Here is a 121896-nt window from a genome sequence, read left to right on the forward strand (position 1 = left end):
TTCAGGCAGAAAGAAAATGGAAGAAATTGGTGTTTAGACCATTTACAATTAATGTTATTATTGGTATGGTTAGGTTTGAGTCTATCATCTTGCTATTTGTTTTGTATTTGTCCCATGTCTACTTTCTTCTTTTTTTTTTGTTTTTGAGACAGAGTCTCACTCTGTTGCCCAGGCTAGAGTGAGTGCCGTGGCGTCAGCCTAGCTCACAGCAACCTCAAACTCCTGAGCTCAAGCGATCCTCCTGCCTCAGCCTCCCGAGTGGCTGGGACTACAGGCACGCGCCACCATGCCCGGCTAATTTTTTCTATATATATTTTAGTTGTCCATATAATTTCTTTCTATTTTTAGTAGAGACGGGGTCTCGCTCTTGCTCAGGCTGGTCTCGAACTCCTGACCTTGAGCGATCCACCCGCCTTGGCCTCCCAGAGTGCTAGGATTACAGGTGTGAGCCACCGCGCCCGGCCTACTTTCTTCTCTTTTCTTTTTCTTCCTTCCTTTGGATTATTAGTATATTTTATGATTCCATTCTTTCTCCTTCCTTGATTTATTAGCTATACCTCATTGTTTTGTTATTTTAGTAGTTGCTTAGAGTTTATAGTATAAATGTTTAACTCTCTCCTCCTGTCTTTTGTGCTCGTGTCATAAATTTTACTTACAGATTTTATAAACCCTATAATACATTGTTGTTATTTTTGTTTATACTTTAAACTCTTTTTTAAAAGAGATTTAAATAATAACAAAGAATTATATATTTACTCATGTAGTTACCATTTCTGGTGCTCTTTATTCCTTTATGTGGCTCCAGATTTCCATAAGGTATCATTTTCTTTCTACCTGAAGAACCTCCTTTAACATTTTTTTGCATTGTCAGTTAGATGATGAATTCATTCAGTTTTTGTATATTTGAATAGTTTTTATATTGCCTTCATCTTTGAAAGGTATTTTTGCCAAGTATAGAATTAAAGTTGATAAGTTTTGTCTTTTAGAACTTTAAAAGTGTTGTTTCACTGTCTTCTCACTTGAGACATCTGATGTCATCCTAATCTTTTTCTCCTATATATAATGCATTTTTATCATTATCATTTTTGAGTAATGTGATTATAATGTGCCTTGGCAGGGTTTTTCTCTGTGTTTTTGTGCTTGGAGTTTATTGAGCTTCTTGGATATTTAGGGTTATAGTGTTCACCAAATCTGAAAGGGTTTTGGCCATTACTTCTCAAATACTTTTTCTCTTCACCTGTTTCCCCCCTCCTTCAGGGACTCCAGTTATCCATGTTAGGCAGAGACTATCAAATTGTATAAAAAAGCAAGAACCAACTATATGTTGCCAGTGAGAAATGCACTTTAAATATAAACACACATACCTTCACAATTGACTTGTAGGAATAAAACAAACAAAAAAAGAAGTATAAATATAAACACACAAATAGGTAAAAAGTAAAAGGATGAAAAAGATACACCATGCTTAAATTCATCAATAGAAAGCTGCAGTAGCTATGTTTAGAAAAAATACATTTCAGAACAAAGAATATAAGGAAGTTTATTTCATAATGATAATGGGGCCAATTAATCTAGATGACATAAGAATCCTACACACCTATGTACCTAGCATAAGAGATTCCAAATAAAGCAAAAACTGACAGAACTGCAAGGAGCAACAGACAAATCCACAATTCTGATTGGGGACTTCAATAGTCCTCTCTCAATAATTAATAGAACAAGTAGGCATATAAAATCAGCATGGATATAGTAGATGTGAACAATACTATCTACCAACTTGACCTAACTGACATTTACAGGACATTCCACCCAACAATGACAAAATACATGTTCTTCTCAAGTACATATGAAACATTTTACCAGTATAGACCACATTCTGGGCCATAAAGCAAGTCTTGATAAATGTTAAATTGTTAAGTCATATAAAATACATTCCCTTATCCTAATGGAATTAAATTAGAAGTCAAAAACAGAAAGAACTCTGGAAAATGTCAAAATATGTGGAAGCTAAATAACACAGTTCTAAATAACCCCAAAATCATAAATCAAAAGAGAAATTAAAAAGTATTTTGAACTTAATGAAAATGAAAACAGAATATATGACAACTTGTGGGATGTTGGTAAGAAAGTACTCAGGAAAAAATTTATAGCACTAAGTGCCTGTATTAGAAAAAAGAAAGGTCTTATTTAGTAACCTCAACTTCTTCCTTAAGAAACTAGAAAGAGAGCAAATTAAACTCAAAATAAGCAAAAGAAATGAAACGATAAAGATCAAAACAGGCTGGGGCATGTAGGTGTAAGCCTACAATCCCAGCACTCTGGGAGGCCAAGAAGGGGTGGGGATTGCTTTAGCTCAGGAGTTTGAGGTTGCAGTCAGCAAGAGTGAGACCCTGTCTCTACTAAAAATGGAAAAATTAGCTGGGCGAGGTGGAGAAAATAATGGAACAAAGTAGTGTCACATCCCTTCTGATATATTAAGGATAAGACATCACATATATCTATTCTTACAAAATATGCATGACCTGAATGTAATCATGAGAATATATCAGACAAACTAAATTTGAGAGACATTCTAAAGGACCACTGACAATATTCTTCAAAATTGTCAATAAAGGCAAAGAAAGGTGAAAGGACTTGTCCAGATGAAAGGAGAATTGAAGGCCGGGCGCGGTGGCTCACGCCTGTAATCCTAGCACTCTGGGAGGCCGAGGTGGGCGGATCGTTTGAGCTCAGGAGTTCGAGACCAGCCTGAGCAAGAGCGAGACCCCATCTCTACTAAAAATAGAAAGAAATTATATGGACAGCTAAAAATATATATGGAAAAAATTAGCCGGGCATGGTGGCGCATGCCTGTAGTCCCAGCTACTCGGGAGGCTGAGACAGGAGGATCGCTTGAGCTCAGGAGTTTGAGGTTGCTGTGAGCTAGGCTGACGCCACGGCACTCACTCTAGCCTGGGCAACAGAGTGAGACTCTGTCTCAAAAAAAAAAAAAAAAAAAAAAGAAAGGAGAATTGAAATCTTGAAGCAGGTGGGGGAGATGTGTTGGGGCACATTTTGGGAACTGTTGTCAAAATTTCAACATAGACTCTGTATTAGAAAATAGTATTATATTAATGTGAAATCTCCTACATTTGATTGTTGTACATGGATGTTCTTTTTAGAAAATACATACTGAAATACTGAATTATTTAGGGGTAAATGGGTATGATGTCAGCAACTTAAATGGTTCATAAAAATGTCCTTCAAATATATATACACACACATATGTATATATGTGCATAGACACATATATCTATATACACATACACACGTTTACAAGAGATTGCCAGAGTGAGAAAGTATCAAAATGTTATTAATTGGTGAATTGGGTTGAAGAGTAACCTGGAGGGAGATTTTCTGTAGTATCCTTAAAACACTTCTGTAAGTTTGAAATTGTTTCAAATTAAAAATAAAAAAGGAAAAAAAAAAAAAAATAACATGGGGCCGGGCGCGGTGGCTCACGCCTGTAATCCTAGCACTCTGGGAGGCCGAGGCGGGTGGATTGCTCAAGGTCAGGAGTTCGAGACCAGCCTGAGCGAGACCCCGTCTCTACTAAAAATGGAAAGATATTATATGGACAACTAAAAATCTATATAGAAAAAATTAGCCGGGCATAGTGGCGCATGCCTGTAGTCCCAGCTACTTGGGAGGCTGAGGCAGTAGGATCGCTTAAGCCGAGGAGTCTGAGGTTGCTGTGAGCTAAGCTGATGCCACGGCACTCACTCTAGCCTGGGCAACAAAGTGAGACTCTGTCTCAACAAAAAAAAAAAAAAAAAAAAATAACATGGATCTATACCTTATGCCATATACAAAAATTAACTTAAAATGGATCATAGACCTAAATGTAAAACCTAAAACTATAAAACTTCTGAAACAAAACATAGGAGAAAACCTTTGTGATGTTGTGTTAGGCAAAGATTGCTCAAATGTGACACCAAAAGCATGATCTACAAAAGAACAAACTAATGAATTGCATTTTATCAAAATTAAAGACTTCTTCTCCTCAAAGGACACTGTTTAAATCAACAAATGGTACTGGGAAAATTGGATATCCACATGCAAAAGAATGAAGTTGGATCTTTACCTTACCACCATATCTAAAACTTAACTGCAAATAGATCAAAAATCTAAACATAAGAGCAGGCCCAGCCCAGTGGCTCACACCTGTAATCGTAGCACTTTGGGAGGTCAAGGTGGGAGGATTGCTTGAGGCCAGGAGTTTGAGACCAGCCTGGGCAACATAGCCAGACCCCATCTCTACAAATTTTTTTTTTTTTATTAGTAGGTGTGGTAGTACATGCCTGTAGAACTGGCTACTCAGGAGGCTGAGGTTGGTAGACCAGTTGAGCCCAGGAGTTTGAGGTTACAGTGAGCTATGATGATGCCACTGCACTCCAGTGTAATGTAAAAAATTTAAAAACCTAAAGACATAAACTAAGCCTACTTACTATATGATTTTCTTTATGTGACATTCATGCTAAAGCAACCTAAAGGGACAGAAAATAGATCAGTTGTTGCCAAGACATGAAGGTTGGGGGATAGGAATTGACTACAAAGGGGCCCAGGGAGTTTGGGGGGATGATGCGACTACACCATGATTGTGTTGGTAGTCCACTCCTATACACGCTTGTTCAAACTCACAGAACTTAAACTGTAAAGGGTGAACTTTATGTAAATTATACTTTAATTTTTTGAAAAAACAAGGGGAAAAAAGATTCAAGAAACAGCTTTAAGAAAAAAAAAAACTTGAGATGGGCTGTAGGTAGAGAATCTGGAGTCCCAAATTCTTAACTTGGCATGACTACTTTAGTTCTTATTTGATTTGGGCCAAATTATGTCCTCATGTTGTTTTATGTAGATACTTCTATTTCTACTACTTACTTACCAGCACTTCTTAGGAGTTGTAGAAAATACAGATGCTCCTTGACTTACAATGGCGTTGAAAATTATAATGGGTTGTATCAGGAGGTAGCCCCATCATGTCTAGGAATGTACTGAATACATATCCCTTTCCCACCAAAAATTCTACATCAAACCATCAGAAGTTGGCAACCATCTCTATTTTAAATGCTAAAATTATGAAACACCATATGATTGTAAAATGGCCTTAGCTGTCCTGTATCCGATGTTTCATTGTAACACTATTATCTACCAGGAAAGTTAAATGAGATAGTGTGAAGTAAGTTGGACCCCATCCAAGGGGATGCTGAGAGTATAACTTTAGCAAGACACTACTAGTTTTTTAAACCCAAAAAGAAAAAATCCATTTAAAGGACTTGATAACAGAAACGGGCACACAGCAGGTGCTTAATCAATGTTCTTTTTTTTAAGGAGGCAGTACAATGCAGAGGAAAAGGCCTGCATAGGGTTTTAATCATACTTGGGTTCCAATCCTGGCACTACCACTTAGTATGTCCTCTTGGGTCTATCCTGTCAACTTTCTGAGCCTGTTTATTTTCCTGATGGGGAGACTAATCCCTTACTGGCAGAGCTGCATGGAGGATTAAAGGAAGTAATGGTTTCCAGGGCTTAGTGCAGTTTGTGCTCAACCAATACACAATTCTTTCCTTTGGCAGCCTCTGAATGCAAGAGTGGTCTGCACTTCCCTGCCCAGCCTGCAGCCAGCGGCTCTCCAGTCTCGGTCATGTGATTCCTCTCTTAGCATGTGGATAGCTAAATTACGAGATGCCAGCTTGAGAGGCAGAGGCAAGGACAAGGCTAAGATGCAGCTGTGGGCCCAAGAGTGGTGTGGAAGTTTAGAGTAGGTGGCAAAGACTGAAGTAATGCAACGCCCATCCACTTCAAATGTGTCAACTCAGGTAGATTGCTGGGAACTGAAATCATGTGTATAACGCGCCCCCCCCCCCCCCCCCGCCCAAAAAAACCCTGATAAGGTGAGAAGACTGTTTCAGTTGCAATCACCTACCCAGTCCCTTTCTGAGGGCCTCTGGCACTGCTTGGGCCCACTGTCCTTGTTTGATGGGGTAGGATCACCCAGAGAAGTTAGCTAATTATACTTTAACAGGGTGGCTTCCAGACACTGGAAAAGCAGTTGGTTGATGCACCCTCAAATATGGCAGCTCTCTTGAGGACAGTCTGTGAATAAATGGTGGCAGAACCTTCTTGAATCATGGAATTCAAATGCTAGTGCTGGATGAGACATGGGCACACAAGGGCAGGGCCCAGCCAGAGTACTTCACTTAAAGGGATTCCTCTAATTCACAATCTGCCTAGAAACGCCCCAAGACAGGACTTGCCCCTGAAGCACCCAGCCTCCCCACTAACAGGTTGTTTTCTCTTTGTGCTAACAAGGTAGTGCTTCCTACATACACTTCCAACACCAGCCAGGCTTGTTTGTTGCCTTCTTCCCTCTACCCTGTCCCCAGACTCTTCCAGAGTCATGGAAGGCTCATCATTATTCCCTCTGCTCCCACTGCCACCCAGATGAGGACCGGTGGACTGAGAAGGAAGATGTGTCGCCCGAAGCCCATTGCAGGAATGCCTTGTGTAAAATCTCTTGTGTGGTGGTAAAGAAGTCATAGCCCTCCCAGGGACCCCGAGGTCGCACATTCAGCTATTCAAGTTTTGTGGAAGGTCAACCCTCAGACCAGCCCAATCTACAGGGTGGACCCTGGAATTGAGGGTGGGAGATAAATTCTCAGCACCTGGGCTCTGCTGATAATTTCTTTTATTTCTTCTGTTAAACACAATAGGAGTTAAATAAAGGGTATCGGGTATGGCAGCTCTAGCCCCCTGGGATTATTTCTACTGAAGAGAGTGGAGGGAACAGTGGGGGGAAGCGGACACACGTTGGGGGAGGGATTATTTAATATGCAGGTGCTTTGGGGAGGACCAAACTATTTTATCAGTATTCCCCCATGCCACTGGAACTGGTGCTTGGAGGAGGGAGTGAGAGGAGTCCATCAGTCACCATCACTGTCATCACCATTGCCAGAGAGGTCAAGGACAGACATCATGGAATCAGACAGCTTGCTGGCGATTTTATCTGCAGATGAAGAAATACAGGTAATCTCTTGGTGGCTGGTTTGTCAACAATCAGCCCGCTGAAGTTGGCCTACATCTACTTTGCTCTGCACCAAGCTCCCAAACTGGCTCACTTACCCCCCTAAACACTAAACAAAACAACTGGGGAGCTGTTGGAAACCACTGCTCAACCTCACAGGTAGATCCATTTGTCTACCTGTGAAATGATCACCCCAACATAGCTTCTATCTTGAAGTTTCAGACTTACTGGGCTCCAAGTATCTTTGTTCCCTCCTAATACCCAAACAGTAATTTTCTTTTAGTATGTTGAACTTAGCACTTTGCCACTACCCTCAAAACAAAGCTCTCACGGCAAAGGAGCAGCATGGCAGTAAGGGCTTTGAGCCCGAATGCTCACCACGCACACCTCCCATCCTCCAGACACACCCTGGTGCTCCTCAGGATGCCCCAGTCTTCACCTCCTCCAGGAAGCCTTCTCTGCTCACCCCTACCCAACCACCATCCCCAGGCTGGGTTAGGTTCCCTCACCGTGCTGGCTGGGTCTTCAGCGTGATCACTCTGTGCTGCTGAGGTCTGTTTTCTTATCTCCTCCCCACTTCCTAATAAGACTAGGAGTTCAAGGGCAATTCATCTGGATTCCCAGGACTCAGTGTGAATCCTGGTTATGGAACACAATCTACCTCAAAGAATAGGGCTGATGGTGCCAATCAATCCTAGGTTTGCGTTTTGGCTCCATCAATTACTAGTTGTCTTACATTGAATGTGTCACTTAATGTCTCTAGGCTTCAGTTTCCTCACTTATCAAATGAGGACAAGACTTTTGCAATGAGTTAGTGAAGGTAAGTATAGCACGGAGATCTGAATGGGCCAGCTACACAATGGACCATCAATAAAATGAAGGGAAGTTCTTTTGTGTATTGACATGGAAATGTCCCTAAGATATACTGAATGAGAAAATGATGGGGCAAAACTGTGTATCCAGTAGACTAGCATTTGTGTAGAAAAAGAGAGCAAAGAACATAGATATTTGCTCGTGTATCTATCTCAGGAAAGGGACACAAGAAATTAATTAACTGGTTGCCTGTGGGGGAAGGCCTGGATGACTAAGGGATGGGAGAGAGATTTTACTATATGCCCTTTTTACACCTTTTAGATTTTCAATTTATTGCCTATTGATAAAGTAAAAAATAGATATAGCCTAAAAGCTACCTACACATAGAAAGTATCTGATAAATAATTAAATGGTGTCTATTTGATATATAGACTAGGCCAGTGGTTCTCCAAGTGAGGAACCTGTTAGAAATACAAATTCTCGGGCCCCACAGCTGACCTACTCAATTAGAAACTCTAGGGGAGGGGCCCAGAAATCTGTGTTTTAACAGACCCTGCAGGCGATTCTGATACAAACTAAAGTTTAAGAACCACTGAGCTAGCAGCTAAGCCTCCTAACCCATCCCCGCCCCCTAATCCTAGCCTGGAGCCGGACGCACAGAGACATTCATTCAGGAGCCCCAATCAATGCCCCAGGAAAGGACCCTTTTAGAGGTAGGGGTGGTCAGGTGCCCCCACCTGAACGCTTCTGCATCTTCTTCTTATTCTTCAGGGCAGCCGCCAGAGCCTGGCCTTGCTGCAAGGGGTCCGTCTCCGTGATCTTCTGCAGCACTGGGCGGCGGTCCGCTGAGCAGACATCCATCGCGCTGCTATTCCTGGGGCGGTGGTCCACATTGCGTTTAGCCCACCCCACCTGATTACGGTTCGGTCTGGTGCAATACCCAGTGAGATCTCCAATCTAGGGGGAGAGAGACAGGATAATGGTAAGCTCTTGACCCCCGGAGTACCTCCAAAGACTTCTACAGAGGTGTAGGGACAGGCTTGGATAAGCACAGGGAGCCTGGAGCCATGTGGAACTAAGCTCCAATTCTGGCTCCACCACACACTAGCAGGTGCTAAGTTAACCTCTCAGCCTCAGTTTGCTCATCTGTCAAATGGGGGGGCACGGAAAATGGGTAGCTTACATGGCTTAACAAGAACAAAATGAAAAGGCAGAGTTACTTGATAAATGACAATTGGTATTACATGATTCTTTACTTATGTGACCCTTCGAAGTCTATTCAATTTAACAAATATTTTCTGACATCTATTTTGTGCCTAGCTCTGTATGGGGCAATGCCGGGGACAGAGAAATGAGTCAGACTCCGTTATACCTTCAGGGAGCAACCAGGGTAAAGAAAATACAACCACCTATACAAGTCAGAGCAGAGTATGGTAACTGCCCACAGGGGAGAGGAAGGATGAGTTACTGAGAGGTCACAACTACTGATGCGGGGGGGCATTCCCAGCTGAACACTGGAAAAGCACAGAGCACTGTGGCACCAAAAAGGGTGTCTGCTGGGCAGGAGTTTTGAAAGGTCAATGTGGGTAGTAAAAGCCAATATTGATTTTTTTTTTTTTAGGTCTCATATATGAGTGTGAAAATGAAATATTTGTCTTTCTGTGCCTGGTTAAAAATAATAAAAAAATAAAAAATAAATTAAAAAAATAGAAAGAAAAAATAAATAAAGATAATTATCATCAAAAAAAAGGAGCAAATAAAAAAAAACCCAATATTGACAGAAGGCTTATTATGTGCCAGGTACCAGTCTAAGCACACACACACACACACACACACACACGCATACATATATGTATGTACGTAAGTATTAACTCATTTAATCCTTGTAAAAACACTGTGACAAACAAGGCACCTGAGGTCACACAGCTAATAAGCAGTAGAGTAAATTAGAACCCAAGCAGTCTGGCTCCAGAGCCCATGACCACCCACTATCCTATAGTGGGGAAAAGGCAAGATGGGGCAGGTCTGAGCAAAGCTACCATGCTGTACCACTCTGGGGTTGGAGCGGGGGCCATTCACAATATAGTATAGCTAAATGGTGTCTCTCAGAGCTGTGCAATGGGTGGCCTGAGTCTGGAACCTGTAGTACAGAGCAGGCAACTACTGCAAGTTCCTGGGGAAAAATGCTATGTTCTGGGGCTTGTGGGCTCAGTGAGAAATATTATTGGAAGGTGGCCTTTAACATACAACTTTATGCTGATTTTCCTTTAAGCAACAGGGGAACCTCTGAAACTATGTGAGGATGGGAATAGTGTGACTCCTGCCACTACCAGAGTTCAGACCTCATCTTCTCTTACAGACTCACTACAGGCTACAGTTTCCTCTCTGGACTCCTTACCTCCACAACGGCCCCTCTCTTTCTAATCTGAGTGTTACTCCAGCTGCCAGAGTGATGTTCTAATGTACAAACCTGACCATGTACCTTCCCTGCTTAAGAAACCCTTCTAGATTATTATGTAGTCATGAAAAATAAATGATAGCTCTTTAATTATGTGAATCTCCAAGATGAACGTATAAATGAAATAAGCCAAGTACAGATCAATATGAACAGTATGCTATTATTTGACTTAAAATAGCTATCTGTATCTGCTTGCATGTATGTATTTGTGTATATAAATATGGCATGTCTCTAAAAGGACATTCAAAAGTCTGCTAAATAGTGACTACCTCCAAGGGGACAGGATGGATGGGAGATAGAAGTAGGAGAGAGACTTATTTTCACTGTATACCCTTTAATATCTTTTGAATTTTATTCCATGTGTACATGTTACCCAGTTAAAAATGCAAACAAAAAGAAAAAAAGTAAATAAATAAAATGGGGGAAAAAAAAAACCTTGACTCAGAAAACATAACCAACTTTCAGTGTTTTCCTGTTACCTATGATTTAAAGTGCAATTCAATGCCTTCTGTGATCTGACTCCAGACTCATCTTTCCCTGCCTCCCACCCCCCACTACGGCCCCCACACACCACTAGCAATTTCCCCAACACGCCACACTCTCACCCTTTTGTGCCTGGGCATTAACATGGGCTGAGCCCCTGCCCACACGCTGCTGGCCCCCTTGCCGAGAACTCATCAGCCTTCAATGTGTGGCTCAAACAAAAATTCCCTGACCCGCAAGTAATAAAGGTTAGGGCCTTCAGAGCCATGCTGTCTCAACCTCAACCTCCACCTCCACCCCTACCCCCACCCCTACCCCATGAGTCTCCCATCACAGTGCAGATGCGTGCGTCTGAAACCCACTAAAATGTGAACTCCTGAAGGGCAGAGATGGGGGCACTAGCGTAAGAGGCTGAAAAAACCTTCCAGAGTCACATCGCACCCTGCAGGTTTTGAGTAGCAAGCCTCGGGCATATGGACTTGAGCATGTAGGTGCTGGGGAGCCATGAAAGGAATTTAGGGAGGGGAGGTGACATGGTCAGATTGGGCCATTAGAAACCACACAATATATGTCCAGGTGACTGAGGACTTAAAGCTTTACGGGAATGGTAGGGATGAAAAGAAGTTGACAGCTTCTCAAGAGATTTAGGAGAGAGAAGCCACAGGACTTGGTGACTGACAGTGGGATCCTGGATACTAGTTAGGGGGAAGGAAGAGTCATTTGCGATTTGGACAACTGAGTGGCTAGATAGTGAAACCTGTTCTGTGGGCTGGAACCAGGGCTGGGGAAGCTGCTTGAGAAAGGGCGCCTCCTCCTTGGACCTGTCATTGCTTGGCAAAGGATACACCAGGCCAGACATCCAGGAGCCCACAGGGAGGGAGTGAACCACCCACATCTCACCACATGGGAGCCAGGCAGAAGGGAATGACCACTTCCCAGAGCCCTGGGTAGAAAGGGTTGCCATGAAGAAAAGGGATAGGTACCTTATACACGATGGTTTTATTTTCAATGGCATCTGCTATTCTCATCAGCGGAGAATGGAGCAACTTGATCTCCATTTCGAGTGGGTCCATGTCACCCAACAGCTCATCAGATTCTCCATTGGCCAAGCCTTTAACACAACCAAAACCACTGTCAGGGCTCTAGCTCCACCCTGCTGCCAACCCCCTGGTCAGGCCTCAGCGGAAACAACATGTGGTTGCTGCCCAGAGGAGTCAAGTGGGGGAAGTTTTTCGATCCTGCTGAGAGGCCACACGACAAAGGATTAAATGCAGGGGTTTTGAGTAGGACCCTCAGATGCCTGCTGTGAGCTGGCCTCAGAGACTCAGTTTCCTCATCTGGAAAATGGGAATGCCACAAGCCCTATTCATACAGGGCTACTGTGAGACACGGCAGAGAACATTTGTAGTGCTCTCGTACGAGATGTTGCTCTGTAAATGGCAGCCACTGGGATTCTCTCCCTAGGATTAGGACTCTCTTCTCCTCTCTCTGGCCCCTTGCATGGAATTGGCCTCCACTACAACTCTCTTATGTGCCCATTTCCCTGGGCCTCACTGCCCTACAACTTTGCTCCCATCCCCCTCCCTGAGCCTTCTAATCCCTAATTCACCCTTCTCAATCCAGCACTAGGGCCAACTCCTCCAGGAAACCCTCCATCACTAACCTCTCCCCAACCCTATTCAATTTCCTGGACCTCAATCTTTTGCCAAGATGCATTTTCGGTGATGGAGCACCTCTTGCCCTCACCTCCGGCCAGGATCAGGCATCATCATAAGAATGCAAGCTCAAATCCCTCTCAACTGCCCACTTGACAGAAGAGGAAACTAAAGTTCAGAAACGGGGCTAACTCGCCAAAAGCCACATGGGGAATAAACTAGGAAGCAGGCAAGTCTTCTTGTTCTCCTGTGTAAGCCAAGGACACTAAAAGACCCAGAGCAGAAAAACTATGGCCCTCAAGAAAAACAGGGAACCTAGAAGGCAGGTAGTCATGGCTTTCTCAACCACCCAAGGGTGTCTACAGACAGGCCTAGAGAGTACTGAGCACCTTTGTTAGGCAGGGGAGAGAAGGAGGCAGAAGCCACAAGCCAGGGCCGCAGAGGGTAGTATCTGAAGAGAACAAACATTCTCAGGAGTTTCTGAAAGTCACACCTCTATAGCCCAGCAAATACTCGTCTTAATAACAACTAACATTTACTGAATATTTATTTACTATATGCTAGGTACTGTTGTTCTAAGTGTCTTTTACATTATTAAACAAACCCTCACAACTACCTTATAGGATGGGTGTTACTATCCCTGTTTTACAGATGATGTAACCGAGACAGGGAGAAGTGAAGTAACTTGTTCAGCATCACACAACTAAAAGGAAACAAAGCTTGGACTTAAATCCAGGCAGTCCCTAGCTTTGGCCCCCTAGTTACTTTGAGCTGGAAGAATCTTAGACAACAGGGCAGGAGAGCTGGTTCAAAGGCCACCTTGGCCTAACATCCTTTTGGCAAATGAACACCTTTCTGTGACTTGGATACCTCACTCAGCAATGAGAGGAAAGAAAGAAAATCTAGGAATGGACCCGAAATGACTGTGAAAAAGCTTACGGCAACATTAGAGAAACAGTTTCTGAGAATAACGTCTCAGTCCCTTCCAGGTCTCCTCAGACGAGAATGAAGCCTCACATTTCCAGAGCACCTTAGTAGGGGTACTAGGTACTTGGCCAATTTCTTTTGTATCTACCAAAAGCTCACAACCACCACCACCCCATAGCCCAGATTAGAATTCTCCACCTTGCAGGAAAAGAAATTAAGCTTAGAGCTGGTTAAACAACTTGCCCAGGCCAGGTGCAGTGGCTCACGCCTATAATCCTAGCACTCTGGGAGGCCGAGGCAGGAGGATCACTTGAGGTCAGGAGTTTTGAGGTTGCAACGAGCTATGATGATGCCACGGCACTCTAACCAGGGCAACAGAGCAAGACTCTTGTCTCAAAAAAAAATAAAAAAACACCTTGCCCAAAGCCCAAGCAGGGCCAGGGGGGGAGGAGGAGGGGGAGGAGGATATGCTGTCAGATCTATGTGGCTCCACTTGTGCAAGACCAAGCGCACCCACCCTCTCACACTTACATTCCATGGTGTCTTCATTGGCCTGCTCGGTATCCTCGATGTCAAAGACCTCAGTCATTTCCTTAACAATCTCAGCACTGAGATGGGCAGGCAGAGTGTGGGTAGGTGGTGGTAGGGTGTAGAAGCTGATCTTCCCACTGCATTAGGAGGTAGGGGAGATGGGTGGTGATGTCATTTAGAGAACAGATGACCAATCAAAGAGAAGATGAGTTCCCAAGCCAGAAACAGTGAGGGACAAGAAAACCCAGACAGTGGCTTCTGAACAATAAGGAGTTGCTGGATAATCACTGGGCATAAAGTCCCAAGTAGGAAATGACCTGGAGTCTTGGCCGTCCCCTGCCCTGGGACCCAAGAATACAGGTTGTCCCACCGACTGCAATGAACATAGATGAGCCCCATTATGGAGCTAGGCTTCCAGTGGGGCTTACCCCTTACCCCTAGCTACCACCTCACCTCACCCAGTCAGCCAGGACAGCTTTGGCTGCCTGCTCCTGACTGTATATGCCTCCCTTCTTCTTTTTCCCCAAGCGTTGGGCCACTGCAGTCAGAAAGTGCTCGGTGGTCTGGAACCCAGAGACACCATAATAGTTGGAAATCTGGTGAAGGGAGGAAGGAGAGAAGTCATGAGGAAGAATGAAGAGCCCTTGGAGTGGAGCAGGGCATCAGCCAGGGCCCTACTGCATACCTCCTCCAGGTTGCAGCGCTGCAGAATGGTCTCCACTGGGGTTACAGGGTCTGCCAGCTTCTGCACGTGGACGCAGTTGCGCAGGATGGTGCCCACCTCCGAGTTGGGGCCTGGGACAATGCCCGGAGCATCCAGCAGCCTGATGAACTTGTCCAGGAAGACCTCCTGCATGAATCTGGGGTGGGAAAGAAGGCCTGGATGAGTCTGGCATCCCAAACACAAAGTTGGGCTGGAAGAGCGGTGTAAAGGAGTGAGGGGAGGGTGTATCAGAGATGAAGGTGGAGAGATGGAGGGCTGCTGGGGGGGGCGCTCTGGGGCCCTATAGATCTGGGGCTGATTATAATCTTGCTGCTGCCACTGGGGACTGAGATGCAGGACCTTGGGCAAGCTTCTGACTCTCCAAGCCCCAGCTGCTTCATCTAGGCAAGGAGCTATTCATTAGTAGCCCAATCTTGCATGGCTGTTAGAAGGCTTCAAGGAGTTAATGGGAAGCACCTAGCTGAGCACTTGGCCCACATGTAGGGTGTGCCAGGTACAAGAGGGCTGCGAGATTCTTGTGCCTGGGGGAGCAATCAGAGGATGGTCCAAGATAAGGAAAGGGATCGGGGTCTTCGGGCACGGGAGTTAGGGGGAGTTAGGGTCAAGGAGTTGTAGAGTGGGGGAACAGGCAGGTGCTTACTTGGTGACCCCAGGAACGGCTCCCACACTGCACGCACGGCTGCGCTTCAGGCTATTGATCAGGCTGCTCTTCCCAACATTGGGAAGGCCTACAAAGTAGTAGCAGATGGCTCAGGGCAGAAAAGGCCCTCGGGAACATGCAGGCCAGCCTATGTGAGCGAGGCCCAGGCAGGGGCAGTGACCAGGCCACGAGGAAGCCAAAAATAGAGCCTGGCCCCCTGCCTTCCCATCCCACACGCTCACCAAGGCCCTAAAGGGTCCTTCTACCTCTCTCCTCCATTTGTGAGCATGCTAGGTAGACGATGTCCCTCTCTCTAGATGTGACACCCTCCCACCCACAACCAGCCTGGGAGAAGTGCTCAACACAAGGCCTCGGTGACATGATCCAACAGAAGGTAGACATCAAGAAGTGTCTATGAAACAGAGAACCATCTGTCCTTGTGCATAATTCCCCTGGAGGGGAATGGGGCTCTCCTCCAGATGCTGGTCTCTCGGTGCAGCTGTCTGCCTGCCGTGTGTGTTTTTCTGTTTGGGCATCTGTGAGCCATTCTCAGCCTGTGGATGTCTTTGTGTATTTCACCGTCACTGGGTCTCATTCTCACCATTCTCTCTCTGCACATGCTCGAATTTACATGTGTGTACGACTCTCTCATGTGTATGCCTGGGTGTACCCTTTGTGCGCGAAGGTTCTGTTCACGTCTCTTGGTCATTCTCATTCCAAATATAACTGCTTTTTCCTTTGTCTCTCTCCCAGTCTATTTCTCTATCACATCTTTGTTTCCCTGTGTATCTCTGTGCACGCCTGTATCTAAGCACCTCTTTCTCTGTCGCGCTCTCTCTCATTTTCTGGCCATCATCCTTTCTCGGATTCTCCCCACCCGGCCAATCCTGCCTCTCTTTGTAATTCTCTCTATGCCACCTCCTGCCAATCTCGACTGTCCACATTCCCTCTCTCTGTGAGCTAGTCCCTGTGTATGCCCCTCTGTATATGTTTCACTGTGTCTCCCTAACCTGTCTCTATTCTCTCTATGCACACACATGTATCTGTCTCCTCACAGACAAGTCTGTGTATTTGTGTCTGTGACTCTAGGTACATGATTATGTCGGAGAGTTGTAGTGTACCTGGGCACGTGTGTGTCTCCTATGGCTCTGTGTGCACCGGGGGAGCAGCGTTGGGGTGAGTATGTGGGGCAAAGGCTTGGTCTGTGTGCATTTTGCCTTGGGTTTGTGTCTCTAGATGTGCCTCCTCCTCCAGGTCTGTAGTGTGGATCTGTCTATGTACTAATGTGTACACGTTCCTCTGGATCTACAGCCTTGTTCCAGGCTGTTTCTATGTATCTCTCTTTGAATCAGTCTCTATTCTTATGTGTCTCTCTCGTTCTTTCTTTGGGTATGCACGTCTGCCTCTCCACATACGTGAGGTATCTCTATTCTTCTTCTATCTCCTGCAGATCTCTGTACATGAGCCTGTCTCTATGTCCCTTTTGGCATTTCTTTCTGATTATATTTCCTTCTTTCTGCATGCCTCTATCATTTAAATTTGTCTCCTCTTTCCATTCCCCACCAGCCCTGCCATCTGGCTTCCTACTTCTTTTTCTGTCTTCTTCTGTGTCTGTTCAGGTATGCATACCTACACCTTCTCAGTGTCCAGCTCTCTCTCCAGTGTCTTTCTCTCTTGGCTTCACTTTCTATCCCTGATGATCTGTCTCTGCCTCTCTCAATTTCCCTATTCCTGTCCCACTCTCCCTCCCCCTCAGTAACCTGGGTACCAGAACGGCCCAGGTTTGAGCCTTAGCTCTCCCTTGTCTTCCATAGGAATGAGCTCCACAAGCCCCTTTTCTCTTCTCTAGGCCTCACTGTTCTCATCGGTAAAGCAGGGATGGTAACCCTCCCTCCCACAGCTGATAGGATAAGATGGTGCCAGCTCCACGCTTGGTGGTCCATGATTCTAATACTTAATACCACAGTGGGGATTCTGAGTATGCCTTCCCACACTCAGCAATCCAAACTGCAAATCACAAACTGCTTTCTTAACCACCCTCTGCTTCTCCAAAAAGGCAACACGAAGTTCCCAGCATCCTTTCACCCAATGAAGTCTCAACCCAAGGACGGAGCCTGGGACCCATGACTGCTTGCCAGGCCTTACCCACAACACCCACACGGATGTGGGTGCGCACTTCACCAAGGCGGCAATAGTTCCCCAGAACCCTCATGAGATTTTCAGCTCCAAAGCAGGCTCTGCTTCTCAGCTGCGACTCAGAAGCCTGATCCACTGGCACACTGCAACGATTCTGGAAAATAAGGGATATTACAGAAGAGGCATCAGGTGGGAGATGTGGTCTGAGCCCAGATTTCCAATTTTCAGGGCCTCCATGTGAACCCTGAGCTCCTCGGCCTGAAACGGAAGGCTTCTCACGTAGGCCCTGAATGCCTGTCACTTCCCTGCTGCCCCTCTCCACTATCTCTGCGTCTCCAGCCTTCTCTGTCCCTGGCTACCTCTGCCTCAACATGTATCTCTTGCCTCCCTTGGCAAGGGCAGGATAGCGTCCTAGCTCTAGACAGGCCAAGCTTGAGTTCCAGCTCTACCACTCACAGGCCTATGCTTGGCAAAGCCTGTTTCCCTTCTCTAGGCCCTCCCCGCCTATGCAGGGATGAGATGGTGGCTGGCCCACAGCCTACCTTCCCTTGATTCCTCACACAGGACAAGGTCACCCCAGCCTCCATCTCTTTACTTCTGATGCCACTTCCTCTGCCCAGAATGCCCTCTCTCCTCTTTCTCTTCCGTTACTTACACACCACAGCATTGTTTCTAATCTCACAAAACTGGAATTAGCCCAGACGAGGTGGCTCATGCCTATAATCCTAGCACTTTGGGAGGCTGACGTGGGAGGATTGCCTGAGGCCAGCAGTTCAAGACCAGCCTGAGCAAGAGCTATACCCTGTCTCTACAAAAAATAGAAAAATAAGCCAGGTGTGGTGGCAGGCACCTGTAGTCCCAGCTACTCAAGAGGCTGAGGCGGGAGGATCGCTTGAGCCCAAGAATGTGAGGTTGCAGTGTAAGCTATGATGACGCTGCTGCACTCTAGCCCAGGCAACCAAGCCAATACCCGTCTCCAAAAAAAAAAAAAGGTGTATCCTTAAAGTGGAATACAAATGAAATACAGCTGTTAGAAAAGAATGCTTACCACATTTTTGCCATCAAAAAGCCAAAATATTTGTAAATGAGATATCATGTTTCTCAAAGATTCAAAAGTTTAATGCTAACAAGTAGTTGGCAAGGGTGTAGGGAAAGAGGCCCTCTCACAAATTCATCTAACTCCATTGGTGGGAGAATAAATTGGTACAGCTTTAAGGAGCACAATTTGTCAGTGTCTAGAAAAACGTAAAATGCATACAAAACCTAGGACCCAGCCACTCCGCCTCTCAGTACCTCACCTACACAAACACTTGCCCACATGACAAGGAGACATGTGTGAGGGCATTTGTGAGAGCCCGGGGTATAACAACAAAAAAACTGGAAACTAATTTTATTCATCGTCAAAAAGGTGCATCTCTATAGAAAGATCCCCCAGAGGGGAAAACAAAAGCGAGCTGCAGAATGGCCTACATACCTCCAAACAGTATTTCCTCTGTATATATATACATCTATGTATATACAAAGCACAGAATAAAGTCTGAAAGGATACACACCAAACTGACAATGGTGGTTACCTCTGGGTAAGGATAAGAGAAAGTGGAATTAGGGAAACTGGTGAAAGGGTATTTAAGCTTTATGTGTATTTGATTTGATTTCTACTTTATTTTTTAATAAGGTTAACACCTGGTACAAAACTGAAAAAAGTCCTCCAGCACCCAATTTCTCTCCCCAACAGCCACCGATGTTTCTATGATACCTTAATGTCCTACAATGGAAATGTATTTCTGCATTAGTAATATAATTAGAGAGGAGTGTGATTTGTTTAAAAGAGAAAAAAATGAATGGAGATATATATTTTTTTAAGTTAACAAGTAGTTAAATGTATTTTCAAAATTTCCTGTAGACAATATGGATTATCCTGACAGCTGAAAAAAAAAATACTTCCTGAAAAGTGATAATATAAGAAGGAGTTAATAAGGAAAGTAATATTAAGGAGTTAATATGGAAAGTAATATTAAGAAGTCACACAACAATGCAAAAAGCTCATAGTTCAAGGCCTAGTTCAATTACTAAAGCGTTGGAGGTCCTGGTCCATGTTATGACCCCCAACCTTGGTCCCAGGCTACCTGGAAAGAGGCTAGATGCCCCTGGGCCCACACTTACCAGGTTTTTGATCTGATGCTGGGTGCTGGCCTTGAAAGCCACAGTTGGCAGCTCATTCTGAAGGTAATCCAGCCACTTCTCCACAACCTCCTTGGGGACCAGGTCTGAGGAAAATAGGACCAGACGGGGCTAGTAAGGAGAACACATCTCCAAAGACATATCCACCCACACCCAAGCCTAGGCCCACCTCCCACCAACAGGTCTCTTTCCTGGCCCTGTCAGTCCCTGTCCAGTCCCCAAGTTGGAATTAGAAAGGACAGGCTGATCTATGGGGCCAGTTGGCCCTCCCTGAGGGGGCCTCTGTTCCCTCGGGGGAAATGAGCAAACTGGCGGTTTGGTCCCCCACCTTCTAAGACAGAGTTGCCAGGGCACCTAGATCATTCAAGGTTGGGCCAAATGTCAAGAATAACCCTGATAAGAATGGCTACCATGTGTAAAGTACTGACCATGTAAGAAGCACTTTATCACTAATTCTCACCACAAATCTATAAGGCTGGGACACTCGTGGGCCATTTTACAGCTAGAGAAATGGGAGTTCTCAGAGGTGACATGACCTGTGCAGTATCTCAGATAAAACAGCACAGGTGGGATGAGACCCAGACCCGAGTGACTCTTGAGATCCATGTTTGCTTCTGCACCAGTCTCTGGGTTCCAGCTTGGGGGAGAGGGGAGCTTTCCAGGATCGTCCAGTCACAGAGAAGGCTCAAAATGGCACACAGGCTCGGACTCCACTCCCAACTTGTGCTGCACTGTGTATGTGTGTGTGCGCATGTGTGTGCATTCAGACAACATTCCTGGCTTTGAAATTTGAAACAAGAATTTCTACCTGGCATGACTATTATAAATACCAGTGAGTTGCTAGGTCTCAGTGTCTGGTCCAAGTTAGACTTTCAAGAAGGCCTGGTTCCTTCCCTGTCTTACCCAATCCCGCCCAACACCTACCAATCTTGTTCAAGACCAGGACCAGCTTCTTGTTGCCCTCTGCCCGCAGGACAGACTCCTCCATTTGGAAGCAGCGGCAGCCCAACGGGTCTCTGGCATCCAGGACTTCCAGAAGCACATCAGAGTATTCCACCACCTGCAGGGCAGACGACAGGGGGATGAAGGCAGGCAAAGGATTGGGTAGTTACACAGGCCTGTGAAAGAAAAGGTCTCCATCTCATTCAGGAAAAACAGAAATGGAGAAGAAATGGGACTGGATTGGGACCCTCCCCAAAAGGCCTTAAAAAATGGATCCCTGTACCTTATGGAACTCCTTGTAGTAAGCCTTCCTTGTGGCCTCATCATCCAGCTGAGGAAACATATTTAATTCCTGCAAAACTTCCTCCTAAAGGACAAAAAAACAGAATGGTCCAGAGGACGACAGGGAGAAAGAGAGGGAAAGAGCCAGGGCTTTGGAAACCATAGGGGACTTGGGAAGCCAAGTGAATCTCAGCCCCCTGAAACGTAGCTTTGACCAACCAACAAATCCAGGAGCTAGAACGGCCAGAGCCACGTGGCGCATGGCGTGCCTATATACACGTATGTGTCCGAGCACCAGCTGGAGGCCTCAGTGTGCACATGGGTGTGGAACAGCGGAATGGGAGAGGGAGGTGTGAGAAAAACAATCTATGGGGGCCATGGAATGAGGCAGGCAAAATATGCACTGTATATCAGAAAAGGAAGTGTGACTCGGCAAGTGCGTATTCTGTGTGTGAGACAAGAACATCTGCCAGAAAGGCAGCAAGAAGCCCTAGAAGGAAGATGACACCCCCTCACACATTCTCCTCTCTGTCTCTCAATCATCCCCTCACATTCTCACTCCCTGTCCTCCTACCCATGTCCCCTAGTCACACCTCTCCCAGCCCCTGACCCCACTGCCAGCCCCAGTCTCTGAGTTCAAGCTTGGGAGAGAGGAGCTCTCCAGGGATGTCCAGTCCCAGGTAAGGCTCAAAATGGCATTTTATCTCCCACTCTTCCTCCCTCCCTCTGTTTCCCCGTTTTCCATCCTTTCTGTACTGGTTCCCTCCTTCCCCTCCAACAACCTTACATTCTCCCTCTTTCCCCGCCACAGAATAGTACAAGTCGCCTTGGTGCAAACCCACAGCAGTCCCACCCAGGGGCAAGGGGTGCTCTCTTACCTTGCGCTCAAACTCCTCCTGGCGTCTCAGGACATCCTGACAGTAAGTCTCCACGGTCCTGCGTCTTTGTCTCTCCTGCTCCCGGGCAGCTTGCTGCTTCTCCCTCATCTCCTCGACCTAACAAGTGAACACACACTGACACGGTAGCTGACTGGGTCTGCAGTCTAAGGGAAGGATGCGTGACAGACAGAGGGAACAGTGTGACATGGCAGAGGTGGGAGGAGCAGGGGCACAGGAAGGAGACGGATATTAATTACAGCAGGAGATGAGGATTTGAGAGAAAGAAAGAGAGAGAGAGATGAAGAGAGGGAAAGAGTGGCAGAGAAAAATAAAAACAGGGTGTGCGAAGCAGAGAGAGAATGCATTCTAGACAGAACTACTTAAGACCAGAGGGGGAAAGACGCCAAGGTCCTGGGATGTTTCATCACTTAAAAGAGCAGGAAGAGGAAAGAACAGCAAGAGACTGCAAAAGACAGGTCAAAGAGGAAGGAGAGCGAGGTCAAAGACCTCCACGAGAGTGAAATGATGAGAAAGTCAAAGTTAGAGTGCCTCAAGGAAAGCATGGTCCCAAATGCTGAGCATTCCACTAAGATGAGGGAAGAAAACCATCCGTGAATGTGATGGCAGTGAAGGCACTGGTGAGGCCAGCAGGGGTAGTTTCAGTGGAGCAGTGTGAGCATAAGGCAGACAGCAACGGGCTGGGAGGTAAGGGGGAGGTGAACAAATGGAGACACTAAATCCACTATCAATGTAACCTCACTCTTTTCCCCCTTCCACAAATAGCCCCGACAACCCTAACAACTCTGGCCTTTGCCCTTCCATCCAACACTTCTACAGACCTGGCATTCAATTCAAGCAGGGCCCCGTCTCTCCCCCAAGGTAAAGTGCTTACCCTCTTCTTCTTTAATTCAGCCTCTCGATTAGGGTGATCATTGGAGTGAACAATCTGGGGAATCAAGGGCACTTTGGAGGCTGCTTTCTTCCCATTTTGCTTTGCAGGCTGGTCACCACACAAGAGAAAAAAAATAAAACAGAGGTAATCAACCCATGGAAATCATCCCCCCACCCCAAGGAAGAGGGGACAGAGGTTAAAGCTGCTCAGAAGTGTAGTTGTGTAGTTGCTGGGAGGAGAGGAGTGGGCAAAAAGGGCTCTGTCCCCAGAGATCTTCCATCTGGCTGGGAAGAGCCCCCCTCCCCTAGCCAGGCAGAAACTGACTAAAGAACTCGGTGTGGAGGGGGGTGCAGCTGGGAATGTTTCCTAAGGCCCAGGGAAAAGCTTTCCAGATAAGTAGCTCTCAAAATGTGGTCCTCAGACCAGCAGCACTGGGGAACTTGCTAGATACACAAATTATAGGATGCTGTGCCAGACCTACCGAATCGGAAACACTGGGGTGGGGCCCAGCATCTTGTGTTCTCACTAGCCCTCAGAGCTGGTTAAAGTTTCAGAGCTTTACTCACACTAAAATGTGAGCACTCAAGCCTTCTCTAGACCATACCTTCTTCTCACTGCTCTATTCCAAGCCTCACTTACCCACACCTTTCCCAGTAGGACCAAGAGACCCAAGAGCTAGGGCCAAAGGTGATGTTTTGGCCTCCCTCCTCCCTACAAGAAACAGAGACTTGGGAATCAGAAAGACTCAAGTCCCAGCTGTGTTACCTTGAACCTAGGAACTTTCTCACTGAGGAAGTTTCCTCATCTAAAAAATGGAGATGATAATCCCTACCAAGGTAAATCAAGCACAAAGCAACATATGGCTTGTGGTGGGAACTTCATAAATGCTGCTGATTCTCTGCTGCAGTCACTCAGAAAAGGGCAGGAAAGAGAGATCCACTGATTCCAATGGGGTATTCTGTCCAGAGTCACCCAGCATCTACTGGGTTTTGTGGGCCTCTCCCAGGGCAGGCAACGTGTTCCTGACCTTACCCCCAGCAAGGAGTATATTGTACCTGGGGGTAGCGCCAACTTACCTTCTTGCAGCCTTTGGAAGCTTTACCTGGCTTTTTATTTTCTACAAAAGAAAAAAATATATAAATAAAAGAGCCATCGTCCACCAATCCAACATTTGTCGACAACTTTAATCAAGGCCAGGCCACATTGGGAACCTAGGAAGCCTTAGACACCATGTCTGTCTTTATCCAGCACAAGACAGAGATAGAGATGGCAACAATAGTGTCAGAGGAAGTACTGGATAGAATATATCAAACATTATTTCAATGCAAACTGACACATTCTGAAGGGAATACTGTAAAGAGAGTGACCTGAATGTGTGCTTGTAACTCCTCTCCCCCACCCAGCCCCAACTTCCTGCTGGGGGCAACTCAATAATTTCAGGGCCAGGCTGAGGTGAGAGCGCTGGCAGCATGGGAAGGTAATCTGAGGGGTCCTAGCCAGCTAAGCCTGGGCAAATGCCCTCAGATGTGGGGAAATAACTATCCCTTCCTGCTGATCCTGCTCAGACCACTGCCTCCAAAGGGTCTTGACCTACTCTAAACTGCGGCCTCCCTTAGACACAAGAATGAGAGAGCTGCCACTTCTTCAATCATGCCTTCACAAGGCCCAGGAACATAAGAGGCCTCATCCTCTCCCTTCAATGAGAAGTCCCATCTGTCATCCCCTGAATGGCTTCCCTTAATTCTCACCACCTTCAAGGGGGAAAGGAGTTCCTCGAGAGGGAGGAGGTTCTACACGGCCAGAATATATACAAACAAATATTTGAGCAACTCAAGATTACCACGCAGACAACAGGCTCCACAATCACATCAGGTGGCTCCCACTGAAGCAGAGTTAACATGGGAAAAAGAAGTTAAATACTAGTAAAAATTCTTAAGGAGATTCAAGAAGATACTTCAAAAAAAAAAAAAATACCCAAAACTTGACAGTGAATTTTTAAAAATTCAAAAGCCAGACACGGTGGCACACACTTATAGCCCCAGCTATGCAAGAGGCTGAAACAGGAGGATATCTTGAGCCCAGGAGTTGAACCAGCCTGGGCAATATAATACCACATCTCTTCAACAGATGTGGTGAAAAACAGAACAGAAGCTAGAAGACCAAGGGAGAGGGCTTACTTAAGACAGAACAAAAATCCAAAGAAATGGAAATGATGAGTGAAAATATAAAATAAAATATGGGGAATGCACCCAGGAGAGCTAATACCTAAATAACAGGAATTCCTGAAAGAAAAAAGACACAAAGAGAAGCAATAATTTTCTTAAATAACAGATGCAAGTTCCTTAAGTTGAAGATAGGCCTGAGGTTTCTCATACTGGAAAGGCACAGGGAGCATCAAGGTTAACAACCAAAAAGACATACTCTGGGCATGTCCTAGTGAAATTTCTGAACTCCAAGGATAAAGAGACAAAAATTCCAAACAGGAGTTTTCAGCAAATGAGAAAGAAGCAGACAGCCTTCTCAAATCTACAACCCTAAAAACTTAAGATGGAAGAAAAACTATTACAAATTTCTGAGAAAAGGGACTGTGTTCCAAGCCAAACTCTTCTACCTGACCAATAGATCACTCTTATGTGAAAATAAGAGAAAACCATTTTCAGATGTACAAAGATTACCACCTGTGTTTCCTATCTCGTAAAACTACTGGCAAAAATAAAAATTAATTCAGAATAAAGATCTCAAGCTAAAGGAAACAAACAGTGGTGGGCAGGGAATCTATTAAAACTTATCCAGCCAGGTGCAGTGGCTCACGCCTATAATCCCAGCACTCTGAGAGGCCAAGGTGGGAGGATCGCTTGAATGAGCCTGAGCGAGGGCAAGACCACGTCTCTATATAAAAATAAATAAATAGGCCGGGCGCGGTGGCTCACGCCTGTAATCCTAGCACTCTGGGAGACCGAGGTGGGCGGATCGTTTGAGCTCAGGAGTTCGAGACCAGCCTGAGCAAGAGCGAGACCCCATCTCTACTAAAAATAGAAAGAAATTATATGGACAGCTAAAAATATATATAGAAAAAATTAGCCGGGCATGGTGGTGCATGCCTGTAGTCCCAGCTACTTGGGAGGCAGAGGCAGGAGGATCCCTTGAGCCCAGGAGTTTGAGGTTGCTGTGAGCTAGGCTGATGCCACGGCACTCACTCTAGCCTGGGCAACAGAGTGAGACTCTGTCTCAAAAAATAAATAAATAAATAAATAAAAATAAAACTTGCCATTAATTCTAAAAAAGAAAGCTGTTTCCTAGCACTCTGGGAGGCCGAAGTGGGAGAATCTCTCAAGGTCAGGAGTTCCAGACCAGCCTGGGCAAGAGCGAGACCCCATCTCTACTAAAAAATAGAAAGAAATTATCTGAACAACTAAAATATAAATATAAATATATAAATTAGACGGGCATGGTAGCACATGCCTGTAGTCCCAGCTACTCGGGAGGCTGAGGCAGAAGGATCACTTGAGCCCAGGAGTTTGAGGTTGCTGTGAGCTAGGCTGATGCCACGGCACTCTAGCCCGGGCAACAGAGTGAGACTCTGTCTAAAAAAAAAAGCTGTTATGTGGCTAAGAACTATAAGACATGTTAAAAAAGGATTCTTAAAATCCAAGAAGCATATGTATCATAAGGAAACAGCTCAGAACTAAAACACCGAATTACTTCAACAAAATCCAGGAATCAATCAATACAGGTTGGAAAAGCAAAAGCATGAAAGCACGCTAAAAGGTTTTGCTTTGGAAGGGTAGGATACAAATAGTCATTATTTAACTTTGGTACAGTGATAGAGAAAAATAAGGCAATAAGAGGAAACAAACAATAAATTAAGATGGTAGAAATCTGACCAGACATATAGATCCCACAACAAACAAATGCAAATGTGTCGAATTTCCCTGCAAAAAAAAAAAAAAACACAAAACAGACCCCAAGTCTCCTTTTCTTCCAAAGTACTCGCGTTGCAACAAAAAAGAATGTGAGGTTTGGAATGAACCAGGTCTGGCCATTTTACTCAACCATTTCCATCTGCTTAAGTTTCCTGGAAACTGAGCGCCTGCGCTGGATACAGGCACACAATGAAAGAAAATGCATCACTTAGAGAGGAAAAGCATCTGCTTCAGAGGGGAGAAGAGAAGGGGGAAGGAGAACACAGGAAGAGGGGAAGGGTGCAGTCAGTCCACCCCGTCACAGCACCACAGCACTCAGGAGTCTCTGCTCATGGGTTTTTCAACAGCTTCAGAAAGGAAACAGCTACCATTTTATAGCCAGCAGCCGGAGGTTCTTATTCTGGCTCAACAACCTAGCTATGACCTTGAAGGATTTTTTTAAATCTCTCTGAGCCACAATGTCTGCATCCACCAGCAACATCTATGCCTAAAACCACCAGTTCTCTTAGGTGTTGATCAGTGACTCGGGTGGGACAAGGGAAATATACATAACCTAAACATTTGTACCCCTATATTATGCTGAAATAAAGAAGAAAAAAATTAAAAAATAAAGAGTACGAGCAAGGAAAAAAAAAACCCACCAATTCTCAATCTATACTCAAAGACAGATCTCTCCATTCATTCATCCCTCATCTCCCATACTCCCACCCCCAGATGTCCCTGTATACCCACTGTTGCAATGACTGCATCCCCCTACCCTCCGTCTGCTCTTGCATCAAACTTCCCACGATGCCCTCTGAAACTGCCAGTCGGGTGATCAAGCACTCATATAATTCTTCAGCCTCTCCCTGGAATCAATTCCCCAACCTCCTGCCTTGAGACTTGGCTTTCCCAAAGCCAGTGCTTCATTTGCAGGCCTCTCAAAAGACACATGGTTATCCTGGGGTCAGTAGGTAGGGAAGGTGTTTTCTGGATTCACCATTGCCAAACTCAGACTATTTCTTCCTCTCGTTAAAAAGGGAAAAAAAATAGGATTAAAAAAGCCCTGCTCTTTTTGAGGCCCCCACCACGCTGCCATGCCTGTCGTCTATGAGTCACTTTTTCTCATTTACTGAAGCATCTGACTCATAGCTTTACTTTCGATCCAACTCCTGCCACCACCAACCTGGGTGACTTTGGAGATCACTGGGCAACTCTTCCAACACCCCAGGTTTCCCACTTCCTTGACATCCTCACCTCCAGGGATCTTCACGCCCCCCCTTTAAATAACCACTCAAAAATGTACAACAGTTAAAACTGGCCAGGCAGGGTGGCGCATGCCTGTAGTCCCAGTTACTTGGGAGGCTGAGGCAGAAGGATCACTTGAGCCCAAGAGGTTAAGTCCAGCCTGGGTAACATAGTGAGACCCTATATCTTAAAAAAAAAAAAAAATTGTGTTTGAACACTCTTTGAAAGACTCCTTGACAACCTTTCCAGACATCATCATTAACATTTGGGTCCAAGGTATCCCTAGCCCAGAGGACAGAGAGCTGCACCACACAGTACCTCCCCCATCTTCCCCAGCAATCAATCCCAGTTAGTCTGATCATTATTTAGTTGCAATTTACCAGTGAATGTCTTTGTTTTGTGTGCACATGGAATGTTTTTCTATTTAATTTTCACCATTTCCCCCCCTAATGTAGATGTATAGGATTATTCTTTATTTTTAACAGGTAACAGACATATGGTTCCAAAATAAAAAGATATATTCTGAGAGGTCTCCCTCCCACACTCATCCTTATCCATTGCAGTCCCATCACTGCCACAAGAAACCACTTTATAAGTTTACCATGCATCATTTAGTCTCTTTTGCAAATACCAATATATATTCTTATTTTCTCCCATAAAAGGCAACATACTATAGTCCTGTCAGCCAACTTGCTTCTTTCACTTAACAAATCATGAAGATCTTTCATCTAATAGTCTTTCCATACAACAGCCAAGATTCTTATGTATGCATTTATATCCTACTTTAAACAGATAATTATTCTTTTTCATCATTATCAATATTTTTATTATCTGGTATTATATGTTCCTAAATAATTAATCTTGTTCATTTTCCTTGTGTTACTTGTAAATATAATTATTTTCTTTTAGTATTAACAGTATGATTCTTGACGAAATTTCTTATGATTATATGAAGAAAATGTATTGAATTTTTTTTCACCACGCCCTCCATAGATGGGACCACCATTCACATAGAAAACAGGACCATTCCTAGCACTCTGGGAGGCTGAGGCGAGTGGATCGTTTGAGCTCAGGAGTTCAAGACCAACCTGAGCAAGAGCGAGACCCTGTCTCTACTAAAAATAGAAAGAAATTATATGCACAACTAAAAATATATATAGAAAAAATTAGCCGCGCATGGTGGCGCATGCCTGTAGTCCCAGCTACTTGGGAGGCTGAGGCAGGAGGATTGCTTGAGCCCAGGAGTTTGAGGTTGCTGTGAGCTAGGCTGATGTCACGGCACTCTAGCCTGGGCAACAGAGTAAGACTCTGTCTCAAAAAAAAATTTTTTTAATAAAAAAATATTAAAGAAAAAAAAAAGAAAAGAAAACAGGACCATTGGGTTGTGCAATCCTCATCCAGTCTACCCAATGTGCTATCCAAATATTATCATTTTCTATGTGGACCATGGCAAGATAAAGGCAGGGAACCACAGAAGCTGACCTGCCCTGACACCCTTGGCTCCCCTTTTATAAGGGACAATCTGTGTGTCACATTTGTCTTCTCTGTCTATGGTGTAGGCATCATGGTGGGAAGAGGGGGAACTGAGTCAGCACTACTGAGACACTCCAGAGCCCAACACATAGTAAGTACCAAAAGACCAGGCCTGGTTATGCTGAGCCCTCAGGACACAACGATGGATCAGATGTGGAGGAGACAGACCCAATCATACAACATCCATGGCCTATGAGTGCACAGAGTGGAAACCAAGGGAGGTGGTTAACAGGGAAGGATTTCCAGAGAAAGTGAGGTATAGTTGAAATCTGAAAAACAAGCAAGAGCTATACAGTTCAAGAATGAGGTGGAGGGGAGGGAAAGAGTCCTGAAGGTAGAAAGAATAGCAACTCGTCCACGTGGTCTGTTTTGCATTTAAGAAAAAGCCAAAGCTCAAGAGAAGTCAGACAACAATTTGGTAGCAGGACAGTGCATGCATCCTGGGGGGCTAAATTCCAAAGTGAAATGAAGAAGCTAAATTTTTTAAGCCAATACTTAGAATACTTACAGAGTGCTTGTTATGTGTGGGGCACTGTTCTAAGTATTTTACCCCTGCTAACTCATTAAATCCTCACAAAAAGCTATTAGGTAGATACTATTAATATAACTACCTCTGTTTTATAGATAAGGAGACTGGAGTTAAGTAACTTGCCCAAAGCCACACAGCTAGTAAGTAGGAGAGCTGAGATTCAAAACCAGTCTGGCCCCAGTGTCCACACTCTTAACCACTGGTACAATTTATGGTATTAACTTAAAGGTACAACTTATAAAGAAAAATGTTAGGACATGTTAGGATCACAAGCACTGTGATATGGTATTTACTGCTATTCATCTCAGATCCAGTCATTGTAACCTTGCTGAGCCTCAGTTTCCTCATCTGTAAAATGGGAATAGGGGATAAGGAAGCATTACCTTACAAGGAAGTCAGGAGTTCAGCAATGATACCATATGTAAAAGACCACACGAAGTGATCTGGAACATACTGAGCAAATTTTAAACGTTGCTGTGAAATACTATGAATATTCATTAAAAGCACAGGATTGGGAGGGGTGGTAAAGGAAACTCACTGTGTCTAAGTTTCATCATGACGACGACGAGCTTGAAAGCAGTTAAGTTCAAATCTGCCTGCTTTCTTCCTGTCAGAATGAGAGGAGAAGCAATTTGAAGACAGAGCTGGGAACCACAATGCCACAAGCCCCCAAAGGTAAAATAGAATAAAGAGCATGATGAGAAAGTCCTAACAATTAGGGAAACTGGGAGAAGGGGCTTTATTGGAGCTAGGACCTGGTATGGCTTAGGCCACACAGGGAAGGCAGTGTCCCACTACCTAAAGGGAAGGATAGGCCTAAACCTCTCCTCCTGGGTGGAGTCAGTGCCTCAATACATGGGGGGGAGGGGGCGCGCCGGTGTCCTTCGTCCTTAATCCTCCACCCTGTAGTGTTAGGTAAGGTTCTAGTGCTAAATCCGTCCACACTCAGGGGAGAGGGGCATATAAGGTTGGTCTGTTTCTACGTTAGGTGATAATAGTGTCTCTTTTCTAGATGAGATACAGGGGATTCTGTAGCTCATCTACCCTGGGAGAGGTGGGAGGGAGATATAGATCCCAGGAGTCTACCCTGGGGAAAAGGGGCCCGAGAAGAGAGCTTCTTACCTGGGTGTCTACGTGGACTGAGGTAAGTGAAAAATCTTGGAGAGGGGAAAAATCTGTGTTTATTATGTGCCCAAGTCTGTACCTCAGCAATTCGGGGGTGGGAGGGGTTTACTATCTGTCCTACTCTGGGGTACAGTGACACTAAGGAAACACACACAGCAGCTATGTGCCATCTCTGCCGCACAGAGGAGAAGCACAGGTCTGTATATCTCTAAATCGTGGGGAGGGAAGAGGAAAGGTCCTGGGTCTCTTTACCCTGGAGAGGGCTGACTCTGCTATGAGATGACATTAGTGCCACAGTAACAAAGACAGAAACTGTGCAACTTTGAATGAGTGGGGTCTGCACCTCACCGGCAGTGGGCTATTCTAGACCGTTCCATGGTAGGTAGACTGGGATGGTTTGTGTATCTTTTATGTGGGTTGAAGTCGGCAGCAGGCTAAAATTGAAGGGAGGGAATAGAGACTCTGGTCCTCTGCATGGGTGGGGGGTGGAGGGGGTAGCCAATGCAGCTATAAATTCAATAGAGCAGCCCTTACACTTGGTGGGGGGTGTCTGTGATTTTACCCTGGGTGGAAAGAGATCTGAGCTCTTCTACCTTGGGTAAGGGGGGGAGCCCACATACACTGCGCTGCACTGCAGTGTGATGAGTGATGTCACTGCCTCTCAACATTACAGGGAGGGGAAGCCGCATTTCTGCTCCTATGGAGTCTCTCCCTTACTACATTTGTTTATTCTAAATTCTTGTGGGGGAAATGATCTGTGTTTACCTCAAACGGGTGGGGACAAATCTGAGCTCCTCTACCCCAGGGGCCCTGTCTCTTTGTAGATTAGGGTCTGTTCCTGTTTGCTGCGAGGCACTTTGGGGGTTGGGCCTTTACAAATTCGGTAAAACACTGTCTCTTTACAGAGGTAGGGATTAGGTCCCATTCTCCACAATGGGGACTCACTCTGGCGTAGGAGGAGGGGGAAATTGGTTTGGTTCTGCATAGGCTGAAGCCTGTGCCTCCAACCACTTAGGGGAGGGGTGATCTATGGTCTCTGCAGGAGTCGGGGCGGGGCTTCCGTCAATTACTCTGCAGGAGTTGGGGAGGTCTCTAGGTCTCTACACGAAGGGGAGGGGGTTCCCTCCCTCTGCATATTAAATGTTTCTAAGCTCCTCTATACTGGTGTTGGGGGGAATATAGCAAAGCCTCTGTCCTGAGGGAGTTGCTGCCTCGAGGATGTCGTAAGCCAAGCCTACGAGGTGATTTAAGCCGGGAGAAGTCTGCGCCACTCAGCTGAGGAGGGGGATATGTCTCTCTATACGGTTGGGGTCGATGACGCCACACCTTTGGTGGGTCGATGTCTGTCTACACGGGGCGGGGCGGGGGGAATGCGGAATGGAGCCTCACTATCCTGAAGGGCGGAGGTCGATCGACACTTGTCCACACAAGTGAGGCCTGTGCCTCTCAACATAGTGTCCAGGGTCTACACCTTTCTAGGTGGGGCGAAGCTGGGCCCTTCTACCCCGAGAGAATGCAGTTCGATGCGTCTCCACGTGCGGAGCGATCTCTGCCCCTCTTCAGGGCCCTCCTACCCTGGAAGGGAGCCGGCATCTAGCTCTCTATTCCAGGCTGGCAGGCATGTCTGGTTTCACCTGCAATAAACGATCCTAACCGCCCGGCGGGTGAAGTGAGCGCTCACCGTGAGAAAAGAGGAGAGCAGTCTCTTACCTACACTTCTGGCGAGGATCTGAGCGGAGAGGGTACCACAACTCCGCAGGCCCAGGAGATGCGTTCGCGCCGCTGGGCTCCGACTTCCGGAACGCAGCCGACTTGCGGCCCACAGTTCCGTCCGCCGCGCCGCCCCCGCAGAGGCGGGGCTTGGGATTGACGGCTGGCGCCCGCCCGTCCCTTCCTCGCGACCACGCTGGCCCCGCCTCCTAGCCGCGGGTAAGTAAGGAAACAGCGGAGGGGGGAGCGGGGAGGGAGGGGAAGAAGTATGGGGAAGCGGCGGTTCTACTGATGTGGCAGTGTAACCTACTTGCAGGCGAAGCTCTTGTGTGCGGACCTGTGTCTGGGATTAAGTATGCGTGTTCCCAAGTTTACTGACCAGGCAATCACTATGACTGCATTAGACAAGAGTGGGGCTGGCGTCTTTGTCTGCCTGGAAGATGGCGACCGCAGAGTCTGAGAAAATGGCCGCCTGTGTCACATGTCTGCCTATTTCCCATCTGAAGTGAGGAGTTGGTTAGCTGTTCCCAAGAACCTTCTCGGCTACTAGGGCCCTAGACAAGCCTTGAGCACTCCCAGCACATTTTGCAGAAGCTCAGATCCATGGCCAGGCCCAATCTGAGCTGGAGCAGGAGCCAGAAAAACTGAAAACCTCTCCCACCCGTTTTCCCTCTTCTCCTTCTCCTCTCTACTTTCCTCAGTTCCAGAACAGCATTTGCAGAAGGGAATGGATTTATATCTGTCACTGGAAAAACTCTGTGAAATAATTTGAAAAACTCAAACTCTGTGAAATAATTTAAAGAGGTTTATTCTGAGCAGAGTATGTGCCACTGTGGCCCAGAGGGCCATGCCCAAGAAGCCATGATTAGGTTACAATTTGGTTTTATACATTTCAGGGAGACAGAAATTACACATAAAGTCATAAATCAATACATGGAAGGCGTATATTGGTTTGGCCCAAAAAGGGAGGATATCTTTTTTTTTTTTTTTTTTTTTTTTTTTGAGACAGAGTCTCACTCTGTTGCCCAGGCTAGAGTGAGTGCCATGGCGTCAGCCTAGCTCACAGCAACCTCAAACTCCTGGGCTCAAGCGATCCTCCCGTCTCAGCCTCCCGAGTAGCTGGGACTACAGGCATGCACCACCATGCCCGGCTAGTTTTTTCTATATGTATTTTTAGCTGTCCATATAATTTCTTTCTATTTTTTTAGTAGAGAGGGGGTCTCACTCTTGCTCAGGCTGGTCTTGAACTCCTGACCTCAAGCGATCCGCCCACCTCGGCCTCCCAGAGTGCTAGGATTACAGGCGTGAGCCACCGTGCCTGGCCGGGAAGATATCTTGAAGCAGCAGAATAAAGATTCTTTGATTTGTGATTGTTTAAAGAAATGAAGCTTTGTCTAAAGGCTTGGAAAGTTTTAAGATGAGGAAGTCTGTTAATCAGAGACAAGCCACCACCTATAACCCAGACTCAAGTGATCTGTTAAGTAAATTGATGACCTGTAGGTGTGATTTAAGGTTTGCCTTGCATAGCCTTAGACCTTTTTATGAGTTATAAAAGTATCTCCAAGAAGGGAAGGGGTATGATGAGGCATGTCTGACCTCCCTTCTGATAGCCAGCAACACAGCTTTAGAGTATTTCTGAAGTCCCCTTGGCCAAGAGGGGGGTCCATTCAGTCAGGTAGGGGGCTTAAGATTTTATTTTAATTCACATGTCTCTGGAGTGGGGACAGGTAAGGGTTTCCTCAGACACCATATCTAGGAGCTCTTGACCTGGGTGGAGAATGATGTCTCCCTCTAAAAACAGTAAATATTAGCCAGAAGGTATCATCTTTCTGATCTTTTAACTCCAGCTCCTCGTTTTCCTAAAGCCTAAATATTGGGGTGGGGCACAGAGTACGTGGGGCTCTACCTGGAGGGTATATTTCCCCACCTCAAGCACGTCCAGGCTGATAAGTGATTCCTTCTGCCTGCTTACCCCTTGCATACACAGGACTCGCCACCCCTACATCCATGGAGAGCTACTAACCTCTCATCATAGAGACCCACAAAATTCCTCTGGACCCCAAACCAGCCCTGGCCACCTTCACCTTTCCCCCTATATTTGCAAATTTCTCCTGTTTCTCTAAGACCTAACTCTTGTGACTTCTATGAAAACTTCCCTGACTTTCCTAGATCACTTAGAAACCCAGAGCACCTTTATACAGGTACCCTAGCACTTACTGCTTAATACTGTAATTGTTTATGTGGCTGTATCTCCACAGGAGGGTGAACTCTATGAGAGCAGGGGCCATTTAACTCCAAGTCCTTAACAAGACCTAGCAAAAGACTGGTACAAGGCAGACTTCAGCAAATGTTAAATGGGTGAGTTTACAGGCCTGCACCACAAATCAATGGGAAATGGACGGTTTAGTAGATAGCATTGGAAAATTTGGCTCACCATAAGGAGAAATATAAAACTGGATCACTACTTATTCCACATAAGGGAGTGGACTGTGAATGTAAAAAGTAAAATTATGAAGTTCATATAAAATATGAACAAGAGAATATCTTTGTGACCTATAATGGGAGGGACTTTTTTTTTATTTCTAAGTATTATGAGAGTACAAATGTTTTTGGTTACATGGATTGCTTTTGTAATGCTTGAGTCAGAGTTAAAAGTGTTCCCATTACCCAGATAGTGTTCATTGTACACGTTAGGTAGGTTTTTTTCCCATCCCCTCCTCCCCCCTTCCCCTCCTTGATTTCCATTATGTTTTATTTCCCTCCATGCACATGTGTGCTCTTCAGTTAGTTCCAATTTAATAGTGAGCACATGTGGTGTTTGTTTTACCATTCCTTAGATACTTCACTTAGGAGAATGGTCTGCAGTTCTATCCAAATTGTTGCAAAAGGCATTGTCATCCTTCTTCATGGCTGAGTAGTATTCCACATATACATTTTTGTTAATCTACTCATGAATTGATGGGCATTTGCATTGATTCCACATCTTTACAATTATGAATTGTGCTGCCATAAACATTCACGTACGGGTGTCATTTTGATAAAATGACTTCTTTTCCTTTGGGTAAACACCCAGCAGTGGGATTGCTGGATCAAATGGTATATTGACTTAATTCTTTGAGGACTCTCCATTCTGTTGTACTCTCCATAGAGGTTGTACTAATTTGCAGCCCCACCAAGAGAGGATAAGCATTCCTTTCCCTCTGCATCCATGCCAGCATCTTTTGGTTTTGGACTTTTTTTTTTTTTTTTTTTTGAGACAGAGTCTCGCTTTGTTGCCCGGGCTAGAGTGAGTGCCGTGGCGTCAGCCTAGCTCACAGCAACCTCAAACTCCTGGGCTTAAGCGATCCTCCTGCCTCAGCCTCCCAAGTAGCTGGGACTACAGGCATGTGCCACCATGCCCAGCTAATTTTTTCTATATATATTTTTAGTTGGCCAGATAATTTCTTTCTATTTTTTTGGTAGAGACAGGGTCTCACTCTTGCTCAGGCTGGTCTTGAACTTCTGAGCTCAAATGATCCACCCACCTCGGCCTCCCAGAGTGCTAGAATTACAGGCATGAGCCACCGCGCCTGGCCGTTTTTGGACTTTTTAATAAAAGACATTCTGACTGGGTAAGGTGATATCTCATTGTAGTTTTTTGTTTGTTTGTTTTGTTTTTTTTTGAGACAGAGTGTCGCTTTGTTGCCCTGGCTAGAGTGAGTGCCGTGGCATCAGCCTAGCTCACAGCAACCTCAAACTCCTGGGCTCAAGCAATCCTACTGCCTCAGCCTCCCGAGTAGCTGGGACTACAGGCATGTGCCACCATGCCCGGCTAATTTTTTCTATATATATTTTAGTTGGCCAGATAATTTCTTTCTATTTTTAGTAGAGACGGGGTCTCGCTCTTGCTCAGGCTGGTCTTGAACTTCTGAGCTCAAATGATCCACCCACCTCAACCTCCCAGAGTGCTAGGATTACAGGCGTGAGCCACCGCGCCCGGCCTCATTGTAGTTTTAATTTGCATTTCCCTGATGATTAGTGACATTGAGCATTTTTTAATATGTTTATTGGCCGTTTGTCTATCTTCTTTTGAGAAGCTTCTTTTCATGTGTTTGGTCCACTTTTTAATGGGGTTGATTTTTTTTCCTTACTGATTTGCTTGAATTCTTTGTAGATTCTGGTTATTAGCCCTTTATTGGATATATAGTTTGTGAATATTTTCTCCTAGTATGTAGGTTATCTATTTTCTCTGTTGATTACTTCCTTGGCTGTGCAAAAGCATTCTATTAATAATTTAATGAAGTCCCATTTATTTATTTTTGTTGTTGCTGTGATTTGCCATGGGGGTCTTCTTCATAAATTCTTTGCCTAGGCCAATACCTAGAAGAATTTTTTGAACATTTTCTTCTAGAATTCTTATGGTTTCATGCCTTACATTTTTTTTTTTTGTGAGTGGTGAGAGATATGGATTCTGTTTCATTCTTCTGCATGTGGCTATCCAATTTTTCCAGCACCAATTATTGAATAGGGATTCTTTTCCCCAGTGTATATATTGTTGTCTGCTTTGTCAAAGATCTAGGTTTTCTGTTCTAGTCCGTTGGTCTGTGTCTCTGTTTTTATGCTAATACCATGCTGTTTTGGTTACCATAGCCTTGTAGTATAGTTTGAAGTCTGATAATGTGATGCCTCCCGATTTGTTCCTTTTGCTTTAGATTGCTTTGGCTATTCAGGCTCTTTTCTGGTTCCAAATGAAGTGTACAATTATTTTTTCTAGATCTGTGAAATATGACATTGGTATTTTGATGGTGATTGCACTGAATCTGTAAATCACTTTGGGTAGTGTAGACATTTTACAATGTTGATTCTACCAATCCATGAGCGTGATATGTCTTTCCATTTGTTCATATCATCTGTGATTTCTTTTCTCAGTGTTTCGTAGTTCTCTTTGTAGAGATCTTTCACCTCCTTGGTTAAGTATATTCCTAGGTATTTTATTTTCTTTGCAGCAATTGTGAATGGTATTCAGTCTTTGATTTGACTCTCGGCTTGACTGTTATTGGTGTTTAGGAATGCTACTGATTTGTGTACATTGATTTTGTAACCTGAGAGTTTGCTGTATTTATTTATCAATTCCTGGAGTCTCTTGGTGGAATTTTTGGCATTTTCTAGATATAAGATCATATTGTCTATAAAAAGTGATAGTTTGACCTCCTCTTTCCCAATTTGGATACACTTAATTTCTTTCTCTTGCCTGATTGCTCTGACTAGGACTTCCAGCACTATATTGAATAGAAGTGGTGACAGAGGGCACCCTTGTCTTGTTCCAGTTTTTAGCGGGAATGCTGTCAACTTTTCCCATTCAGTATAATGCTGGCTGTGGGTTTGACACATATGGCTTTATAATGTTAAGATATGTTCCTTCTATGCCTAGTTTATTGACGGTTTTTATCGTAAAAGGGTGCTGAATTTTGTTGAATGCTTTTTCTGCATTATTGAGATGATCAGATGATCTTTGTTTTTGCTTCTGTTTATGTGGTTTATGTATCACATTTATTGATTTATGTATCTTCAACCATCTTTGCATCCCTGGCATGAAGCCCACTTGGTCATGGTGGATTATTTTTTTGATGTGTTATTGAATTCTGTTTGCTGGTATTTTATTGAGGATTTTTACATCTATATTGATAAGGGATATTGGTCTGTAGCTTTCTTTATTTGTTGTGTCCTTTCCTGTCTTTGGTATCAACGTGATATTGGCTTTATAGAATGAGTTGGGGAGGATTTCCTCCTTCTCAATGTTATGGAATAATTTCTGCAGAATGAGTACCAACTCTTCTTTGTAGGTCTGATAAAATTTGGCTATGAATCCATCTGGCCTGGGGCTTTTTTTTTTTGAAAGATTTTTTATTGCTGGTTCAATTTTGTTGCTCCTTATTGGTCTGTTCAGGAATTCTATTTCTAGGGAGGGACTTTTTAAACAAAATCCCAAATACACAAACTATAAGGGAAAAAATTTATAATGAAATCTTCGATAGGAGTGAAAATTAGTATTACTACTTTGGAAAACAACCAGGAAGTATACAGAATAATTGAAAATGTCACTGGGACCAGGCAATTCTACTGTTGGAAGCAGATAGATAGATAGCTATCACCCCTAGGCTTTTAAGTACTAGAGAAATTCTTACACATTCGCTCAAGGAAGCATGTGGGGCCTGGTGTGGTGGCTCACACCTGTAATCCTAGCACTTTGGGAGGCAGAGGCAGGAGGATTGCTTGAGGCCAGTAGTTTGAGACCAGTCTGAGCAACATAGCAAGACCCCTTCTCTACAAAAATTAAAAAATTAGCCCAGCATGGTAGAACGTGCCTGTAGTCCCAGCCAATGGGAAGGCTGAGGCAGGAGGATTGTTTGAGCCCAAATGTTTGAGGTTGCTGTGAGCTATGATGATGCCACTGCACTCTAGCCTGGGCAACAGAGCAAGACTCTGTCTCAAAAAAAAAAAAAAACAAAAAAAAAAAAAAGGAGGCATGTGGACAAGTATTCATTGTAGAACTGTTCATAATAGAGAAAAAAATTGAGCAACCTAAAATTGCACCAGCAGAGGAATGAATAAATAAATTACGGTGTAGCCATAAAACAGAATACTATACAACAGTGATAAAGAAAGTTGTGGCTACACCCAGTGGCTCATGCCCGGAATCCTAGTACTTTGGGAGGCCAAGGCATGAGGATTGCTTGAGGCCAGGAATTCAAGACCAGCTTGAGCAACATAGCAAGACTTTGTCTCTGCAAACATTTTTTAAAGTTAGCCAGATATGGTGGCACATACCTGTCTGTAGTCCCAGCTACTACTCAGGAGGCTGAGGCAGAAGGATCATTTGAGCCTAGGAGTTTGAGGTTGCAATGAACTATGATGACACCACTGCACTCTAGCCTGAGGAATAGAGTGAGACCCTGTCTCAAAAAAAGAAACAAAGTTGCATGCATCAACCGAGATAAATTTAAAAAATACAATGCTGAGATAAAATATAAGTTGCAGAAGGATACATGAAGTATAAGACCATTTATATAGTTTTAAAATCTAGAAAACAATATACTTTGTTGTTTACAGATTATATAGACATATAAACAATGAGAAATACCAAACAGAATGGTGATCACCTCTGGAGAAGAAAACAAAAGAACGGAATGAGAGAGAGATACACAAGGGACTTCAGCTGTTTGTTTAATATTTTACTTTCTAAGCTGGGTAGTTGATACATGGATGTGTGTTATATTTTTCTCTATACTGATTTGTACGCCTGAAATATTTCATAATTTTTTAAAAAGGCTACAAGGATCTACAACAAAATGTTAATAATAGTTAAATCTAGATCTGTGGTTCTCTGACTTTTGCCAACATCAGAATCATTGGGAGAGCTTGTTAAAACACCAGTTACTGGGCCCCATGCCTAGTTTTGATTCAGTAAGTCTGGTATAGAGCCCAGGAATTTGCATTTCTAACAAGTCAAAGTGAGATTATCAGTGAATTTAATTTTCTTCCTTGTGCTTTTCTGTGTTTTCCATGTATTCAATGTATTACTTTAGTGAGAGGTTTTTGTTATTTTTAAAATTGCCTTTATCCCTGCTTCCCACTTTCATTTCCCTCCTAGGCAGCCGTTCTAAGGTATTTTATGCATAACTTTTTGTTTATATGCATTCTTATAAAATACATATTGTTGTTTTATGTGTATTTCCCCAAAACTTTTATTTTTTAATTTTTCAAAATTTAGAACAGTTGAAAGAATAATATAATGAAAGCCCATATACCCTTAATATTTTTCCAAATATTCTCCTACCTAACCACAGTACCATTATCGCAACTAAGAAAATTTAACAATAATTCAATAATACCATCAGATACAGCCCATATTCAAATTTCCCAGTTATCCCCAAAATGTTTCTAGAGCTGCTTTCATTTTTTGCTCCCAGAATCTAATCAAGGTTTATGTGTTACATTTGGTTGTTATATCCCTTTAACCTCTTTTAATCTAAAATAGTACCCCTATATTTTTTGTATGTTTCAGATGACATTGATGGTTTTGGAGAGTCCAGGCCAGTTGTCTTATAGTATGTCACATTCTGGATTCATTTGCTCTTTGCACATGATTAGATTGAGATTAAATATTTTCAGCAAGAATAGCACATAGGGGATATGCTTTATTTTATACTTTTATTACCTCAGGAGGGCACATAATATCAGGTTGTCCCACTATCAAGGATGCTTTGTGTTTGTGTAATTTTATAGAAATATCTCATTCCGTCTCTTACTCTTTTCATTCAGCCTTATATTTTTAAGGTCTATCCATATTTCTGTGTATGTATCTAATCCATTGCTTCTAATTGCTCGTGGTAACCACAGTGTGCCTTTGCTGCATTTTCCCTGAAGAGTTCCCCAGTGACAGACAGCAAGATTGCCTCCAGCTCCCCAATAGCACTTCAATGAATATCCTTGTACTTGTCCCCTTATTGACCTATGTGAGGATTTGTTTTGGAACATACACCCAAAAGCTGAATGATTACATCCTAAAGTGTGCATATACGTAGTGTGACTAAGAACACCAATACTTCTAGATAGTTCTCTGGAAAATGTGCACCAGTCCACATTTTAACCATGTATGAGGATCTTTGTATCCCCACATCCTCACTAACACTTGACATTTTCCAGCTTTCTAATTTTTGCCAGTGTAACAGGTATAAAGTAATATTTCACTTTGTTTTAGTTTGAATTTCTCTGATTACTAATGAATTTCTGAGCACCTCTTCTTATGTGTGTAAAAAGCCGCTTCTCGCTTGCTTGTGTAATTGGCTTGTTTTATTCTATTGGAGTTCCTATCTTTCCTGTTGATTTGCTGCAGTTCCTTGCAGAGTCTAGTTATCAGTCAGTTTCAGATGTTGCAGATATTCTCTCATTCTTTTAACTTTGCCCGTGTTCGTCATCGTTGAACAGAAATTGTTGATTTTGATGAAATCAAATTCATCAACTTTTTTGCTATGTGGTTTTTGGTTTGGGGGTTTTATTTAAAAAGTATTTTCCAGGCCGGGCGCGGTGGCTCACGCCTGTAATCCTAGCACTCTGGGAGGCCGAGGTGGGCGGATCGTTTGAGCTCAGGAGTTCGAGACCAGCCTGAGCAAGAGCGAGACCCCATCTCTACTAAAAATAGAAAGAAATTATATGGACAGCTAAAAATATATATAGAAAAAATTAGCCGGGCATGGTGGTGCATGCCTGTAGTCCCAGCTACTCGGGAGGCTGAGACAGGAGGATCCCTTGAGCTCAGGAGTTTGAGGTTGCTGTGAGCTAGGCTGACGCCACGGCACTCACTCTAGCCTGGGCAACAGAGTGAGACTCTGTCTCAAAAAAAATAAAAATAAAAATAAAAAAATAAAAAATAAAAAAAATAAATAAAAAGTATTTTCCTCCTCCTGGTCGGGCGCGGTGGCTCATGCCTGTAATCCTAGCACTCTGGGAGGCCGAGGCGGGTGGATAGCTCGAGGTCAGGAGTTCGAGACCAGCCTGAGCAAGAGCGAGACCCCCTTCTCTACTAAAAAAATAGAAAGAAATTATCTGGACAACTAAAAATATATATATAGAAAAAATTAGCCGGGCATGGTGGCACATGCCTGTAGTCCCAGCTACTCGGGAGGCTGAGGCAGGAGGATCGCTTAAGCCCAGGAGTTTGAGGTTGCTGTGAGCGAGGCTGACGCCATGGCACTTGAGCCCAGGCAACAGAGTGAGACTCTGTCTCAAAAAAAAAAAAGTATTTCCTTCCTCCTAAGCCAAAAAGATATTCTCTCTCTTTTTTTTTATTACTTTCATAGTTTTACCTTTTACATTTAAGTTTTCATCCATCTAGAATCTACTCTCATATATGGTAACAGGGATGCAGTTTCATTTTTTTTTCCACTTAGTGAACCAGATTTCCCACCATCAAATACTAAACAATTCCTCCTTTTCCTAGTGATTTGCTATGCCACCTTTATCATATATTTCGGTGTACACACACATAAACACCCATAGGTCTAGTTCTGTTCTTGTATTAATACCACCTGAGTTTTAATATTTTGTAATGTATCATAATATCTGATGGGGCTTTTCTTCCTCTTTAGTTTTAAGATTGTCTTAAAAGGCCAGGCGTGATGGCTCAAGCCTGTAATCCTAGCACTCTGGGAGGCCGAGGCGGGAGGATCATTTGAGCTCAGGAGTTCGAGACCAGCCTGAGCAAGAGTGAGACCCCCGTCTCTACTAAAAATAGAAAGAAATTAGTTAGACAACTAAAAACATGTAGAAAAAAATTAGCTGGGCATGGTGGCGCATGCCTGTAGTCCCAGCTACTCGGGAGGCTGAGGCAGGAGGATGGCTTGACCCCAGAAGTTTGAGGTTGCTGTGAGCGAGGCTGATGCCACGGCACTCTAGCCCGGGCAACAGAGCCAGACTCTGTCTCAAAAAAAAAAAGTCGCCACCTAAATTTTATTAATAAAATGAATCTAGCAAGATCTTCAGAATTTCAACTGGGATTTTGATTGGGATTGCACTGAATTTATAGATTAATTTGACATCATTGTAATAATGACTCATGCCATCCAAGAACCTCAGTCAGGGGTGGAGAACCTGAGGTCTCAAGGCCACATGTGGCCCTCCAGATCCCCAAGTGTGGCTCCTCAATAGAACCTAAACTTCACAGAACAAATCCCTTCATTAAGGATTTGTTCTGTAAAATTTGGATTCAGTCAAAAGGCCACACTCCAGGATCCAGAAGGCCACAGGTTCCCCACCCCTACATGGTTTGTTACTATTGTGAATATTTTATTTTTAGTTAGTTTCTAATAGATAATACACGTACATTTTGCATATCAAAACTATTTTAAAAATTACGCTTTAGGATATCTTACCTACCCTTGTCCACTCCAGGCGGTCCCCCCACACACCGCCACCACAAGTATCAGTTTTGTCAGTTTATTTTTGTCTTCTTCCAGTATTTCTTATGCAGATACAAACAAATATAAATGTATAGCCTATTCCACCTCCCCCTCTTATACAAAGGTGCCATACTATTTTTCTGTTATACGTATTGCTTTTTCACTTAATATACATCCTGGAGGTCTTTCCATGTCAGAACATTAGAGAGTTTCTAGTACATAGAAAGCCACTGTATGAAAGCACATAGAGTACTGCCTCAAAGTGTTACTTTATGTGGATGTACATTATGTGGATGTTTATTTTATGACTGAAGTCTCCTATTGAAGGAGGCTTTGGGTGTTTTTAGTCTTTAGTATTACAAACAATGCCACAGTGAATAGATATTTCATATATATGCAGACATTTCTATGGGATAGATTTCAAGATTTACATTTGTAATTTTGGTAGATACTGTCCAAATTGCCCTTCATACATGTTGTACCATTTTGCATTTCTACCAGCCACACATGAGTGTATCTGTTTCACTACAGCCTCACAAGCAACAAAGTATATTATTAGACTTGGATTTTTGACAATGCTATACCTAAGAAATGGTATCTGATGTGATTTTAATTTATATTCTCCCTATGTCTTTTTCTGTGAATTATCTTTTTATATCCTCTGTCCCTTTTTCTGTTGGGTTGTTGGCCTTGCCTTAATTTCTGGAATCTTCGTATGTAATTAGAAAGATTAGACCTTTGTCAGTGATATCAGTTGCCACTGTTTTTTCCCAGTTTGTCATTCTTTAGACTTTGCTAATGGATTTTTTCCAAGTAAATTTTATATTTATGTAAACACATTTTTCTATGTTATCTTTTATGGATTCTAGATTTTGAGTCATAGGTTTTGTGATAGATTGCATTAATGATCTCAGTTTTTCATGTATCTCTCTATCCACATACCCTTTGGTAGTACCCTCCCACACTGAGTGAGTTTGGCCAGGTGACTTGCTTTAACCAACAGGATAGTAGCAAACTTGATATAACCAGAGACTTGAAAAAGCCCTCACATATTCTGCTGCATCTCTTGGACCCCTGCCACAGCTATGAGAACATACCCAGGCTTGCCTGCTGGAGGGATGTGACAGACATGTAGAAATGAGCTTAGTGGTCCCAGCCAACACATCCTATAGTAGCCAACCTCCAGCCAAGCCACCAAGTGCAGACACATGAGCTAGCCTAGTTGAGATCCACAGAGCCTGGTCCAGATCATAGAACCTCCCAGCTGACCCCCAGACTCTGTCTAAGTTTTGATACATAAATATTCATTTTGGCTGCTTACAGAACATTATTGTGGCAGAAGTCCATCATCATTGTACTTCCTTTTCAGACACATCCTGGCTATGCTGGCTTGTTATTTTTCCATATGAACTTTAGAATCAGCTTGTCTAGTTTCAGAAAAAGAAAAAAGTGGTATCTTTAATGGGCTTGTACTATTAATATATTTATAAATTTGACATCTTTATGATTTTGAGTCTTCCTATCTAAGAACATGGCATGCTTTGTTCCGTTTGTTCCTTTAGGGTGTTATAAATGTTTCTCATAACGTTTTGGATATTTCCTGTTAAGGTTGTTTGTAGGTATTTTATCTTTTCTGTTGCTATAATAAATGGAGCCTTCTCTTCCATATATCTTCTAACTGAATGATTTCCTTTTTTTAATCTAACCTTACTGAATCATGAATGATTTCTGTATATTTATTTTACATCCTGCTACCTAACTAAATTCTCATGTTTGTGGTAGTTTTTCTATTGGTTTCTTTGGGTTTTCTGGCTATACAATCTTATCTATAAATAGTGATAGCTTTACCTCCTCCATCCCAATTGTATGCTGCTAATTTATTTCTCTCTCCTATTATAATTATAATGATTGCTACCTCCAATACAATATTAACTTGTAGTGGAGAGAATAGATAACCCTTACCTGGTTTCTGATTTTAGCATATAAATATTGCTAGTGTTTCCTAGTTAAGTAAAATGCTAGATTTGGGGATCTCTCTCGGGGGGCGGGGGAGACAGAGAGAGAGAGAAAATATATCAAGGAAGAAACCATATGTTCCTCCTCTTTTATTGAATGTTTTCGTAAAGAATGGGTGTTGAATTTTGTCAAACAACTCTTTGGCATCTCTGGAAATGATGATATGATGTTTCTACTGAAATTTAATAATATGTTAGATGTACTTAATGGATTTGGTAATATTGAACAATTCTTTCATTCCTGGAATAAATCCCACACAGTCATGAATTCTGTTTGTTCATATTTTATTTAGAATGTTGCATCGATATTCATAAGTTTATATGGCTTTCTTCTTCTTGTGAAATTTTTGTCAGATCTTGATATCAGTGTTATACTCACTTCATAAAAATATTTTGCAAATGTTCCTTCTTTAGGCTCAGGAAAATAAAATTAGCATTGGAATTATCTGGTTTTTAGTGTTAATAGACTTCCCCTTGTAAAAGGATCTTGGTCTGGTGCTTTAACTCTCTCTATTTCTTCCATGGAAATTGATCTATATGGACTTTTCTCTTTTAGGGTCAGTTTTGGTAAATTATATTTTCTTGAGACATTATCATTTTCTTCTAGGTCTTTAAGATTATTTGCATAGAGTTGTATAAAGAAGTCTTTTATGATGTTTAAAATGTCCTCTTGTTATGGTTTATGTCCAAGTTTTCATTTCGTATTTTGCTTTCTCCTTTTCTTCTTGATTATCTTATCTAATAGCTTATATATTTCTTTTTTACAGAATCAACTCATTTATTTATTTATTAGTCCTATTGTTATCTTGATGTTTTCTAGCTCCTTTATTGCAACTTTTACCTTTGTTAATTCTTTCCCTCTACTCTCTTTGAATTTATTTTTTCTTTCTCTAACTTTTGAAATCTGATGCTTATTTCTTTAATTTTTTTCCTTGTTTTTAATATAATTATTTTAAGGCTATGAACTTTCCTCTGACCACTCACTGCTTTAGCTATATTCATAGATTTTGATATGTAGTATTTTCATTACCATTATTGTCTAGAAATTCAACAAGTTTGGTTTGCGTGTCCCCTTTGACCCAAGAGTTGTTTGAGAGTTTGTACATATTTGAATGGAAGATCCATTTTACATTGATTTCTATTTTATCCAGTTGTGATCAGAGAATATGATCTGTATTAGTTTTACGTTTTGGAATTTATTGAGATTTTCTTCTTGGCCTAATACTAATTTTGTTGTTTAGGTTTTCTGTATTCTTACTGGGTTTTTTGTTCCTTTGCTGTGCCCTAGGATGAGAAAGGTAAGGTAAAATGTTTCCTGTTTTTAGTTTGTTTCAATCTTTTATCTCTTTCTCCTTGTATCTCTTATCATTTCAGCTTTGTGAAGATTGCTGTGTTGGCTGGGTCCCTTGGCTCACATCCATAATCCCAGCACTTTGGGAGGCTGAGGCAGGAGAATCACTTGAGGCCAGGAGTTTAAGACCAGCCTGGACAAAATAGTGAGACCCTATCTCTACAAAGAAATTTAAAAATTAGGTAGGCATAATGGTGTACACCTGTAGTCCTAGCTATTCAGGAGGCTAAGGTGGGAGGATCACTTGAACCTAGGAGTTGAAGGTTGCAGTGAGCTATGATTGCACAACTGTACTCTAGCCTGAGTGACAGAGCAAGACCCTGTCTCAAAAAAAAAAAAGAAGTTTCTATGTTATTTGATACAAAAATATTCATAACTTTGTATTTCATTATTAATTATATCTTCATTTGCCTTCTTTGTCTCAATTAATGCTTTTTGTAATAAACGTTTTATTTTGGAATAATTTTAGGTTTTCAGAGAAACTGCAAAGATAGTATAGGGTTTCCATATACCCTTCCCCTAGTTGCCCCTCATGTTAACATCTTATATAACTACATTTGTCAAAACTAAGAGATTAACATTAGTATATTGCTAGTAACTAAACTCCAGACTTTATTCAGATTTCACCAGTTTTTCCACTAATATCCTAGGCTTCAATTCAGGATACCACATTGTATTTAATCATCATGACTCTTCTAATCTGTGATACTTCCTCAGTCTTTCCTTTTTTTATGACTTTGACAGTCAATTAATGCTTATTGTTCTGAGTTCCTAATTTGTCTGATATTAAGATTGCAATTCTTGCTTTCTTTATTTGTGTTTGGTATACTTTTGCCTTTTCTTGTATTTTTAACCTTTCTGAATCAATTTGTTTTAGTTGATTCTCTTGAATTCAGTAGTTGGGTTTTGTTCGGTGATCCAATGGGAAAACATTTTTCTTTAAACACGTGAGCTGAGACCATTTCTATTTATGGGTATGAAAGATATTTGATGTTATTATTGTCATATTATTTTTTTATTTTCTTTTTATGTATATGTTTATATATTAAAAGCATTTCACTATGTAGTCTATTTGTTTTTGTAGCTATCCTGACATTTAGAAAAATTTATATTATATTTTGGTCTGGTGAATAATTTTAGGTATCTTATTTTTATTACTTTTTTCCAGTTGTTTATTGCTAAGGTAAAGAAATGCTATTGATTTTTATAAGTTGATTTTGTATCTGGCAACCTTGCTGAACTCTTTTAAATTCTAATGGTATATCTGTTGAATCTTTTTTTTTTTTTTTTTGAGACAGGGTGCAGTGTTACTCTTTCACCCAAGCTAGAGTGCAGTGGTATCATTGTAGCTCACTGCAACCTCTAACTCCTAGGCACAAGTGATCCTCCTGCCTCAGCCTCCCGAGTAGTTGGGACTATAAGTGTGAGCCACTGCATCTGGCTTGTTGAATCTTTTTAATCTCTTCTCTTCCTGTCTTTACATCTCTCATTTCTTTTTTTCCCTTTATAGTATTGATCAAGACTTCCGATTCTGTGTTAAATATTAGTTGGGAGAGTATCTAGTCTTAATCTCAGTTTTAAAGGAAATGCATCTTAAGTTTCCACATTTAATAGAAAGTATGCTGTAAGTTTTAGGTATGTAACCTTCACCAAGTTAAGAAATTTGCCTTCTATTACTAGTTTGCTAAGATTTTTAATTGTAAGTAGGTGTGTAACATGCATTTTCTATACTACTTGAGATAATATGATTACTCTCCTTTAGTTAATTAATGTGGTAAATTATATTAATAGATTTTTCTGAGATTGAACTAATTCTCTTTGCATTCTTGGAATAAACTGCATTTGATCATGATGTTTTTTTATTTTTTTCAAAAACTGTATGATCTAAATAATATATTTTAATACATTGTTGGATTGTATTAGCTAATATTTTATTTAAGATTTTTGCACCTATATTTGTAAGTGAATTGAGCCTAAAATTTTCTGTTCTTGTATTATCCTTATCAGGTTTTAGAATCAAGATTTCAAGATCATACTAGACTAACAAAATGAGCCAGGCAGCTTTCTCTCCTTTTGTGATTTTTGGAATAACTTGTATAAGAAGAGAATCAACTGTTCCTTGAGAGTCTGGCATAATACACCTGTAAAACCATCTGGGTCTGAATTTGGGGGGAAGGGAGGTCCTTGACTACCATTTCAACTTCATTAATACTTAGTGATCTATTCAAGTTCTCTACTTCTTCCTATACCTTTTTTGTCATTTTATGCTTCTCTAGGAAAAAATCCTACCCAGATTTTCAGATTATTCCTGTCCAGTTCCTAATGGTGAGGTTTCTGACTTGAGTGCCTGGCAGTGCCTTTACAGAGAGGGGGCTGCCAGAGGAGCAGCATACCTGTCATTTGGGAGCCAGAGGGAGTTTGGCTACTTTTGCACTTCCAGCAAAGCAATGGCTGTGTGTAATTCTCTGTGGCTTTGGATATTTGTGACCATATATGATTGTGCACACTTCTATGAATGTGTGTGTTTATATGTGATGTTCTGCTGTGCTTCTATTTATAAGAAAATGTAAGACTGAAAGAGAACAGTTTTTCAAAGGGCAGTTGGCTAAATGATTCTTTGTGTAGCTATTCTTCTGTATCTGTTCACATAGGTCCCTGAGCAGAGAAGGGGTAATTCTGTGTGTCTCTCAACGTCCCTGTGTATGTCTGCATCTCTGCCAGAGGGTGATTCACTCTGTGTGCTTTTCATGTCTCTGAGTATCTGCATCTGTGAGAGTCCGTGATTCTATGTGTATCTGTCTGCACGTGTCTGGGTCTCTAAGGGAGGGGGATTCTGTATGCATCTCTGTGTTTCGCTGTAGAAGCATATGCATAGAATACACATGCTACGTGGCAAGTTCAGACTCTCCAAGTCTGGAAGAAACATTACAACAGGAAATGCTCTGGATTCCAGCTTCCGGATGGAATTTCACTCAGAAAAATACCCCTTCCTGGTTCTCCCAATAAATGCAGCATTCTTTGTCTTTCTTCAAGAGACTGAGTTGAGGGGGTTTATGCTAACCTTGACCTCAGAGGCCACATCTTTCAGGAAGATTTGGCAGAGCCATGAAATTCCACACCCTGCCACTCGCCTCTTGCCAGGCCTACTTCTTCCTCTTGAACCCTTTTATAGCTCCACATTATCTACCAGACCAACTCCAATCTAAATTGCCCAGAGAGGCCAGAGGAAGACACTGGGAAATGGGGACAAAGAAACAGCATAAGATTTGTTTTAAGTAAATAGATAAATAAAGGTAGATATGGGGACACAGAGATAAAGACAAAGAGACAGAGACCAAGAAATATGGTTTGAAAGGTGGGAGCAGACAGTCAAAAATGGAATTAAAGGAACAGAAGGATGGAGACAGATGTACAGAAAGATGAAGCGAGTGGGGTGAAGAAAGAGGGACTGGCTCAAGTAAGACAGGAATGTAGGGAGAGATATAGAAAGATAAGAGACAGAGGCAGAGATTGGCATCAGAGAAACAGCTATATTTAAAATGAGAGCAGAGAGAGACACACATACACATAGATAACAGCCAGGTAGATGGGGAGGGAGTGACTGGGATTAGATAGACAAAGGTGGAAACAGATGGTGATGACAAGGAGGAGGAAAATGTTGATGATGTTGAAGCTAATATTTTTGAGCATTTGTTCTGTCTGAGGCGTTGTTCTAAGAGCTGTACGTGTATTAACTCATTTAATCCTCACAGTAACACTATGCAGTGCTAGTGCTGTTATCAGCCCTATTTTATAGATGAGGACACTGAGGCACAGCAAGTCAATGGCATCGCTGGGATTAGAATCCAAACAGTCTAGCACCAGAGACCATACTTTTGACTAATCTGTCAGTGACACAGAGGTAGAGACAGAGGGACAAGGATCTGGGGACAAGATAGCAAACAGATGAAACACCTAGAGACAGAGAGATGGGGACATGAGAAGAATGACCCAACAAGAGAGACGGTGACAGAGAAACAGAGATGGGTGATAAAGTGATGAGAAAGAATCGGGAAGAAGGGGACAAGAATACCAACATACAGGAGTGTGTGTGTGAAAGAGAGAAAGACAGAAACAGAGACAAAGAATGTAAATATCAAGGGAAAAAAGACAAGAGATGAGAGATTGGATCAGAAAGGTGAGAACAGAGAAAGATGGGGGTGGGGGAGGAACAGAGATAGATGAATGTAGCAACACAAATAGAAAGATGAGGCCTGGGAGACAGCCAGAGATAAGACAGATAGGGACAGAGTGATGGGAACACAAGAACAGAAAAGAGGCCAAAGAGCCAAGGGAAATTGAAAGGTAAACAGAAAAGATAGAAATTCTGGAACATATAGAAATTTAGAAACAGATGAGGGAAAGCAATGTGGTCATATGCATAAGGACAGAGACACAGACCAAGATGAGGACCATGAGTTAGATGGGGACAGGATGGAGACAAGGCAGCCCCGAACATAACTAATATAGAGACAGTGAGAGACCAAAAGCAAGAAGGGGAGAGAGTTTGAGAAAGAGGATAAGAGAGACAGGAAAAAGAAACAGCCAGACAGATATAAACAGAAAGAGAAGAGAAAGCAAAATAGAGACAGAGATAGGGGATGTCAGAGGTGGTGACAGTGATGGCAAACTGGGAAGAGAGACAAAAACAAGAAAGAAATAGAGACAAAAGGATGAAGTCATTTTGATCCAACAATCATTCACAGTTCTCTTGCATATATCAGCACCGGCACTGGGCTGTATGAGGCCCACTAGACTATGAGCGCAGGAAGGCAGGGGCCGACCTTTGTTATTCATGACTGTCTCCTACACCCATCATACAGTCACATGGAGGGCTCCCATTTATTAAATGTTAGGTACCAGAGATTGCGTGCATTTCTGTGGATTATGTCATCAAATCCTCATAACTCTGATGTAGTAGGTATTATTATCATCTGCAGTTCACGGATGGGGAAACTGAGACTCTGAGCAATGAGTAACTTGCCTGTCACACAGAGGAGCTAGGAGTGAAATTCCAGCCTGCACCAATGGTGAGAGTATGTCACGAACCAAGGATTAGGATGAATATTATTCCATGCAGCCGAGGTACAAAAGCCAGATTCTAGTCTGCCTGCCTCCAAGGCCTACGTGTTTGACTAACATGGCCATGGGGCTTCAATGAAGGCTTGCTGACAGACCAATGGAGGACTACAGAGCCTCTAGGGTAAGTGTGTCCTGACTCCTTATCCTTTGGCGCTCCTCCGTAGTAGAGGAGGTAGACCTAGCTAGCTCATAGACACTGCGGAATATCCTGTGAGTGGCAGAAATAAAGCCCTGTGGGAGAAACCCAGCCTGGGAAAATCAGAGAAAGCTTCCTGGTGGAGGAGGTAGTTCAAAGAGGCCAGAGGCAGATTTATACAGAAGTCAGTGAAGCTTAAGCTTCAAGGGCCCTCCTTTGCACAGGTCCCTTCCAAGGCCCTGGTTAATGAACAGTGAAAATTCAAAGAGTACTAAAGATTTGTCATTCAAGAAAATTGAAATGCCCTGAAATCTTATAGCTCATATACAAAAGAAACTAGACAGAGGTTTCTCCTTGACTGTAGTTCTAAAAATGTGTAAGATATTATTATGAAGCTGAAACTTTACTAAACTGTCAATAGTAAAGAAACAAATTTCTATCAACCATGCTATTAAGAAAGACTGACTAATATTTCTATTCTCTCTATAGAAAATGACCTTACCCCATGCTTCAGTGACAAAATAGAAGCCATCAGACATGGAGAATTGTTACCAGGACTTTCACTTTCCCACCACTGAATCTCTACGGCTACCTGTATCTTCATTCGTCCTTTTCTCATTTTTTCCTTTTGCAACTAGGGAACCAGGGTGGGTGGGCTCCCCTCCTCTCTGAGGCCCAGTGCCCCAGATCCTAACACCTACCCCTCCTTTCCCTTGTGTTATTCCCTTTCTCTCCCTCTCTACTGGATCAGCAGCAAACATAGTCCAGTATCTCCCATCTTAAAAATAAGAATCATCCTTTGACTTTCCTCCTTCCATCACCCTCTCTCTCTGGGCTGTTGCCCTTCACAGCCAGGTTTCTCAAGGAAATTTTCTACACACCTAGCCCTGCTTCAGTGGGGTGGAGGGAAGTGTTCTGTTCCCTCTGACCTCATCAAGGGTCCTGTAACAATCTACACTCCCTCCATGTGGTGGCTCACGCCTGTAATCCTAGCGCTCTGGAAGGCCGAGGCAGGAGGATTGCTCAAGGTCAGGAGTTCAAGACCAGCCTGAGTAAGATTGAGACCCCGTCTCTACTAAAAACAGAAAGAAATTAGCCGAACAACTAAAAATATATAGAAAAAATTAGCCAGGCATGGTGGCTCATGCCTGTAGTCCCAGCTACTCGGGAGGCTGAGGCAGGAGGATCACTTAAGCCCAGGAGTTTGAGGTTGCTGTGAGCTAGGCTGACTCCACGGCACTCTAGCCCGGGCAACAGAGCGAGACTCTGTCTCAAAAAAAATATATACACTCCCTCCACTCTAGCCAATTAGTCCTGCTTTTAAAAATTAATTAATGTATTTGTTTTACATGATATATGTTATAAATTTTAGAATATACATATCTGTACAGTTTGAATAAATAATAAAACAAATACCTGTGTATTCTATCACCCAGCTTCAATAAAAGATGGTTTACTAATGACAAAACTCCCTATGTAACTCTCCCCATGACACCTCCTTCCCCTTCCTGAGAAGTAACCGCTGTCATGAATTTTTCATTTTTCATTCCTTTTCTGTATGGTTTTACAACATATGAATGCATCCACATACTGTTTAATTTTGCATGTTTTTCAGATTTGTATAAACATACTCTTCCATGACTTTTTTAAATCCAGTATTAGGTTTCCTGAGTCTCATCCATGTTGATACAGGTAGCTACAGCTCATTCATTTTTTTATTTCCTTATAGTATTCCATTGTGTAAATCGGTCTCTATGTATTTATCTCATGCTCTTGTTACCAGTTTCTTGCTGTTACAAACAGGCTTTTGTGAACATTCTTGTAATGTCTCCCACTACATACGTGCAAGGGTTGCTCTAGGGAGCTATTCACAAACTTTTTGGTCTCAGGACCCCTTTACTTTCTTGAAAAGCATCGCAGACCCTAAGGAGCTTTGGTTTATGGGGATTATATCAACTGATATTTGCCGTATTCAAAGTTAAAACTGAAAAAGTTTATATTAATTTTAAAATATTAATAATAAACGCATTACATTTAACATAAATAACATATTTTTAAGAAAAATAACTATTTTCCAAGACAAAAAGAATTTAGTGAGAAGAGTGGCATTGTTTCACATTTTTGTAAGTCTCTTTACTGTATGGCTTAATAGAAGACAGCTGGATTCTCATATCTGCTTCTGCATTCAATCTGTTGTGATATCACATGTCATGTAGTCTCTGGAAAACTCCACTCTACATTCTTGAGAGAATAAGAGTAAAAAAAGCAAATAAAATCATACCAGTAGTATGGTTTTGCTCTGCCCCACTACACCCCACCCCAGACACACAGACTGCCCAGACCACACTGTGAGAACCACTGCTCTGGGACATATACCTAGAACTGCTGGATCATAGAGTGTGTGCATGGTTCAGCTTTACTAGAAAATGCCCAACTTTTCGTAGAGTGGTTGTATTAATTTACCTTCCATCAGTGGTGTATCCATTCACTGTTCATCCATTCTGATGTTCACCTCCACTACTCCTCCAAAACTACTCCTATCAAGGTCACCAACAATATCTATGTTACAATATCCAATGGACCCTTTTCAATCTCATCTTACTGGACTTCTCAGCACTCTTGAAACATCCCTGGCACACTCCTAGTTATGTCCCTACCTCTTTACCTCTTTCTCAGTCTCTTTGCCAACTCCCACCCCTTTACCCACCTGTGAAGTTGGAGTTCCTCAGAGCTCAATCATGGATCCTCTTCCTTTCTTAATCTTTGCTCTGTTTCAGGGTGATTTTTTCTATTGTGGCTTTTAATGCCATCTCTATGCTGACAACTCTCATTTATTTTTAAATCACAGACCTCTCCCCTGGGATGTATATACCACTATCTACTTGACTTCTTCACTTGGATATGTGAAGGGCATGTCCAGGTCAATGTATCCAAAACTGAACTCTTGATCTTCCCCTGGAAACCTGTTTTTCTTTCTGTCTTCCTCATCTCAATGAGTGACTGGCCCCACCATCACCAGATACCTTGGAGTTACCCTTGATTCCTCCTTCTCCTTCCCTCTTCCAAGCCTCCACACCAAGGCCTCTCAATTCTAAATATCTCTCAAGGCCAGGTGCGGTGACTCACACCTGTAATCCTAGCACTCTGGGAGGCTGAGGCAGGAGGATTGCTCGAGGTCAGGAGTTCGAGACCAGCCTGAGCAAGTACAAGAACCTGTCTGTACTAAAAATAGAAAGAAATTAGCTGGACAACTAAAAATATAGGGGAAAAAAGTTAGCCAGGCATGGTGGCTCATGCCTGTAGTGCCAGCTACTTGGGAGGCTGAGCCAGGAGGATCGCTTGAGCCCAGGAGTCTGAGGTTGCTGTGAGCTAGGCTGACACCACGGCACTGTAGCCTGGGCGAGAGTGAGACTCTGTCACAAAAAAAAAATAAATAAATAAATAAAATAAAAATAAATATCTCTCAAATGTCTGCCTTTCTCCATCCCCATTGCCACCACCTTAGTCAACTCACCATCATTTCTGACTGCAGTAGATTCCTAATCTTGTCCACCTCCAATCCAATCCACAGCAAAGTCATCTTTTTAAAATGTTAAATATACCCTGTCAATCCCAAGCTTAAAATCTTTCAATGTATATCTCAGCATTTTTTGGATGTGAAGACTCTCCAAAGAAGATACTGTTTCCTCATGATCCAGTTTACATATGGTACAAACTGAAAAGTTTTATGAAACATACCCTTCCTACATGATCCTATGATACACTCTGATATCTTCTACTCTTTTCTCAAATTGATTTCACTACCTTCTCCTATTTGACCCACATTTAAAAGCACTGCTTTAATCTTTTCATTGCTTGTAGAATAAAGTCCATTCTCCTTACCATGGCCTAGAAAGCCCTACATAATCTGGCCCCTGCCTAGCTCTTCAACCTCATATCCCACCCCTCTTGCCCTCAGTGCACTATTCAGCCCAACTGGCCTTCCTATAGCTTGTAAATATACCATTTCCCTTTCTCCTCAGGGCTTTCCCACTTGCTGTGTCCTCTGCCTGGAACACTATTGCCTCCACTCATCTGCTGACTTCCCACTCCTTCACAGTTCAGCTTAAATGTTAGACCTTGCCTGACCCCTCAGGCTAAATCACCCCCACCTCGTTATTCTCTTTTCCTATCACCCCGTTCTGTCCCTTTACAGCCATATCACAATTTGTAATTATGTGTGTTTATGTGTTGTAATTATGTGTTTGTTTATTTCACATCCTCTCCAGTACCAGACCGCAAACTCTGAGGGCAGAGTTTGTCCACAACTGTCTTGTTCATGTCTGTTTTATTCACTATAGCATAGCTAGTGCCTCATAGTGTGTGCTCAAAAGACATTCATTGAATGAGCTGAGATCTGAAGAATAAATGAATTGGAATTGGGGAGATGTGGAAAGAGTTTCACACAGAGGCAACAGCATATGCAAAAACTCAGAAGCTAGAGAGACTAAGGAACAGTCTAAGAATTTCAACATGGAGTCTGGAAAGGCTGGCACAGGGCCAGATCCTGAAAAGCCCAGCTTAGCCTTCCCTGTTAAGGAAGGTAGGTTTCCTTTTGAGCCAGTGGAGACTCATCGAAGGGTTCTAAACATGGGAGTGGTATGATTTGATTTACTTTTTCAAAAGATACACACTGCACTGCCTATAGCGTAAAGAATAGATTCTAGAGAACAAGACTGTAACAGGGAGACTGAGAGTTTTGCAGTTTAGAAATGGTGCTGGCCTAAACTAGGGTAGCGGTGGCAGCAGAAATGCAGAGACTACATAAATAGACTTGGAAGCTAGTCAGGAGGTAAAAATGATGGGACTTGGTGATTGCGTGTGGGGGGCGGGGAGAGGAGAGAAGCATCAGGGGTGTAGCTCAGGCTTCTGCTTTGACTAGGGTCATTCACTAAGGTATGGTACAAAGAAGGACAAACAGGTTGGGAGGAGGGTTCCTTGAGTTGGGGAGAAGTTGAGGTTTGGGGTGTTTCTGGGATATTCGGGTAGAGCTGGCTAGTAACCAGTTGAACACATGGGTCTAGAGAAATACTGGGTCTTGAGGTATCAATTTGAGAGTCATCAGCAAAGAGATGATGACTGAAGTCACGGGAGCAAATGAGGTAATGGAAGGAAAGAGAATAGAGAAGACAAGAATTCAGGCCAAAGCCCTAAAGAGAACCAACATTGAGGGTTGGACAAAGAGGGGCCTGGAAAGTAAAAGGGAATTACCAAGGATGTAGGAGAAAAACAAGGAGAGTGCATTGTCATGGAAGTGGTTTAAGGAGGAGGGAGTGGTCACCAGTGCCAGATGCTACTAACAAGCCAAGTAGGATAACCTCTGAAAAGATTCTATTGGATTTAGTGACAAAGGCCGTGGCGGACCTTGATGACAGAGCAGTTTCAAGCAAGTAGTGGAGGCAGATTGTACTGGGTGGAAAAATAAGTGGGAGGTGGGAAAATGAAGACAGTTGAGTGTAGGCAACTCTTTTGAGAAGTTTGTAGAAAAGAGAAGAGATGGGGGTGGTTGGAAAGGGAGAATTCTTGGTTAATTGTTTACTTGTTTTTAGATGGAAGAGACCTGCGTATGTTTAGATGCTGATGGGAAGGAGCAAAGATGAATCCCTAGGCTTGGTGGCAAGAAGTCAAGAGCTTCCTTTTTGATGGCTTCTGTTTATTCTGTGAAGTAAGAGGTAGGGTTATCTTCAGAGGGTTAGGGGGCAGACGGAGAAGTTGAGGGTTTGAGGGGAAGGGAGAAGGTTTGAAATGGCCGCAGTGGGGGATGGGAAAAAGAGCTGACTAGTAGGGTTGTGGGTCAGCACTGAGGGCCTGGTAGAAGCTGGAAACCGTGGGTTTATAGTGGCACAAATCTGTGAGGTTGAACAGTTTCCTTCAGCAGTGTTTAGCTGTCTTGGCACAGGCATGGAAAAGGAGGACAGTTGGACTGATGTAAGGTTGGGATGTTGCCAGGCAGATGCGACAGATCAGGGAACTGAGGCTATTGGTAAGAGTGACAATGGACCATGATGTCTGGTCTGAGCAGAGTGAAGAGTACCAGAGACAGGTCCTCTATAAGCCAAGCCCTAAGGAATCTCTGGAACATGTGGAAAGGCTTCTGGAAAAGAGAAGAAACAGTGAGGGGAGGGCCGGGCGCGGTAGCTCACCCCTGCAATCCTAGCACTCTGGGAAGCCGAGGCGGGAGGATCGCTTGAGCTCAGAGTTCAAGACCAGCCTGAGCAAGAGAGAGACCCCCGTCTCTACTAAAAATAGAAAAATTAGCCGGGAGTGGTGGCTGGCGCCTCTAGTCCCAGCTAATCAGGAGGCTGAGGCAGGAGGATCGCTTGAGCCCAGGAGTTTGAGGTTGCTGTGAGCTACGATGAGGCCACTGCACTCTATCCCAGTCGACAGAGCAAGATTCTGTCTCAAAAAAAAACAGGAGGGGTGAAGGGAGAAAGACCTGAGATGGGATAGAAGGGCAGATTTGGGGGATTGAGCCCAGAGACTTGTTGGTGTGGGCCCAGAGAGAAAGAAGGAATGCAGGCTGAGGGGGAATTTTTAAGGGGCAGAAGGAAGGCCTTGAGGGCGGTCTCAGGGAGAAGTGAGGCGGGACCGTGCGAGGGGGCGTGGTCAAGCGCTAATCCCGGGCGAAGGGGCGGGGCCCCGGTAACTGGGTCCCAGCGCCGCTGTGGCTGCGGCTGTCTCAGCTACGGCTCCCGGCTGCCCATCCCCCTTCTTAGGGCTCCTTCCCGCCCGCCGCCGCCGAGACCCAAGCTGAGGCTGGCGAGGACGGTAGAGCCTGGCCCGGGCCGATCCCCTGCCCCCGCGGCTGGAGCATCTTCTGGGAGGACTGGCTGAAGGCGAGCTCCGCAGCCCAGGCGCGCGGCACACACGCGCGCCCCCAGCCACCGCCGTCCTCTCTTCCCTCCCCTCCCCTCCCTCCCCTCTCCTCTCCTCGCCTCCGCCCCCAGTCTCCGCTGCGGCGGGAGGAAGAACCCTTTCCGACCAGCCAGGAGAGCCCAGATCGATTCCCATTCGGGGAGAAAGAAGAGACCCCCGCACTCGGATCCGACCAACCACTCGCCCCGGGGCCACGGAAGTGGCTCACTGGTCACAGGAGAGCCCGCGCCGAGCGTAGCCCCCCGACCCTCGCCCAACCGCAGCCGCACAGACAGCGCTCCCCAGCGGGCCCCCGGCCCCGCCGAGCCCACTCCCGGAGCGGGGCCGGGCCGGAGATGCCTGGCACGGCAGCGGCGGTGGCCGCGGCTGCTGCTGCTACTGCCACCGTTGCCACGGCTGCTGGCCCGGGCCCGGGCCGGGGGCTCGAATCTCCGCAGTGGGGCTGATCCCGCAGCCCCGCCCCCCGAGCCTGAGGCCGCTGCTCCGCCGGGCGCCCGGCCTCCTCCGCCCGCGCCTCCGCCCCAGGAGCTGGAGCCAAGCGGGGAGCCCGGGCCCCGCGCCCAGGCCCGGACCATGCATGGCCACCGAGCCCTGGGGGGCGCCGGGCCTTTGGAGCCCGAACACCCGGCCGCGAACCCCCCCGGCTCCGCTCCACCGGCCTGTGCCGACTCGGACCCTGGAGCCTCGGAGCCTGGACTGCCGGTGCGCAGGGGCTCAGGCTCAGCTCTCGGCGGCTCCCTGGATCCCCAGTTTTCCGGACCCTCGGACGCCAGCCTGGGCGCTGCTCTAGGCCCCCGGGTCTTGCCCTGCGGCCCCAGTCCACAGCACCATCGGGCCCTGCGCTTCTCCTACCACCTGGAGGGATCACAGCCTCGGCCTGGTGAGTGATCGAGGGAGCATGGGAACCCGGGCCAAGGGCCTGGTACTGGGAGCGGGTTCTTGTTCTTGGGCCCTCTAAGCCCCACCTCGGGGCTGGCCCTCTCACCAGGGCCCTCCAGGTCCCCTCATTCCCCACCCCAGCCCCTTGGCCCTCCGTCCAGTCCTTTCAACCACTATCCCTGTTTCCTCTCTCTGTCCCGTATGCCCCTCAACCTCTCTGACACCCTTCTCTTCTGTCTGCTGAAGCTAATGGGAGAGGGAACACTCCAAGAAAAAGGGGCAGGGTTGCAAGGCAGCAACGGGGATTTGGTTGGGGGACCCAGGGATTCGTTGGGGGAATAGGAGAAAAGAAAGGATCTCTTCCATTTGCCAAGCACCTACATTGTGTCAGGCACTGGACTAGGTGCTTTACATGCGTTTTCTTTTCAACTTCAGGAGCCCTCTGTGAAGTAGATATTATTAGTCCCATTTTGTAGGCGAGGAAACTGAGGCTCAGAGAAGTTAAGTAACTTGCCCAAGGTCACACAGCCAGTATGGAGCCAGGATTCAAAACCAGATGTATTTGTGTCCAAAGTCTGTGGTCTTTCCGCTTCCCCAAACTGAGGCTGGAGACCATGAAAGTAATGCCAAGCCTTCTGCTTATGTGATTTTCTCCTGTACTATTCAGCAGCCTTGGAGTGTGAGTGGAAAAAAAGGATGGTGGATTGATCCAAGGTTGGGGTTTTGCCAGGTGTGTGTGGTGGGAGGACAAGGGAAGGAGGGAGTAGAAGGTGCTGATGAGAGAGAAAGGTGGAAGAGGCGGGCCTTGGGAGTCAGGCTGGAGGAGAGTGCTGAGGGGGCTGGTAGGTAGGGAGACAGCAGAAGTGTCAACAGGGCAGGAGCCAGGGCCACAGGGTTGTTTTGTGAGGAGAAATCAGGATGGTTTCTTGGGTTTGAAGAGGTGGGGAGCAGCGCTAGGTCAGGCTGGGGCCACACCGCTACCTGGGAAGGCCTTTGCACTATACAGACCAGAGCAGCCCAGCAGGACCTCCCCCATCTGGGGACATTCTCATGTGGGCCTGCACCCAGGAGCCATGGAAGAAGAGCAGTGCATGTCTCCCCTGCCTTCCCCTGGGAATGAAGGAGTTGTTGAGCCTCTGGGGGCTCCCAGGGCTCACATCCCGGCTCCACAGGTCTTTGAGACTGTGGCCCAGTACCAGGTAGCAGTGGTGAAGTATAAAGCCTGGGCGGGATATGCCCCTTGCTGCTGTCATGACCTTGGGCTAGTCATGGAACCTCTTGAGAGATTCAGAGGGCTTCCTTGGTATGGGCTGGAGATAGCCAGCTGAAAACAGGCCCTTAACGCCCTACCCTACGTGTTGCTTCTGCTGGCTTTCCAAACTCACCTTGGCAGACACTGTGTGAAGCAGGCTACTCACTCCTTTACTTCAGGGCCTTCTTTCAGATGCCAAAACACACCACAAGCACTCCCACCCCAGGGCCTTTGCATTTACTTTCACTCTGCCTGGTGGCTCTTCCCCCAGCCTTCCATCTGGCTTGCTTCTCATCTTTCAGGTCTCAGCTCAAATGTCACCTCCTCCAAGAGACCTTCCCTGACCACTTTAGATAGGGCCATTTGTGAGTCTACATTGCAGCTGCCAGTGTGCTTCCGTCCTGGCACTTAGTACATTCTCAACTATCTTATTGTGTGTGTTTGCTTGTTTAGTGCCTGTCATCCTCCCCTAGAATGTGAGCTCCATGAGGGCAAGGGGATTACATCTGTTTTGCTCACTATTGTATTCCCAGCGACTAGCGCAGTGCCTAGCACACAGTAGGTGCTCAATAAATCCTTGTTGAATAAATGCCTGAACAGATACTAAAGGAGTACATAGTAGGCCCTCAGTAACTATTGCCTAAGAGAAGGACACTGAATTCCTGCCCTCCAGATACTTTTGGTCTGGGAGTCAGTAGCTGGGTAGTGTCTCGACCCCTCTGGCCCTCTGATCAATATGTGGTAGTGATTCTGAGCATGCCTTTCCAATCCACCAATCCTTTCAAATTGAAAATCATAATACTCTTCCTAAACCACTCCCCTCCTCCCCAAAAAAGAAACACAAAGTTCCCAGGATCCTTTTCCCCAATGAAGTCCCTGCCTCTATAATTGTATGGTGAGTGTCTCTCTCTTTTTTTTTTTTTTTAAATCAAGATGAGGATTGGGAATAAGAAGGATGTCAGGGAAGGACCTGGCCTCCCATCCAACCATTTGTAACTCACTCACTATGTGACCCTGGGTGAGTGACTTCCCTTCTCTGGACCTCAGTTTCCTGAGAAGGGAAAATGAGTGCCATGAGGAGTCCGTGAGATACTGGTTGTAAAGCCTGCAGCATAATGTAAATCCTCAGAAAGCAGGAGTTTTTAAAATTAAAATGAAATTAAAAAATAAGAAGAGAGAAAAACCTTCTGAAGAGGAGGCGGAGGAATTACTCAGGCCCTGACAAGGCGGGCACTGGGCCATGTGATTCACAGCAGCATGGGTTGTGAGAGGCCCGCCTCCCCCACTGCCCAGCCGGCCCAGGGGTAGGCACAAGTGACTTGCTTCTCTCTCCACGGGACTTGCCTATAATTGGCCCTAAGAGGGCAGGGTTGGCGGTTGTAGGGTGTGTGTGTAAGAGAGAGAAAGAGGGTTTCCTGAGCTTCAATTAAAGGGTTGAAACATTTTAGTCCACATGTTAAGATTTCCCTGGGCCTGCTGGCTTCCTCCCTCAGACTGCTGAGGCCTTTATTGAATCACCATCCTTAGGGCCCAGTGGCCCATCTTGGGGGTGGGGGGAGGCTTTTAAAATAATAATTATATCTTATCCATGTAAAGAGCTTTGAATTGCTTCAAAGTGCTTTCTCTTTTAGTTATCCTGATTCCTGGTGATAGGAGGGACAATTATTATGCCCATTTTCCAGGTTGATTAGACCTAAGGCCTCATTGCGTCAGTGGGACAACCCAGTGAGATGCCAGAGAGGGCTTTGAGAGAGCCAGAAAGGGGTTCCCAAGTATAGGTTTGTTTATAGGGATTTGAGGAGACGCCTACCCTGTTCCTCGGAATTGAGGCCTAGAATGTCCTTCGAGATGCTAGGCATTGGGGGGGTTGGTGCCTGACCCGAGCTCAGTCAAAGGAATTGCACCTGGTGTTAGAGCTGTTTTGTGGGTAGTGGGGGAAACTAAGCCAGTGGAGGGGCAGCAGGAGGGACTAGCTCCTTCAGATTTGGAGCCTGAGGCATCTTCAGGAACTCCAAGAGTTACAGTTGGATCTAGAAAAGTCCCTAGACACTGTATGGTTCTGGGCTTCTCAAACAGTGAGCATCACAATCTCTTGCTGACCTTAAAAAAAAAATGTGATTCCCAGACTCCACCTCAGAGCTCCAGAATCTTGGGGTTGAAACCCAGGAATCTATTTTTAAAAGCTCCTAAAGTGATTCTGATACACAGTCTAGTCAAGCCCATTTTCCAGATGGGGCAGTAGAAGCTCAGAGAGACAGTGATTTTTTTTTTCTTTTTTATTTCAGCATATTATGGGGGTACAAATGTTTAGGTTACGTATATTGCCCTTGCCCCACCCAAGTCAGAGCTTTAAGCGTGTCCATCCCCCAGACGGTACACACAGCACCCATTAGGTGTGTATATACCCATCCCTTCCTCCCCACTCCCATCTGCCTGACACCCGATGAATGTTATTACTATATGTGCACTTAAGTGTTGGTCAGTTAGTACCAATTTCATGGTGAGTACATGTGGTGCCTGTTTTTCCATTCTTGTGGTACTTCACTTAGAATGGGCTCCAGCTCTATCCAGGATAATACAAGAGATGCTAGATCACCATTGTTTTTTGTGGCTGAGTAGAACTCCATGGTATACATATACTACATTTTATTAATCCACTCATGTATTGACGGGCGCTGGGTTTGTTCCCACATCTTTGCAATTCTGAATTCTGCTGCTATAAACATTCAAGTGCAGATGTCTTTGTTATAGAATGTCTTTTGTTCTTTTGGGTAGATGGAGGCAGTGATTTAGCCTTGGGTGCTAGGGTGAGTCAGCATCATTAGGGTCAAGTGAATGCATGGGCCTCCCCCTCTAAGGCTTTTGCCCCAGGGCCCTATGTGGGCTTCCCTCAACTCACTCCCAACCCCAAAGGGAGTGTAAGTCAACCTCTCACCCACATAAACACAAAAACTGGCTGTCTCAGTTTACCCTCCCAGCTCTGGTGAATGGCTGCCATTTGGCAGTTTAAGTTGGAAGGCAGTTGCAGTTCTGGGACTCTAGGCAGAGGAAACCCTGGCATCATCAGTGCCCAGCGCAGGGCCTCTCCCTAAGGAAGGACACTAAAGGGGTGTCAAGAAATGGTTTGTACAGGAGTTTGAGGTGCTGTGAGCTAGGCTGACGCCACGCACTCTAGCTCGGGCAACAGAGTGAGACTCTGTCTCAAAAAAAAAAAAAAAAGGGTTTGTAGAGCTAGAGAGGGACCTGGAGGGCAGTTCAGGTAAGGTTCAGTGGGAGCAAAAGCACCAAGACATGGAACACTGGCACTGGGGGACAGGGCTGGTATTGGGAGACATGGGGCGGAGAGATAAGGCTGGCGAAGGGACTTTCTCCTGAGGGCAAAGAGAAATTATTAACAGGGGACTGATAGGCTCAGATTGGGTGTTTGGAAGTTCCCCATAGCTGCATGTGGAATACAGATGGAAGGGGAGCAAGGGTGGAAGTAGGGAGACAGGCAGGGAGTCCAGGATAGCTCCAGTTTTTTTTCTGAAACAAACAACCTGGTGGATGCTAATAGAGCCATCTACATACAAAAGGAGGAGCTGGTTGGGGGAAGATAGGCAATTGTAATTGAGACAAGTTGTATCTGAGAGGCCTGGGGGCAGATCCCTTCAGTCATTTGCATGTGGATTGGAAAGCTCAGAAAAAAAGTCAGGGCCAGAGATGTTTGGGAATTTTCACAACCTACGTATACCGTGGACCACCCAGTGGTTAATGGGGAGAGTATGCATGGTTCTCAGGGCCAGTCCCATCCTTGAAACAGACGTTGAGGGCAGCAGAGTAACCCTCAGGTGTATCATTCATTATTTGCACAAACTTTGCCTTAGAAATGCCTTTGGGGGGGCTGCAGTGGCTCACACCTGCGCCTGTAATCCCAGCACTTTGGGAGGCTGGGAGTATCACTTGAGGCCAAGGAGTTCAAGACCAGCCTGAGCGATATAGCAAGACCTAATCTCTATTAAAAAATAGAAAAAATTAGCCAGACATGGTGGCAAGCGCCTGTAGTCTGAGCTACTCGGGAGGCTGAGGCAGGAAGATCACTTGAACCCAGGAGTTTTGAGGTTGCAGTGAGCTATGATGATGCCACTGCACTCCAGTCCACAACAGAGCAAGATCCTGTCTCAAAAAAACAAAAAACCTTTTTGGGGAAGGAAAGCAGTTTTTAAAGCATATTTGCATGAAAGTGAGATCCATTTTACATACACCCAGGGTAACTGGCTATTGCAAAGAACTGAGGGAGTGCTCCTGAAAAGCAAATCAAACATCAGTAAAGTAAATTTGTGTGGCTCCCTCAATATTATCCCTACAGAGGGCAGCCTTGGGGGGTGCATAGAGGGGGTTTGCTCATGGAAAGAAGAGGGGGCTTTGGGCAGGAGGCTATGGTGGGCTCTGCTGGGAATTTTTGGAGTGCAGTAGTTTGAAATTCCAGGGGAGTGTCTGGGAAAAGACCCAGATTTGGTTCCTAGTCAGCTGGGGCATTCCAAACAAATACAACAAAATGTAAAGACTGTGGGTATCTGGGAAAAGGACTTCTCCAGACAGGACTAAAAGAATTGAAGTTTCCAAGTTGCAGATTTGTTGGCACCCCCACTCCTCGGCCCTTTCAGGGGCTTCTGTCCCTGGGGAGGGCCCGGCTGGGGCTGCCTGCTCCCTCAAGGGTGAGTGGTAGCTAACAATGCCCCAGACAGACATGGCTTTCTGGGGGCCAGTTAGCTAAATGCCTTAGGCAGATGTGGAGCTGGCCAGACGCTGGCTGGGTGGGGCTAGGACCTGTCTGGAATGAGGGCAGGAAGCGTAGTCTGCCATTGGCTAGCCCTGCTGCAGAGTTAAGTTCCCTCATCTGGAGAGAGAGCAAACATCTTTGGAGCAGTGAGTCCAGCCTCTCAGGGCTCCAGTGCCCAGTTCCTTGAACCTGGAAGGCATCACACCTCCAAAAGGTGCCTCAAGACACAAGGCTGGAGACAAAGCTGCAGGGCAGTAGCTGAAGGAGCCTCAGCACTGCTGGCTCTGCCTTGGTTCACTGTCCCTCCAGGCCTCCCTTCCCCTCTCAGGGTCTTAGTTTCCCCATTTGTAACACGTCATCATATTTGCCTGGCATATAATATGGCATCAATAATGCTTGGTGATAGAGTAAGGGAGAGTGAAAGAGGGGAGGAAGGAGGGCACTTCTTTATTTAACATGTGTCTGTTGAGTGACTACCATGTGCTAAGCCCTGTGCTAGGTGCTGGGTGGGCAACAAGACAGGCACAATCCCTGTCCTCATGGAGCTCATCCCTAACAGGAAAGACACACTACAAGTAATTCCAAGCACTGATGCTGCAGGAACACATGGTGGCAGGGAGCGGGGCAGGCAGGCAAAAGAGGACACTTGAGTTGAGACCTGAAGGATAAATAGGAGTCCAGAGGTAGGGAGAAGCAGAAAAGCAGTTCAGGCCACGGGAACAACATGTGCCAAAGCCCCAGGCGGAAGAGAGCACTTTCGAGGAACAGACAAGAGGCCATTGTGGCTGGAGGGTGGGGGCAGGGAAGCGTTCAAGAGCTAGGCCTTCCTTGTCCTTGTGCTCAGAAGTTTGGAGTTCACCCTGAAGGCAAGAGGAGCCCTTCACAAGGCTGAAGAAATGGAAGGAGGCTGTGTTTTCCGAAAGCTGGCTGTGGTGTGGAGAATGCCTCATGGAGGGCCCTGAGGATGGGAGGGAAATCAGTTAGGAGGCTGGGGCGGGGGAAGTGGATTCGGGAATGACTGAGGAGTCAAGTCTACAGGACTTGGGGCCCGGTTGGAATTTGAGTTGAGGGAGAGGAAGAAGTCGTGGAGAAAGCCCCCCAGCCTCAGACTTGGGCAACTGGGTGAATGGAGGTGCCCTTGCTGGAGTAGAGAAAGCCGGGGGAGGAGCAGACCAGGGGCTGTGGAAGGGGTGTGTTCAGGAAGCAATGAGGCTGCGGAGCCTGAAAACAGGACATCTAGGTGACAGCGCCCAGCAGGCATCAGATGTGCCTGTCTGGGCCCCAGAGTGAGGGCAGGAAGGTGAGGGGCACAGGTGTGTGGCTGAGGCTGAAAGGGATCAGCAGGCCCTTCTGGTGCCAGCAGCTTTTAGCCCTCTGTGGCGCTTCTCATGGCCCCTGCAGGGAAGGGGTTAAGGCACAGAGGGAAGGCGCCTGTGGAAAGCGGGAAAGGCGGAACTGGCAGGGCTGGCCCCTGGGAGCTGCAGCTGGCATAGAAGCCCTTCCGCCCAGGCCTGCTAGGCCCAGGCCGCTGCCGCCCACGCCACCGCCTTCGCCTTCACCGTCACCTTCCCTGAACCCCCTCCAGCTTCTTTCCAGCTCCCCTAGTCCGGGCCTCCCTACCTAATGCTTTCCAGGTGTGGACGCGGCCCCTCCCCCACCCCGGGCGCTGGGGCAGGGGCAGGGAAGGCTGGGTCTCCTTCCCTGTGCGTCTCTTAGGCACGCACAGAGCTTGGGATCTCCCTGACTGCTTCTTGCTCTGAAGAATTCCCTCGGGAGTCTCCGTTTGGGCCCTGTGTCTCTGGCAGGGGCTGGCGGTGGGAAGAGCCCCCAAGCCCCAGGTCTGCCGCTTTCTAAAGTTTCATGTGACCTTGGGCAAGTCACTTCACGCCATGTTCAACAAATGGCCTTGGCCTGCCCTCTTTATCCCTGCCCCTTTACCTCTCTGGGCCTATATCCCTCACTGACTCCCATGCCCTATGTGGACCTCTTTGTCTCTGTTTCCCTTCTGACTTGTCCTTCCTTTTTCTGTCTTCCTTTATATCTACCTCTGGGTCTCTGTAGTTTTTCTGTCTTCTCCCTCCTTGTCCCAGTGTCTTTCTCTTATTATCTGCCCTTTTTCCCCGTAATCCCTTTGTCTCCAACTCTCAGATTTGACCAGGCCTCTGGTGGATGTGAAGAGAGATGGGTGGGTGTTGGGGTCCCTGAGGTCAAGGCAGGGGTCAGATGGACCATCCCCCTAGCAGCTTTGCCTCACAGGGAGGGGAATCTCAGCCAGCGTGGCAGCCCCAGCACCAGCACCGGGTAATTACTGCCCCCAGTGCTCCCAGCTGCAGCTCCACTCCCTTCCCTTCCTGTCCTCTGAAGTCCCCAGCTCCTCCCGGGGTTGGGGGGGTGGAGCTACCACCCGCTAGCTATCCTTCTCTGGCCTCTGGTCCAGAGAATCAGGGAGGAGGTGGCCAGGCCCTCACAGTAATCAAGCGACTGGAAGAGGGATGGGCTGCTGGTGCTCTCATGTAGCTTCAAGGTTTGTGTGTGCACGCGCGCGTAGGTGCCTGGCTGCCTGGCCGTCTTTGTCCCCGTGGGTCTGTTTTGTGTGTGTCTTAATGTTCTTGTTTCTGTTTGGCTGTGTGTTGGTTTGCATGTGTCTTTGGGTTTGTATGTGTTGTATATCACCTTGGCTCTATCTAAGCCTGTGGGAGGTTCCAGATGTTTCTGTGTGTGGGTCTGTAGATCGTGTGTGTGTCTGTTGGTTTCCGTGCCTGTCTCTGTATGCCCCCTACTGTAGGTCTGTGTCTTGATGGTGGTGTTGGTGGTATGTTTGGGGAGGTGCCTGCCTGCCTGCCTGCATCTTTTGGTCTTTCCTGTCCCTTCTTCCTGCTCTGGAGCCTTCTTGCAAACCTGGGATTCTCTGCCCTTCAAACATACACTTCACCCATACCCCCTCCCCAGGATCCACACTTTTGCCCACTTTTCTTCCCTTGTCTGCAGGATGGTTCCCAGTCCATCTATACCTGTAAAAACACTCCATCCTGGATGGCTCAACTAAAAAACGCCTCCTTTAGAAAGTCTTCTCCCCTGCCCCCTCCAAATGTGATTTCTTTCCCAACTCAGCAAACATTCACTGAAGACATGCTCTGTGACTCTGGACGCAGACACACTTAGGATCCAGTCCTAGCTCAACCACTTCTAGCTGTGTATCCTCAGTTATTTTGCTTCTCTGTGCCTCAGTTTCCTCATCTGTAAAATGGGGCTAATAGCTCAGAGGGTTGTTAGGAGGATGCCATATGGGAAAGCATCAACACAGTACTTGGCCCAGAGTAGTGTTCAACAAACAGTTGAATCCCCATACCTTATATTCTCTGCTAAAAAGTGAACAGCTTGAGTTCCAGAGATTTCCCAATGTTTTTATAATCCCCTGCTCTCCAGGCATCCTGCACAGGGAAGAAGGTGAACTAGGCCAGAAAGAGCAAAAGGCAGATTCCAATTCAGGGAACTCCTTACAAGTATTGCGTGAGCCAGCTCCCTGAGACTGCTCAGGCCCAGAGGAGACTGGGCCCTTCTAGAGGGTGGGAGAGGGGACCTCCAAGGCTCCTGCCCAAGGGCTACAGCATGGCAGATAGGGCAAGAGGTAAACAGCAGAGGTGGAAGGGGGCCTTAAGGACCATCTAACTCAGATATTCAATGTGATGGCCCACAAGTTGATTTTGACTCACGAGTTTCATTTGGCCTGCTCACAGTTTTTAAAATTAGGGGATTTCACATAAAAATCTGGAGTTCTGGATCCTCTTGAAATATTGGAAGATCTGACAATATAGGGCCCCATTACTTCAAGGTGACAACTGGATGCAGGAGAGGAGCTTCTGTCCCTACTTTAGGTGAGGCATATGCTCTCCAGTTTACCCCAGTCCCCACCATTCCGTATTGCCTTATACTATCCCTTTCTACACAGAGTTCCTTAATTTACACAAGGGTCCACACTTTATAGAAACATCCTTCACTTTACAGAAGGGGCCTCACTTTACAAAACAGAGTTCCTCCATTTAACAGGTGAGTCTTCTATTCTGTCAAAGAGTCCTTCATTTATAGACAGGTCATCCATTTTACAAAAGGGTCTTTATAGAACTTTCCGCACTTTACAGAATGTTCCTCCACTTTGAAGAAGGCACTTCCATTTTGCAGAAACTTCTCTTTATAGAAAGGACCTTTTTGTCAAAGAGACTCCATTTCACAGAAAGTTTCTCCATTTTGCAGGATGGAATACTCTTTAGGAAGCTCCTTACTTGCCAGAATGGCTCCCACTTTCCAAAAGTGTCTTCATTCTACAAAAGGTGCCTCCATTTTTCTGAAGAGTCCTTATGTTCAGAAGACTACTTGTTCAGGAAAGGAACCTCCAAACTACCCACAGTGTTCCTGTAAACAGCTCCTTCTGCACGTTTCACACTTGACAGAGCCTTACATTTGAACTCTCAGAGAGAACATCTGCCAGGCCAAGCAAGGCGCAGTATGGCCTTGAACGTGAAGTGGGGCAGTTGGGCTGAAGCTCACATTCTAGGGGCAGGTGGGAAGAGGTGGGGCAGTTATGCCTTTATCCCTTGCTTTTTTCCTCAAGCTGAGGGACTCCTCTTCCCACCACAGGGCTGGCTTCCCAAAAGGCACTTTCCTTTTTGCTGCTGTTCTTCTCCACTCCCTCTGTTCCCTTTTCCCCACCCGACCGCACCCCCAGGAATTCAGCTGTCCCTGGGGCCTACCTCTCAGCCAGGAAAGGCAGAGATTTGAGGGCTGTAGGGAGAAGTTTGTATGGCTGTCGGGAGGCCTGAATGCTAGGGCTGGCTTCTGCCCACCCTGATATCTCACTGATTCCTCACAATGAGCAGCGCACACGTATTCTCCCCATTTTGCAAATGGGGAAATTGGGGTCCAGAGCTATGAAGCCACTTGCCTCAGGACACCAGTGAGTTAATGGCCAAGGTCCAGTCTGGGGCCCTAATAGCAGTCTTGAGATTAAGCCAAGGCTACAGCTGGGAGAAGGGAGAGGGGGTGCTACTGGCCAGGGAAGGGGAAACGCTGGCAGCTGAAATTCTCAGAAAGAGGTGAGGGAGAAGCAGGGTGCAGTGCCAGTGGAATGGACAAAAGGAGGAGTCTTTGTCCTCAAACCCAGCTAGAGACTGGACCCACTCTGCCAGTAAACCCAAAAGCATGTGCTCAGGACACCTGCCAAGCAGGGGCACGCAGCAACCTTTGGAATGATTTTGCCATTTCAACAACAATAAGTTGTCATGGGAAAATTCAAACCTCAGCTACACTTCTTGACACTTATTTCACAGTTTGGTGTGGTTTGAATTTTGAATTGAATTTGAATGGGGGAGACAGGGCACCACTGTCTTTTCACTACCCTGACGCCACTAATAGGAATCCCACCCTGATCTTCAGGCTGTCCTGGGGAGTGGGGCTGGGATTTGTGTCAGTCTCTGGCTGAGTGTGTCTGTCAGTGTACCAGCAGCTTTATGTTGGGTTGCAGCCTGCAGCCGGTAGGTTTCCGTATCTGTGTGTATAGTTTTGTGTCTTTGTGGATATGTGATTCTGTTTGCTTTTCAAGTTTAACCCACATTGCTTTGTGTATGTTGGGAGACACTGTGCTCTTGCCCTTCATTGTCTCATAGACTCCTCCAAACTAGGGAGCTTCTCTTAGTATCCTATTTTCCACACAAGGAAACAAACTCAGATGCAGAGGCTTGCCCAGGCCTGCACAGCTAGTAAATGGCAGTGCTGGGATTTACACTGGGGTCTGTGTGACTCCTAAGCCACCTATTCCTAACACAGGTGCTACAACACCTTCATCCGTGTAGTCCAATCAGTGGTCTTAATGACACCACCCTTGTTTGGAATAGTCAAGTATCATGTTTTTAAAATTATTGACTTTTTTAATAAAGAAGACCAGATTCAAGGTTATCCCTAAAATAACACCACTGTCATGAGCATTCAGGGGCCCATTGCAGAAGATATTGGGTAGAGCCCCCAGCCTGTGTGAGGCTTAAGTGGACAAGAGTCTGGGGGAACCCTGGCTGCCAGGCACTGCCACTTTCACTCTGAAGCTGCCCCTGGTTAGAGTTGGCAGAGTTAGCCCCCAAAAAAGTACAACTAGATTTGAATTTCAGATATATTAATACATATACAAGTCATTTTTTAGCATAGTGTAATACATTTTTATATGAGTATACATGAGACATGCTTATACTAAAAATTATTTTTTATTGTTTATCTGCAATTCACATGTAACTGGTGTCCTGCATTTTCTCTGGTCACCCTGTCCCTCCTGTCCCTGACTTCTCCCTTCCCTGAGCTTCCACAGTCCTGACAGGCTGACCCCTTTCCATGTCCTGAGCTACCATTTAGCTTTTCCTGATCCAGATTTTTTGTCTTTGAGATTGGGAGTTCTCTGGGAGTAAGGGTCAAGATTGCCCTTCCAACCCCGTTTAGCAAAAGCAATTTTAAGCAGTAAGAACAAAATAGGAGGTATTTTTTTCCATGCCTCTTTTTTTTTTATTTCAACATATTATGGGGATATAAAAGTTTAGGTTACATATATTGCCCTTGTTCCCCCCAAATCAGAGCTTTAAGCGTCTCCATCCCCTAGACGGTGCGCATCGCACTCATTATGTATGTATATACCCATCCCCTCCCCCTCACATCTGTCCAATACCCGATTAATGTTATTCCTAAATGTGCTCTTAGGTGATGATCAGTGAAACCAATTTGATGGTGAGTACATGTGGTGCCTGTTTTTCCATTCTTGGGATACTTCACTTAGTAGAATGGGCTCTAGCTCTATCCAGGAAAATACAAGAGGTGCTAGATCACCATTATTTCTTTTTTTTTTTTTTTTTTTTTTTTTTAGACAGAGTCTCACTCTGTTGCCCAGGCTAGAGTGAGTGCCGTGGCGTCAGCCTAGCTCACAGCAACCTCAAACTCCTGAGCTCAAGCGATCCTCCTGTCTCAGCCTCCCGAGTAGCTGGGACTACAGGCATGTGCCACCATGCCCGGCTAATTTTTTCTATATATATTTTTAGCTGTCCATATAATTTCTTTCTATTTTTAGTAGAGGTGGGGTCTCGCTCTTGCTCAGGCTGGTCTCGAACTCCTGAGCTCAAACGATCCGCCCACCTCGGCCTCCCAGAGTGCTAGGATTACAGGCGTGAGCCACCGCGCCCGGCCACCATTATTTCTTATAGTTGAGTAGTACTCCATGGTATACATATACCACATTTTATTAATCCACTCATGTATCGATGGGCATTTTGGTTGTTTCCACATCTTTGCAATTGTGAATTGTGCTGCTATAAACATTCGGGTGCAGGTGTCTTTTTTATAGAATGTCTTTTGTTCTTTTGGGTAGATGCCCAATAATGGGATTGCTGGATCAAATGGTAGGTCTACTTGTATCTCTTTGAGGTGTCTCCATATTGCTTTCCACAGAGGTTGCACTAGTCTACAGTCCCACCGGCAGTGTATGAGTGTTCCTGTCTCTCCGCATCCACGCCAACATTTATTGTTTTGGGACTTTTTGATAAAGGCCATTCTCACTGGAGTTAAGTGATATCTCATTGTGGTTTTGATTTGCATTTCCCTGATGACTAGAGATGTTGAGCAGTTTTTCATATGTCTGTTGGCCATACTTCTGTCTTCTTTTGAAAAGTTTCTATTCATGTCCTTTGCCCACTTTTTGATAGGGTTGTTTCATTTTTTCTTGCTGATTTTTGTGAGTTCTAAATAGATTCTAGTTATCAGCCCTTTATTGGACGTGTAGCATGCAAAAAATTTTTTCCCATTCTGTAGGTTATCTGTTTGCTCTCGTGACAGAGAGCTGTGCAGAAGCTTTTTAATTTGATCAGGTCCCATTTATTTATTTTTGTTGTTGCTGTGATTGCCTTTGGGGTCTTCTTCATAAATTCTTTGCCTAGGCCAATATCTGTAAGTGTTTTTCCCACATTTTCTTCTAGAATTCTAACAGTTTCACACCTTAGGTTTAAGTCTGTTATTCACCGTGATTTGATTTTTGTGAGAGGTGAAAGGTGTGGGTCTTGTTTGAGTCTTCTACATGTGGCTATCCAGATTTCCTAGCACCATTTATTGAATAAGGAATCTTTTCCCCAGTGTATGTTTTTGTCTGCTTTGTCAAAGGTTAGATGGCTCTATGAGGATGGTTTTATATTTTCCTGGATAGAGCTAGAACCCATTCTACTAAGTGAAGTATCCCAAGAATGGAAAAACAAGCACCACATGTACTCACCATCAAATTGGTTTTACTGATCATCACCTAAGATCATATTTAGGAATAACATTAATCAGGTGTCAGGCAGATGTGGGCAGGGAGGGGATGGTGTATACATACGTAATGAGTGCGATGGGCACCGTCTAGGGGATGGACATTCTTGAAGCTCTGATTTGGGGGAGGAGGGGGGGCAAGGGCAATATATGTAACCTAAACTTTTGTACCCCCGTAATATGCTGAAATAGTGAAAAAAAAAAAAGAATGATAAAGAAAAGATTGCCCTTCCAGCCTGCTGAAGGCCTGGAGGGGTGAGGGTGCAGTGGGGAGGGTACACACCTCACCTCCACAGCAGAGCTGGGGCAGTGCTCTGGCACTCCTGGGATGCCCAGGATATGCTTTCTGTAGGGGACAAGAGATGTTCGAATGGCAGTGGTGGTTGTGTGTGTGTGCAATTTTGCCAACCTCTGTGGTTCTCTCTATGTCTTTGAGGGCCATGTACAGTTGGTGTGTGGCTGGGTACATTTTCACAGAGTGATATAACATTTGGTGGTATGACTTCATGTGTGTGAGGGGCTCCTTTGTGGTCTCTGTGCTAATGGGCGTGGGGGACTCTGGTAAGCCCAGTCATGGAGAGAGCAGTGCTGGTGGAGGACCTTGTCATGTGTGGAGGTGTGGGTGTGAGTATGTGTATGAGAGGGAATGTTGTGGATTATCAACCGTAAGAAAAATGGGCTGGAGAAAACCAATGATGGCGATGGGATGGGGGGGGGCAAGCTCTGTGGTTTCCAGGAAGAGGGAGGGGCCCCACCCTGGGAGCTCCCCAAGGGCAGGGATGGGATGTTCTCATCCCCCAGCACAGAGTCTACCAGGTTCAGAAATATTGGGGGACCAAACTATGCCAAAGAAAGCCAGAGAGTTCAGCAGAGTCTGTGAGGAGCCGCAGAAGCCTAGCTGAGAAGTTCCTACTTTCCCATGGGCAGTGGGGACTTACAGAAGGTTCTTGTGCAGGTTAAGTAGCATGATCTGAGCTAGACTGTAAGAAGGTTTATTCATCCAGCCACCTGGAGAGAGAAAGAGGTGGGGTCAAGGAGGAGACAGGCAAATGTAGGCAGAGAGACATGGAAGGGGGAGTACTGAATCAGGAGAAGGAGGGGTCTTGAATCTTTTCCCTCTCAGTGGATTCTAGCCTGGTTCTTGGCCAGGCCTGGACTCCTGAACTGGAATCCTGTTGTTGATCTCCCTGTGGGAAGGGTTGGAGGTGTCCCTCTCACTAACCACACCGCAGTTTGTGACTTTCTGAAGCACTGGGGCCCACCCCTTCCCCTCTTTTCCAGCTTCTCCTTGGAGAGCAGGGTAAGAAAGGAATCCTCCAGGACCAGTCTGCCTGAAAGTCTGCCATTGACTTGCTGTGCGACCTTGGGCAAGTCACTGCCCCCCTCTGTCTTCATCTCCTCACTAGAAACAGCTGACAGTCCCTGCCTCTCTCACTTGGGACTCCAGGGTGTCCCGGAATCTTTGAATTTCATTCAGCCTCCTATTCTGCAGAGAGAATGGAGAAGCAGGCCTATCTGTGGGTTCCCCGGTGAGATGGGTGAGGAGGGAGCAGAGGGTGGGCCAGGACAGGGCCAGGGAGGGTGGTGTGATCACCCCACCCAGAGGACCAGCAGTAGAGCAGAGGGAGAGAAGCCCCAGCCAGGGGCCCTGCTGCCCTGCTACAGACAGGGTGGGGAGGGCTTGCCCAGGGAGGCCCGCCTACCTAGAGGTGAGGAGGCCAAGCCAGGTGGGAGAAGGCAGACGAGAGGCACCGGCGACCATGGGACCTATGTGTATACCTGAGGAGAGGGAGTCTCTGCGTGGTGGGTTGCCTGGCATTACTCACTGCATCTCTGGCCCTGTCAGCTACTCTGTCTCTCCCTTTCTCTGGCCATGTGTCTCTCCAACCGCGTCTCTGCCTGTGCCGCCCTCCAGGTGATTCATCCTCCTCAACCCCACGCCCAGGGGGAGGGCAGGGCAGGACCAGGCCAGGATGTGCTGAGCAGGGCAGGGTTAGAGCAGCTGAGCGGAGAGGAGCACCTCCTCCGCCCTGGCCGTCCTGGCCGGGCCCTGCCTGCTCAGGTGAGAAAGGAAGTGAGGAACAGGACCCAAAGCCAGGTACAGGGTTGGGGAGGGGATCTCAGCCTGGGGCCTGGGGTACCATGTTCCCTTAGGGCTGGGGAATGACCCCAGCCTCAGTCCCCCAAGGCCTACCTGGCTGGGATGTAGCCAGGGTGGGGTCAGGGGCCTAAGGAAGCTGTTGGAACCCTGTGGGTTGGGCTACTCCTTTCTGTAGCACTGAGAGACCTAAAATCCCCTGCGACTCTTTCTGCCTGTGTGACCCTGTAAAGGATGATGTGGATGTCTTTGTGTGTGTCGCAGCTGTATTTTTTTGTAGCAGAGGCCGCATGTGACACTGTGACTGTTTAGACCAGGAAGAGGCAAGTGTCCCATGTGTGTATCCCAGAACCCATGGCTAAGACCCAGGGTCACCATGGACATGTTTGCTTCGTTAGTATAACAGTAAATTACAGTCAGCCCTTGGTGCCCACAAAGGATTGGTTCCAGAACCCCCTGAGGATACCCAAACCATGGGCACTCAAGTTCCTTATATAAAATGGTGTGTTATTTGCATATAAACTAGGCACAGCCTTCCAAATACTTTAAATCATCACTAGACTACTTATAATACCTAATACATGTATTAGTAAATGTTATGCAAATGTTATATAAATAGTTGTTATACTGTATTTTTATTATTGTATTTTTTTTATTTCAGCATATTATGGGGGTACAAATGTTTAGGTTACATATACTGCCCTTGCCCCACCCAAGTCAGAGCTTCAAGCGTGTCCGTCCCCCAGACGGTGCGCACCGCACCCATTAGGTGTGAATATACCCATCCCCTCCTCCCCCTCCCATCTGCCTGACACCTGATGAACGTTATTACTATATGTGCACTTCAGTGTTGATCAGTTAATACCAATTTGATGGTGAGTACATGTGGTGCCTGTTTTTCCATTCTTGGGATACTTCACTTAGTAGAATGGGCTCCAGCTCTATCCAGGATAACACAAGAGGTGCTAGATCAGCATTGTTTTTTTGTGGCTGAGTAGAACTCCATGGTATACATATACCACATTTTATTAATCCACTCATGGATTGATGGGCACTTGGGTTATTTCCACATTTTTGCAATTGTGAATTGTGCTGCTATGAACATTCAAGTGCAGATGTCTTTTTTATAGAATGTCTTTTGTTCTTTTGGGTAGATGCCCAGTAATGGGATTGCTGGATCAAATGGTAGTTCTACTTGTAGCTCTTTGAGGTATCTCCATATTGCTTTCCACAGAGGTTGCACTAGTCTACAGTCCCACCAACAGTGTATGAGTGTTCCTATCTCTCTGCATCCACGCCAACATTTATTATTTTGGGACTTTTTGATAAAGGCCATTCTCACTGGAGTTAGGTGATATCTCATTGTGGGTTTGATTTGCATTTCCCTGATGATTAGAGATGTTGAGCATCTTTTCATATGTTTGTTAGCCATTAGTCTATCTTCTTTTGAAAAGTTTCAAAGTTTCTGTTCATGTCCTTTGCCCACTTTTTGATAGGGTCGTTTGATTTATTTATTTTTTTATTTTTTTTTTTTTTTGCTGATTTTTGTGAGTTCTATATAGATTCTAGTTATCAGCCGTTTATTGGATGTGTGACATGCAAATATTTTCTCCCATTCTGTAGGTTGTCTGTTGGCTCTTGTGATAGTTTCCTTGGCTGTGCAGAAGCTTTTTAATTTAATCAGGTCCCATTTATTTATTTTTGTTGTTGCTGTGATTGCCTTTGGGGTCTTCTTCATAAATTCTTTGCCTAGGCCAATGTCTATAAGAGTTTTTCCAACATTTTCTTCTAGAATTCTTACAGTTTCACACCTTAGGTTTAAGTCTTGTTGTATTATTTTTTGTAGTTTTTTTTCCAAATATTTTCAACCAACCAACCTGAGGATGTAGAACCCACAGATATGAAGGGGCAGCTATATGCCGTGTATCTGTGATTGTGTATCTGTGTTTCTGAGTATGTCGTGGCATGTGATTTTATGCTCTTTTGCTATTGTGTAAGATTGTGTCTGACATGGTATAATTTACCCTGTGTGACTATAATCTTTATGTGTAACCATATTTGCAGGTGTGTTTGATAGCACATCATGGTGTGTGTGACACTCCATGGCCCTGCATTTGTGAGACACAGTATAAATGACACTGTGACTCAGTGGAACCATGTTTGAGGACTGTGTAACTGGATATACAATGGTATGTGTTTGGGCAATTGTGTGAAGCTGTGTGTGAGATGGTAGAATTGCCATTGTGTGTCTTTGTGACTGTGCATGACCGTGTTTGCAGGTATGTGTGATACTGTGAGGCTGTATGATTATATGTGAGGTTGTGACCCTGGGTCTTTGTGACTGTGTAACCAGGCTTTCAGAAGTGTGACGGCAGGTGAATGGATGGTTGAATTTGTGTAGCCCCAGTTGTGTGCAACAGTGTAAATAACACCATGTGGTTTTGTGACTGAGCGGGCCCATTTGCGACTGGTCATTTATGTGTGATACAGGGTAACAGACCCTTTATGGCTGTGAGTGAGAGATCATGTGTCTGTGCCATAACTTAACTGACAGCATGTGCCAGTGGTACCTCTGGGAGCTCTTGACTGCTGCACACTCTCTTGTCCTCACACCTGTTTGGCTGCATCTCTCCCTACATAAGGGCTTTCTGTGGCTCTCTCTTGCCACAGGATGGATGTCTGGCTCTCAGCCTGGGATCCAAGGCTTTTTCCTCTCCTCTCCGGCCCCACCTGACTTCTCTATCATCTGAGGCACCCCCACAACCCCCTGCCCAGCCAGGACCACGTGAGCCCCACACTCCTTCTCTTGGAACATGTCATCCCTTGGGAGACCCTCATTGCCTCCCAGACCAAATCTTCTCTCATAAGCATGACCCATCATCTCCTCCAAGGCCAAACACAGAGGTGACTTTAGGGGACATGCAGTGAGGAAGGAGGGATAGTGCTACTGTCCCAATTTGCTACTTGCTGTTCTAAAATTGCTCCTGTGACCTGAACTCTGGATGCTGGGTATGTGTGGATGTGGAAGTAGAGGAGAGTAGTACAGATTAGTAAGAAGCTGGGGTTTTAAGAAGCAAAATTTTTGCTCATGAAATACAATTTCAGGCCAGGTGCGGTGGCTCACACCTGTAATCCTAGCACCCTAGGAAGCTGAGGCGGGAGGATCATTTGAGCTCAGGAGTTTGAGCAAGAGCGAGACCCCGTCTCTACTAAAAAAAAAAAAATAGAAAGAAATTATATGGACAACTAAAAATATATATAGAAAACATTAGTTGGGCATGGTGGTGCATGCCTGTAGTCCCAGCTACTCGGGAGGCTGAGGCAGAAGGATTGCTTGAGCCCAGGAGTTTGAGGTTGCTGTGAGCTAGGCTGACGCCCGGGCAACAGAGTGAGACTCTGTCTCAAAAATAAAAAAAAAAAGAAAAGAAAAGAAAAAGAAATACAATTTCATCACTTTTAAGTACACTCAGCAGTATAAAATTTTAGACAAGAACGTCCAGATATTCTTAGGGCCTTAAAAAAGGGTGAAGTATAGTTTATGCTCCCCATACCATTGGGGCTGTATAAACAAGGGCTGCAAACACGTGCACTCCCTGGTGATAATGCCTGCTAACATACATGGAACCAGTGCACTCATCACAAAGAACTCCAATCTGTTGATAAAAACAGTCAGCCCCAGCCCTGGGCCTGGCTCTCCATCTGAGGGCTGGGGTAGGAGCTTCCCAGAAAAGCAACGTGGCCAGGAAAGGGACCCACGGAAACCCAACAGCCTAAATACCTGCTAAGACAGGCAACTCCCTGGTCCCCTGAGGGGTAAAGTCAGTCATTTCACACTCAGTTTCTCCCTTCTGCAGGGCTGCACCAGGGAAGCCGGATCCTGGTTAAAAGTTTATCCCTTGACCCTGGCCAGAGCCTTGAGCCTCATCCAGAAGGTCCCCAACGGCTTCGCTCAGACCCAGGCCCCCCCACCGAAACCCCCAGCCAGCGTCCTTCGCCACTGAAGCGGGTACCGGGCCCAAAGCCACAGGGTAAGTGGTTCCAGAAAGAAGCAGGGAAAAGGCCAAGGGGAGGGAACAGAGCAGAGGAGAAGTTGGCCAGTGGCAGAGGAGAGGGCTTGTTAGAAGGACAGGAGGGCACCATGGTCTCAAGGGCAGTGCTACCTACCCAGCGGGCAGAGCTGTGGCATGGGGCTAATACATGCCTACTGGGATCTCACCTCAGGCCTGCTGTGTGCCCACCTCAGGCAAAGGTGCAGACTGGGGTTTGTGGAGGGGGTTGCGGCCTGGCCATGACAACCACCACCAAACCCAACTGACTAAGATCTCCCTTCCCTCTTCCCCATCCGTCTCTCCAGTCCCCCCAAAGCCCAGCTACCTGCAGATGCCCCGGATGCCGCCCCCACCTGAGCCTATCCCCCCTCCGCCATCACGTCCACTACCTGCAGACCCCCGAGTGGCCAAGGGCCTGGCCCCCAGGGTAGAAGCCAGCCCGAGTTCTGCAGCAGTATCCTCCCTGATTGAGAAGTTTGAAAGGTGAGTCTTGTCCCTGGATGACCCTGTGGGGAGAAGGGGGAACCTGGGACAGGAAGGGATAGTCATAGGAGAGGCCTGTCAGTCAAGCTCATACCCTGCCTCCATGTGTGTCCGCCACCCACCTCAGAGAGCCTGTGATTGTCGCCTCGGATAGGCCAGCCCCTGGCCCCAGCCCAGGTCCCCCAGAGCCAGCCATGTTGCCACAGCCACCCCCGCAGCCACCAGTGCCCCAGCTCCCTGAGGGTGAGGCCTCCCGCTGCCTGTTCCTGCTGGCTCCTGGGCCCCGGGACGGCGAGAAGGTACCCAACCGGGACAGCGGCATTGACAGCATCAGCTCGCCATCCAACAGTGAGGAGACCTGCTTCGTCAGTGATGACGGGCCCCCCAGCCACAGCCTCTGCCCTGGGCCCCCTGCCCTGGCCAATGTTCCTGTTGCCTTGGCCGATCCCCACCGGCCTGGTTCCCAGGAGGTTGACAGTGACCTGGAGGAGGAGGACGACGAGGAGGAGGATGAGGAGAAGGACAGAGAAATCCCAGTGCCCCCGATGGAGAGACAGGAGTCTGTGGAGGTACTTGACCCATGTTCACCAAGAGGCAGGACCACGTGGAGAAACCCGGAGCCTGGCTTTTATGCTTGGTTCTTCCCCTAGTTCAGTATTTCTCAAAATAGGACATTGTTTCCATTTTGGATGTTTATCTTCCCTGGTCTCTTGGTACTAAATATCAGTAGCAAACCCCTGGCCCTGCCCGCAGTCACTGTGACTACCTAAACCACCATGCACAGTTTCAAATGCCCGCTAGCAAGGTTGTTCTACCCCCATCAGAGAGCCATGAGCTGGACCTCAGTTTTTCCATCTGGAAGATGGGCATCCTGGTTGGGCATCTTTAAAGCCTGTTCCATTTGGAAAATCCCATGACTCAGTAGCTGTGTGACATTGAGCAAGTCTCTTCTCTCTCCACTCCCCCACCACAAGCCTCAGTTTCTTTATTTATAAAATGGAAAGTCTCTCACATCCAAAGAGACTTTCCAACAGCTAGAGGATGGGCACAAGAGCTAGAGCCCCATGGAAACCTGAGGCTGTGGAAATAAAGGCTCTTGGCAGCAGGGACCCCTGTCTGTGCCCTGGCAGCCTACCATTTCTTCAGAAGGCATCCTTGCACCTGAATTAGGTCTCAGCCAGAATTCCTGCTCTACCAGGACCAAGCTCAAGTGTGGGGGCTAAGGCTAGGGACTGCTGGGATGGCAGGTACTCAGCAAATATGGTCTAATAAATAGGAAATAGAGTCAACGGGCAATGAGTTTCATGTATTTTTATACTTTTGTGTCTTTCTCACACCCCAGGTACTCAGCAAGACCTTGTTGATAGTGAACTGAGTGGGTGAATAAATAACTAACATTTATAGATTACTTAATCTTCAGTCTTCTATGTTATGTTTATATTAAATCATTTAGACTGGGCACAGTGGCTCACACCTATAATCCTAGCACTTTGGGAAGCCAAGGCAGGAAGATCAGTTGAGGCCAGGAGTTCAAGACCAGCCTGGGCAACATAGTGAGAACTCATCTCTGGGAAAAAAAAAAAAAGGAAAAGGAAAAGAAATTATCCAGGCATGGTGGCATGCACCCGTGGTCCCACCTACTCGGGAGGCTGAGGCTGGTGGATCACTTGAGATAAGGAGTTCAAGGTTACAGTGAGCTGTGATCACACCACTGCACTCCAGCCTGGGTGGCAGAGCTAGACCCTGTCTCAAAAAAAAATTATTTAATTGTCTCCATTACACATGGATTTAGGTTCTGTTATTATCTGTATTTATAGATGAGGAGTCTTAAATACAGAGCAAACAATTTATACAAGCTAGTGAATGGCAGAGCTAGGATTTGAACCCAGGAAGTCTGGCTTCCTAGCCCACATGCTTAACCACTACACTATGCTGAACGAATAGAGAGAACAAATGAATGGGTGAATGAGTGGCTGGCTGAATGAGGGAGTGCATGTTATCAGAATTGAGGAGTGGGCTTTATGATAGACTGGGGAGTCAGGGATGAAGCTGGGGTGCTCATGGGTCTAGAGATGGGGGTCAGGGTTATCACAGGCTGGCATTAAGCTTAGAGTAGCATGTGAGCTGTTCTAAGAATTCTGGGGGCTTGGGTGAGGGCTTGGGTGAGGGCTAGGGTAGAGGGTGATGGCTCAGGGGATTACTTCTTCTCCTTTCCAGTTGACTGTGCAGCAGAAGGTGTTTCACATTGCCAATGAGCTCCTGCAAACCGAGAAGGCCTATGTTTCCAGGCTCCATCTCCTGGATCAGGTGAGTGGCCCTTTAGGGGTCCCAGGGCCCCAGGACCTGGTAGGTGAGCTCTAAGAAAGAAGTGATAGGGCCTGAGCTCAACCCCACCATTGTCCCCGCCATCATGGCCAGAAATCTAGAAGTGATAAGACCCCTCTCTGACCTTGAAGTCAACTTGCCTCTGAAGCTAACTCTGATTATGACCCCAAGCTTGATGCTCATACTAACCCTGGGCCCTGACTGTGACTCTGAAACTAATACTGACTCTGACCCAGATCCTGAATTTACCCACTGGCTGTGAAACTCCTTCTAACCCTGGCCCTATTCCTGATCCCAAATCCACCAGAATCACTGATTTTTGTCTGCTTTGTTCACTGCTCTATCCTAGCCTCTAGGACAGTGCCTGGCACACAGTAGGCACTCAAAAATGTTTTTTAACTGAATGGATCTAATTCCAGCTTTCTCTCTGACCTGAATCTAATTCCAACCGTGACCCTGATCCTGACTTCTCATTGTTCCAATGCCTAACTCCAGGTCCTAACCTTGACAATCTGAATTGCAACCCCATATATAACCCTAACTCCATTCCCTCTCTCCTCAGTCTCAAGACCAACACTGATCCCAAAGCTCCACAAAGCTGCCCACAAACACTGCCCTTACCCACAAGCTGCCCCTTCCCCAGCCAAGTCCCAGGCCCAGCTGGACTGAGCACTCCTGCCCTGCCCCACAGGTGTTCTGTGCCCGGCTGCTGGAAGAGGCTCGGAACCGCAGTTCCTTCCCCGCCGACGTTGTCCATGGCATCTTCTCTAACATCTGCTCCATCTATTGCTTCCACCAGCAGTTCCTGCTGCCTGAGCTAGAGAAGCGCATGGAGGAATGGTGAGGGGCCCAGACCTAGGCTGCCCACTCCCCTGTCCGTGTGCCTTCCAAGCCCAGACCCAGATGTGTACACAAGAGTTCATCCCTGCCTGCCCTCTCCTCTTACTGACTTTCACAGAAAGAATCAGGTCCAAGCTCCGCCTCTAGGCCCTCCCAGTCTAATGTGGAACACAGACCAGGACTCAGAAAATTATAATGGAATAGCATAGCCCTCAAGAGTGTAAGGTTAGCAGCCAAATTGGCTGGGTTCAAATTCTGGCTCTGCCACTTGCTAGCAAACAGGTTTCTTAAGTTGCTGTGCCTCAGTTTCCTCATCTATAAAATGGGTATAATAATGGCCACCTACCTTGTAGGATTTTTTTAAGGATGAAATGAGTTAATACACATAGAGAGCTTAGTACTCGGTATATAATAAGTGTTCAATGAATGTGAGATGTTGTTATTTTTATCAGTGCTGTGATAAAACTGGGAATGGGAGGCTGTGGGGACCCAGACAAGTGGACCAAGCCTAGCGTGGGGATTAGAGTAGGATTCAGGGAGGAAGTGGTGCCTGAGTCCTGAGGTAGAAGGGCAGGGCTTATAGGCAGCCTCCCAGCCTCTAGGCTCTCCTCTTCCAGTCCACCCTTTAGAGGTTACACCACCCATCAAAATGGTCTTTCTAAACAACAGTCAGACCATGTTACCCCTGCTTAAAATTATCTCCATGTTCCCCATACCTATGGCATACAGGGTGTCCCCCTCACCAGACTGTGACCACAGAGGGCTGGCCTGAAGCCTGGTTCCCATGTCTCTCTACCAGCCTGTGACCCTAGAGGGCCAGGACCAGGTCTGGTTTGTTTGTCTCCCATAACACACTGTGACCAATGAGGAATGTGACCAGGCCTGGTCACTTTGCCTCCTCTACCAGACAGTGACCCTCTCAGGGCTCAACTGGATGTGTGTGACTCATTTCCGTGTCCCTAGCATCACCCAGCACAAGGCTGGGCACAGAGTCAATAATCAGTGCATGAAGTGGCCCTTGCAGTAAGGTTGGGGCAGGTGTTCTAAGACACAGCAGTTCTGGTGCTCGAGCAGGGCAGAGTTGGGGCAGGTGGCGTTCCAGACCATGGTCTCAAGTCAAGCTGAGCCTCTTAGCCTGTATAGCCTAATTGGCCCATAATGTGAGCAGCATTTCTTAAGGAGCAGACTAGCTGAGAAGTGGGTTTCCAGGACCGAGATGAGCGGTCTGCCTGGGGTTGGAGACCTGTAGGGGAGGATTCTAGGGTGTGAGAATCAGTAGGACCACATCAGCTCCTGCCTCCACCCCAGGGACCGCTACCCACGCATTGGGGACATCCTGCAGAAGCTGGCACCTTTCCTCAAGATGTATGGCGAGTATGTGAAGAACTTTGACCGGGCTGTGGAGCTGGTCAACACCTGGACAGAGCGCTCCACCCAGTTTAAAGTCATCATCCATGAGGTGCAGGTAAGTGACAACGCTGGATGGAGCAGTCTGGGGGAGGAGAGGTCTTCAGGGACTTGGGGGGAGTCTGCAGCCAGAGCTCAGCCCCTCTGCTTCTCCTGTCGCAGAAGGAGGAAGCCTGCGGCAACCTGACATTGCAGCACCACATGCTGGAGCCTGTGCAGCGCATCCCCCGCTATGAGCTGCTTCTCAAGGACTATTTGTTAAAGCTGCCCCATGGCTCCCCGGACAGCAAGGATGCCCAAAGTGAGTATGTGCGCCCAGGTCCTGCCCTGCCCCCCCACACTGATAGCCCTAGGCCAGACCTCTTAGGCGGGACCCCAAGACTTCATTCACAGGTCACCCTTCCATGGCTACGTGATTGAGATCCCAGAGTAGGGTCTCCAAACCAACAGGCCCACATTGAGGCTCTGAAGTGAGACCCCAGGATGAACCTCCAATTTGAGATCCCTGTCTGAGTACCCAGACAGAACATGCAGAAGTCTCTCAGTCTGAACTTCCCAACTAGAACCCCAGAGTTGGAGGGGCATGCCCAGAATGATCCCCTAAAGGAAGCCATCCACTTCTTAGGCCAAAACCGCAAGGCTGACCCCCAGACTCATCCCTGAATGAAGTTGTACCAAGTGCAGAATAAAACTGAGCCTGAACCCCCAGGGACTACGCCATCAGGTGGCAAGCCCAGACTGACCCCACTCAGGCCAAGCCCTCTTCACTGAATCTCTATGGCTGAGCTCCCCAGAAAGAACCCTGTCTCATCAAGCTCCTGATTTTCCATCCTCCAGATTTAGAGCTTCATTCCGTGTCCACCAGCTACCACCCAGAATAAACTTCCCAAAACAATGTCCAAGTCTGATCAGAGCCCCACAGACTCACCTCTCCAGAACTGAGCACCTCAGACTGGACCCCATACATTCTACCTCTCAGATTTGGATTTCTAGGTTGAGATACCTCCTCCCCAGACTGAGTTCCTTACACTTTGAACCACTAGAAAAGTCTCATTCTGGTGTTAGCCCCACCCCATAGAGTCATACCCCAAATAGAGCGCCCCAGAGTGTACCCTACTTTCTCTCTTCCTCAGACTGTTATTTCCAATCATTCATTCATTCATTAACTTAGCAGCTACTTACTGAGCGCTTCAATGATTTGTACATTATTCTAGGCACTGGTGATATGGAGGTGAACAAAACAGACAAAGTCCTTGATCTCAGAGAGCATATATTCTAGTTGGGGAGAGAGACAATAAACAAAAGTAATAAATATACAGGAGAATATTAGATAGATGCCAAGTGTAATTCAGAGAATTAGAAGAGAATGATGTGACAGTGACTGGGACGCCTACTTTAGATTGGGTGGCCTGTCTGGATAGAAGACATTTGAGTCAAAACCTGAATAACAAGAAGAAGGTAGTCATATGCCAGTTGGGGTGGAACACGTTCCAGGCAGAGGCAACAGCAAGTACAGAATCCCTAAGGCGGGAGGGAGATTGGAGTAGGTAGGGTGATAGGCCGCTTTCATATCTCTGAACCGACAAGAGGTCCAGTGTGACCCAAACATGTCAAATGAGGATAGAACGGTAGAAGTGAGGTTGGAGAGAGGAATAGGACTTTGTTTTTTTTTTTTTTTTATACTTCATTTTCTTTATTTATTATTATTATTTTTTTGAATGAACAAACATAACTTTTATTAACCTAAAGGAGTATGAAGAGTTGAGGTTTGCTTTAAAAAACAAAAACAAAACAACGTACTTTGGACCATTAAACAATAGCAACAATTCTGTGAAAGATGTAAAGATATAATAAAACCATCATTTATTCTATAAACTTGTTTTTTTTTTTTTCAGACTCAGGGGGATGGGGAGGCATGGGCAATATATATAACCTGAACTTTTGTACCCCCATAATGAGCTGAAATATACTTCATTTTCTTGATAGCATGCTCAAAAATTTTTTAAAAATGAATTAATCCCAACTTTGTCTTACCGTTTGCAAATATTATTTTCACAAATGTTGAGAATGTAGTCCTGTGTTGTGATGGCGTGTAACATAAGCCCATCGCTTGGATATGATGTGCTGGGAATATATCTCTGTACAGGCAATTCCTTTATTACAGCTCAATACGTTTTGAAAATCCAACTCAAACTGAAATTAAAAACAATGTGGAGTTTTACTTACATTTAATATTTGGTTTTCACAAGGAAGCTACACATTCATGTTCATTGTTGCACATATTCTTTACCAATAAAATCTGAGATGAACAGTTGAGAAATATGTATAAGGAATAGGACTTTGAAGGCCAAGATAAGGAGATGGATTTTATTCTGCGTGTGGTGGGTAGCCATAGGAAGGTTTTGATCTGGATTACTTGGGAAGCAAGAGAGAGCCAAGAAATCAGTTAGGAGGCTCTTGCAGTAATCTAAGTGAGAAAAGTTGGCTTGGATGAGGATAGTAGTGGTAGAAGTGATGAGAAATGATTGAATTCAGGATATATTGTATTCAAAAGTAGCACTGAAAGGACTAGGATAGAGTGGATGCGGGGCTTGGGAAAGAGTCAAGAATGATTTGCAGGTTTTTGGCTGGGGTGATGGTTCCTGAGATGAGCTCAGGAGTTTGATTTGGGGCATGTTCAAAGTGAGCTGCCAGTTAGGCAGTTAGATGAGTCTAGAAATCCAGGGAAAGATTTGGAGGTCATTGGCACATAGATAGTATTCAAAGCCATGGGGTTGGCCAAGATCACCAAAGGGAGTGAGTGTAAATGGAAGAGAAAAGGGGGCCAAGGACAAAGCTCAGGGAGGTGGAATCAGCAAAGGAGACTTAGAAGGAGCAGCCCTAAAGATGGGAGGAAAACCAGGAAAGTGTGTGGTCTTGGAAGCCACAACAATGGGGAGCAGGCCAGCCATGGTGGCTCGTGCTTGTAATCCCAGCATTTTGTGAGGCCAAGGCAGAAGGATCACTTGAGGCCAGAGGTTGGAGACCAGCCTGGGCAACATCGCAAGACCCCATCTCTATAAACAATGAAAAAAAATTAGCCGGGTGTGGTGGGGTGCACCTGTATTCCTAGCTATTCAGGAGGCTGAGGTAGGAGGATCACTTGAGCCCAGGAGTTCAAAGTTACAGTGAACTATGATATGATCGTGCCACTGCACTCCAGTCTGGGCAACAGAGCAAGACCACATCTCTTAAAAAGAATGGAGAGCAGACATCTGTATCCACTGCTGTGTCCTCTTCTCAAACTGAGCCCCCGCCACCCCACCAGATGGGGCATGTTGCTGCCAAGCCTGGATCTCTAGAAAGAACTAGACCCCTAGAAAGTTTGCTAGCTGAGTTCTACAGGTGGACATCTGCAGACTAAGTAAATACCTCATTTCTCCCCCCAAATAAGAGCCCCCACTGAGGTGCCAGGATGAGCCACATAACCTAAACCTCTAGAAAGAACCTTCCAGACTGATTCCCTGGGATGAGCCCTGACATCTTCAACCCAAGCTCTTAGATTAAGCCCTGTCTGAGGTCCCAATTACAGATGCCCAGATAGGCCTCCAGAATGCTCTCCCCACCCTGATCCCTGAGAGTGGCTTCTCAATCAGAGTCCTCATCCAGAGTAAGATTCCCCCAAAAGAGCTTCCCAGTCTGATCTCCTTGGCCATGAGTCTATAGATGGGTATTGCCAAACTGATTAATGCCCCCATTTAGTATCCCTCACACTGAAATCTCACCGAGCCCTCCCAGAGTTCCCCAGTGTGAACCCAGAGGAAACCCTGAGACTGAGGAGCCCAGACTAAGCTCCAGACAGATTCCAGACTGTGCTCTCCCTAGCCCAATTCCCCAGACTGGAAACCCCTCTTTTTGAGAGTCCCTTTCTGAGCCCCCAGACCAACACCCTAGATTGTCCTCCAAATTAAGCCACCCAGGCTAAGCGCCTAGTCTGATCTTCCCAGTCTCAATTTCCAGACTGACTTCCCCAAGACTTTAACCCTCTATTTTCTGTCTCCCAGACTTGGATTCACAGATTGATATTGTCAGGCTGAGTCCAACAGACTAGGGTTTCCAGACTGGGCTTTTTACTGAGACCCAAGAAGAGCCACTCACTGCCATACTGAGTCTCCACATATTATACCTGTCCGACTGGGGTCCCCAGAAGGATCCTCCCATCTCATTTCTCCACTCAGACCCCCACAGAACCACACTGAGCTCCCAGGACTCAGTTCTGCAGAGTTTTAATTCCATACTGGATCCCCAGCATGACATGCCCAGGTGGAAATTCCCCAAATGAGCTCCCTGGACTGGACGCCCAGCGTGAGCTGCCACTGTCAACTCCCTAGAGTGGGCTCCAGAGAGAGGCCTTTTTGTCAACTCTGTGTCCTTGGGCAAGCTGCCCAGCCTCTCAGCCTCAGTTTCCTCACATGTAGAATGGGGGTGATGACCCTAACCTACCACATAGAGTTGCATTGCAGGTAAATGAGATAATCTAAGTAAGTTTTAGCACGGTGCCTGGCAAATAGTAAAGGCTCAATAAATGTCAGGTGTTTTTATTATAGAATGCCCTGGCTAACACCCTCCATACTGAATCCCCTTAAAATCAGCCCCCAGATTGAGCCTACCAAATTTAGCTTCCTGTTTTGTACCAATGCCAACCCTATCCGAGCCCCTAGAGTGAACCTCAGGGCTTGAGCTTGGCTGATTGAGCTCCCATATATTGAGTCCAAAGATGGAACTCCCAGAAAGAACTTCCCAGCCTGGTGGTTTTCTGAGCTGCTCAGAATGAGAATCTCTGAATGAGAGCTAAGCTTCCGAGCCTAAGATCCTAAGCTGAGCTCCCTGTTTTTTATCCCTCAGACTAAAATCCCAGGCTGAGCCCCAGAAAGTGGCTCCAGGTCTGAGCCCCACTGAATCATATCTCTGGTTCCCCAGACTGACTTGCCCACTTTCCACCTCCCAGACTGAACTTTCCAAACCAGGTTAGCTGGAACTCCTGGCCTCAACTGCCTACACTGAGCCCAAGACTGAACTCCAAACCAAGATCCCAGACTGCTAAGTCCAGAACAGGCCCAACTAAAGCTTCCAGACCAAGCCTCTACATCAAGCTCCCCAAACTGCACTCCCTAGCCTGAACCCCCAAGTGAAATCCTAGACTGACATCCCCACACTGAACCCCTACACAGGGCCTGCAGACACTGGACTCCCGGAAATACCAGTCTATACTCCACATAAGACATCTCTAGACGGAACTCCTTATAGCAAAGCCTCTAGTCTGAGCCCAACAGTGTACACAGGCCTGAGCTTGTGTGCCTACAGCTTCCAGCCAGCCTGCCCCCTACCCTGAGGTGGGGAAAATGCAGAATGTGTAGGAGAAAAGGCAGCTGGGAGATCAGCCCCAGCCCTGATGCCAACTCTGCTGCCCCCCACCTAAACAAGCTAAGGCAGCTGCCTTCTCTCTGAGTCTTAGTTTAGGGAGGTGCACGTGGAGGAAGCTAGAGTGGTCAGCTGAAGCCAGATCACCAAGGGCTTTAAATGCCAGGCTGAAGGGCTAGGTCTGTATCCTGCAGGCACAGGGGAGCCATGGACAGATTTGAACAGAGGAGTGATGGTAAGCTGTGTGAGAAAGCCCCTACTGGCAGCCAGGGTGGAAGAGGGGTTGGAGTTTAGAGCCTGGCACCAGAAAGGCATGTGGCGGTCTGAGCTGGGACAGGGGCCACAGGTCTTCCAGAGTACCAACACTTGGTCATGGAGAGAGAACCTCCTAGGAAAACAAGACTTGGTTTGCCAGCTGTATGGACCCTCTTCAGAAGCACCTGTGCTCCTCCAGTACAGGTGCATCTTCTGAGTGGAGAAATCCAGCACATAGAGAGTGGGATGCAGTGAAGCTGCGGCCAGGCCTTAAGCATGAGTGGGATTTGTTAGTGTGTGAAGATAATATGGAGGGCTGGGCATGGTGGCTCTCATCTGTAATCCCAGCACTTTGGGAGGCTGAGGTGGGGGGATCACGAGGCCAGGAGTTCAAGACCAGCTTGGGTAACATAGCAAGACCCTGTCTCTAAAAAAATAAATAAATAAATAAATTAGTCTAGCATGGTGGCACACACCTGTCGTCCTAGCTACTTGGGAGGCTGAGAAAGGAAGATCACTTGAGCTCAGGAGTTCAAGGCTACAGTGAGCTATGGTTGTGCCACTGCATTCCAGCCTGGATGACACAGTGAGACCCTGTCTCTTAAAAAAAAAGATATAGATATACAGGGGCTCATTTCAGCTTTATTTTTCTGACGATACCTGGTCACTATAAGAAATATGGAAATTACAGAAAAGATGAAAGAAGCAGGGGGAAAAAAGTCACCTGTGATCTGAGCACCCAAAGAATAATCATCATCAACATTTTGACATATATTCTTCCTGATGTTTTGTAAACATGTATATTTGCAAAAATGAGATCATTCTGTATATACAAGTTTATATCCTTTTCTTTTCTTAAAATACCCTGAGCATTTCCCAGATTATTAAAAGCCCTATGTAAGTATCACTTGTAAAGTTTGTTTAATATTCCATTATGTGAAGGCACCATAATTTATTTAACTAAACCCCTGTAGTTGGACATTTTTGTTTCCGATTTGGCATTGTTGTCAACACCACGACAATGAAAGTGTATTTGTGCATAGAATGTGTATTTTTTTAGCATAGATACCTCTAATCAGAATTATTCAGACAAAGAATAGGATCATCTCTTTGTTTCTTCGTGTGGCTTTTTTCTGATTATAAAAGTAATACATGTTCTTCGTCAAAAATATGGAAAATACAGAAAAATCTAAAGAAGATAATAAAAACCACCCATAGTCCCACCATCCAGAGACAACTTGTTAAACATGGGTATGTGTCATTCCAGTTACATATGTAGCTTTTACTGTTGTTACTGATGGTAATAATGATTTTGGCAAGCTTGTATGTTATTGGCTGCCAGCTATTCCTTGTACTGTGATTCTGTTATTGTGATGTTGAGACAGTTTCTGATTTTAAATGATGTTGCTATGGAAACCTTTGAGGCTAGTGCTTTACAGGATGGGGAGGGTGTGGTCAGGCCAGTAGGAGGTTTTCACGGAGGAGAGAAGCCCCATGGGAGCCTCCTCTCTGCTAGTTTCCCCTCTGACCTCCTCTCCCTATACCTATAGAGTCCCTGGAGCTGATAGCCACAGCAGCGGAGCACTCTAATGCTGCCATCCGCAAAATGGTGAGTGGCCCTTCTAGCCCCTGTCCTTCTTTGGCCACCCACCAGTGGTGTCTCTGTCCTGGGGTCGGGGGAGCTTGTGACTTGTGGGCATCTGAAGGGAGGCTGCCAACCCTGCCTTTTGTTCCCTGTCTTCTACCAGGAGCGAATGCACAAGCTGCTGAAGGTATATGAGCTGCTAGGGGGTGAGGAGGACATTGTCAGCCCCACCAAAGAGCTCATAAAAGAAGGCCACATCCTTAAGCTGTCAGCAAAGAATGGGACCACTCAAGACCGATACCTCATACTAGTAAGTGCCACGCATGGGGTTGTGGGTGGGCCATGCCACCCCTCCACACACACACATATAGACCTGATGCTCACTCAAGACTGTACCTCCCACTAGCCATTCTCTCCTCTGGTAACTCGTTGTATTTTCACTACCTACACTAGGAATTCTTTTTCTCTACTTTACAGATGAGGTAACTAAATCTTACAGGGAAGTGACTTGCCCAAGGCCACCCATTAGGAAGTTTCTTCCATGCCTAGGCTTTTTCCCTGTGACCCCTGTGCCCCATCAGGGCTGTCTTTTCTCCATGTGTTGCCTTGAGTCCTCAGCAGTGAAGCTTCAGGAGTCCAATAGGGGTAGGGAGCCGGGCCACATCCCCATTAGGTCCTCTGCACATACATCCCAAACCTTTTCCTTCCTAGTTCAACGACCGCCTCCTTTACTGCGTGCCCAGGCTGCGGCTCCTTGGCCAGAAGTTTAGCGTGCGGGCACGCATTGATGTAGATGGCATGGAGGTGAGCACCTCGAGGTGGGAAATGGGAACCTGGGGTGGGGCATTGTTGTTGGGAGAAACAAAGGCATGCTAGTCTTGACCCCGCGTCTGTGTGTGCATGTGTACAGAGGGCTGGGGCCCTGTGGAGCTCAGTAGGCCTCACCATGCCCATTTCCCCCTCCATTCAGCTAAAGGAGAGCTCCAACCTCAATCTGCCTCGGACCTTCCTGGTGTCAGGAAAGCAGCGCTCCCTGGAGCTCCAGGCCAGGTACTTGCCCTTGCCTATGTCTCTCCAGGCCCCTCTTTCCTTCAGATATGCTGAGGCATTCCAGGCCCAGAGATTGTTCCAGAGAAAGGGTAGGCACCTATCCCCAAAGATGCAAGCTTGCTCTTCAGCACTGGGGGTGATCCCTGAGGGCTAGACAGCACTGGACCCAGGGTGAGTACTTCATGATGTGGGGAAAGGTAACACTCCTGCCAGGAGGGCCTTTGGGAAAATGGATAAGCTCTCCCTGATAAAAACAAGAATTTCTTCTGGTGAGTTTTGTTAGAGGAGAGGGAAGAGTGGGATACTAATCCTAACATGAATAACACTATCAATAGTTTATCGTAGATTCATAGATTTAAGAGAAATGTCAATAAAATGCAATGCTTGGTCCATGATAGGAGCCTAGTTTGGGAAAAAACAGCCCTAAAACACATTTGTGGGACAATGGGGAAAATTTGAATATAAACTGAGCATTGGACATTGAGGAATTATTGCTAACTTTCTTAGGTGTAATACTGGTATGGTAGTTATATAGGAGAATGGCTTTTCAGTGATACATGCTAAGAATTTATTATCATGATGTCTGTTAATTAGTTTAAAATGGTTCATCACCCCAAAAATACATATGTATACACACATAACTATACATGTATACACACATATATACATACATATATATGTACATATACAGTATGCTGCTTAATGATGTTTTGGTCAATGACAGACTGCATACACAGTGGTGGTCCCATAAAATTATAATATAGTGTATTTTTACTGTACCATTTCTATGTTTAGATACATAGATATTTACCATTGTGTTACAGCTGCCTATAGTATTCAGTACAGTAACTTGCTGTACAGGTTTGTAGCCAGCCAAGAAGCAATAAGCTACACCATATAGCCTAGGTGTGTGTGATAGGCTATACCATCTAGGTTTATAAGTACACTCTATGACGTTCTCATGACAAAGTTGCCTAAATGACGCATTTCTCAGAACTCTTCATCATTAAGTGACACATGACTGCATATACATATACATGAAGTAAATATAGCAAAATACAGAAGATTTTTGTATCTATATAGTAGATATATAGATATTTATTATACTTGTGCTATCCTATCTACTTTTCTGTATGCTTGAAAATTTTTAGAACAAAAATTTTAAAATAATAGCATGGGTAAAATGCCCAGCCATTTAACAGACGAGCTTTCATATCCATCTCATACTTGGATGATTATAATAATAGCTCACATTTCATGGAGACTTACTCTTGTGCCAGGTACTGTTTTAAGTGAATTTTAACTTAAAAATTTAAGTTTAAATTAACTAGTTGAATGTTTACAACAACCCTTGAACTAGCTACTGTTACACTCATCTTACAGATGAGGCAACTGACGAATAGAACAGTTATGTGCCGTGTCCAAGAGCCCTGAGCCAGAAAGGAACAGAGCTGGGACTGGAGCTCAGGCCATCTGGCCCTGGAGTCCATGTTTCTAACCACTGTCCATGCTGCCTTCTGAGGGCCCAAGTGAAAGGGTATCAAGGTCACAGTCAGGGCCAGAGAATTGGATGCACATCAGGCTGAGAGAAAGTGAGAAATGACTGGCCCGGGCTGCATGGAGGTGGGAGGGAGAGGCGAATGTGGGCTAAAGGGTGTCCTCCTGGAGGATGAAGTGAGCCTAGAGTGGGCCTTGAAGCTCAGGGAGACTGAGAGAGCCTCACAGAGGCCTACCATGAAAACAAAGCGGACTCCCTGCCATCCAGGGGAGTGACAAGCCATGTGACAGGGACACGTCGTCTGCAGAGAGGGAGGGGTCTGCAGAGGGACACTGGGCCTAGAAGGGGCCGCTGAGCAGGATAGGGTTTCCTCCTAGTGGCAGTGGGAAGGCATGGAAGGTTTCCTTTGCAATCACTTTTACTGCCCCTAAAAATTTTTTTGTTTAATGAAAATTTTCAAATAGCCAGAAAAGTAGAAATACAACAAGCACCCATACGCCCACAACTGAGACAACCGGTTCTCAACCTCGGCGACCCTTGGAATCAGCTGGGGAGCTTTTTAAAAAATACTGATGCCTGGGACCCACCCCCAGAGATTCTGATTTAGTTGGTATGGAGTACAGCCTGAACATGGAGAGTTTTAAAAGCTCTCCAGGTAATTGTAATGTATGTATCAGGGTTTAGAACCACAGATTTAAGAGTCAACAACTATTGACATTTTGCCATATATGTCTTTTGCAGAACCATTTTAAAATAAGTTACAAATACCATGTCACCTCACCCATATGTACTTCAGCACGAATGGCCAGAAACACTACTATGCTCTTATTTTTTATTTTTTATTTTATTTATTTATTTATTTATTTTTTGAGACAGAGTCTCGCTTTGTTGCCCGGGCTAGAGTGAGTGCCGTGGCATCAGCCTAGCTCACAGCAAACTCAAACTCCTGGACTTAAGCGATCCTACTGCCTCAGGCTCCCGAGTAGCTGGGACTACAGGCATGCGCCACCATGCCCGGCTAATTTTTTGTATATATATATATTTTAGTTGTCCATATAATTTCTTTCTATTTTTAGTAGAGACAGGGTCTCACTCTTGCTCAGGCTGGTCTCGAACTCCTGACCTCGAGCGATCCACCCGCCTCGGCCTCCCAGAGTGCTAGGATTACAGGCGTGAGCCACCGCGCCCGGCCTACTATGCTCTTAAAAATCAAAAGCAACACTTGTTTACTGCAAAGAAATTACGAATTAGAAAATATAGATAAGTCAATTTTTTTAAACAATACAATCAGAATAAGGTACAATCCCACCAGAACCCTACCACCCAGAAATAACCCCTTTCAGGCCATTTCTTTCCACATTTTATTATGAAAGTTTTCCAAAATATAGAAAAGCTGAAAGAATTATACAGTGAACACCTATAAACCCACCATTTATATTCTATAAGTGTTACCATTGTGCTAAATTTACTTTATCACATACAGGCATCCATCCTTTTATCCATCCACCAATCCATCTGATTTTCTTAATGCATTTCAAAATAAGCTGCATCCCTCACTACACATCACCCCTCGAGAGTCTGGCATGCAAATCATTAACTAGAGCCCAGTATTCGTTTGAAGCCCCCACTTTTCATGAGGCAAAATTTTCATGCAGTGAAACGCACAGTTCTTAAGTGTACCATGGATGAGTTTTGACAAAGGTAAACACTCATGCTACATAAATATTTTTTTTTTTTTTTTTTGAGACAGAGTCTCACTCTGTTGCCCAGGCTAGAGTGAGTGCCGTGGCGTCAGCCTAGCTCACAGCAACCTCAAACTCCTGAGCTCAAGGGATCCTCCTGCCTCAGCCTCCCGAGTAGCTGGGACTACAGGCATGCGCCACCATGCCCGGCTAATTTTTTATATATATATTTTTAGCTGTCCATATAATTTCTTTCTATTTTTAGTAGAGGTGGGGTCTCGCTCTTGCTCAGGCTGGTCTCGAACTCCTGAGCTCAAACGATCCGCCCACCTCGGCCTCCCAGAGTGCTAGGATTACACCGCGCCCGGCCTACATAAATATTTTTATACAAAAATGGCATACTAGTGGCCGGGCGCGGTGGCTCACGCCTGTAATCCTAGCACTCTGGGAGGCCGAGGTGGGCGGATCGTTTGAGCTCAGGAGTTCGAGACCAGCCTGAGCAAGAGCGAGACCCCACCTCTACTAAAAATAGAAAGAAATTATATGGACAGCTAAAAATATATATATATAAAAAATTAGCCGGGCATGGTGGCGCATGCCTGTAGTCCCAGCTACTCGGGAGGCTGAGGCAGGAGGATCCCTTGAGCTCAGGAGTTTGAGGTTGCTGTGAGCTAGGCTGACGCCACGGCACTCACTCTAGCCTGGGCAACAGAGTGAGACTCTGTCTCAAAAAAAAAAAAAAAAAAGGCATACTAGGTATATTTTATATATGTTCTTTTCATTAAACATATTATAAACATCTTTCTACATCATTAATGTTCTCTTGCAGTAGTGATGCGCCATCATTTTTTTTTTCACCTGATCCCCTGTTGTTGGACACTTAAGCTGCTTCCAATTTTTCACTATAATAAATATTAGTAACATTTCAATGGACATTCTTATAGCTAAATATTGACTTAAACCCTTAATTTTTCATGAAACGATTCTAAAGATGCAGTCAGACTTTCACATTAGAAAAATACTTTTGATGTCTGGAGTGTAGATACGGAAGGAAATTAAAAGAGACCAGATAGGGCCGGGCGCGATGGCTCACGCCTGTAATCCTAGCACTCTGGGAGGCCGAGGCGGGTGGATCGCTCAAGGTCAGGAGTTCGAGACCAGCCTGAGCAAGAGCGAGACCCTGTCTCTACTAAAAATAGAAAGAAATTATCTGGCCAACTAAAATATATATAGAAAAAATTAGCCGGACATGGTGGCGCATGCCTGTAGTCCCAGCTACTTGGGAGGCTGAGGCAGTAGGATTGCTTAAGCCCAGGAGTTTGAGGTAGCTGTGAGCTAGGCTGACGCCACGGCACTCACTCTAGCCAGGGCAACAAAGCGACACTCTGTCTCAAAAAAAAAAAAAAAAAAAGAGACCAGATAGGAGACAACAGAGAGGCTGGGTCCTATTCCTAGTGAGCAGTTCATGAGGCTGCACCAGGATGGAGGCAGGAGAGTCAGGGAAGGAGGGCAAAGGGAAGGAGAACTCATGGTGATTGAGCCTCTAGTGTACCAGACATCGTGCCGGGCACTCGATACAAGTCACCTCAGTTACTGATCAGAACAACCCAGATAGTGATAATCATCATCCCCATTTTACAAATGAAAAAAAAAAAAAAAAACTAGCTGGGCACAGTGGCTCACGCCTATAATCCTAGCACTCTGGGAGGCTGAGGCAGGAGGATCACTTGAGGTCAGGAGTTCCAGACCAGCCTGAGCAAGAACAAGACCCTCTCTCTACTAGAAAAAATAGAAAAAAAAATTAGCTGGGCATGGTGGCATGCGTCTGCAGTCCCAGCTACTCGGGAGGCTGAGGCAGAAAGATCGCTTGAGCCCAGGAGTTTGAGGTTGCTGTGAGCTAGGCTGACGCCACAGCACTCTACTCAGGGCAACAGAGTGAGACTCTGTCTCAAAAAAATAAAAAACAAAAACAAAACTGCCCTCCTTTTTCAAACTTGACATCCCAGCAACACAAAATTATTGATGTGGTTTCTTGTATGTTCCAGTCTTTCTCACGCACTTCACCCTTACCCTTCTACCTGAGGCCTAGCACCTCCTTGAGAAAACCTTCCTTAAAAGTCCCCACCCGGCTGGGCAGGGTGGCTCACACCTGTAATCCTAGCACTCTGGGAGGCCGAGGCGGGTGGATCTTTTGAGCTCAGGAGTTCAAGACCAGCCTGAACAAGAGCGAGACCCCGTTTCTACCAAAAAAATAGAAAGAAATTATCTGGACAACTAAAAATATATATAGAAAAAATTAGCTGGGCATGGTGGCGCATGCCTGTAGTCCCAGCTACTCGGGAGGCTGAGGCAGGAGGATCGCTTAAGCCCAGGAGTTTGAGGTTGCTGTGAGCTAGGCTGACGCCACAGCACTCTAGGCTGGGCAACAGAGTTGAGACTCTGTCTCAAAAAAAAAAAAAAAAAAAAAAAAAGACCAGCCTGGGCAACATAGTGAGATCCCATCTCTATTTATATTTTTGTTTTATTAAAAATGGAAAAAAAAAAAGTCCCCACCCAAACTTCAGGCTAGGGCATGTCCCCTCCTCTAGGCTCCTCAGCCCTATTTGCAGGGCACTGATCCATCCCCTGGCATTGTACCCGTCTGTCTCCTCCGCTAGACTATGAGCTCTTTGAGGGAAGGGTCCTCTCTGGGGCCTAAGTTCCTAGCACAGGGTCTGGAAGGTATTAGTAATTGTTGAATAAATAAACTCAAACAGTTTAAGTGACTTGCCCAAGGTCACACAAGTAATAAATGAAGAAGCAGAGGATCAAACCCAGGTCTGTCTGATTCCAAAATACCTGCTCTTTACCACTCCAGTTGCTTTTTGTTGGCCTGCCTAACCCAACATCTTTCTTTTTTTCTCCCCAAGGACTGAGGAGGAGAAGAAAGACTGGGTCCAGGTAACATCCAAGAAGGCTTTGTGGTAGGGGCTGGAAGAGCATTAACAGGTCTCTGAGGGGTTGGTAGTCTCTCCCCCAAAACACATCTGACCAGAATGGGCCTGGACGCCTGCCTTCCAACAAACTTTACCATCCCCATATAACAGATAAGCAAGCCAAGGGGTGCAGAGGTTAAGCAGAAACTCACAAACTCTTCTTTTAGAAAGCTGGTTACTCTGAGGGTGTAATCCCAGTGAGTCAAGCCCTGTAAAGTTTTAAACCCAGACAATGGTCAGGAAGTCCGCCTGAGGTTTTTCAGCCACTGCTCCCCATCCCCCATTTTACAATTTTAACACTGTGACCTAGATTTGGGAAGGGATTTGCTCAAGGTCATCTGCCTAACAGGGATAGAGCTGGGCCTAGAACCCAACTTTTCCAAGTTCAGGCTAGGGCATAGGAAAGAGGTGAGAGAAGAAGTGGGTGGCCTGTGGGGTGATCGGACCTCATTTCTTATACCTCCTCCTCAGGCCATCAACTCCACCCTCCTGAAGCATGAACAGACGCTGGAGACCTTCAAACTATTGAACTCAACAAACAGGGAAGATGAAGACACCCCCCCCAACTCTCCAGTAAGAGTCCCCACTCTCTCCCCCTGCACTGGGACCCCTTCTAGGCCTCCAAATCCTCGCTTGACCCTGAGATGATCCTCTCCCGTTCCCAGCGGGTAATTACAGAGCAGAGAGGCAATGCATGACCTCAGAAGCACAGTCTTCTATTGGTAGGGGCACAGAGAAATCACTGGGGAAACCAAGGCCCAGAAAGAAATGACTCGCCTTCAGTAGCACAGTGAGGTAGGAGCAGAGCCAGGACTCAAGGCAGGTCTTCTCAAAGCATCTGCTGCCACCCACCCTCCCGCCATGATGATCCAAGCTTAGGGGCGAGGGCTGGCTGGACTGGGAGGGAAAGTAGCTGTCTCTGACCTGGGACCCAACCCTCCCCCCAGAACGTGGATCTTGGGAAGCGGGCACCTACACCCATCCGGGAAAAGGAAGTAACCATGTGCATGCGCTGCCAGGAGCCCTTCAATTCCATCACCAAACGCAGGCACCACTGCAAGGCCTGCGGGCATGTGAGTGTTGGGGGGGGCAGGGGCAGAGCTAGGGAGGGGACACGCTGGCAGCTGGAAGGCCCACTTGGGAGTGGGTACCCTCCAAGTGGGGGAGGCCACAAGTATGCTGTGGGAGTTGGTACACTGAAGGGGGAGGCCTGCTAGAATCAGGCTGCTCTTGCCCACTTGCCACCCCAGGTGGTTTGTGGGAAGTGCTCTGAGTTCCGGGCCCGCCTCGTCTATGACAACAACCGCTCCAACCGTGTGTGCACTGACTGCTATGTGGCCTTGCACGGGGTGCCCGGGAGCAGTCCAGCCTGCAGCCAGCATACTCCCCAGCGCCGGAGGTCCATCCTGGAGGTAAGAGCCAGGCCCCTGACCAGCTTTCTCACAGTGACCAAATGGGCTCCAACCACTTACCCAGCGTGCGTGGGGAGGCCTGGGCCACTCTGAAACCGTAGGGTGCTATGTGCATCCACTGATCAAGTGGCCCAGGCTTGAGTGAATTGAGTACCAGAGTGAATGAAAGACAGTAATTTTTATTGGCATGCTTCAGACATTTAATTCTCACAGTAACTATTCTGTCCATGCCATTATTACCTTATTTTACAAATGAGGAAACTGAGGCCCAGAGAGGTTATTTGCCCAAGATACACAACAAATGAGTGGCAGAGCTGGAATTTTTAAAAATTAACAAATTGCCTTTTCTTATTACAAAGTAGCATAAGTAGGACAATATAAAGAAAAAAATAATAAAACACCACATTCCTTATACTCAGAAGTTAACACTGTTGACACATATCCTTCCTATCTTTCCAGGCATTTGCACATACACACATTTTTTAAACAAATCAAGGCATTTATTTTACCACTTAAGAGCACTTACTCTGTGCCAGGAACTACTCTAAATGCTTTGCATATATTAATTCATTTGATCCTCACAACAGCTCTTGGTGTTCTCCTTCCAAGTCAATACACTTTCATCTCAAGCTGGGATTCTGAGCCAGACTGTGTTAACCAGCAACCCCCCACCACCACCACACCCACAATGCTAATGTAGGGAAATGGATGTGTGATGAAATGAAAACAGGTGAGCCGTAAATGCATGAATGACTTGAGGAAAAAATGGACTGACGGAAGAAAGAACACCTGACTGGCATTTAGATGCCGCCACTGAGATCTGTACACCCCTTCTACTGGCTTTTAGAGGCAGCAGCCACGGCCTGAATCAGGCAGACAAGCCTGGGTTTGAATCTCAACTCTAGCTGACTCACTGGGTGACACTGGGCAAATCACTCCTGCCACCTGAGCTTCAGGGTCTTCATGAGACATGGGAATAGCAGTCCCTACACTGGAGGGGGTGTTAATGCCAAGAGGAGCCAGGCTAGGCCTTCTGTCAACATTGATTCCACCCCCACCTCCTTCGCCCCCTGTCTCCGACCACAGAAACAGGCCTCAGTGGCCGCAGAGAACAGCGTCATCTGCAGTTTCCTGCACTACATGGAGAAGGGTGGGAAAGGATGGCACAAGGCATGGTTCGTGGTCCCGGAGAATGAACCCTTGGTGCTGTACATCTATGGAGCCCCTCAGGTGTGCATCCTACTCCTCTGAGTCCCCCACTTCCTCCCAGTCCTTGACCTCTCCTTGGCCTTGGCGGAAAGGGTGAGCCTAGCTCAACCTAGGGTGAAATCAGAAGCCCCACCCTTGGGAGCCAAAGACCGGCCAGAGACAAGGAGTGATTGTGGGCCAAGGTATGTAGGGAAAACGGGGGTGAGATTGGGGGGCTGGCTTCCTGGAGGAAGCAGGAGTGGAGATGGGACACTGCTAGGTCCAGTTTGGAGCAGAGAAGAATATGCAGATGGGACAATAATGCAAAGGCCTGAAAACATTTGGTACACTAAAGAGAATAGCTCAGCTGGTGTGGGATTGTAGGAGACGGCAGGTATTTGAACCAGCATATGTTTTGGCCCTAGTTCAGACATTCTCCTGTTGATAATAGTAGAGTCACAGAAGGTTCTTGAGCAGGGGTAGGAAAAGAGGGGACCAGATGCAAAACTAGTTAGAAGTTGGGGCAGGGGGAAGGTCCAGCCCCAGGGTGACCACAGCTCTGTCCCTCTTCCCTAGGATGTGAAAGCCCAGCGCAGCCTGCCCCTCATTGGCTTTGAGGTGGGGCCTCCTGAGGCAGGGGAGCGGCCTGACAGAAGGCATGTCTTCAAGATCACCCAGAGCCACCTCAGCTGGTACTTCAGCCCTGAAACGGAGGAGCTACAGCGACGCTGGATGGCCGTGCTTGGCCGGGCAGGCCGTGGGGACACCTTCTGCCCAGGGCCCACACTGTCTGAGGACAGGGAGACGGAAGAGGCACCAGTGGCAGCTTCAGGAGCCACTGCTGAACCCCCCGAAACCCCCCAGACCCGAGACAAGACCTAGAGCATTTGGGGGGAACCGGGAGCCCCCACCCCACACTCTAGCTGCCCATGTCCAACTGGGGGCTCCAGCCCTTTCCCTCCCAGCTCAGTCAATACTTGAACTTCCCACCACGGGCACTTTCAATCCCGAATGCTGGGTCTTGGGTTTTTTAATTCATCTTTTCACAAAACGTGGGCTTTTAAAAAAAATATTCCTACAGTGATATTAATTTTTTCTTAATCCCTATACCCAGGGAGGGTGGGAGCTGTTGCTAGACCCACCTGAATTAGGCCATTCCCCATTCCCCCACCCCCAATTCCCCAACACCCTACAGAGGCTGCCTCTACCCAGTTCCTTCCAAAGCATCAGAGGCAGGAAACCTGGATTCAAGTGCCAGCTCTGCCACTGACCCTGGGGCCCCGACCCATCCCTGCCACCTCAGCCAGTGTCTTCACATGTACGACTCCACTCGGGGTGGTGACTAGACCCTTCCTGCCTCTCCCATGGCTTACGGCTTCTACCCAGCCCCAAGGCTACCCAGTATTTTATCGTCCAGACCCATGGCAGGGCCACTGGGCAGGACAGGGGAATGGGGGGAGGACAATGGATAATCTTTGTTTTGTTTTGTTTTGTTTTTTTTAAGAAAAATACAGTTTATTTCTGGCTTACGGTAACTTTCAGAGCCCTGCTGTGCTCTGTTTGTGCATCTGTTTGTTTGTCCAAAGTACCAGGCTGCTAGGGTGGGCCCAGAAACCACTCCCTTGCTGAACTCTGAAGCTCGGCTCCTAGAGGCTGATTCCAAGGCTACTCACACGACAAGCCACAGATTAAGCAATAAGGTATTTATTATTTATTAGGATCCCAAGCCTCATCCCTGGACCTAAATGGGATGGGATAAAGGGTGAGGAAAGAGGCTGGAGGAGATGGAAAACAAAGCCCAGCTCTCCCAAGCTCACCACCTAACCATGGCCTTAGAATACCTGAAGGAATGCAGGGCTGGAGGCTGGGCTGCAGGAAGGGAACACTCCTGTGCGGTTCCATGTTTTGGGCAGGGGTACACAGCTGCCCTGTGGCGGGGGGCGGGGAAAAGGGAGAGGCTCCACAGCTACTTTCATTCACATCTTTAACTATTTTCTCTTCCATTTGCATGTTCATCTCACCAATCTTGACCCAGCCAGCCCCCTAGCACTGCGTACTGGTTCTCCTGCTGGTCCTCTCCCTCCACAAATCCACCTGCGCACTGTCAACCAGCATGTAGCTCCTCCAGCCACACCCACACCCACTCATGCCCCTCTTCACAATGACTGCACCCAAGAGACACTGTGCTGGGAAACCCGTCCTCATCACTCAGATGGTAAATTAAGGCCCAGGGGGTATGCTGGACCAGGTCCCATCACTCCCAAAACCAAGGACCCTAGGGCTTTTCTTCCCTTGGAGGGAGCTGGATAGGGGAACAGGAAAGAGGATAAGGGTGGGGTAACCAGTCCAGAGGTCTATAACCCTCCAAAAGAGCCCCTAAAAAGCAAGTTTCAAAACTAGCAAATAAGGGGCCCAAACCATTTCCAGACCCACTTATTTCTTTCTCCGGACAATGGTCCAGCCATCTTCCACTATATCTTCTTCCTTAATAGTCTGAGACTCTGGAACAGAGGGTTCAGGCTGGGAGCAGACTCCGTCTGTAGCAGCCCCATCATTTGTAGCTGAGACCTGGAGGGGAAATACGAGAGCTAAATACATTGGCCAATTGGGGACTCAGGCTCTGCTCCCAGCTTTTCCAAGACTGGCTATGTGACTTTAGGAAAGTTCCCTGCCCTCTCTGGATAATACCACCACCACCACCCCCCCACTCTGTGAATCTAGCTTGCTCTCCCAGAAAATTGAAAACACCTGTATCCCCCACACACACACCCACGGGGCACCCACTTCACCTCCATCTCTTCCACACTGCCCCCATCATCTTCATCCTCATTAGTCTCTCTGGCTGTCTTAAGTGCAGTGGCTGTGGACCTGCACTTTCTCTGAGTGATGTGGGAGGCCATCTCCCTCAGAGCAGCCCCATCACCTCTCTCGAAGTGGTAGAACATGGTCTGCAGCTGCTGGCTCACCTACAAAGAAACATTCAACCAGCTTGGATTTTTGAGCGACTCTACTATGCAACCAGCCCGTGTTTGCAGCAAGAGTGGGGCATGGGTTGGAATTTTCCAGAAGAGAACAGGTATCTTTCCTCCCCAAGGAGTTCACCAAAGAAGCAACCACATATGAAGGGCTCAGGTGAGGGCCTGTAGCATCGAAGGAGAGCCCTATAGCAGAGAAGGCCCTAGAACTGGTCTTTGAAAAAGATATAAAAGGGAAGGCAATCTTATCAGGGGGAGCAACGTTAACCAGAGCAGGGATGAAAATGTACCTGGCCCGGCCTGCCCTGCCCTTGGGATGGGGGTGAGGAACAGGCTTCCCTGGGAATGGTATATGGAGAGAGGCAGGGTTTGGAAAGACCTAGAAAGACTAGACTTGTTCCTCTAGGCAACAGGGAGTCATAGAAGGGTCTTGTGCAGGACCCAAGAGAAGAATGGTTAGAGCCAAGAGTCTTGGCCCAAAACAGACATTTGGGGAACAGAAAGACTGCAAGTGGCCGGGCGTGGTGGCTCACGCCTGTAATCCCAGCACTCTGGGAGGCCGAGGCGGAGGACGGCTTGAGCTCAGGAGTTTGAGATCAGCCTGAGCAAGAGCAAGACCCCGTCTCTTAAAAAAAAAAAAAAAAAAAAAAAAAAAAAAACCCCACAAAGACTGCAGGCAAGGAGATGGCAGCTATGCCCACATTAAGCTTACCTGGGGCAGACTCCCATCCTCCACTACCGTATCAAATTCATTGGTCATCAGCTCCCCGAGGAAGTCCTCCACCTCATTTAGCTCCAAGTCAGCTGAGTAGAAAAGGACAGGTCCCTTTGGTCAAAGATCAGCCAACTTCATCACTCCTGACTACTCTCTTCAATACCTACTTGGTAGGTCTGCATCTGGTTGGTGGGTAAAGGCCCAAACTATGAGTCTTTCATTTGTTAGAGTGCTCTGCATTCTAGGTTTTTACATGTTTTTTTTTTTAAAAAACCCACTAAATTTTAATACCTAATTTCTAATCTTGAATCCTACCAAGCCCTCTTCCCACAGCTCCCAGCCCCACACTCACCCTCTTTTGTTCAGCCTATTCTAACCGGCCTCCCCTCTGTGTGACCTTGAGGAAGCTACTGATTCCTCTCTGAGCCTCGGTATTCTTATCTGTAAAGCAGGGCAAATGGTGGCCTCATCAAAGGTCTGTTATGAGGAGTCATCCAACACAATGCCTGGTACAGGGGAGACCCATAATCCATATTAATTTCCCATCACTCAAGGGCTGAAGTTTTTGAAGCGTAGAGATCTTCACAGCTGTGGCTCCACTAATACAGGAGGCCACAGACCAATGGGACAGGTAAGAAGAAATGGATGTAGTACTTCCAATGATGAAACTATCATGACCTTGACAACAACCCTATTGTTAAGCCCTCCTCTCTGGGCTTCAGTTATCTTACGGGCCCATGCTCTATTTTTTTCTGAATTAGAGAGTAACTCAAGAAAGTCTTCCACAAAGCTCCTCACCCTTCTTCCCTCTATATGCTCTCCCTGGGAGAGCTCATCCATCCCTTTGGCTTTCCCCACCACTCAAATCTAATATTCCCCAAATCTGTCTCCAACTCAGACTACTCTGTGCTTGGGTGTTTCACAGGTGCCTCAGGCCCTCCATATCCAAAGCCAGACTTACGACCTTACCCTCCAAACTTGCTTCTCATCCTCCCGGATTCCTCTATTCCATGAAAGGCACCTAATCCACCCAGCAACTGAAACCAGGATCCTGCCTCTTTTTCCCTCCCCTCTACAACCAAGCACTCTCCAAGACCCTAATCCACCCCTTCTTTTCCATTATCTATTTCCATTGTCCTATTTCAGGCCTCATCATTTTCTAGATAAAAGCAGCCTTCTCATCAGTCTTTCCCTCTTCAGTCCATGCTCCATAATGATTACTTCCTGAACTTTCCAGCCAGTAAATCCCGTCCTATTACTCACCTTAGAACCTGCCCATGAATTTTTATCACCTACTGCAGTGTTTCATAGTTTGCCTTTCAGAAATATTTGTTCTGCTGAGTTTTAAGGGAAGCTATCCATAGAAAGCTAATGGGAAACAAAAGCAAACAGGTTTCTTTTAGTGGTTCTTATTCTTATCCAAGCCTTTAATATGCTTATAAGTGTTGAAACTCAAGTGGGAGCTGAAGAAAAGAGCTTTTCTTACATAATTTGACTGGCGAAGCTTTTTCTTCACTGCATCTAACAGGACTAGTCTTCCATAGCATGCATTTTGGCAAACACTGGCCAAAATAATAACATCAAAAGCACGTGAGGCCTTCCATGTCTTACCCTTTTGGGAGGCCTCCTCATCCCCCATCTTCATTCTCTACTACTCCTCCACACCACCCCCATGTGCACACACCCTTCCTCCAATACTGAGCTCCCTGCTACTTTCCAAACATAACACATTACCTCCTCATACCGCAGAATTTGAATATTGCTCTCTCTGCCTTCCCCACCCAGTGAACTCCTCATCCCTAAGACCCAGCCCAATCACCACCTCCCCTGAGAAGCCTTTTCCCGTATCATGTCACCCCATGCACCCTGAGCTCCTCTTTATTAGAAAACTCATCACTCAGGGTTATAACTGTCTGTTTATTTGTCTGGATCCCTGACTAGATAGTAAACTTTCTAGAGAGAAATGACTCTGCCTAATGTCATCTCCAAGGCTAGAAAATGAAGAATTTTGTAAAAAACCACGTACTATGCACAGACCCTCTGTCTGGCCCCTTGTTCTTGTATAACACTCAAGCCTAAAAATACAGATCTTTGCTGTCCAAATAGCTACATGTGGTTACAGAACACTTGAAATGAGGCTAAGGCCAAATTGAGATGTACTGAAACTGTAAAACACCAGATTTTGAAAACAATACTACAAAAGGTGTAACAAATATCTCAATGTTTTATACTGATTACATGTTGAAATGTTTTGGGTACATTAAGCTTGCTAACACACATTGTTAATTGCAACTGCGTCACGTTACGTTATCAAAGTGGTTGCTAAAAATTGCAACTCGCATATTTCTAACGGACAGCGCTGGAGTAGATACGTTTATACCCATTTTAGGAACTAGGAAACTTAGTTTCAGGGGAGCTAAATTGCCTTATCCTGCGTGATACCATACGTCAGTGGCCCAGCCCGTAAGGCACTGGAACCCAGGATTTTGCCCCCAAAGCCTGTACTTGTTCCACCTCGCCTTCAGGTACCAACCTACAATTGCTCAAAAAGAAATGCAGGCCCTCCAGAATGGGGCACCTCTTCGCCACACCCCTACACAGACGGGTCGCAGGGCCGCACATGCACTCACCATTGCGGATGAAGTAATCCTCCACTGCACCCCCCAGCCACTCAGCCTTCTCCAGACTGTGCACACCCCCGAAGCCATTCTCCACAGCGATCTGCGAACACAGGCCCAAACCCACCACGTCAGCTTAGGAGCTGGGCTGGGGTGGCCAGGGGGTCCTCCGCTTACGCCACCCAGCCAAGCCTCAGGCATCGGGCCCAACTAATTCCTGTTCTGCCCCGGGCAATAATCTTCATCCTGCCGTGGCCCCACTCACCTGCAACGCCGGCCAGGCCTCCAGCACCGCGCGGACCCCAGCCCGGAAAAGAGCGCGCATATCGTCCCCAGCACCCGCCATCATGCGGCCCAGTGCGTGTGACGCCCCGGCGGCCCAATCCCTGCGCAGCTTGGCGCAGGCAGAATGAGCCGGAAGCCGAGCTTAGAAACACAGATTCTTTTTCCGCAGACCTGGCAGCAAGACTAGAGCAATAGAAAAGTGTATCAGAGCGATCGATGACACCACCGCAGTTAATCTTTTTTTTTTTTTTTTTTTTTTTGAGACAGAGTCTCGCTCTGTTGCCCGGGGCAAGTGCCCTGGAGTCAGCCTCGCTCACAGCAACCTCAAACTCCTGGGCTCAAGCGATCCTCCTGCCTCAGCCTCCCGAGTAGCTGGGACTACAGGCAGGTGCCACCATGCCCGGCTAATTTTTTCTATGTATTTTAGTTGTCCGGCTAATTTTCTATTTTTTAGTAGAGACCGGGTCTCGCTCTTGCTCAGGCTGGTCTCAAACTCCTGACCGCGAGCGATCCGCCTGCCTCGGCCTCCCAGAGTGCTAGGATTACAGGCGTGAGCCACCGCGCCCGGCCAGCAGTTACTCTCTTAAAGGACACCAAGCGTGGAGGACATGTGGGGCCATGGGTTCCGGATCCATGGGTACTTCGCAGGAAAGAAATGGGGAACTTATTACAGATACAGATTCCAGGCCCCAAGGCAGAGGACTCAGTGAGCATAGCCTAGAAAATCTAAATTTTATTTTTTAATTTATTTTTATTTTTACTTGTTTTTTTTACTTGAAAATCTAGATTTTAAAAAAAGCATCCTAACTTCTATAGGACACTGCAACCAACAGCAGCGGAATACAGTGGGCCCTCTGTGTCTGTGGGTTATATGTCCGTGGATTCAGCCAAACTCAGACAGAAAAATTTGGGGAAAAAATTGCATCTGTACTGAACATGTACAGACTTTTTTTTCTTGTCATTATTCCCTAAACAATACAGTATAACAACTATTTACATAGCATTCACACTGTATTAGGTATTATTAATATAAGTAATCTAGAGATGATCTAAAGTATACAGGAGGATGTCCTTAGGTTATATGCAAATACTACACCATTTTATTTTATAGACAAGGTCTTGTTCTGTCACCCAAGCTAGAGTGCAATGGCATGATCATAACTCACTGTAGCCTTAAATTACTGGGCTCAAGCGATCCTCCCACCTCAGCCTCCCCAGGAGCTGCAATTGCAGGCGCTGGGCACCACACCCAGCAACTATGAAATTTTATATCAGGGACTTGAGCATCCGTGGATTTTGGTATTCTTGGGAGATCCTGGAACCAATCCCCTGTGAGTACCCAGGGACAACTGTACACATTTTTCTGAAGTGCACAGGAACATTCTCCCAGACAGATCATATATTAGGCCATAAAGCAGGCCTTAATAGATATAACAGGATTGAAATAATACAAAGTATGTTCTCCAACCACAGTGGAGTAAAATTAGAAATCATTAACAAAAATAAACATGTGAAATTCACAAAAATGTGGAAATTAACACACTCCTAAATAACAAATGGGTTAAAGAAAAAAATCACAAGGAAAATTAGAAAACACTTTGAAATGAATGAAAACAAAAATATAGCATAACAATTTATGAGATGCAATTAAACCAACACTTAGAGGGAAATTTTTAGTTGTAGAAGTACATGTTTAAAAGAAGAAAGATCTCAAATTAATAACCTAAGCTTCCACCTTAGGAAACTAGAAAAGTAACCCCAAAGCAAGCATAAGAAGGGAAATAATAAAGATTAGAGCAGAAATAAATGAAATAGAGAAAATCAGTGAAACCAAAAGTCAGTTATTTGAAAAGATCAGCAAAATGTATAAATGCTTAAATTAACTAAGGGAAAAAAAGAAAGATGACTCAAATTACTGAAATTATGAATGAAAGAGGGGCCATCACAACTGACCATTCAAAAAAAGACCATATATTGGATGATACTATTTGTATGAAATGTACAGAATAGGCAAATCTATAGAAATAGAAAATACATGAATGGTTGCCCAGGTCTTGGGTGGAGAGAGAATAGAGTGTCACCCCTAATGGGTTCAGGGTTACTTTGGATGGTGATGAAAATGTTCTAAAATTAGATGAGGTAACGGTTGCTGTGATGGGCTAAATTGTGTCCACCACTCCCAGATTCATATTTAGAAGCCCTAACCCCCAGTACCTCAGAATGTGACTGTATTAGGAGATAGGGCCTTTAAAGAGGTAATTAAGGTAAAATGAGGTCATATGGGTGGGCCCTAATCCATTATGATTGATGTCCTTATAAAGAAGAGATTGTAGGCGTGGCACATGCCTGTAGTCCCAGCTACTCAGGTACTCAGGGGGCTGAGGCAGGAGGATCCCTTGAGCCCAGGAGTTTGAGTCCAGCCTGGGAAACAAAGCGAGACTATCTCTAAAAAAACAAACAGACAAAAAACTAAGAAGAGGAGGAGTTTAGGATGAAGACAAAGAGGGACACAAACAGATGTGTGCACAAGAGACAACCACTTCTACACACAGCAAGAAGGCTAAGGAGAAAGACAAGGAGAAAATCAGAAGAAAGCAAACCTGCTGACACTTTGGTCTCAGACCTCTAGCCTCCAGAACTGTGAGAAAATTAATCGTCATTGTTTAAGCCACCGAGTCTGTGGTATTTCCTTACGGCAGCCCTAGCAAACTAACACAGTTTACCCTGTAAATATACTCAAAACCATTGAACTGTACACTTTAAATGGGTGAAACATTGTATGTAAATAATATCTCAATAACTATTTCTGTGTTTAGAAAAGTAATGTAGGATATTCCCTCACACAGTAAAGGTTGCAAACTTTGCACTAAACCATGTTAACAAACAGTTCTGACATTTCTGTGCCTGTCCCTGTGCTGAAATACTGCTAGTTCATGAAATTTGGTCAGATGCTCGAGAACTTTGAAGTCTGGTACAGAAGACTATCTGAGGATTATAGAGTGTGATCAGCGCCCAGGGTGAAACTATGTTTTGAAGGATCTGAATCAGATACAATTTTGCAAGCTGTCTTTAAGAAAAATAGTACAAAATTAGATACAAAAGTATTTCTTTAAAATTATAAAACAAATCACAAATTTTACAAATTACAAATTTTTAAAAACTGACAAATGTGGCCCAGTGCGGTGGCTCACACCTGTAATCCTAGCACTCTGGGAGGCCAAAGTGGGAGGATCTCTTGAGGTCAGGAGTTCGAGACCAGCCTGAGCAAGAGCGAGACCCCTCCCCCGCCCCGTCTCTACTAAAAATAGAAAGAAATTATATGGACAGCTAAAAATATATATATAGAAAAATTAGCCGGGCATGGTGGCGCATGCCTGTAGTCCCAGCTACTTGGGAGGCTGAGGCAGAAGAATCGTTTGAGCCCAGGAGTTTCAGGTTGCTGTGAGCTAGGCTGACCCCATGGCACTCTAGCCTGGGCAACACAGTGAGACTCTGTCTCAAAAAATAAATAAATAAATAAATAACCTGACAAATGCCACAAACATCTTAAAAAACCAAAAAAAGTAAAATATTTTTATTTGCCACCTGACTCTCTATTAATTTTGTCTACATGTTTTTGGATGTAAACTCTTTGATATCCTCTCTCTATGACAATCATTTTATAATACTTTCTAGAGAGAATACAAAGAATTGATTTCTTTTTTTAAAGAGTTCAACTTTTTATTGAACATGTTATAAAAGAGATTTAGTCAAAAACACCAAAGCCCAGGCCATCGTCAGACTCCTCAGATTCTTCTTTCTTTGCTTCCACTTTCTTCTCCTGAGCTGGGGCAGCAGAGGCGGAGGGGCAGGACCTCCTGCTGGTGCAGCACCAGCTGCTGAAGCAGGTCCTCCAGCCCCTACACTGCAGATGAGGCTCCCTGTGTTGACATTGGCCAGGGCCTTTGCAAACAAGCCGGGCCAAAAAGGTTCAACATTTACACCAGCTGCTTTAATTAGGGCATTGATCTTATCCTCCGTGACGGTCACCTCATCGTCGTGCAGAATGAGGGCCAGGTAGATGCAGGCGAGCTCGGAGACGGAGGCCATGGCGCCGGTGAGTACTGGGCCGGCACTAGTCGCTGGAGGAAGTGAGGGCCTCACCCCAACGTGACCTTAGCTTTCTCAGAAGGACCGAGCACCTTGACGGCAGCTGAGGAAAAGGGAAAGAATTGATTTCAGTTCAATTCAGTTGATCAAATTTTTCTTTTTTTTTTTTTGAGACAGAGTCTCACTCTGTTGCCCAGGCTAGAGTGAGTGCCGTGGCGTAAGCCTAGCTCACAGCAACCTCAAACTCCTGAGCTCAAGCGATCCTCCTGTCTCAGCCTCCCGAGTAGCTGGGACTACAGGCATGAGCCACCATGCCCGGCTAATTTTTTCTATATATATTTTTAGTTGTCCATATATAATTTCTTTCTATTTTTAGTAGAGATGGGGTCTCGCTCTTGCTCAGGCTGGTCTCGAACTCCTGAGCTCAAACGATCCGCCCACCTCGGCCTCCCAGAGTGCTAGGATTACAGGCGTGAGCCACCACGCCCGGCCCAAATTTTTGAATTATCTAGTTTCTTTTACATGTGAGCTGTAAGATTTCAGGGTATTTTAACTTTTCTTGTGCAGTGACAAAGCTTAAACACTCTTCAAATTGACCGTGCTCAATAATGAGAGACCTGGAAGCGGCCTGTGTAAGCACAGGGTCCTGAGGTTTCAGTTTTATTATTTCTATGATAATTTCATCTCTGTGTGATGCTAGAGAAGAAGGAAGCACAGGGGCCCATGGGAGTCCAGCAGAGGGTCCCTGACCCAGCCTTGAGGGCTGTGGCAACCTCTTGGAGGAGATGGTGCCTGAGCTGATTGATAAAGTTTGAGTGGAATTTTGCTGGGTGATGCGGAGTTTGTGTGTTGGGGTGGAGGGTGTTACCAAAAGGAGGAAAGAGCCTTCTGTGCAGAGGAAGCAATGTGTGCAAATCCACAGAGGCAGGAAGCAACAGGGTATGTGATGATAAATACAAGCATTCCCAGACTGAGAACCTCAGGGGCATAGGCCCCTCCAGAGCGCCAAAGACTTATTTTCATGGACTCAACAATCTAGGCTGAGTTCAAAGGGCCCAAAGGAAGGCACTGAGAATCTCAGTTTAAGTTCCCAGGATCTGAGGCCTCAAACATACATGGATAGAGTAGGCCTGTTAGATATTCCCGCCCATGGAGTCCCCCTCTGGCCTCTAAACAAACCAAGGCCTCTGAATGAACACTGAGATTTGGCCTTGAGACTGAAGTCCAAGGCTGAGGATCCTAAGTGACAGGCTTCTTCACCTTTTCTGTGCCTTGAACATTCATCTGGCAATCTGGTGAAGCCAATATATCCTTTCCCAAAATAATGTTTTTAAATGCATAAAGTAAAATACAGGTTTACAAGGGAAATCAAGTGTATTTAAAATATAATTATCAAAAATATTACAAAAACAGCATTCCAAGTTGCATATTTGTTTTCCAATTTAAAAATTACAATTAAAAAAATACCAGGCCGAGCGTGTGGCTCACGCCTGTAATCCTAGCACTCTGGGAGGCCGAGGCAGGAGGATCGTTTGAGCTCAGAGTTCGAGACCAGCCTGAGCAAGAATGAGACCCTGTCTCTACTAAAAAAATAGAAAGAAATTAGCCAGACAACTAAAAATATATATATAAAAAAATAGCCGGGCATGGTGGCACATGCCTGTAGTCCCAGCTACTCAGGAGACTGAGGCAGGAGGATTGCTTGAGCCCAGGAGTTGGAAGTTTCTGTGAGCTAGGCTGATGTCACAGCACTGTAGCCCAGGCAACAGAGTGAGATTCTGTCTCAAAAAAAAAAAAAAAAAAAAAACCAGAAACGAATTGTAATATATGTGTTAATGCAGTAAAAACTATGATCTGCTAGCAGGTTAAATTACTACTGTGATTTTGAAGTAATGATGATTGTAAACAATATTTTAAGAGATCTGATGTAAAAAAAAATCTGTGTATTGGTGACAAAGTCGTAGGAACTCTTAATACTACTGTGATTGGTTGTCACATTCATTATTGAAAGAAATGCTCAATTTCATTAGAGGTTATTGAAAATAAAATCTATTCTTTTCACATCCAAATACACAGGACACCCCAGATTCTATGCATGATACTTTGTAAGTCCATGTATTCCAGTTTAAGTATCCTAATCTAGCACAAACATTTCAGGCTAGGTTGAGTCTTCAGATGGCCATATCAAAGTGTCCAAGACTGAACTCCCAAAGCCTAAGCCCAAACTCAACCCCCAGCATGAGACCTCAGACTGAGTTTTAAGACTGAAATACAGACTGAACCACCATGTTGAACTTCTGGTGTCTAAGTGCAAAGGGTGGTTCCAGATAGAAGGTTTCAGACTAAGGCCCAGCCTGGGATCCCAAGACAGAGCCCCACACGCAGAGAACCTCAGGTAAGGTCATCACATCGAGATTCCCCAGGCTTGACCTCAGGCTAAAATATCCCAGACTGAGCTCCCACTATCTCAGCCTTCCAAAGCTGACCAGACTCAGCCACCCAGCCTGATCTCTGCAACTGGCACTCAGTGAGAGGTTCAGTCATATCTCAGACCAAATATCAGGCTCCCATATTGAACCCTCTCCTGACCAAACCACCAGAATGAGTGTATCAAGACTGAACTGTCGGCCGGGCGCGGTGGCTCACGCCTGTAATCCTAGCACTCTGGGAGGCCGAGGTGGGTGGATTGCTCAAGGTCAGGAGTTCGAGACCAGCCTGAGCGAGACCCCGTCTCTACTAAAAATAGAAAGACATTATATGGACACCTAAAAATCTATATAGAAAAAATTAGCCGGGCATAGTGGCGCATGCCTGTAGTCCCAGCTACTCAGGAGGCTGAGGCAGTAGGATCGCTTAAGCCCAGGAGTTTGAGGTTGCTGTGAGCTAGGCTGACGCCACGGCACTCACTCTAGCCTGGGCAACAAAGTGAGACTCTGTCTCAACAAAAAAAAAAAAAAAAAAAAAAAAAAAAAGACTGAACTGTCAACATCTGAACTCTCAAAGTCATGTACCCATAATGAGCCTCTAGGTAGAGCCATAGGACTGAGCCCCCAAACTTAGCTCCTTGAAGGAGTCTGGGGATGGATATCCTGCAAGTGGGCCCAGGCTGAGTTCCCAGAAGGATCCCTCACATACTGAGCCCACAACTCATCCCCTGGACCACTGAAAGTACAAACTGAGCCCATGTTCTTCTTTTTTTTTTTTTCCAAAATATTGTAGGGTACAAACGCTTAGGTTACATATATGGCCTTTGCACCACCCAAGTCAGAGCTGCAAGTGTGTCCATTCCCCAGACAGTGCGCACCACACCCCTTAGGTGTGAATTTACTCATCCCCTCCTCCTCCTCCCACCTGCCTGACACCCAGTGAATGTTACTTCCATATGTGCACATTAGTGTCGATCAATTAGTACCAATTTGATGGTGAGTACATGTGGTGCTTGTTTTTCCATTCTTGTAATACTTCACTTAGAAGAATGGTGAGCCCATGTTCTGAAACAGGTTCCCTCAGACTGAAAACCTAATATCTGAGCCCCTAGATAACATGCCCAAAATGAGCTCTAGAGAGAATTCCCAGAGAAAGCCACCAGTATGAGCCCATCATAGCCATGAGACTGGATGTCACAGACTCTAAACTATAGGGAGTGTGATTGATCAAGGGCCCCAGCTGCTGTTCTGAAACCCATCCCACATTTGTGCAAAGGCAATACTTCCCCATGAGCTACTCCCAACCAATAACTGAGTGCAGCGGGGATACTTTGGAATCTTTGGCTCAAAAAATCCTGGACAGCCTAGCCAAACCTTCCTTGCACGGCAATCTAGAATACTTCCACCCAACCTTCCCTCCCTCCCTCCTTAGTTTGGGTGAGACCACATCGCATTCTGCCTTCCATGGCACCCTCCCCATTTCCTCACATGGGCATTTCTCCTAATAAAATCCTTACACACTTAATCCCATCTTGGTGTCTGCTTCTCAGGACTAACACAAATTTCTGAGCATGAGACTGTGAAGTTAATAGCTTCATACTAGGTCTGGCGAGGTGGCTCACGCCTGTAATCCTAGCACTCTGGGAGGCCGAGGCAGGAGGATCACTCGAGGTCAGGAGTTCGACACCAGCCTGAGCCAGAGTGAGACCCCGTCTCTACTAAAAATAGAAAGAAATGATCTGGACAGCTAAAAATATATATAGAAAAAATTAGCCGGGCATGGTGGCACATGCCTGTAGTCCCAGCTACTCGGGAGGCTGAGGCAGAAGGATTGCTTGAGCCCAGGAGTTTGAGGTTGCTGTGAGCTAGGCTGACGCCATGGCACTCTACCCCAGGCAACACAGTGAGACTCGGTCTCAAAAAAAAAAAAAAAATAGCTTCACACTGAGTTGCCCATGTCTGAGACCCTCAACTCCCATTTCCAGAATGAGCCTGAGATTCCAGGTTCTTATCTCCAAACCAATACCCTAAGTCTAAGTCCTCAGATTTGTATGGAAGAGAGAGCAACCCAAGCAGAACAGGCTAGACCACCGGCATGAACTCCCATTTCCAAACTCTTAGGCTCATGTTTGAAGAAGTAGCCTCCAAGACTGAGCCCCCATTCTAACTGCCCAAGAATGAGCTCCCAGATTATCCATTCAACTGAACCCCCCTGAGGAAGCTCCCACACTGAGTCCCAAGGCTGAGCTCCCAGTGTCTAATCTCCCAAGACATATCCAAAAATGAATCCCCAGACAGGCATCCAGAGAGAGAGGGTCCCTGACAACCTAGATTGAGGACACCACACTGATCCCAAATATAATGGCTGAAAGTTAATCCCCCAAAATGAGCTGGTCCCCTTAAACTGAGCTTCCAAAATCTGGGCCCACAACCCAAAGCCAGAATGAAGCACCAGGCTGGCAATACAGAGGCTCAGACATCCGCTGGGCTGAGCCCCACATGAAACCCAAAAAATCAAGCTCCCAGATTGAACTCTTATATTGAAAATATTAGTATGATCCCCCCAGTCTGAGCACCTCCAGACTGAGATGCCTATAAACAGAATACCAAGAATGGGAATCTGTAGACTGAATCAGTCAGACTGAGCTGAGTCCTTTAGCATAAGCTTCTTGACCAAGATTCCCCAATTGTGATCATTAAACTGATTTCCCCAGATTGAGCTTCTAATCTCTAGAATCACAAATTCCTACTCCCAGAATGAGTACCCAAAATGGTATCCACAGAATCAGAAGCCCAGACTGTGAGTCCCAGACTAAGACATTTATGTGGTAAGGCTGCTAGCTTCATACCCCAATATCCATTCTCCCTTTCTTCGTTTGGAACAGAACCCATGTTTTTAACTAGGTGGACATCAGTTCAGCTAAAAGACTACATTTTCCAGGCGCCCTTGCAGTTGGGTATGGCCATGTGATAGAAGCTTTGGCCAATGAGATTTAAATGGAAGACAGGAGATGTTCCTTTGGACTGCTTTTACTAAGAGAAATAGAGGTTTCTATGTTGTTTAAGCCATAATTATATGGCAGTCTTTCTGTTACATGCAATCACATCTGATGCCAACTGAGCCCTCCTGAGTGGGCTGATGTCTGAGCTATGATAACTCAGAACTCTAAATCCAGATCCCTATGCTGATCCGCCAACAGTGAGTGATCCAGACAGAGTCCTTGACTGATAAATACAGTGAGATTGATCTTGGGGACTAAGCTACCAATGCCTGAGCCCCTAGACAGACTACCATAAAGCAGATGACCCAAACAGTTTCTAGACAAAACCCCAAAATGAGGTCCACAGAACAAACACCCTGCCAGAGACCCCTGAAGAAGCTTCCCAGGCACAAGAGACTCCTTTTGAAGAATTAAGTTTCAGATCCTAATTCTAAAGCCATACTCAGATATGCAAAACAAAACTCATATTGCCAACCTCAGAATGAAACCCTTGGATGGAGCACCAACCTATCACATCCAGGGTGAGCCCTTTGACTGTGTCAAGTAAGACTGAGTACCCCTAGCAGTAACAGCTCCCAACTTGGGTTCTACAGAGGAAAATTTCCAGGTAGAGTTCCCTGATCTGCGAAACTGAGGTCCCAAGACTGAGTCCATCAGGCTAAGAGTCCAGACTAACTTACCTGCAACGACAGCCCTAGGTGGTCCACTCAGGTTGTTCAGACTGAACCCAAGAATAGGCCTCCAGAGTGAGGCCCCTAAACTGATTCCCCAGATTGAAATCTCTAGACTAAGGTCCAATACGGAAACTGAGATAACCAGTGACAGTGTTGAAACTTATCTGAGCCTTGTGTTCCTGGAAAGCAGCTATGGGCAAAAAAAAAAAAAAAAAATCCCCTCATGCTTATGTGCTCTGAGAAAGGGCTAACCACAAAACACCTCCCTGCTCCCACATATTACAAGATAAGACTCACCTCCACCTTTCCTCAATGACTCAGATAAGACCTGCCTTTATCCTTCCTCATCACCCCATAAGACTTTTAGATTATCAACCCTTGCCTACTTGCCTCCATAAAACCCCAGTCCCCTTCCTTTTCTTTGAGATGTTTCTCAATAGTGTATCGTCTCCCTATTGCAATAGCCTGAATAAAATCATCTCCTTAATTGTCCAGTGCATTTTGTCTTTTACACCAGTCTCAACCCTCACACCAAGGTACATTGTATTCAGATCCTCAGAAAAACTGCCTAATTCATTCACTCATTTGCCAAATATTGATTGAATTCTGACTATGTACCAAGCACAGTGCTAAGCACTGAGGAACCAACAAGACAGACAAAGGTTCTGCTTTCACAGGGCTTACATTTGAGTAAGGATAACAGAGGAGAGAGGATGATTAGGGAAAGCACTTCTGAAGATGTAACATTTAAGGCGTATTCAGAAGGAGGAGATGGAGAGGCAGAGGAAGAAGTTTCCAAGAAAAGGGAACAGAAAGCACAAAGGCCAGGGTGACAGTGCTTAGTAGGAGAGGGAAAGAGCTACAGGAGATGAGGTGAATGACACAGGCAGGGACCTCATTAGTCATGGTGAGAAGTTTAAATTTTATTTTAAATGTAATGGAAAATGTTTTATGCAGGTAAATGAAATTATCTGATTTACATTTTTGAAAGACCACTTTGGCTACTGTATGGAGAAGGAGTTATAGGGGGGCAAAGGTAGAATCAGGGAGACAAGAGACAATGGTGGTTTGATGTAGGTTAGAGATAGTGGGGACAGAGAGATGTGGACAAATTAAAGATAAGTTTTAGAGGTAAAAATCAATAGTATTCCATAATAGACTGAGTGTGGAGGAGGAGAAGGAAAGGGATGATTCTCAGCTTTCTATTAATAGTTCAATAACTGCTGGTTGTACTGAGATGGGGAAGGTGGGAGGAGGAACAGACTTGAGGGAAATATCCAGATTTCTGTCTTAGACATGTTCAATTTGAGGTGCCTGTGAGATATTCAAGTGGAGATGACAAGGGGGCAGTTGGGTCTACAAGCTCAGAGAACTTCAACATTTAGAGGTCAGCAACGGAGACTGAGAAGAAACATATTTCAAGGAGGGATTGATTTGACTGTCAGATGCTACTGAAAGGATAAGTAGGATGAGCAAGAAAACAAAACAAAACAAACAAACAAATAATCTGTTGGATTTGCCAACATGAGGTCTTTGGTAACTTTGACAAGAGTTCTGTGAAGTGGTATGAAACTAGACTGGAGTTGGTTGAGGAGGGAATGGAGGTGAAGTGGGGACAGAAATGTGTAACTTATATCTGGAAAAGTTTTTTTGTGAAAGGAACAAGAAATAGGTAGCTGGAAGAGCTCATGGAATTCAAGGGGGACTCTTAAAGAAGGTAGATAACAGAGCAAGTGCATGTGCTGATAGGAATGGACCCAAAGAATAGAAACCAGTGATGCAGGAGAGGGAAGTAACCGAAGGAGCAAAGTCTTTGAGTCCGGGAGAGGAGTTGAGAGAAGTGGAGGGACCTATCTTTGATATGAGGAGGGACAGTTCCTCTATGTGACAAGTCAGAAGAAGAAGAAGAGGAAGTTGGATGCAAAGAGGATTACGTTTGGTAGTGAGATAAGGAAATTCCCATCCAAATGTGTCTATCTTTTCAATGAAGGGTGATGTGAGGCCATCCACTGAAGGTGAGGACAGAGGCTGTGATGAGCAAGGTTTGGGAGGAGAGAAGGTATGAAATGGTTATCTCTGAGAGTGGGGAAGTGGTCACAGCAGTATTGCTGTGCTAGTAATGCCCATTTGAGGTCTGCAATCGATAATTTAGAGTGAAATCATTGACTTGTGTGTTTTTTTGTCTCTAATAACATTCAGCTGCTCTCATGTGAATGTAGAGGAGGCAGAATATTGACTAACCCAAGTTGTGTTTGGCCAAGTCAGTATACAGATGGGAGGGAGGAGCCATATTAGTTTTCTATGCTGTGTAACAAATTACCACAAATTTAGAAGCTTAAAATAGCACCCATGTATTAACTCACAGTTTCTGTGTGTTAGGACTTTGGGAACTAATTATCTGGGTCCTCTCCTTCAGGGTCTAAGTTGCAATGTGAGTGTCAACCAGGGCTGCAATCTCATTAGAGGCTTGATTAGGGAAATTAGACTAGACTCCCAAGCTCCCTCAGGTTGTTGTAAGAATTA

At 45.7% G+C, this 121896-nt stretch overlaps 3 protein-coding genes and 1 pseudogene across 4 annotated transcripts; 1 reads left to right on the forward strand and 3 right to left on the reverse strand.

Annotated features, from left to right (window-relative positions):
- Window positions 1-6726: 6726 nt before the first annotated feature.
- GNL3L (G protein nucleolar 3 like) lies at window positions 6727-32744 on the reverse strand. The gene is made up of 16 exons (XM_069463432.1): window positions 32653-32744; window positions 30356-30424; window positions 23682-23722; window positions 22606-22713; window positions 21714-21830; window positions 20837-20920; window positions 20536-20671; window positions 19594-19697; window positions 17440-17584; window positions 15295-15382; window positions 14616-14790; window positions 14384-14526; window positions 13931-14067; window positions 11801-11928; window positions 8614-8833; window positions 6727-7045 (listed from the first exon to the last, which is right to left on the reverse strand). Exons 2-16 carry the CDS (start codon window positions 30372-30374, stop codon window positions 6963-6965), a joined length of 1728 nt encoding a protein of 575 aa, XP_069319533.1. The 5' UTR covers window positions 30375-30424; window positions 32653-32744; the 3' UTR covers window positions 6727-6962.
- A 26151-nt stretch (window positions 32745-58895) lies between these two features.
- On the forward strand, window positions 58896-103981 carry FGD1 (FYVE, RhoGEF and PH domain containing 1). Its single transcript, XM_069463293.1, has 18 exons — window positions 58896-60007; window positions 80295-80468; window positions 80795-80972; window positions 81100-81541; window positions 83190-83279; window positions 83989-84137; window positions 85446-85602; window positions 85707-85845; window positions 92750-92808; window positions 92948-93094; window positions 93496-93588; window positions 93755-93834; window positions 99924-99954; window positions 100461-100562; window positions 100937-101062; window positions 101240-101401; window positions 102488-102631; window positions 103166-103981. The coding sequence occupies exons 1-18, from the start codon at window positions 59701-59703 to the stop codon at window positions 103469-103471; spliced, it is 2886 nt and encodes a 961-aa protein (XP_069319394.1). The 5' UTR covers window positions 58896-59700; the 3' UTR covers window positions 103472-103981.
- A 124-nt stretch (window positions 103982-104105) lies between these two features.
- Window positions 104106-109243, reverse strand: TSR2 (TSR2 ribosome maturation factor). 2 transcript variants are annotated; one of them, XM_069463295.1, is made up of 5 exons: window positions 109163-109243; window positions 108910-109000; window positions 106277-106368; window positions 105379-105546; window positions 104106-105157 (listed from the first exon to the last, which is right to left on the reverse strand). In XM_069463295.1, the coding sequence occupies exons 1-5, from the start codon at window positions 109241-109243 to the stop codon at window positions 105023-105025; spliced, it is 567 nt and encodes a 188-aa protein (XP_069319396.1). In that variant the 3' UTR covers window positions 104106-105022. The 2 variants fall into 2 exon arrangements, with proteins under 2 accessions (XP_069319396.1, XP_069319395.1); XM_069463294.1 differs by having other exon boundaries at window positions 104110-105157; window positions 105379-105555.
- A 3684-nt stretch (window positions 109244-112927) lies between these two features.
- LOC138378655 (large ribosomal subunit protein P1-like) lies at window positions 112928-113284 on the reverse strand (annotated as a pseudogene).
- Window positions 113285-121896: the final 8612 nt, after the last annotated feature.

This window comes from Eulemur rufifrons, chromosome 30 (assembly GCF_041146395.1).
Source record: "Eulemur rufifrons isolate Redbay chromosome 30, OSU_ERuf_1, whole genome shotgun sequence".
In the NCBI taxonomy this organism is placed as follows: domain Eukaryota; kingdom Metazoa; phylum Chordata; class Mammalia; order Primates; family Lemuridae; genus Eulemur; species Eulemur rufifrons.

Bases quoted from the DNA above. Each gene is read 5' to 3' on its own strand.
- GNL3L (XM_069463432.1), bottom strand. The intron at 20,672-20,836 runs GTACAGGGATCC...TCTGCCCTGCAG, and splicing joins ACTACAAGGAGTTCCATAAG to GTGGTGGAATACTCTGATGT. The intron at 14,527-14,615 runs GTATGCAGTAGG...TCCCTTCACCAG, and splicing joins AGCGCTGCAACCTGGAGGAG to ATTTCCAACTATTATGGTGT.
- FGD1 (XM_069463293.1), top strand. From the start codon at position 59,701: ATGCATGGCCACCGAGCCCTGGGGGGCGCCGGGCCTTTGGAGCCCGAA. The intron at 85,846-92,749 runs GTGAGTATGTGC...CTATACCTATAG, and splicing joins GGACAGCAAGGATGCCCAAA to AGTCCCTGGAGCTGATAGCC. The intron at 102,632-103,165 runs GTGTGCATCCTA...CCTCTTCCCTAG, and splicing joins ACATCTATGGAGCCCCTCAG to GATGTGAAAGCCCAGCGCAG.
- TSR2 (XM_069463294.1), bottom strand. From the start codon at position 109,243: ATGGCGGGTGCTGGGGACGATATGCGCGCTCTTTTCCGGGCTGGGGTC. The intron at 109,001-109,162 runs GTGAGTGGGGCC...CTGTGTTCGCAG, and splicing joins AGGCCTGGCCGGCGTTGCAG to ATCGCTGTGGAGAATGGCTT. The intron at 105,556-106,276 runs GTAAGCTTAATG...GTTTCTTTGTAG, and splicing joins AGGATGGGAGTCTGCCCCAG to GTGAGCCAGCAGCTGCAGAC.